Here is a 117,876-nt window from a genome sequence, read left to right as displayed (position 1 = left end):
TGGGGCAGTTATATATGTATGACTGGGTGTCCTCCATGTCTGGGGCAGCTACATGTGTATGACTGGGTGTCCTCCATGTCTGGGGCAGCTACATGTGTATGACTGGGTGTCCTCCATGTCTGGGGCAGCTACATGTGTATGACTGGGTGTCTATGTGTGTGACTGGGTGTCCTCCATGTCTGGGGCAGCTACATGTCTATGACTGGGTGTCCTCCATGTCTGGGGCAGCTACATGTGTATGACTGGGTGTCTATTCGTGTGACTGGGTGTCCTCCATGTCTGGGGCAGCTACATGTGTGTGACTGGGTGTCCTCCATGTCTGGGGCAGCTACATGTGAATGACTGGGTGTCCTCCATGTCTGGGGCAGTTATATGTGTATGACTGGTTGTCCTCCATGTCTGGGGCAGCTACATGTGTATGACTGGGTGTCCTCCATGTCTGGGGCAGCTACATGTGTATGACTGGGTGTCCTCCATGTCTGGGGCAGCTACATGTGTATGACTGGGCGTCCTCCATGTCTGGGGCAGCTACATGTGTATGACTGGGTGTCCTCCATGTCTGGGGCAGGTACATGTGTATGACTGGGCGTCCTCCATGTCTGGGGCAGCTGTGTTTACTAGCAGGGCACTGCCCATCTCCCGTGCAGCTTCCTCCTCCTCCTCTCTCCCATTTCCTTTTCCCATCCCCTGGGGGTGAAGCTTGGGATATGGCCCCTCCTGTTGGATGGGCAGGGCTTCTATCAGTTTCCTGCAGCCGATGCACTCAGCCCAGGGTGAGCTGCAGAGCTGGAGACAGCAGACACCACAGACCCTGATCTGTACCCTTCACCCTAGCAGTGCCGGCGGGTGTGTGGGTGGGTGCCCGCCGTACAGCAGCGTGTACCCGGCTTCCTCTGGACTGGTGCAGCACAGGACAGCACCCTGGCTCAGAAGGTGATCCCCTCCTCTCCTCTGAGGATGTCTCGGAAGGTGCAGAGGGGCGAGGTGTGTGCAGACTGCAGTGCCCCAGGTAAGTCCCCCCATGCCAGGCTCCTGGCCTCACCCCCTGCTGCCCCTGTGCCCTGCTCCTGCACTTGGGCCTCACATTAGGGGCATGTCATAGGCCTCCAGTACAGTCTTGTACATGTAAGAACAAATCAGGGATCTGCCTGGTGATAAACTTGTGCAGAGGTATCCTGCCACCACTGGTGCCACCCTAGGAGGGTAATGCTGGGTATAAATGTCACCATTCCTGCCCAAATCTACCCTTAATAACCCAGTGGAGCAAGAACTGCAACATCCAAATACTTAACTTGTCAGCTAGACCTGCCAGGTGGCAAACTTCTGGGTAACCTGATGTGCCTTCACCCATGGTGGCACAGAAGAGGGACCATAGCCTAATAATAAGCATAAATCTTTACATAGTGCCATCATATTCTGCAGCGCTTTACAAATAATACTAATAATATGATATACTATACACAGAAATAAATGGACCACTTGCAAATGCTTTATGAGAATTCATTGTCTTGTGCATGGGACCTGCAGATGTAGCAGAGCTGAGTTGGCATTTTGTGCTTTTATTAGAAAGGTAGAACATTTGTTAAGTTGAAAACCGGAGCAACCTACTGGGTTTTTTTTTTGCAAATTATTATTGTTTTAAGGAAATTTCCTGCAAAAACAGTGTAGCGACACTGCAGCGTGTTACAGCTGCTAAACTGCATCTTCTAAAAGTGCTATCTCTCTCTCTCTCTGTGGGATTGCACTCTGTTTTTCCCTGTTATCAGCCATTTCAAGAGTCAGTGTAATGTTCTTTAAAGGGATGAGTTACAGGAAGTCCAGGAGAATGTCAGCCCTCAGTATCACTGCGTTATCTGACTTTACCTCCACCACTGAAGACCTACAGAACCTGTCAGTATGTAGTACTGAATGCAATATAATATATAACTGGATCATAATCTTGTAGTTTTATAAACTGCAGGTTTTTCGAGTTGGTGTAAGGTAATGCAGTAAGTTTACCTGCAGTGTTAATCTGTTCATGTGATAAGTGCAGTGCAAACTCCACTCTACTGTATCAGACATGCTCGGCACTGCTACATCTGCATTGGCTGTAGATTTCCAGGCCAATGTTTTATCCCATCCTTACCCCTTGGACACACATTGTATCCTGCAGCATCACATTGTATCAGTTCTTGTTGATCTCTTATTGTTGTTATGTTATGTATAATATTTTGCTGTAGTTTTGACATGTTTGTATCTTTATTAAGACCTGTACTGAAATGTGCAGCAACAGTCCAGTACTTGCTGCTTTAGACTTTATTTAGTCGTTATTCACAAACAGTGGATGTTTTTTGGGGGGCTATGGTGACATTTCCAATAGAGAACCCCCCTAGTGTGTGTTCCCTCTTCGGAGCTGGTTGCTCTTTGTGCAGCTATCTGTGAAGAGTGAAGTCACTGCTGGCACATTGTTCGCTTGATGTGTCTGTCAGATGCTGGGTATAATGTGCATACATATGGCGTCATGTCTATCTGCCTCCAGGGAATGAATGGATTTATCTCATATCCCTAGTGTAAGCCACATCATGTCTGTATGGCTGCAGCGTTCTGTTTAGCTCTTTGTTCTCTATCTGCTTGATTTTAGTCGCTGCTGGTAATGTTGTTGGAGTAGATTGTAAGCTCTTTGAACTTGGGTCATGTGACATCCATTGTCTGCCATGTTACTGCTTACTCTTGTAATTACAAGAGTTTGTCCTCATTTGTTTTAGGGGCAAAAGGCAGAAAGGGCACTGAGTAGATGACTGGCATACAGGGGGCACATGCGGGTCTGAAATCTGTAGTCTTTCCACATTAGATAGGCTAGCAAGTTCCCTTTGCTGTTAAAACTTTTTTCATGTAGAATAAATGCAAAGTGAGTAACATTCATATTACATACTTTTCAAAACTGGAAAGCAACCCCTTTTAGTATATATCTACTGTGGATGACTCCACTTTGAAATTGCATTCACAGAAATATAGAGGAAGAATTTTCCAAAAGCCGTCCCTAAACGAGCCTGAAGTGGCAGAATTGGGCGCCTGGATTATATTTGGATCCACCTGGTCCACCATAGACCTTTGCACATTGGCAATATCTAACTCCTGATTCTCCCAAATCTTACTCTTAGGTGCCACATGTCGCATACGCATTATATAGTTGGTCAATAACCAGTAGAATTTGACCTACTATACCCTCTGCACCAAAATTTAGAATATGGACAGAATACATTTTTATGCAGACTTATCAGTCATCTTAACTTTAGTGGTAGATTTCCTTTAACTAAAATGAAACTGCACATACTCACCGATACTCTTCTTCACCTGGACCTCAAGGCCACCATACACATTAGATAAAAATTGACCCCACATATGATTTAGGCGGCTTCTGACGCCTCTCGACTCGCATTAGATGACCGTTTTTTGGGGGGGTTTTTTGCCAGAGATTGCGGCTTTCTCTAATAAATACACCTATACATTAGACCAATCCTCTAGTCCTCTGTCTCTCTGTTGTGCTTGAATTCTGTTTCAAAACGTAATTAAAAAGCGTGTGAACGTGGCTTATGCGATGCAGGTGGTGAATGTTGGGTCCTTTTTATTGAGGATGTGATAGAGCATGCCCCGTGGTAGGTGGTGGAACAGGTAATTTATTATCTGCCTCTTGTGTTACAGAGGTTGTTCAAAATCACCAAAAAATAAAGTAGCCGGTATAATGACTGGTTCAGTGGGATTCGCCGTTATCCATATGTCATCATCATATGATTTACCTATCTTTTTGTTTAAACTGAGAACCGATGAGATGCGACCTTGGCTTTGTGTGTTCTGGATTAGGAAATTAACTCCTGGTTCTGTTCCTCATGCAATGTTTTAATGGCACAATTTTATGCAGTAGTACTGGAGAATTCTGGGTATAACTATAAAACTCGTTCCCCCGTGTTGTGCGTTGCAGGTTGTTACATAAGATACATTGGCGCACACAATGTAGCAATTATTTGTGCTCCTCCATATGTTACAATGCTCTCACTCGGGTCAGGGCTCACTCTGTTTCTTTGTAGCATGGAAATTGTTTTTGGAAAAGTGGGAACAGCTAGATATTGTCACTGTGCTGCATTATAATTTGGCAGGGTACATAATACCAGGAAAGCTGGCACATGGGACTGGTTACTGTCTGTGCCTTTTAGTCTAACCCCGTTCGTTAGTGATGGCCTTGCACTGCAGAGGGGGTTATGCCACTCTCCAATAATTTAGTAATTCCATTATATGCTTACACCTACTTGGCTAAAATCGGTTAACCCTTGTTAAAACTTTGTTTATGGTCTTATCGTTTGGTGTCCTTAAAAGATTTTGTAAATTCTTTTGTTGCTATTTCTGATGGTGAGAGAAATACTGTTACACTTCAGAGCTGCACTCGTAAGTCTGCTTGTTATTGTAGTGACTGCTTACATGCATTTCTTTATACTGTACTCATTCTTGGTTACATCCTATGTTATACTTCGGAGCTGCAGTCAGTATTGTGGAGCTTTGAAATTCTTACTTCAAAAGCTTCTAGAATAGGGTCCATTCTATATTCCCTTTTCTATAGGGAATAGGCAACATTTTAGGATCAACACAACAAAATTGTGAACTTTTGCATGCCTACTCTGCCAATACTGAAGTTTTAGAAATGGTTTAGGAAGTGAACTTGGTTAGCCTGCTAAGCCACAATTTAAAATCATCTTGTATTACACTCCCTAACTGTACTCATAATACAGGGGAATACACTGTATACATCTTTTATTGCGCTCCAAAGCTGCACTCATTAATCTATTTGTAGAATAACTGTGTATGTACATGGCATTAGTTGTCATGTACTGACCCTGAGGTACATCCTGTATTATACTGTACTTCAGAGCTGCATTCACTATTCTGCCTGTGTATTAACTATGTACGTGTATAACATTACTTATCCTGCATGCTGTATTGTACTCCAGAGCTGCACTCACTATTCAGCTAGTATATTAATTATGTATGTACATTACTTATCCTGCACGGATCTTGCGATACATCCTTTATGACACTACACAGCTGCATTCACTATTCTGCTTGTGGAATTACAATGTACGTACATGACATTACTTATCCTGTACTGATCCTTATTTCTCCCCAGTTTTGCACTCAAAACCTAAACTCACCATTCTACTTGGAGAATCACTGTATATGTACATTACATTTCTTAGGCCGAGTTCACATCAATGGGCGTTTCTATTCCAATTATAGGAGTAAAACAATGGAAACCTTTTTTCACTGTTACAATTTAATAACCTTATATTTGTATCAGTCTTCCATTGACATAAATATATAGAGAAGCACATTTCATCATATATTGGAAGAAATGCATACTACAGTGGTGTTAAGTCATCCTTATTCTTTAACTCCTCCTCAATTACATTTTCTATATACTGCAGAGCTACACTCACTTTTCTGATATGATCTGAAGCAAAATCCCTTTAACAGCAAGTCCCCCAACCTCCAACTCTGAACCAAGCAGGTTCCACATGTCTGTTGTTAGTGTTTCCCTTGGGAATTACAGCATTTTATCTTTTAACAAGTTTTTATAAATTAGTTCCTACATCTATCAAGGTCACTTTTCCTGTGAGACAATGTTGAACAAAGCTGTGTCGTGTCTGTTTGAGAACCTTGAGCATTTTTAATATCATTAACAGTCAAGCACATAACATTTATACTTTATTCTATTGTACTTGTTGCTTCTGCTACCCATTCATATAAGAAGTTTATTAATTGCCTTTTTTTGGTATGACATTTTGTGATGGGGTAGAACCCCCAATCCTTCTCTAATCTTGAGTAAAGGGTTAAACTACCAGTCCCCTCAGGTAGCGTATGAAAATTCCTTTCTAGAATTCCCTCTTTTTTTCTGTGAAATCTTGCCTGTCTAACTATGTAAAAAAGTCATGTGTTAAATGAGCAGAGAGGAGTCAATTTTAGAGTCTGTAGAAGATTGTCAGCGTCTTTGGTTCTATAATATAATTTAGGTTATATATAACCTAGAAACATGCTTTTCGTGTCATATTAAAGACAGAAATCTCAACTTGCATTGGAGCTACAGAAGCAGAGATACAGGCCGTTAAAGGGATGGTTGAAAATGCAAGCTGCAGATTAAGATTCAGTTACCAACTATGTCTTTATCTGTTTGTATTTCTTCTTCTATAGATCACAGAATCATAAAGATGAGATTCATTGTAAAGGTTACCTTTTATATCACACCAAAATGTTTCTGCTATAGATCCTAAGATCTCCCTCCAGCCTCAAAAACTCGAAGCTAGAAGTGTAAATCCGTGTAATAGCCTGCCTCAGGAGCTGGTTACAGCAGGAACAGGAGAGGGCTTCAGAAAGGGAGCTAGATGCTTTTTTTTTTTTTACATCAATGTGACATTGATTGTTCTATTATAATGATATAGAATTGTGTCCCCTAACATACCCTCCTCATCCCATCCATTCCTTTTCCTTCCTTGATCTTGATGGTCTTTTTTTCACACGTACTTACTATAAAACATGTGTTTGTTAATGCTATGTTACCGCATACGTTTTGTAAGTGCAATGGTGACAGCAATGTAATTGGGCAAATCTCCTCTTCTCAACTGTTGTGATGTGTTTGAAAACACACGTTAACGCCATGTGTGAACGAACCCTTAGTCCGTTTTTGGCAGTTTACCATGCATTTGGCTGCTTACAACCTGTTTATCTATTAAGATACAGGGGGTCCCCTACTTAAGAACACTCGACTTACATACGACCCCTAGTTACAAACAGACCTCTGGATATTAGTAATTTATTGTACTTTAGTCCTAGGATACAATAAACAGCTGTAACAGTTATCACAGGTGTCTGTAATGAAGCTTTAGTGTTAATCCTGATTCTTATGACAACCCAACATTTTTAAAATCCAATTGTCACAGAGACCAAAAAAGTTCTGGCTGGGATTACAATGATAAAATATACAGTTCCGACTTACATACAAATTCAACTTAAGAACAATCCTCCAGACCCTATTTTGTATGTAACCCGGGGACTGCCTGTAAAAACGGACTAAAAATGGACCAAAAACGTGTGGCATCACACTTAGGGCATCAACTGTTTTTTAGTGTGTCACCACCCTTATGGGGTAGGAAGCACAATCAGCAGGTAAACTGGTATGTGATGTATTTACTGGTTGTAGAATAACCAAAAGTGTAATTTTGTGTACATTGGCAAGCTAGAAATTCTCTTTTATTATCATTTTTGGACTTGCACATCTCTACAAAGTGGAGGCTGTTTATTCTCATCTTGCCTGGTGCTATTAGTAGAAAGTTGGTCACCCATGCAGTCCCATACTGTTCCAAAAACAGTTGCCCGCTGTGATGTCTATGATTCTCTGAGTAGGACATACTGTAAATCTAAAATATCCTATTAAAGGGTTTGATCACACGTGGCTTGTTTAGTTCCCAAAGCAAATAATTGGAGTTTAAAAAATCTAATTTATACACGCCAAAATGATAACTCTTTTCATGATGTGTAATTCATTTGTAGGAAGCTGCATTCTGCTAGTCAATTGTGATCCTGAGGTAAATTTTACTTGTGAGGCCTCATGCACATGAACATAGTTGTTTCAGTGGCTAGCGCGTGTCGCCATGTATGTCTATAGGCTCATACACATGGCTGTGATTTCTACAAATACGTGTATGAGCCTGACTGCCCAAGCCGCAAAACTCGGAGCAGGTCCTATTCCTAAAGTTGTCGGTGCCTGAGTGGTCCTCACATGCCACAGGCACATTTGCTGTAAAAGAAAGGACCATGGGTCCGTTGTTTGTGGCCTTTGATATGCACACTCAGGCTTGAGGCCTAAGAGGGGCAACCTGAGGTATATACATGTGGCTAGAGTGTAGGATTCAGCGCCAGTGATGACTAACTTGTCTCTTGATCGCAGTATTGCCGGATGTCGTACCCCAGTTCTGTTATGGCTTACTAGGGGTGATACTACACAAGGCGTTTTGAACCCGTTTTCGGTCCGTTTTTAAGCAGTCAGTTAAAAAAATGCATGCGTTTTTTAATAACGAATCCTTTTTTGACCGGTTTTAATTAAGAAAATTGGTAAAACCTGTCAAAAACGCATGTGTTTTTAACGGACTGCCTAAAAACGGACCAAATATGGGTTCAAAACGGCATGTGTGGCATCACCCTTAGGCTTGAGGCCTAAGAGGGGCAACCTGAGGTATATACATGTGGCTTTAATAGTTATGGACTTCATCGTCCATATTTCCAGCTTCCAGTAGAGTGTAAGATTCAGCGCCAGTGATGACTGACTTGTCTCTTGATCGCAGTATTGGCAGATGTTGTACCTCAGTTCTGTTATTGATTACTTACACTAAGCTTGGGTCACTATAGGTAAAGGATGTCACTGTACGGTCATAACATAGGTTGCAGAGACAATGGGGCAGATTTATCAAGCTGTCTGAAAGTCAGAATATTTCCAGTTGCCCATGGCAACCAATCACAGCTCAGCTTTAATTTTACCATTGCTCATGAATATTTTAAAGGGGAGCTGTGATTGGTTGCCATGGGCAACTGGAAATATTCTGACTTTCAGACAGCTTGATAAATCTGCCCCAATGTGAGAAATTACCCTTTTTTACAATGACCCTGATTTTGTTTTGATCCTAATGGGATATAAATTATTGACACATAGAATAATTATAGTAGAATACTATTTCTGGATTACAACTTTGAAGACACAAGGTCATCGTAAGAAAACCACAAGCGCTCAGCACTTTCCAGGAAACGAAAATGATCAAAGACGCGTTTGTCATACAAAGTCGTGTAGAAATGTGTAATGGTTTAGGACCTGCATATTCCTTCCCTATGAGGTGGGTCTGTTCCCGGTACAGTACCCTGGTAGGGGGGCTGCTTTTCTGGTGTCTTCTATTATGTCTATGAATCTGTGCAGATGTATAGTGAATGTATGAGCTCTATCTATGCAGGAGCTACAGCTTCCCACTCACCGCCGCATCCTGTCCTATAACTGCAGTGCGGACTCAGCAGCCTCAAGGGGGATGGGGAGATTTTTTTTTTCCTTTTCTTTTTATAGTTTCCTATTTTTATATCTGTTCCTATTTTCTTCTGAGGCTCAGCTCTAGGTGAATGTATAGATACTATAGTCCATGTCTCTGTATTAGTAGTCATGACATTTATTATTGATCGGAAGTCACGTGGCCTCCTCTGGTGATGCACCGCAAAACACACAGGGGAAGAATTATTAAGTCTATGTTGCTGTAATGTGTATAGAATTTGTAAAAGATTATTGGTAAAATTTAACCCATCTTTGAAGAGGTTTTTCAAGATTTTAACATTGAGGAAATATTCTTAATATTGCAGGCTGACATAGAAACGGACCCATAGGTTGGTCCAATCCCATGGACTGCACACATTGCACAGGATGGGGTTCCTTTCATCATTTTGAAATATCATCTGAGGACTCCCAGATGGCTGTCAGAACTGCAATGCCCTTGCTCTAACTACGCCAGAAAAGTTTTTCACAACACAGGTGCCCTGTCAGGTTTAATAAGTGGGATTTCTTGACTTATAAATGGGGTTGGGACCATCAGTTGTGTTGTGCAGAAGTCAGGTGGATACACAGCTGATAGTCCTACTGAATAGACTGTTAGAATTTGTATTAATTAAGCAGACAAGTAAAAAAAAAAAAAAAAAAAGTCGCCATCATTACTTTACTTTAAAGGTTTCCCAAAGTGCAGTTGCAAAAACCATCAAGCGCTGCTCGCATGAGAGCCGCCCCAGGAAAGGAAGAATATTCTGCGGAGAATAAATTCATCCGAGTCAACAGCCTCAGAAATCACAGGTTAACAGCAGCTCAGATTGCAGACCAGGTTACTGCCACACAGAGGTCTAGCAGCAGACACATCTCTGCAACAGCTGGTAAGAGGAGACTTCATGGTAAAATAGCTGCTAGGAAATCATTGCTAAGGACAGGCAACAAGCACAAGAGACTTGTTTGGGATAAAGAACACAAGGAATTGACATTAGACCAGTGGAAATCTGTGCTTTGGTCTGAGGAGTCCAAATTTGAGATCTTTGGTTCCAACCACCGTGACTTTGTGTGATACTCTACATGCCTGTTTCCCACCGTGAAGCATGGAGAAGGAGGTGTGATGCTGTGGGGGCGTTTTGCTGGTGACACTGTTGGGGATTTATTCAAAATTGAAGGTATACTAAACCAGCATGGTTACCAGAGCATCTTGCAGCAGCTGCGTTTAGTTGGACCACCATTTATTTTTCAATGACCCCGAACACACCTCCAGCTGACCTGTCTTCCAGTCACCAGACCTGAACCCAATCGAGATGGTTTGGGGTGAGCTAGACTGCAGAGGGAAGGCACATGGGCCAACAAGTGCTAAGCATCTTTGGGAACTCCTTCAAGACCATTTCAGGTGACTACCTCTTGAAGCTCATCAAGAGAAATCCCAAGAGTGTGCAAAGCAGTAATCAAAACAAAAGGTGACTACTTTGAAGAACCTAGAATATAAGACATATTTTCAGTTGTTTCACACATTTTTGGGGTTTTCCCACAAAAGAAAGTTCTCACATCCAAATCCCCTAGTGATGTTAACACAATAAAGATCATTTTAACACCTTACTTTACAATGTTACTCAGTGTTATTGCTGTTTTAGCTCCTATCACTCCCTAGGCTGCTCAGTGTAATATTCCAGGGGGTGGATGGGGACTCTCTAAGCAGACACACTATGATCCATCTAGTTCTGTGGGGTGAAAATGTGGTTACATTATCAGGGTAAAGGTGTATATACACTTTCATTTGCCTTCTGACATTGTACTAGCACACTGACGCATAGAAAGAGTGATGAGACAGATCAGAGATCAGGGGTGTACCAAGCCTGTTTGCTGCCTGTGGCGAGCCATAGAGAGACCCCCCCCCCCCCCCCCCCATATATGTAATATATCAGGGAATGTCAGGACGAGATTCATCATATTGGTTTGCTGTAAAAGTAAAGCACTGCAAAATGCAGCATGCCCCAATATAGTATAAGATAGATAAAGCGTATCATACCGCCATGTAGTATAAAATGCGTACAGTGTACCACCATGTAGTATAAAATGCGTACAGTGTACCACCATGTAGTATAAAATGCGTACAGTGTACCACCATGTAGTATAAAATGCGTACAGTGTACCACCATGTTGTATAAAGTGCATACAGCATACCGCCATGTTGTATAAAGTGCATACAGCGTGACGCAATGTAGCATAAACTGCATAGAGAATACCGCCATGTAGTATAAAATGCATACAGCGTGACGCCATGTAGCATAAACTGCATACAGAGTACCGCCATGTAGCATAAAATGCATACAGCGTGACGCCATGTAGCATAAACTGCATAGAGAATACCGCCATGTAGTATAAAATGCATACATTGTGATGCCATGTAGCATAAAATGCATACAGAGTACCGCCATGTAGCATAAAATGCATACAGAGTACCGCCATGTAGCATAAAATGCATACAGAGTACCGCCATGTAGCATAAAATGCATACCGCGTGACGCCATGTAGCATAAAATGCATACCGCGTGACGCCATGTAGCATAAAATGCATACCGCGTGACGCCATGTAGCATAAAATGCATACCGCGTGACGCCATGTAGCATAAAATGCATACCGCGTGACGCCATGTAGCATAAAATGCATACCGCGTGACGCCATGTAGCATAAAATGCATACCGCGTGACGCCATGTAGCATAAAATGCATACCGCGTGACGCCATGTAGCATAAAATGCATACCGCGTGACGCCATGTAGCATAAAATGCATACCGCGTGACGCCATGTAGCATACAGCGTACCTCCATGCAGAATAAAATGCATACAACGTACCGCCATGTAGTATAAAATAGAAGTTCTGATAAATATCACAAATACTGCATATACATACAGCAAATATATACACACACACACACACACATATATTTTATACAAAGATAAAATACCTTTACCTTTCTTTTATGGTCTTGGTAAGTTCTTGTCCTGCGGCGGCGGCAGGGGCGTTTGGGAGGGGCGGGGGGAGTCAGAACCAGGCGGCGAGTGCCAAGTGGCCATGGGGCCTGCCCCGACTTCAGCCTATGGCAGAGACAGGGAACAATAATGCTCTGCCATTAGATGATCGGCGCTAACCCTGCTGCAGCTGCCAAGGCAGTGTGAGATGTCACTGCACCGTCTGCCGGCTGGGTACTGCCATCTTGGTACACCTCTGAAGGTGACCGGTAGGGAAAAAGATGAGGTCGATGCACATCGGGGTGAAGTACAATTTTATTATTTTACCTTGGACTGTATGTAGGTTTTATAGGGGGATTGTATATAGTCATTATGGAGGGAGGTATATATAGTTTTAATAGGGGGACTGTATATAGTTAGTTATTATAGGAGGTGTATATAGTTATAGGGGGATTATATAGGTAATGTTTGGGGAGCTGTGTATATAGTGATTGCTGTGGGAGGTGTACATTTTTATTGTTATTTATTATCTTAATAGGATTGCAGTTGTACCACTATTAAAGAGAACCTACCACCACAAATCTACCTATAAAGGTAGAGCTATGAGGAGCTGCGCGCCGAAGATTGTGAGTAGAAGGAGAAAAGAGGCTACTGGGACGTGGAGTAGCCACCCCGTGTAACCTCAGATGCAGCTACTCCACGCCCCAGTAGCCGCATAAGAAAATGTACATATAACTCTAATAAAAGTTTCCAAAAAAGTGCGGGGACGTGAGAATTAGCCCTTAAAAGGGCTATCCTCACGTCCTATTGATCCACCTACCACACGGCCATCTGAATAAGCACTTAAACTTATTGTTTATTTGTCTACAATCCCCCAAAGGTCGAGGGTCTTCAACCTTGATGTTAAACTCCATTTGAAACAGCTCCTACGAGGAGACACTCGCTACATTTGGCAAGTTGTGTAGTGTATGAGTAAGGGATGATCAATGCAAATTAGAGGCGATACCACAAGCAATAATGAAGTCTTTTAATGTTTAACTTGATGACATGAATGAGACCGACCTTATAATAGACTGTTATACTGAGGTGAATGGGATGATGCTGTCCAAGCTATAATAAGTAGAACCAGCTTGTTGGATTTATCTGTATAGATTGTCTTGCAGTATTTCAGCTGCCTAATACAGTAGAAGTTAATGTGATTTTGTAAAAGTAATGTAGACAATCGGGGATATTTATCAGGGCCTCTGCGCCACATCAGCCACCAGAGGGGCGTAAAGGGGGGGCACGGCCAGGTGAGCAGTGGGTGCGGCTGGTGAAGAGTTGGCCGTCGCGGGGCGTTACTGTCTCCTCACCTGTGCACTCGCTTCAGCTTTATGATAAATGACGCCCAATATTTTTTCACCACAGAAATTGTCATGCGGTGGGGTTACAAAAATAATTATAAAAATTATATGTGAATTATAAGGAAGGTTAGACAAAAAACACTGTGACTATTGGCTACTGTGGGGCATGCACTGTGACTATTGGCTCAAAAAGGCCACTGTGACTATCGGTGACATTGACACTATTGGATAGTTAGTAAAAACAACATATCACATATAGATGCAGCTCTTGTGCTAAGTGTGCGGACAGCCTAATAGTATGTACCAACTTTCAACCACAGGAGTACTTTACCAATCTATTTTGGGGATGGATAATTAATGAACGTACTTGTATGATGTTTGTGAGCAGGTATTGCGTATCATATTGCTGTGCTTTTTTCCCCCCTTTTCTTTTTACTAGTTAGTACGGTACTTTATTCTCATCTGAGAGGCCATTGTTGTAGTATTTTTACTTCATGATGTCATTATTTAGCTCTCTTGGTGTAGGCCCCAGTCTTGTTTGATTATTAACACACCTAGTGATTGTTTAACCACAGGTTACGTACAGATAATACATTGTTTTACTTTTTTTTAATACAAGGTTCTCACCAAAAATCTAATTCGGTATATTTTCACAATTTATACCTTAAAGGGATCAGTTACCTCTCATGACCTTTTTTGATTTTCATCAAAGACTTTTATTCCCCTTGAAATAACAATTCTAAATCAAATGCATTTTTATTTTATTGCAAAATTATAATCATTTACTAAAACCAATGTGCCAGGAATGGTGATGGGTCATCTTTCTAGGGGTTATCCCAACTTTAGAAGTTTACCCCCTACCACAAGATGGTAGGGGTCATCCCAAGTTTAGAAGGTATCCCCTTCCACCAGATGGCAGATGACAAGGTGATCGGTGATGGTCCAACTGCTGGGATCCCACTGATCACAAGAATATGACCCCTATGATTCGGAGAACACGGATGCCATTCTCACTGATGGATGGAGCGACAGAACGAGCATGCGGCCTGGTGCTCTATCCTATTCTATCTAGCTAAAGGCTGCTCCCAGCTATCTCCTGTACTCAAATAGCGCAATGCTCATCCCACTGATCCATCAGTTAGTGATACAGCTCTATAAATGGGGGGGGGGGGTCCATTCTCAGGATGGAGGGATAAACTGGACCCCCACCAAAGTCTTATATATCAAATTACTATTTTTAAAATAAAAGGCTTTGTCTTTGGTTCCTCCAAGAAGGTCAGTGATCTTGGTATTGGTGTACCAAGGGTTATAATTTTGCTCTGATTGTCAAAAACGCCTTTATTATCTCTGTCCATTATTTCTAAGAAATTCCCATTTAAATCCATATGCTAATGAGGCACTGCTGTTCCTGCCTAAATCATGTCCCTTTTCCAGTTTCACCCCATACTACTCACAGAACAAACCTGGTATCTGCTGTAGAGGGTCATGGTCCAGGCAGGGATCGCAGTGCTCCAGATTCAAAGGACACGACCGTAGTGCGCCTAGTACCTCATTACCATACAGATTAAAACGCTATTTTTTAGTAATTTTTTTTTTAATGGGAGTGCATTTCTCTACAACATGCCTCCAGCAAATTTTAACCATTGGGGAAGTGGTATACTCCCTTTAGTATATATAGGTCATCACCAGAAAAGGTAAAACTGGCAGGACAGAAAAACCTTTGGGCACCTTTCGAGGAGTAACGTTTTTGAATGTTACACTGCTTGGGCATAGCATGATTCTACCCATCATGGCAACTGGGTTTTAATTGCTGTGACTTTTTCTCTTCCTACCAATATTTTCCAGTTTTAGGTTTATGTATTTGTTTCTTTATGCATTCATAAACATGAATTTCTTCGTCCTAGGTCCTTCATTTTCATCTACCCCAGAAATAGCTGGTAATCTTGGCAGTCCAGCTCTGAGGATTTGTACGTTAGGGAATGAAACACTTAATTTAATGCTCAATAAGAGGAATTAATTCTGGCCACAAAGGAAATACTTTGTCCTTTGGATTTGTGACCTGAAGGCGACGCAGCTGTGTGAAGAGTTGGCTGCCTATGAAGCGCTCGCTCTATCGTATTAGCGACACATTAAGGCTTAAGGCATTAACAGACTGCGTGGCACAGCTTGGTATGGAAATATGCACAAATGTGGTGTTTTTATTAACCTTTCCTTACTGGAGGACTTGGTGGAGCATATTTATTTACAGCTTTCACCCTTGCTCCCCCCTTACCTAGGGGGTTGACACATTGACAGAGAACATACATGGAAGTTGTACATATAAAGTACAAACTTCTGTTTTCATCATTTGCTGCATATGGGTAACTATATATAGTTGCTGGTCTCCCACCTTTAGCATTCTGAGAGTCTATACCTTATCCTTTATGTTCTCTTAGAGCAGTGATGGCGAACCTTTTAGAGATCGAGTGCCCAAACTACAACCAAAATACACTTATTTACTGTGAAGTGCCAATGTGGAATTTTAAGCAGTAACTTATTGCCACGTGTTCTTCCACATCTTTCAATTGTATCGGCCGCCTAAGGCCACTAATACAGTTGAAAGAAAGAGGGTCTCTCTGTAGAGGCAGAATGGTTGGTCCAGCAGGTTGACCTCCAAAGATAATGCAGTTCTGTCAACACCACCTCATTTTTCCTGCAGTTCCAAACAGCCAAGAGTTTGTATGTTCTCTCCTCTGGGTCCTCCAATTTCCTCCCACCCTCCAAAATATACTGGTAGGATGATAAGATTGTGAGCCCCATGGGGACAGGGACTGCTTTGGCAAGTTCTGTTCAGCACTGCGTAATCTGTGTGCGCTATAGAAATAAAGAATTATTATTATAATGAAGTGTCGCTTTAAAATAGCGCTCAGAGCAGCATCTCATAAGTTGCCTGGGACTGCAGGACGATTTGGTCCTGTTTGGTGAGCTCTGTCCTGTGGTGATGGCCTGAGTGCCCACAGAAAGGGCTCTGAGTGCCACCTCTGGCACCCGTGCCACAGGTTTGCCACCACTGTCTTAGATGTACTTTAAAAACATGCCCATAAATACCTAAAACTAGTGGTAAGAACAGATCTACTAGAGCCAGATTTAGGGAGCTGTATACCTTGCTTACCATCCAGACATAAAAAATTTTTGATGACAACTCCTAAGGGGATGATCTTCCATCCAGCGTGCCAGTTGTCACATATATAATATGAGTATAAAAGTATGGTATGAAAATTTCTGCATAAATGGAGTTTTGCCTGGATTCTGATGCAGATTTTTCAGAAGATTTCTTTTTTAGTTCAGAGCAAGGGAATCCACTGAAATAGAAAAGCAAATAAGTTCGGACAATAAATGGAGTGTGACACGTAATTTCTCATAGTAACATGTTCCCAACATGAACAAGTTTATTATGAGATTCATCTGAACAAGCAATAACAGATATGATAAATGGCATTTTGTGTTGTCTAAGAAGTCAGTTTCAATAAATAAGTGGCCCCAGACTCGCAGATGTTGTCGTGGGCATCTGCCTCCTGGGCGGCTGAAGGAGACGGCACATGGAGAAAATGCGCCCTAATTAAAAGTGAGGAGACAGAACAAAAGTCATGCTGTGCGCTAAAAATAGAAGGCCCCCAACGCACCGCAATGTGCTCACGCTGCTAATGTCATGTTTGCAAAGTGAGTTCAGTCTGGAAGGAGAATCCATTTTTGTCTTGATACACACTTTATAACCACTATTTAAATCCACACATTTCATAAAAACGTACTAAATATATGTAAAATAATTATACACTTTACATCCTTAACGTTACATTGACCTTGGGTCATTTCGGCTAATGAAAGGCTTTCCATGGTAGGTTTAAAGCCAAACACCTGGACCATCTGCCAAAGCATTTCACTCATTAAAGTGCTAGAGTACCAGTTTATTACAGTGGGGATACTTCAATCCATAGTGCTGTTGTAGATGGGCTATCCTTTACTGCCTGTGCCCCGCGGACCGTCCCCACATGAGGGAATTTATGTTCCATGACTTTTGTCATCGTTAACAATCTGCCCCATAAAAGATTGAAATACTGGCACTACAGCTCTAGACCCAATAGCTAATTTTCTCCATTGGGTGGCACAGTCAAACCTGTGTCTCCCACCATGTGACTGTAGTGGAGGACCTCGACGCTTTTTTTGTGCTCTACTCCAGTAGTTTTTTGCAGTGTGATTTTCTCAATTCCTCTTCTAATATGGAAAAGAAGAGTCGCAGTGCACAGTGCCAGGTCCGTGTACTGCAGTGTTCTCTTATCTGGGTGCAACCTTTTAGATATGTTCTTACTTGGATTCCTTGTTCATTACTAAAATACCAAAACTGTAGTAAAGTCATTAATGTAGAAGAGCAGTAGGAGGAGACTGTGGTATGTAAGGAGAAAGACAAAGGTGCACTATTAGAGTAATAATCGAAATCTGAAAAAAATTCTGCAGTATGAAGGGAAGTCCCTTACACGTGAGGGTTTTTTTTTTTTTGTTATCAATATTGATGATCTAATTTTTGGTCCTGCTGCAAAAAGCTGATGAAAATGTTTCCCATGGTTTTAAGCAGCTATCCCGGTTTTCAAGGTTAAAGGGTTTTTTAAGGAATCCAAGGTTGGAACATAAAGAAAGCAAATTTACCCTGCTCACTTCAGCTTCCGGTTTTCTGCACAGTGTCCTCCCAAATGTTCCGGTGCATTTAGAGGACCTCCTACAGCCAATGAGTTGCCTCATCAGACCTGGGGATAATAGAATTGATGTCACACGGTATAAAGACCTCTAATGGCAAATCTGGTCCTGTTACCTCAGGTAACTTAAGGCTATGTGCAGTGCCGAAAACCGGAGGTACGGGAGTGACGTTGGAGTAAGTATGCTCTCGTTTTTTTTACCCAGCAGATTCCTGGAAATCTCCTTTACAAGGAAGATTTGGCCTTTTTTTTTTTTAAGCATATTTTATCTCAAACTCTTTTTCCATATAAATTTTTAATGATATATTTTCAATATGTTGTCTCCTTGCTGTTTATTTTGAATAATTAGTACTACATTTTGCGATTCTCACTCTGGACAGTAGGTTTTCTAATTGACTGACGCTTTCACACACTATGTGGGATTTCTTTGCAGCAGTCCCCTCATTTACACTAATATAGAGGTTAAATAGAAAGCTGTTGTAAAACTTATGACTAAACACTATATCTGGAACTCAGCCAAGATGGAAGCCTCCAAAATCAAGGCCAAAAAAAAAAAAGAATTAAAAATCTGCAACCATAAAATAAAAACAGATTAGTCTTATTTAATGAGACGAAACAGAAATTGGTGAAATATTCCCTGTAAAGAAAAAATCATCAATGATGGATAAACCAGGGACCCTTATTCACAGATCCAGACACTGTGACTGTGGTACCATTCTTATGTTTCTTATCCATGGACTTCATCCTTATAAAATCAAATTATTCTAATGATCCTAAAGGACTCTGGGGGATGTTTCCAGAGCCCGTCCATTTTGTAGCTTCACATGCTGTTACACTGTCGGTTCCTCCCCTATGCTCTTTCGATTTATAATACGATATATGCTGAGGCTTTCCAACATCCAAATATCTGAATTTGTGTCTGTAAACTTTTAGATGAGCCCCCTCCTCCACCATTCCAGAAAGTAGAGACTACAGCTTAAATTTCTCAAAAACCGTGCAAACTTGAATAGGTGCAGTTTGCCTTTGTAGTGTGCAGGGTGCACCAGATTCATGAATTGTGGCGCCCGTTCTTCATGAAGCTTGTGCTCCATGGGCTGCCCCGACAGAGTGCAGCAACTTTTTTTTGGGTGCATCATTAACAAAGGCCGCAGTTCTGTTGGACACTGCATGATAAATGTGTTGCATGGTCCAACTGTGCTCCGGAACACCCATTTCAGTGTAGAATAGTGCAGCCCACGAAACAAATGTACCGTATTATATAAATATATTATATTAAATATAAATATATGTGCAAGCAGTTTGCACTAAGAAGAATGTGCAAAGTCAGACAGAAAACTGGTGCTGGGGCTTTAATAAATGTGGGCCAATACATCCTTTGGCGTCTGGAGGACAATAGATTGGATTGTTTGCTTCTTCTGGCTCCTGAATGCTGATCTACTGGAAAATAATATGCATAAAAAACACAATAGAAAACGTAAGTTATCTACTGCAGGAGCGCTGATAGCAGGGAGGTAGCTTATCATAGCGAACAGCTGGATACGTTTCTGGATTTTTGTGAGAGAAAGTTTATACCGCCACGCAGGGCTGCCGCCTGTCAAAGCGCAATGGAATCCATTGTTTTGTGTGGCTGTATAACGTAGCAGCTAAAACTGTCACGGTGATGTTATCTCATTTCCTTACATGTAGGGGGTATGTTGTCCTTCCATATGCAAGTATTTAGCTCCCCTTATGGACAATACAATCTATTTGTTGCTTTAATCCCAGTGACGTTTTTCATAGAGATAATAATGAATTATATCGCACCAGGAGGTTTATACCATATTTATGTGCTAGAAATTGTGCTGTGATGTGTGATTTGGCTCTGCACCAAGTAAAGATGTTGGGGGCCTCTTTGTGGCATAGAATAAAACTGGTTACTAGTAATGGTAATAATGCTGGCGGGTATAAACTGTATTGACCTATCTATTGTCTAGTATTTTGGGAGAGCAAAACCAAAGAATAGGTGATCTGTATGCAATGGAGGGGGTGGGGTCCAAAACCTGAAAGTCACACCTGCTATTTGAAAATGATCTCTTGCTTCCTGTCCTTTTGTCACATTAAACTGAATGGCCTGAGCTGCACTACCCAGCACGGCCACTACAAAATGTACATTGCTGCAGTGTTTGTACATCTTCAAACAGCTGATTTATGTGAGTGCAAGGTTTCCCAGGTGAATCTACTGAGTTGTTGCTTTAATATTTTAATCCCAGAATCCACTCTTGTGCCTCAGTTTTGTTACTTATTTGCAGATTTCTTGAACACCAAGAAAGTGAATATACATAGAATGCCCAGTATACACACAGAACTATATGTTTATCTTATGCCAGGAGATGTATAATAGAAAAATCATCATTAATAAGCTGCACAGGCACGTATAATCCTGCTTTAAAGATCACCCACTTAGGAAAAATCTGCTGCTATAGTTCCCACTGTGCCTAGTCATAGAGAGAACTTTACAAGTTTAGAGCAGCTGCACAGTTCTCCTTATACTTCCATTGATCCCTCTATATAATATATGCATTGAGAAAATGGTAAGCTGTGACAAATGGTAAGCTGTGACATTTCAAAGATTACTTTGTGGATTTTTTGGTGCAAAAAATATACAATATCCGCCACCGGTCCTAGCCTTTTCTTGTGGGCCTGGAGGCAGCCGGGGCCATGAATACCGGAGGGGCTGGCTAGTGCGGCCTAGGGCGCCCTGATGTCACGGTGCTTGGTATGGGGACCGGAGTGGCAGGTCTCTAGCAGGTGGTGTGTGCAAGAAATGATATAGAGGGAGAGGCTGATGTACTGGTTCTCCCTGGGTCAACCCCTGAGTGTCTGTAAGATAGGTCCCTGGGTAATGACTGGGGAATCCGTGGTGGTAAGCAGCCGTATCCAGGGATCAGACGGAGGCAACATTGTGCAAACCAACTTACAGTTCTTTATTGAACAGCAGGCAACGGCCCAAAAACTATTAACATTGGATTCTGGTTGCTGGAGTGGTCATGGAGAGGGGTCCGCAGGAATGGTGCACCAGCCTGATAGTAGATGCAGGCTGGGATAGTTGAAGTGGAGCTGTTTCCAAGTTGTGGAAGCTGCAGCTCTGGGGTACTATAAATTCCTGGGATTAGTATCTGTGGCAGCACTGAAGGTGTGCTGCACACACTGGGGCAAATTTACTTACCCGGTCCATTCGCGTTCCAGCGGCGGCTTCTCCGCTCTGGATTCGGGTCCGGCCGGGATTTAATAAGGTAGTTCTTCCGCCGTCCACCAGGTGGCGCTGCTGCGCTGAAAGTAAACTCATCGCGCCGGAATGCACCGAGCTGGACCAGGTGAAGGTAAGCGGTCCTTATGCGACACATTTTCGGTTTTTAAATGCGGCGGTTTTTCCGAATACGTCGGGTTTTCGTTCGGCCACGCCCCCCGATTTCCGTCGCGCGCATGCCAGCGCCGATGCGCCACAATCCGATCGCGTGCGCCAAAATCCCGGGGCAATTTAAGTACAAGCGGCGCAAAACGGAAATATTCGGGTAACACGTCGGGAAAACGTGAATCGGGCCCTTAATAAATGACCCCCACTGTCTCTCTCTCTCACTAAACAGACCATGTGCTCCCACTGCACAGGGGTTTTATACTCCTTCTGGTCAGGTGGTAGCACCTCTCCAATCACACTCCAGCTAACAATACAGCCACATCATTGGATAATTACTTACACCAATTTAACTGTTTACCTGAGGAGGGCGCTATTTTGCAACTACCAGCCTGCTTATGCATTGGCAGGGGTGTTGCAAATACATGGAATTGTGCTGGGTGCACATGGTTTTATTGTACATACAGTTTTTCATTACACCTGCTGTCACATAGTCTCATACAATATACAATGCTGACAAAAACTGCTGTGTATAGAACATTTCCATCAGAAATAATGACTATTTGTCAGCTAGAAATTACTATTGTCAGACAACATTATTCTGCCTAACACCGCAGACTGGCAGGCAATTGTAGTAATTGCCAGTGTACCCACCCATCCACCAGAGGGTTAAGATTGTGATAAAGGAGTGGAGATGCCTTCCGGTACCTCCTTGTGTGTACACATAGGTTTTGGCATTGTGCTGTCTGCACAGAACCAGGGCAGATACTGGCACCATACCTGCACTTTGTGTATATATACTGTAAACCCTTTTTCACACAGAATTACAAGCAGCCTTTTATCACCCTGAAATATTCAGGCTGTTATAATGGAGGTAGGAGGAGGCCCAGCTGTGTGTGGGAGAGGGGAGAACAGTGTGTAACCAAGCTATGAAATTTCCATTAACTCTCCCTGTGTGAGATTGTGTAGTCTGTGGTAACCCTTCACTGATCGCCCCATGCCCTGCATGTATCAACACTTTTTCGACAATTTAGTAAGCACAGTTGGTGAACAGATGTGGCCCTCAATGGCTGGTGATTTTTCTTACTGACCACGTATTCAGGTTCTATGTGGCTGGATGTAAGGAAGTAATATTTTTTTTTTTTGTGTCCATGATTAATATCTTAGAGCAATAAAACTAATAATTTTGTATTCATATTCCATAAAATAATAATTGAACCACAGTTTACTTGTTGCACAGTAATAACTCATATTGTTGTTAAAAATGACCGGACATGTTCAGTGATACCTCACAAAGGGGACTACTTTTAAAGGAAAGATACTGTAATTGATGGACAAATAAAAGATCTTCCTTGTAAGTTTTTCAAACATGTCCAACTTTTTTTTCAGACAGACTGCATGTCCTCGATTGCCTATTACTATTGTTTCTTATTATCGGGAGACTACCACCTGCACTGGTAGCATGAGTGTGATTCCCAGCATGCTTTTATTATTTCTGTCCATTATGCAGTTTCAAAGATTTTCCTAGTTTAATCCATTTGCTAATAAGGCAGTTAATGCACTCGGGTTGTGCCGTGAGCATCTGCAGCACTGAACGCTTCCACGTAAATCACTTCCCTCTTATTCAAGTGTCGTCCCAAAGCTTCTCATGAGACAAATGCCTTGCTTATCTTAGGAAGAGGATAGTGGGTTAGGCAGGAATTGCAGAGCTCTGGGTGCTGAGGACGTACCTTGGGTGCACCAAGCACTATTGTATAGTGAATAGAAGCAACGGCAGTGACGTAATAGACCAGGCAGTCACGTGATTGCTGGATGTGAAGGGGTTAAGTAGAGCTGTGGGGTCTAAGAAAACCCAGTACAGCTCTAAAGAGAAAAAAGTTTTTGCGGTTCAGCTCACCTCATAAATAGGATTGATGGTGCGTGGATGCTGGGCGCCAGTACTACGGAGGGGAAAAAAAGCAACGTTTGTCCAGCCCCCAGCGATATTGCGTTTTAAAAAAATCGTCTTTCTAGTTCCATAAATATACTGTTAGTTACCACACTGGAAGTCTGTCGTGCAGCATCACGTGACTGTATCCCTCCTGCTCCAGTACAGCTCTGCCTAAAACATTTGCCCCCACAGGGGGTCGGATCTTTTATAAATGGCCCAGTTACAGTGGGAAACTTGTTGAAAAACGTTGTTAGGGGAGGATTTAAGGTTTCCTCTTTATAGTGCGTCAATAGTTGTTTCAAATCAGTTTTAAATGCATATTGTGCACGGTCGCAAGACAATGACTAGGACAACTGCTGATGCAAGTCTCCCTAATGCTGTCGCCCTGGGCGAAAATCAGCACTGCGCAGGTTTATTTGGTTTCACAAGTCTAAATAGAAAAATAGGAAAAAAGTAGAAAAAGGAGGAGCATATAAATCATAACAAATCAGGATTCCCAGGTCATGTGGTCTCTTGATTGGAGAACTTCCCTGCTGTCACACATTGAAGTCACGTCCACATTCCTTAGCCTCAAAACTTTGAGGTGCGTTCTAAGATCTCAGCGCAATCTTGAGTTCATTGTTTTTACCATTGTTACAGTATATTTTTAGGAAAATAAGCAAGTAGAAAGGACAGGATTTGATCTATCAGCTAGGTTTACATTATTATTTACTATATTGTAAAATTGGATTATTTTTCATTACATAAACTATTTCAATTATTTTCTGAAAGTGGACAAACCCCTTAAATCTATTAGTTTTGAATAGAAAGGGACGGTACTTGTTATACCTACCAATATCAATTTTATGACAATTTTACCCTATATTTCTATGTATCAATGGCCAGTTGGTCATACTGAGGTTTGTTTCATCGCAATGATTGTAGCGTGTAACAGGCATCTAACACACCACCCAATTATATGGAAGGGTTGGCACTTTTGCAAAAATACTATCCGCAACACCAAGCAGGATTCAAAAATATCTGCAGCTGAAAATGGCTAAATCGGGCGATGGCTGCGACCACCTAAAAATACCTCTACACTGGCCTTTAATAAGTCTACAAATAGTGCTTATTGACACGACTTGTAGCCAATAAAATGTCTGCCGCTCACCTGTCCTAGTGTCATTCTTACAATTCCAGATGCCACAGTAAGGAATGTGTGAGATACATAGCCACAGGCAATGAGGTAATACATTCCTGACATAGTTACGTAAAACAAATTACAATACCTTTTATCTGCTGTACGATGATATAATAAGTGCTGTGTTGAAATCTGGATTGTTGTTTGAGAGAGGAAGAAAACATTTACATGAGAAATAAACTAAATTCAAATTCGTGGCTGCCAAAACGGGGAGGATTGATCGAACCTGGTGCGAAAACTGTACTATTTTTCTAAAGGACTGTTTTAAAAAGATATATGTTCAAATACGAGGCACAAAGCCACTTACTTCTGATACTGTGATCCTGATCAGTTTTGTGTTTTATTTTTTTTTGCTTTTTTAAATGTATCCACTTCAAAGGATTGATATCAATTTTATAATCTCATATAAGCCAAGAGGGCGGGATTAACGGTTTTATTTTACGGCGCACAGGCAAATATAAGGGTACCGTTCCTTGGCTAGTAGAAGTTTAAGTGGGCCTGTCAAAGATTGATCCAATAAACCACCCGGTATGTTGTAAATCGGATTACCAACTTCCAGGTGATATTTCATTCATGGCTGTGTGGTGTATCTCTTGTATCAAGAAAATTAAACTTTGAAGTGAGATGTAAATTGGTGGTATAATAAAAGGGACCTGCATTAGTGTGGGATATTGTGTCGTGAACCAGGCCTCGTTCCTAGGAATACATTGAGAAGAATTTACCAAAATGGATGTGAAGTACAAGCTGTGCCATAGTCAATAGTGTTTATCTCTCTGAGGTGTGTGCCAAACAATATATGCTGGTAAATGCTTGTAAAATGGCTGCTCCCGATGTTCAGGTGATGCAAAATCACGTAGGAGTTGTAGAGGTGAAGAACCATAGTCCTTCACATTCAGTCGCCTAGTTTGTCCATTCTGCATACACGGCCACATTCCCACTGGAAAGATTCTATATATTGACTTGGAATTAATACAGGTTTAGATTTTTGTTGGCCTCTGCACTATTTCAATTGGAAAAACAGCCTTATGCGACTCCCTGACGCTTGGGTTTCAGTCAATCATGCGCCGTGTAAAATGCCGCAATCAACAGCAATTCAGATATTTTTTAATAGGCGTTCAGATAGAGAACTAAAATAGTCCACGCCACCATCGTACGTAATTGATTATGGAGCACACATTGCTTTCTTTAGCTTGCAATTAGAGGCCGCTTCCTGACGGAAGGGTTTTAACATTGATTTCACAGCTTGTGGCGGCGTACCGCCGAGATTATTAAAATGCATGGTGCTGGATATTAGAGGTGCGCTAAACAATCTCAAGTCTCAAAATAAAATGAAAGTGGGACAACTTCTAATAGTCTTATATAGGCACTGTCCAGGGCCAGTTTTAAAGTATCAAACCTTTAGGCCTCATGCACACGACCGCATGCAAACACCCCCCACAGATGGCAACAGGCGCTCCATGCCCTATTTTTCCCTGTGTTATGGCCCGTACACCGTGTAACTCTATGGAGAGGGCTGGGATCGCCCCTCCTCCTCTCCATGGCGCCGAAGGTATGCCCGCCTGGCGGGAATATGTTCGTGTGCTTACAGCCTAAGATTTTATGCCCGTGTCAGAGCCTATATGGAGCAGTGAGTAACATGTCTATTTTATTGTCTAGTTTCATCAATGTGGCATCTATTTTTTTTTTCTTTCTGTGGAAAAAAATGGATGAACTTTGCAGTTAACTTCATGGCTCTGAAGAGTATGTCCTAGCAACTATCTGTTTTTCACCAATGGCACTTGGTCCCATTATTTTCACTAACCCATTGAATTCAGGCCTTTGAAAGGGGATCGGAATAGGACATGGTCTACTCTTAAACGTAACAGGCTAATGGTCTATCAAAAATAACTTTATCTATTATAAAGTATTGTATCTACTAAAGCTGTGTGCCATTGGTTTTTCACTGTCGAGTGTGTGGGCCATTGTACGGTGCATGCATGCAGAAGCTAAAGTGTACATTCCTGCTTTCATTAAAAGCACATGGGTGCTAAGAGTACATAAGTTGTTTTGTGGCCCTAAACAATATCTACAAATTGGGCAATCTAAACCACCGGTCCATAAAGACATGCGCCTGGTTTAGTATTCCGAAAAAGCCCAGAGAAATGGTTAGGAATATTTTAAATGGATCTCTTGGAATTTGGGGGTTTAGCGACCTACATAAAAAGGAAGGTCTCCAATCAATTAAATAAAGATGAAAGCAGGCTTAGTATTTTTACAAGAAACACAGTGGGACAGGAACGACACAGCGTGTCTCCAGAACCTGTGGATTTAGATGTGAGAGGGGGGGCGGCAATCTTGTTTAGCAATGGAATTTTCCAACAAATGGCTTTACTGGGTCCAGTAAAACTGACTCCATCTGACACTGCCTTCTCTGTGTCCCTATACCATGATGGCCTTATCTTCACTCACTCTTCCTGCTACCGCTATAAACACGGTGGAGAGTTGGCCTCTTCAGTATCTTTTCTCTAATATCCCCACAAATGTAATGGGAACCTTTTTTTATCATCCCCATTTACACATCTAATTCAGTTACCACAAAACTCATTTCACTCATTTGTTTCCCATTGGCCACTTTCAAAGAGGGCCACAGGCTAGACCCGATTTTTCACCTCCCTCTGTTCACTACAGTAATCAACCAGCTATTCCTATATTTGACCAAAACCTACCCACGTTCTCTTTGCTTTATGGCTGTACCCCTAGTTGATTCCATTTAAACCATGAGCTACCAGTTCTATATGTTCATGAATATGCATCGTATGGGATACAGTATATGTAGAATGGGCATAGTTCATTCCAGTTGAGGCTTATTCATTCATCCCTTAATTTAATTCTTTGGTGCATTCCAGGATTGCACAGATTAGACTTGGGAAGCACTAGTGAAGGGATTTTATTAAGACCAGTATCTGCTAAGGTGTGTCAAAGTGTGGACCATGGGGTTAATGGTTTGTAAAAACATCCATCAGACTATCAAAAATGGCTGTGAAGAAACCCTTACTAGTCTTTCTGTGTTATGTAGTTGCAAAAAAACTTTAAAGGGGCCTGCAGACACTGGCGTAAAGGCTTCTGTTTGGGGTTGATTAGAATGAGCTGGGGTTTAAAGAGGTTTCAGATATCCTGAAAAGTAAATGATGGTAGATAACCAGTCACTGTTACTGTTCTTATTGGTCTTCATGTCTAATGTCATGTCTAATGTGTAATATCTATAAAGGTTGGAGTTGCTGGGTTGGTCTCAATCTTTGTTTTCCTCCAACGATGTGGCGTGGAGAGAGTAGTGGACTCTATAAGTGATCACTCTGGTATTGAGATTATCTGTCCTCTTCTATAAAGCCTCCATTATCTCAGTAGTGGGAGGCTTAAGTTCTTGCTCTTGCTGGGACTTGATTAAGTAGGTGGGAAGGGCAGGTCACCCCCGGGTTACCAAGAAATGACTCAATTATATGTGAATGTGTCACTCTGTATAGCAGTCATGCATTTATATGAGCAACAGCTGAAGAGAACTTCATGCGTTTTCTTGACCTGAAGCAAGTTTTGTGTACCTGTAGTGAATGCATGACTTGTCATGCTGGAGAGGCTTACACAGCTAGATTTTCCGAAGACCGAATTCATGGAGGTCATTCTCCGTAATGTATGTCTCATTTCACCACCAACTTAGATAGCAGAAGACTAGGGAATGAAGAAAACACATGTTCATCTAAATGGTGCTTCATTCATGATGTTCTTCTTGGAAGTGTTCCAGTAACAACTAGTGATCCTCAGTCTTCTCCATATTCTATTCCTTGTTTATACTGGGCAACACCATCTGCTATATACGTGTGCCATTTATTATAGTTTAATCATTTTTTTAAAATTTCTTTTAATGGTTTTCGCAAGTGACTTCCATCACAATATGCTTTCTGCCACTTTCACATGACAGTATTTTGATCAATATCTTGCGTCAGTGTTCCATCGGAAATGGATCAAAAACAATGAATATTCGCAAATCTTTTTACTATTCTTTTTTTTTTATCTATATCATATTATCCAATTCACAATGTGACCAACAAATACTGATGTAAAAAACTGACAAGAATACAGGCATGTGCAACTGGCCACCAACAGATTTGGACCGGGGACCAAATATGATGAGACCATCTTGATAAAGTAATAGGATAGTTCTTAAAAATTATTAGTCTTTGTCTAAGCTGGATTCTGTGTTATAGAGGTGCACGTTATATGGAGATATTTTTTTAAAAAAACAAGGAAAGCGCTGATATAGTGTAGTATATCTTGTTGGAAATGAGATATAGGTACATGCTCACCTTCTTGGGTTGTGCAAAAGCCACAACCAATTATACTTCGCTTATCTTTCATGCTGTGTCCACGAGGCAACCTTAGGTGACCCAATTTCGGATCCCAGAGGGTATCACTTCATATCCTAGCACTATGTGTGGGATATGAGACATGTTTCGATGCCCGGACCGGGCTCGTCATCAGTCAGTGGCGTTTAGTATATCTGACAGCCCATTTAAAGACTGCACCAAAAGAGTCTTGAATGGACTGTCAGATACACTAAACGCCATAGACTGATGACAAGCCCGGTCTGGGCATCGAGATGTGTCTCATATCCCATGCAGAGTGTTTAGTATGGTTTCTAGCAAGTTTTTAGCCTTTTTTTTTTTTTTTTTTTTTTTTTTTTGTATACTGTGTATGTGTATATAATTTTTAATAATAAAGTAGAATTTTGTTCCACGTTCGAGCACCAAATGATAATTTTACGAGCAACATAGAGCGCAAAAAAAGTTTTCTTGAATGTATAGTGGTATCAAACATAAAATACATGATTTTGTACTCCTTTTATGTGTGTTTTTGGGTCTATGCATTGTTTGACTACTAGACACTTTAACCTCCACCCAGGACTCCTCTTAATTTTGAAAACCAAAAGGGAAATGACCTAGGGCAGTGATGGCGAACCATTTGGAGATAGAGTGCCCAAACTTCAACCAAAACCCACTTATATGTTGCAAAGTGCCAAAATGACAGTTTAAGCTGTAACTTATTGACACCTGCTACATCACAGGTTTCAATCGTATTGCCGTCCGGTGTTCACCAATATAATAGAAATATGATGGAGAAATTTGGATTGTAGCTTCCTCGCAGAGTGCCCTGAAAAGGAAGAATCCAGGTTCCCAGACCAGGAGCTCCAAAAATAATCTCTCTGTCCACACTTTCTTGTTTCTCCTGTAGCCCTGGCAGCAAGGGATGTTGCATTAAAATGGCGCTGAGCATGGCATGTACTGAGCTGTATTGGACCGCAGGAGGAAGCCCTGAGTCCTGTCTGGCAAAGTCTGTGTTGGGGTGAAGGCCTGGGTGCCCACTGAAAGGGCTCCGAGTGCCACCTCTGGCACCTGTGCCTTAGGTTCGCCACCACTGACCTAGGGTATCTGAATGCCCAGCTAGCAATGGTTTTCAAGGGCCAGTCTTTTAGGCTGTGTCCAGAACGTGGCCATCTTATTGGATAGAGGGTCATATTTGTGATATCTCTTATGATTAAAAAAAGGTGTTTACGCAGTGAATCTCTAATGTGGGTTCATAACACTTGAGTCCAGCACTTTTTGGTTCTGTGTTCAGCACCAAGGAAAGTGTCTAATACCTGAGGAATACCTATGTTCCTGACATCCCCTAAAAGATAGGCCCCCCCAACTAGAGATGAACGAGAACTAAAATGCTCGAGTGCTCGTTACTTGGGTCGAACTTTTCCCGATGCTCGAGTGCTCACATGGAATAATAAACCCCAATATGTGTGAAGAATACATTGCAGATATTTCCATACATTTGCAATGTGTTCTTCACACATATTGTTCTTCACATACTATTGTGAAGAACACTGTTCGGCACGTGTGTCTTTAGATAAGTTAGCAGATGTTTGGAACATCTGCAATGTGTTCTTCACTGTGTTCACTGTTTTAATTGTATTCTTCACTGTTCTTCACTGTATTTTCTTAATTAAATGCTCGATCTCGAGCAGGGGAAATACTCGTCCGAGCAACGAGCCGTTCCGAGTACGCTAATACTCAAACGAGCATCAAGCTCGGACAAGTATACTCGCTCATCTCTAGTAGTAACATGTTTTTTTCCATTATGTTACTAAACTAAAGGGTGTCCTAGGATGTATACATCACCCTGTACTTGGTAAATGGGAATCATAAAGACCAGAAAGATTTGGCACATATTAGCAGTATGTTATAACATTACAGTATGGGAATATCCCTTTAAGGCCTAATAGTAATCAGTACTTGGTAGATGACGCATTCCTTTTAGGTGCCATTAATGTCATGTTGATATTCTAGTTCTCATTACGGACTATTGATATCCATGGAAATGGCTGTAAATCTTCCATTTATTTTGCTCCACATCCCGTCACAGGTCACTTTCACTTCATGATCACATCTTCTATTTTATGAGGGGAGGTGACGCTGAAATAATCTGGCGGCTTGCCTGGATTTCTGCCGCGCTGATGTGTTAAGTTCAGGAACAAACAAAGCGATGGCCCCTTTTATTAATACGGTCCCATTCGTCACCATTGGTTTGCTGTGAGATATTATCTTTTATATTCTTTCTCCTGTCACAATCGGTCTGGCGCCCAGAAGTTCAGTGTCATTAAATTATTCATGTTATATTTGTTGGAGTCTGAACCTTTTGTTTCCCACTGAGAATTTCTCTTTGATGTGAATTATATTACGTTATGTAAGGTTGTATCTAGTGTTCACATTTTATGGAGATGTCTCGGTGTCATTATTGGTGCATGCCTAGAATATGCCCCCAAGACTAGTACCTATTCATATACAGGCAGTCCTCTATTTAAGAACACCCGATTTACAGACGACCCCTAGTTACAAACGGACCTCGAGTAATAGGTAATTTTACTGTACTTTAGCCCTCGGCTACAATGATCAGCTATAACAGTTATCAGAGGTGTCTGTAAATAAGATTTATTTTTGATCCTGGTTCTTATGACAATCCAGCATTTTTAAAATCCAATTGTCACAGAGACCAAAAAATTTTTTGGCTGGGGGTTACAATTCTAAAATATACAGTTTCCACTTGAATACAAATTCAACATAAGAACAAACCTACAGAACCCATCTTGTACGTAACTGCCTGAATCTTTATATTATGGATGATGCTTGTATTATGGACCTGTCAGTGTTTGATCTGTTTTTCAGTTGTATACATTATTGAAAATTTGTGTGCTGTACACATGTTGTGTATATATAATACAAACCTTGTAGCACGGGGGTCCTGGGTTCAAATCCAATCCAGTTCAACATCTGCCAAGAGTTTGTATGTTCTCTCCGTGTTTGCGTGGGTTTCCTCCAGGTCCTCCAGTTTCCTCCCACACTCCAAAAACATACTAGTAGGTTGATTTAGATTGTGAGCCCCATGGGGAGAGGGACTGATTTGGCAAACTCTGTGTAGCGCTGTGTAATATGTTAGCACTATTTAAATAAAGACATTATTATTCCTATTATTAACTGTCTAAGTGCATCATTGGTGGAGCCAAGTCTGCTGAAGCACTTCCAGAGAAAGGATGCAGCAACATATATAGACAAGCCCTGTCCTTAGCTTGGATTACAGTTACCTTTGTTGAATGTCAGGGGGGTCAACAATGTTCCTTTCGAAGACTTGTGGAGAGATGTTGCTGTCTTTGCATTAATCTTGTGCAGTATGATGGGGCTTATTTACCAAGTGTCCCCCGGCTGCATTTCTATTGGGTTTTCGGGAATCGCGCCCCTGGGACAGGGATTTAGATGGGGATTGTGTTGCACGTAATCGGATTTTTGCGCAACGGCTCCAGCTTTCATGCGTCAGAAATCGGGGCGGGCCGTCGGAGGTGAACTCCGGCGGACCTGAGCGGGGAGCGTCACATGATATCGGGCGCACGATGTAGGTGAATCACGCCGCAGTGCATTTTCCTCGGACAGTCAGGGTCGGGGAACACGCAGGACCGGATAAGTAAATGTGCCCCGATATCTTACTTTTTTATATTTGAACAAGGGTTTTCTATATATCCATTAGCTTTCCTACACAGTTGGCAAACACAATGTACCATTAAACCACTGGACTGGTGCTTGTTGGAAATGGTCCTATATACACCTTTGTAGATATTGCATTAAAAATCACACATTTGCAGCTAGAATAGTCCTTTGCCACATTAACCATGTATAGAGTGTATTTATAAATTATTTAATGTTGGCTTCTTTTTCTTTAAAAAATTAGGAAATTTCTAAGTGACCCCAAACTTTTGAGCATGTGAATGCCTGTTTCCATTTTCTGATTTCAGATGCTATGTATACTGTGTGTTGTAATGTTTTACTTATGTTGTGATTTTTCTTTGCTTTGCTCTACAGATCCTGGCTGGGCCTCCATAAATCGGGGAGTGCTGATCTGTGATGAATGCTGTAGTGTGCACCGCAGTCTTGGAAGACACATCTCAATTGTCAAGCACCTTCGCCATAGTTCCTGGCCTTCATCACTCTTACAGGTCAGGCTCCAAGTGTCTCCTTAACAAGACTCAAATTATTACAACACAATGATGGCGGATGTTACTAAGGCTTGGTTCACATGTTGTCGCCAGGGTGCACTGGTAGTGCTACTGAAACCTCACCAACATGCATCAGCTAGGAAACTGTGCCTACTATTAGAAGCAAGCTTATCACGAACCACTATACAGTTCTAGGCTGAAATAGTGTTTGTCCCAAGTTTTCAAATTATGACCTATCTACAGGATAGGGGATGACAATGTGAGGGTCCAACTACGAAGTCCTCCACCAGTCATGAGAACAGGACCCCCAGCAATTGCGTTGCGCTCTACTTTTTTTTTAGTATGCTCCATTCTCCATATTGTTGGTGGTCCCTGTCTTGTTATCGGTAGGGGTTCTAGCAGTCAGACTTTCACTGATCACATTTCCATCCCCTATTTTGTGGAAAGGGGATAACTTGAAAACTAAGGAAAACTTGTTAAAATCAACTTTCAAAACAAAGGGTAATTAAAGTAATTTTCTATACAAATCAAAGGGTTGTTCCCATGAAAGAAAATTCCAATATTTCGATCCGCTAGTGATGTCAACACAATAAATAACTTTTTTAACCCTTTACTTTACAATTTACTTTTTTTTTTTTTTTGCTGTTTTAGCTCCTATCACTCCATAGGCTGCTCAGTGTGGGCGGAGACTCTCTGAGCAGACACTTCATGATCCCTATAGTTCTGTGAGCTGACAACGTAGTTAGATTATCAGGGTACAGCTTTACGTATAAACACTTTTATATAGCTTCTGAACATTGTCCTAGTATCTGACACTTAGAAAGAGAGAGAAGACAGATCAGAGATGATGAGACCCATGAGATGCCTATTGCACACAATGACAGTCAGCTGTCCTACATCTCAGCTATTCCACAACACACTAGATCTGCTGTGCTTCCCCAGATAAAGAACTTATATAATAATTCCTTTATTTATATAGCACACACAGATTACGCAGCACTGCACAGAGCTTACCAAATCAGTCCCTGTCCCCAATGGGTCTCACAGTCTAATCAACCAACTAGTATGTTTTGGAGTGTGGAAGGAAACAGAGGACCTAGAGGAAACCCACGCAAACACTGATAGAACATACAAACTCTTTGCAGATGTTGATCCTGGGACTTGAATCTTATATGTCTGTAGCAGTTCTCCTCATGCTGCTACCGGCAGGAAGTCAGTGTCTGTGTCTATCAGTGTGAGCTGGACTGCAAAAGGGTGGGGCTAGAGTGCAAGGAGCAGAGTGAGAATCTAGTGATGGGAATTACGGCTCTTCTTAGAGAGCTGGCTCATTAGGCTCCGCTCACTAAGAAGAGCCGGCTCTTCTGGCTTCTAAACAGCTCCCTATTAAATATATAATAGGGAGCAGCAGGCCAGTCAATCACCCCACACCACTCCACTTTTAACCCTATTGTATGAAGTGAAAGGGGGCGTGGTGAGCTGGTTAGGGGCAGGGTTAAGTGAACCATCGGCTCACTGATGGAGCCACTGAGCCGGTGAGTTTGCGAATGACACATCACTAAGAGAAACTCAGCTCCAGGACATCACACGGAAATCCTGAGCATAATTAAGAAACTTGTCTTCATGGTGAAACTCCTTTAAGTAACTGCCTAATAAAATTTTGTAGGTTCATACTGTACTCCAAAGCCACATAGAAGACCATTGTTAGTACAGGTCTGTAACATGTGCAGTATGCATCCTTAGAAGCTTCATAATAAGGAATTACTATCTGTGTGCATGGTTATGATTAAGACCCCACCACCATAAGCCAGAGTGGAGATTGCTGCAGTCTGCGCTCTATTTAGATTATAAAATTAACATGTTATATTTCAGACCTAAAAGCAATACTTTTTATTATGGGGGTTTTTATAAGTGACTGTAAAATACAGTACCAGTTTTAAAAGAACGTATAAATGGCAACAAAAGCATAAATAACATTAAGACATAAGTGTCATACAAAGCGCTCACTACCCGGCAGTGTTAGGGGACATATTTCCCTATTCAGAGAGCCTACAGGGCATGTTCTGACCATTCCTCAGACAATACACAATTTCCTATTGTAACTAAAAACATTACTCATTCTGTCCATTGGAACAAAGTCCCAGCTTTCCAAGTGCGCACAGACCATGGCTCCCGTTATACAGCTAGACAGTGGGAACTCTGTTCTCCTGATAGACCCAGAAGTCATTGAGCTTCACTAGCTGCAGGAATAATTGTAATACAGGCTGTGGTCTACATGTGTTTTGTTGCTTTATGCGTCCTTTATGACTTTGTGTTGGTACTTCTGGTATAAGCAGAGATTTTATATGCTAAAGAGAAAGGAGCCGGCTTTGGTGAATATATTATTAAAAAAAAAAAAAAGAGCTATGAATAATAGGGTGCACATGTTTCTTTCATTGGATCTACAGGCAGCCCCTGGGTTAAAAGCAGGTTAATTTCTATAGGTTAAAGGGGTATTCTCCTCTGGGCATTCACATTCAGTTTGATAAATCTTCCATATTAAACATTTCTTCAATTGGATCTTATTAAAAAAAATGTTCCTGTGTGAAGATAATTTTCTCATAAATGTAGTGATATGGTCCCTTAGAAACGAGATGGCTTCCTCGGATACGGCCATGTCTGCTGGAGTGATTGCACAAATAAACAAAAAGTTTTTGTATATGAAATATCTGAGAATTACTACATGTCCCACAGCCGTCCTGTAGTGATGATCGCTGAAGCCAGGTGGTCAGGCAGGGCTCAATAGCGCATGTCTGGCCACTGCTGCCTAAATGTGACGTGGTCGTAACTGAGGAAGGGACAATATGGCTATGTTTATGGGAAATGATCTTCACACAGAAATTTTTTTTTAATAACATCCAATTGAAGAAATGTTTATATATGGAAGATTAGTGAAACTGAATGTGAATGCCGAGACGAGAATACCCCTTTAAGTTTGTAAGTCAGAACAGGTGAAAGTGTAACTGCAGCCAATTTATTTTGGTTCCTGTGAAAATTTGGGTTAAACGTGGGAACAAGGATTAACAATGAAGCTTAATTACAGGCACCTTACAGCTGATCATAGCAGCCTGGGACTAAAGTAAAGCATCCAGAGGTCACATTGGGCAGAGAGGTCTGTTTGTACCTAGGGGTTGTCTGTTCTTAAGCCATGGATTGCCTCTACTATGCTGAACTAACTTTCCTAAGTTATTTTCTTGCTAAGTGTGGCTTTGGACTTGTCCAAGTCTGAAATGACAACATGCACTGATAAGTGGATGTGATGGGCTACATTCACACACTTGTATGGGGGACGTATATACGACCGACGTATATACGGCCGATATACGCCCCCCATACACTTCTATGGGCTCACGGCCCTGTACGGGAGCGGTACGGTGCGGCACCGTACCACTCCTTAGCCCGGGAAAAGATAGGACATGTGCTGTATCTTCCACTGGAGATTGGCGGGGGTGAGCAGCGCTCATCCCCTGCTCCTCTCCGCAGCGCCGATGTATGCCCGCCGTACTACAGTACGACGGGCATACATCGTGTGAATGTAGCCATATTCTGTGGTGTTCACCAGTGCTGACTAGTGTCAATAACCTTCTCCGCCGGGCACTGCTATAGTCCTAATATGCTTCCAACCAATGGTGTGAATATTGCCATCCCATTATTGAGCACCATTTTCTTTATATAGAACTGCATTCTGCATAATGAGGGTCAGATCTTTATCCATTTCTGACAGAACAATCATCTGGCTACAGCTGAGATTCAGAGGGGGACATTTATCATACGCCTGTGCATCGTGCATGCTGGCATATGATGAATTCCCCCGGGGGCTGGCTGATTGGGTATAGAATTGGAAATATAGGTTGCAGGCGATAGGGATTGTGCAGGTGCAGCCGATATTGCAATTATTTCAGTAAACTGGCGTACAAGACCTGATAAACGTCCCCACCTCCACGATTTAGGAAACTAAAAAAACCCACATGGACCAGTGGTTTAGTGTCCCAAATCGCCCTAAATAATCTCCATCTGGCGAACAAGGATAAACACACTCATATTTTTCCTGGTCTGCAGGTCTTGGCGCCTGCACAACCTGTGAAGCTGGGGTAATGGACCCCGGCATTACTGTGTTTGTGCGCTAGGGCCGCTACATGCACCGTGAATCAAACGTTTACTAACCCGGTTTTCCATGAAGCAACATACATGGGCAGGGCGTATCAGAGAATTTTGGGAAGTATAAGTGTTGTTTTTTTATATGGCGCCCATGTATCGGGGTGTTATCGGGTGATTAGGGACCACAGGTCTGACGGGTTCTGTGTGTGTGTGTGTGTGTGTTTTGTTTTTTTTAAATTTGAAGGGGGTTTTCCCACTATAAAGACATTTTTACCATCTACAGAGATCACTACAAAAGGGTTCTTTAAGTATCCTCAAAGAGTGCATTATAGTTTCCTCCCACCCGCCAAAACAAACTGGTTGGTTGATTAGATTGTGAGCCCCATTGGGGACAAGGACCAATGTGGCAAACTCTTTGCAGTGCTGCGTAATCTGTGTGCGCTATATAAATAAAAAAAATATTATTATAGGAATAGAGCACTGGTTTGCATCCTTGACCAGTGCTTCTTTCACTTCTATAAGACTTCATGGGTCGCTATCTCACAGTCCCATAGAAATTAATGAAGCATAGGTCTAGTATGAGTACCAGCAGTGTGGGACACCTTAAGGTACTTGTGATGCCCTGTCATAAAAACAAAATATGGCATAGAGCCATAGTGGAGAGTGATAGTATTCATTCATTCATTCATTCATTGATGTAAATGCAAAAAAATACCTGTTACCTTAGCATTACACTGTAAATAATTAAAGCTGTAATGTTATTGGCTGCCCTAATATTTGTAGATGCCAAGAGGCAAAGGCGGATCACCAGATGTTATTACAGCCTCTTCTGGGACACATATATTTATATGTGTGTGTTACTAATGTATAGATATGCAGTCCAAGAACAACTTAATGTATAATGTATGTAATTTAATGTAACGGTTGTGCTGTGTATTGAACACAAATATGTCAGAAAGACATAACCATAACCACATGCTTAGAGCCTTTAAGAGGAAATCTACCATCACAATCCATCATGATAAACCACTTCCTTATAAATTCAGGCAACAAGAATGTGGAAATCCTATATTTGTTATTCATGGCCTCCTTCCTTCTGAAATCAACTTTTACAATTATGCTAATGAGCAAAAATGGCTCCTGGGGTGTTAAATAAGTCCTCTGTGCTCTGGCTACACAACCCGTTGTCACACTGTGCAGCATCTGCACATCTCATTCTCACCCTCCCCCTGCACTTCCTATAAGTGAGCACATATTGGGGAAGTGCTCCTGCACAGTGCAACAGCCTGTGAATCTACAGCACAGTAGGGTTCTGATATCATGCCATAACCTTTCTAGCTCATTAGCATTTGAGTAAGTGTCCCTGGTTTATCATGCTTGATTAAGATGGTAGATTTTCTTTCAGATTATTAGTGTATGTAATATAAAAAAAGGTTTGATGTTCCTTTTCTTCCAAAGGATTTTTTTTTTTTTTAAAGAGGCTCATGCATACAAACTGCACTAAAGATAATTCCTATTACCATATTTTTCGGACTATAAGGCGCACCGGATTATAAAGCACACCCTCAATAAATGCCTGCTAAAACGTCTAGGTTCATATATGAGGCGCACCAGATTATAAGTCGCACCTGATGATAAGGATGATTGACCAGCAGGTGGCAGACCTGTGCCCAGTTCAAGGCAGCTGTTGTCTGTCAGTACAATTCATATATAGGTCGCACTGGACTATAAGGCGCTCCTTTTGATTTCTGAGAAAATCAAAGGATTTTTTGTGCACTTTATAGTCCAAAAAATACGGTAACTCGGTTTTTTACCTACCTACTAACCCTTGTATTCCTCCATTTTTTTTTTCCCTTCGTAGATGGTGCACACTTTGGCCAGCAATGGAGCAAATTCCATTTGGGAACACTCACTATTAGACCCTGCTCAGGTTCAGAGTGGTCGACGCAAAGCCAACCCACAAGACAAGCTTCAGTGAGTATATTATAGTGACGTAGTATAATATATTATTACACAAAAATGTCACCGCCACCTGGCATGCCAATGAGACTTGGCCTAATCGGCATGCACCAACTCTTTGCATAGACTCTTGGGGAATCGTTAAGATCTACATCTAGTGGACACTTACATATGGAAAAAAAAGACTACCCAAAGATTTGTCTTCCCTATGGTAGACATTGTTGGGACCAATTTTTTTTTTTTTTCTAATGGGTTTCCTTTATGTATTGAAGGCTTTGGAAATATAGATGAAGCAATTGTGATTGACCACCTGTATTCACTCATTCCAGCCCAACAAAGTCTGAGTTCATTCGTGCCAAGTATCAGATGCTTGCGTTTGTGCACAAGTTACCGTGTCGTGATGACGATGGAGTGACTGCCAAAGACCTTAGCAAGGTACAGCCGTATGTTGTCAGTGTTACTTATCTACAGTAAGAGAGTGCTATTCAGAATGTAATGTCTTGACAACCCTGAACTATCTCTTCACATCTCTCTACTTTATTAGATGGGTTATACAATGTATTTCTCTAATTATTGTTATCCCCATGTAGCCAGTATATTATAATTGCCATGTAATTATCTTCTGATAAGTATCGTCTTGCTCTTCACTTCCATTATACTCCTAGCCAACATATCCTTTGAATCCTCATGTTAATTTTGATAATGTTCTTCCCTGTTAAGTTCACTGCACCATCCTGATTTAATGGCCTGTAATTGCAAAACATATACAGTATCCTATAAAAATGGCCTTAAAGTGACATTCTCAGGTAATTTCTGCTGCCTTTTCGAGATGGGAAGAGCTCTGGGATGTATAGTTACTCTTTACTTTGCTGCCTGGTCCCACCCGACAAGTCAACGTTGCGATCAATGGGTGGGACCAGGCAGCTAAGTACAGAGTGAGTAGGGTGCGCATACATAATGCGATAGTGGAGCCAGAAGGAGCTCCGGTGACTTAACAGGAGCCCCTGTGGCTCATTAACATATTTTTATAAAGACGTTTTCTACCCTAATCCCGAGGCCCCTGGGGTTAATAAAGAGGTTTCCATCCTCTGTAATAAATGGCAAGCAGGTAAGTTTGGACTTACCTGATGGTTTACTAATGGTAGATATCCTTCAACGTTTTTGAGTAACAATTTGTTAGTCTAAAGAGAATAAAAAAATCCCATTACTTTACCACCTTTTAAGCTAAAAATGTTGTTTAAAAGTAACAATTACATTACAAAAATAGAATAAGAATCCAGTTTTTTGCTTAAAAAAAATTGCAGCAGAAATCAAGCCCAAAAGAATAAAAAAAGTTGGTGCCATTAAAAGATCACGTGCAAAAAGCAATAAGTTGTGTCAGGTCTTGAACAGGTTAAAGAGCATTTCCAGGTTTGTGATAATGATGATCTCTCATAGTATAGGTTATCCGTACCATATTATTGGTGCGGGCTCCCACTCTGGACCCCACACAACAGCTACACTGGATTTTGGTGACATTTATGCAGAATTACATGGAGAACAGGGCTGAATTTCTGGCTACATCCTTTTTTATTGAAACTGGTTCTGATAAGCATTGGACCCCCACCAATGCGGTATTGTCAAGCTGTTATGTAGAGATCATCAATACTACTAACCTTCAAACCCCTCTCATTTTATATAAGTTATCATTTTTTATTATCCATTTTATATTTTACTTTTATTACAAGAAATAGTCCCACTTAAAGCCATACACGCCAAACACGTTACAGTGTAATATAATATATGCATTTTTTAAAGAAGGTTAAATGTTTTGTGATGATGTAAGTCAGGCTAGAAGGATTCCCTGTGGTGGAGGATTGTGCAACTGGGCTGCCCCTGATGTTATCTAATCTCTTGTGTGTGTTTTTGCTGATTCTAGCAACTCCATTCCAGTGTGAGGACTGGGAACCTGGAAACATGCTTACGTCTGCTGTCTCTCGGTGCTCAAGCGAATTTCTTCCACCCGGTAATCGCTCCTCTCAACATTGCTGATATCATGTTACTATGTAATCTGACTGCTATTTCCTGATTTTTCTCTTCTGTAGTCTCCATGTGTTTGTCTTATAGTAATATTACTTATCTTTCATTGGATTATACATACAAGGGCTCACTGGTCCTGTATCTCATGAGTCACTTGTATAACCTTTCACTGAAAGCTTTGCTGTTGGCTGAAATTTGAGAACTATAGATATTCCCCCAGGTTTTGGGTCTCTATGATGTATTTTTGCAACGGTGGCGATTACTTTTACTGTGTTGCAGAACCACTCCAAAAACGTGGCAAATTACAATTGTGGAAACCCAGTTTGAAATTGTTGTCTGTAGGCCTCCCTTTTAAAATGTATTCCTAGCAGGATTTGCCACTTCCTGTGACATCCTGTGTCCTGCTGGCTTCTGGCAGATGAAGGGGCTGGAGACAGTAATGACTGCACAGCCCTTACATCCTCCAGAAGGCAGCAGGACACAGGACATCACAGGAAGTATCAAGTCTTGCTGCCCGATGGAAACTTTATCATGCTAAGGCTTAATTCACACGGCCGTTGGGGGTCGTATATACAGCCGACGTGTATATGTCCCCCATAGGCCGGCAATGGGTGCATGGCGGCGTACCATTCCGTACCCAGGGAAAAGATAGGACATGTCTCCCTGGAAAACAGCACCATGCGTCTCTCTATGGACAGGGGCGGGGTTGATCAGCAATCACCCCCTCCTCCTCTCCCAGGCACTGTTACGGTACAGCGGGCACAAGTTCATATGAATTTAGCCTAAGTACAATATGGGTGACTCCATTAGGGTCCTATGCTTGCCCTGTGGTAAGTGTCATATATGTGGCCAACTCTAAATTGTATAGAAATTTGCACCAAAGGTGACCGTTTCTTATACCTCTGGACACCATCATACACTTTATGTGATCATTGCTCAATTCCTAATTTTGGAGTCGTAGGCCGCCATATATTTTAGATGGTCAGCTAGCCCTGACAATATTTTATAGTTTGCGTAATACACATAGTATAAAATGATGCCATTGCTATGCACCTTTTTTTAATCATGAGGTCAAAGGCTCAGACATGTTGAAACCTCATATACTTCTTTTGCTGATATTTGGGTTAAAGTCACTGGAAAAAAACCCAGATATAATGGATACCTTGCCAGTCTTCTAGAAATCACTGGTCAATATTTTCCCTCATGTACATAGGCGCCTTAGACACCCTCATGTTTGGTAACATTTCAATGAAGCATAGAAAGCAGGTAAGGTAGTAGAAATTGGCAAAACGTGTTGGCCACGAGCGAGTCACTAGAAACTTGTTCCATTCACTTGCGAGACTTCCCAGACGTAGTTTGTAGGCCCAAACTGTATTCAAGGGTAATTGACTTGACAGGACAATGATCATTTGTACAATAATTCACCCCCATAATCTTAAGGGTCTTTTAGCTGATCTTCTTTATATGTTTTCAATACTTTTTATTTTTGTAGGAGAAAGGGAGCACTCCACTACATGTAGCAGCCAAAGCCGGGCAGATCCTTCAGGCTGAGCTTTTGGTAGTTTATGGAGCAGACCCAGGAGCACCAGACGTGAATGGAAGAACACCTATCGACTATGGCAGGTAGGGTATCAAAGCACAAGAGCATCAATCTACAATTCATCTATACGTCTTTTTGGACATTGCACACCAGACGGTGTTTACCAGGCACATTATTATAGCATTACATTGACAATGGCCTATCCAGGTATATTCGGTAATGCTGCAGGAATGTAGAAGTGATTTGTCATAGCGTTTAATCCCGACTACAAAGATATGATTTTAGCGTTGATGTTTTTGAGAAGAACTTTTGTTTTTGTCTTTTAGGCAGGCCGGTCACCATGATCTGGCAGACAGACTGGTAGAGTGTCAGTATGAGTTGACAGACAGGCTAGCCTTCTACCTATGTGGCCGAAAACCAGGTGGGTGGCTTGAAAAACCTGTTACTTGTATCTTGTATTAAATAAAAATTCTGGAGCATCTTTTCGTAGAAACTTACATTATCTGTAATTCCTCCTAGAAGTTTAGAAATAATTTGATAACTTTATGCTATCCTTAAAGGAAATCTGCCATTTTATTTAATGCATTATGAAGCAAACATACCTTGAGTCTGCTGTAGCTACACTGATGCAGGATCATATCTTGCTGAGTGGTTTTGCTAACAAAACTATTATTCAATTCTGATAATGATGCTCTGTCGCTTCTGTGCCTCGGCTCTGTGCTTTTCCTTTCACATTAGTTATGCACTGCGGGAGAGAATGATGTACTCACAGTTCTCCGTGCCAGGCAGAATAATCAATTGCTGTACCCTCTCCCAGCTGCTGTGTATGAGTGATCCAGCTCAGGTTGATTAGTCCTGTCTTGGCTGTTCAGAAAGCTTGTGTGTAACGTGGATCCGGCTTACCCAAGGTCCTGAATTTTATAATTGATTTTTCAGCAAAACCACTCAGCTCAGGGATTAACCAAGATATGTTTCTGCATCAGAGAAGCCACAGCATTCTCAACGGATGTTTGGTTCATAATGCATGAAATCAAATGGTAAATTTTCTTTAAACCCTTAGCTGGTAAACCCCAGTTTTTACCTTATTTGTAAAAAAAATTTGTGAAAAAAGACTTAGGAACAATAAGACAAAAAAGAAGAAAATCGTGGAATACAATCATTGACTATATTAAGTATCAGGAGCAATGTCCTCATTAGTCGAGAGATTAACGACTTTGACGGGTGCAGAATTGAGCAGCCATCAATGACTCTTGTATCATGGGAGCAATAAACAGATCAATCTCATGAACAATATCCTATTAACTTGTAGTATTGGGTTTGTGTTGTCCTTTATGCTTCATTATATTTATGTTGACAAATATGTAGGAATTGGAGCTAAGGTCTGAGATGGAGGTGAACTCGCCTCATTATCCCATGCAGACCGTATAATTGGTATATCTAGATATCCAGATTTTTTAATTAAATCATCCGTGGGGAAAAATACAGACAAACTTCAGGCCTTATTTTGCGCATAATTCTGTTTGTTATGGTGGATTTGTGTTTTTGGTTTATTCTCGTGCAGTGAACCTCATACATCATCTGAAAACAACACCGCCGCAGAGACTCATTGTCTGTTTATAGAGACATAGTAATACATTGTGGGGAAACGTGGTATTTAGCGGCATAATTGGAGATAACATTTTATGCTTGGGAATAAACAGCTCTCGGATGCAGAATTGAACATATGTGCCTTCACAAACACATCCGTTGTAAATGGCAAAAAGAAAAAGTTCCATTCTGCAGTTCAGCTTCCTTACAGCTGACGGGAGAGAAAACAGAAGCAAAGTGCTGGGAGGGGTGCCCCGGGGCTCTCGCCCTGCGAGCGGGAGGGGTGCCCGGGGCTCTTTTCAGGTTTATTCGACAACCATCACAGGCCTCTGTCGTATGTATTTGTATATATGTGATGTGATTTTCCACTCCCCTTTGAATAAGCATGCACAGGTACCAGCAGTTGACTAGACTCTTACAGTCTAGATCTCTATAGGTGCAGTCACTCCTATAGGGTGGGTATGAGCAGCTGTAATTTGCAGTAATTTGTACACCTAGTAGTATCACGTCCTTACCTCATGCACGTTCATGATTAATGTTAATGATCTGTTTAATGTCTTGTAACTGAAATGTTTCCAATCCCACAGGATGTTCTTGACATGCTGAAAGCTCTTACTATTGTGTCTCTAATTTGTCTGTTTCAGATCATAAGAACGGACATTATATCATTCCTCAGATGGCGGACAGGTAATTGAATTTACATTCTTCTGCTCTTTATTTAACGCCAAAACTGTAATTGCAGAAATGTGTTTGTGGAGTGTAATTACTCTGCGCTGTTCCATGGTGTCCTGTGTTTCCACTGCCAACAGGTCATCCGAAAATCATGTCCTCATTAAAATATAATTCATGTAAGGTATGAACCTGCCCAGTATAACAAGTCCAAGTTCAGAGCCATTAACCCTTAGCAAAGGGGAAATTGTTCTCTATTAATTTAATTTAAGATAGAGCTATTCAGTTACTTAACCTGGCAAAAAAAGAGGCTTCTCTGAACCAATAAGCGAGTTTTTACAGACACTATAATACTTCTGTCAGGTCCTCTGACAACCCTTATTAATGGTTTAATCTAATATTGTGTCAGAGTAGATGAGGTACACAAAAGACAAACCCCATCTATAAATACTACAGTGTTGGTTCAGAGGAAGGCAAAATAAAACTGTAAGGCTTGGCAATGGTATAATCACTTCTCCTCTAGGTGTAGAAAATACCTCGATCTATAGTAATGGTAGGTATTGCCTCACCTCTAGGTGTAAAGAACACTCCTGTCTATAGCGTTGGTAGAAACCCCCTCTCCCCTAGGTGTAGAGGATGCCCCCTGTCTATGGTGATGGAAGAACCTCCTCTCCTCTAGGTGTAAATGTCTATTGTGATGGTAGAATCGCCTCTCCTCTATTATAAAGAACACTCCTGTCTATAGCGATGGTAGAACCGCCTCTCCTCTATGTGTAGAGGATGCCCCCTGTCTATGGCGATGGTAGAACCACCTCTCCTCTAGATGTAGAGGATGTCCCCTGTCTATGGTGATGGTAGAACCTTCTCTCCTCTAGGTGTAGAGGATGCCCCCTGTCTATGGTGATGGTAGAACCACCTCTCCTCTAGATGTAGAGGATGTCCCCTGTCTATGGTGATGGTAGAACCTTCTCTCCTCTAGGTGTAGAGGATGCCCCCTGTCTATGGTGATGGTAGAACCGCCTCTCCTCTAGGTGTAGAGGATGCCCCCTGTCTATGGTGATGGTAGAACCACCTCTCCTCTAGGTGTAGAGGATGCCCCTGTCTATGGTGATGGTAGAACCTCCTCTCCTCTAGGTGTAGAGGATGTCCCCTGTCTATGGTGATGGTAGGACCTTCTCTCCTCTAGGTGTAAATGTCTGTTGTGATGGTAGAATCGCCTCTCCTCTATGTGTAGAGGATGCCCCCTGTCTATGGCGATGGTAGAACCACCTCTCCTCTAGATGTAGAGGATGTCCCCTGTCTATGGTGATGGTAGAACCTTCTCTCCTCTAGGTGTAGAGGATGCCCCCTTTCAATGGTGACGGTAGAACTGCCTCTCCTCTAGGTGTAGAGGATGTCCCTGTCTATGGTGATGGTAGAACCTCCTCTTCTCTAGGTGTAGTGGATGTCCCTGTCTATGGTGATGGTAGAACCACCTCTCCTCTAGGTGTAGAGGATGCCCCCTGTCTATGGTGATGGTAGAACCACCTCTCCTCTAGGTGTAGAGGATGTCCCTGTCTATGGTGATGGTAGAACCTCCTCTTCTCTAGGTGTAGTGGATGTCCCTGTCTATGGTGATGGTAGAACCACCTCTCCTCTAGGTGTAGAGGATGCCCCCTGTCTATGGTGATGGTAGAACCTCCTCTCCTCTAGGTGTAGAGGATGTCCCTGTCTATGGTGATGGTAGAACCTCCTCTCCTCTAGGTGTAGAGGATGTCCCCTGTCTATGGTGATGGTAGAACCTCCTCTCCTCTAGGTGTAGAGGATGCCCCCTGTCTATGGTGATGGTAGAACCACCTCTCCTCTAGGTGTAGAGGATGCCCCCTGTCTATGGTGATGGTAGAACCACCTCTCCTCTAGGTGTAGAGGATGCCCCCTGTCTATGGTGATGGTAGAACCTCCTCTCCTCTAGGTGTAGAGGATGTCCCTGTCTATGGTGATGGTAGAACCTCCTCTCCTCTAGGTGTAGAGGATGTCCCCTGTCTATGGTGATGGTAGAACATCCTCTCCTCTAGGTGTAGAGGATGCCCCCTGTCTATGGTGATGGTAGAACCTCCTCTCCTCTAGGTGTAGGGGTGGTGATGGTAGAACCTTCTCTCCTCTAGGTGTAGAGAATGTCCCTGTCTATGGTGATGGTAGAACCTCCTCTCCTCTAGGTGTAGAGGATGTCCACTGTCTATGGTGATGGTAGTACTGCCTCTCCTCTAGGTGTAGAGGATGCCCCCTGTCTATGGTGATGGTAGAACCTCCTCTCCTCTAGGTGTAGAGGATGTCCCCTGTCTATGGTGATGTCTGAACCCCCTCTCCTCTAGGTGTAGAGGATGCCCCCTGTCTATGGTGATGGTAGAACCACCTCTCCTCTAGGTGTAGAGGAAGTCCCTGGCTATGGTGATGGTAGAACCTCCTCTTCTCTAGGTGTAGTGGATGTCCCTGTCTATGGTGATGGTAGAACCACCTCTCCTCTAGGTGTAGAGGATGCCCCCTGTCTATGGTGATGGTAGAACCTCCTCTCCTCTAGGTGTAGAGGATGTCCCCTGTCTATGGTGATGGTAGAACCTCCTCTCCTCTAGGTGTAGAGGATGTCCCCTGTCTATGGTGATGGTAGAACCTCCTCTCCTCTAGGTGTAGAGGATGTCCACTGTCTATGGTGATGGTAGAACCTCCTCTCCTCTAGGTGTAGAGGATGCCCCCTGTCTATGGTGATGGTAGAACCGCCTCTCCTCTAGGTGTAGAGGATGTCCACTGTCTATGGTGATGGTAGAACCTCCTCTCCTCTAGGTGTAGAGGATGCCCTATGTAGGCAATGGTATAAGCACCTCTGCCCTTGGCAGTTTTTGGCTGTGGCTAAAAGCTGAAATCTCAGTGTATAACTTTCAATTGGTAAAATACAACACAAAAAAGATGTGCAGAATATCTTTTCGAAGAAGATAACCGGTGACCATAAAATGTTGGGATTGAGAATCTGTTGCACAAAATCTAGGGGGGGGGGGGGGCGGAGAAGCAAAGTTTCACTTTATATCAATTTGAGAATATTATTGTTAATGACCTACAGAATATAATATGCCATTAGGTGCTAAATGTTATACAAAAATTGTTTGTTCCCTGTGACTTCAAATTAAACATGGATAATCCAGGGACACTTACTCATTGATCCAGGCACTGTGACTGTGGTAATGGTATCCCAGGCAATTTTCTTTTAATTTTCTGTTTCCATTGCTTTTGTACTTGTATGGATGTAATACAAGTACAAAACTTACTCTCTGATACAACAAACATAAGATACATGTGTGCACACAGTAGTAGTGAACCCCTTCTTTTAGTAAAACCACTATAATGAGGCTTCAAAGGGAACTTGTCAGCATGAAAATGCAGTACTATCTACTAGTGTCTCCTGTATAGAGCATTAGAGGAGAACAACATTCATTTTATAGTTTGCAGGGGAAAGAATCGGGTCAGAAGCTTCTCTATATAATATATTTTTCACAGTCCTGCTGCTACTGAAAACACACACAATGGCATGTTTACATGTATCACTAGGGTCAATGCCTAACACTGTCTGCCCACACAGGCTAATAAATTACCATAACAGGTTTTCATGTCTTAAAGCAACAGGAGATCTTATCCCTCTTTTTCCCTTCTACAGTCAGTATATGGTCCAAACTGCTGACAGATTCCCTAAAGAGAGGGTGTTCTGAATGCAATGAAAATCTAACTTTCAATTAGAAGATATTGTAAGAATTATTGACTATTACAAAGCATTTTCTTCTGACTGTCCTTATTGCCAGTCCATGGCTATACTGTGAGGGATGACTGTGCTGTGTGTGCGTTCTGATCAGGAAATTATGGTCATATCTGCATCCTGTTTTCACTTGACTGATGCCGTCATTGTCCTCCCCATGTGGCATAACTGCTGGATTGTACACCAAAATGTTATACAAAAGCATCTTCCAGCATATGAACATAAAACATTTGTATTCAAAGATATTTTCTGTATGGGGAATGTTCCTTTTATAGGCAGTGTACCACCTCCACCTAGCAGGATAATATGCTGGTTACATAGAAATGCACTGCTATTCCCACCCTGTCTTTATTATTTATATCCATTCTGCCGGTTCCAAGTTACTCCCAGTTTAATGTGTATGCTAATGAGGCAGCTTCTGCACCCAGAGAACTGCTGACTAAAAACTTTTTTCAGGTCATCGTTGTCAGATTGTTGTGGGACCTACCAACTAAGAGCCAGATGTCTGTAGTGATCCTGCCAGGTCATTGAGCTCAATATTGGATGACAATATAGGAGGTTTGGGCGTAGTCTGGGGCCCAAGTCTTCTAGGGGACCCATGACCATCCAAACCACCCACCAAATTTTTTATGAAGAAGTGCCTTCACCCATGAAATCCTCATACTTCTGTTCCTGCTCTCACTGCACATGTACACAAGAGCCATTTCAGGACCTTTTTAAGGTCCTCCAAAGGTCCTGAAACCGCAGATTGAAAGCAGGCAGAAGTGACACATCCTCCATTCCACAAGAAGCTTGGTCCAGCGCTGACTCTAGCACAAAGCTAATAACCCCTTATGGAGAGGTTTGCAGGTGTCTTCTTTTACTGACCTATATTTTTAAGACTCATGATGTAGTTATTAGTTTGGTAAGAGAAATGCTGTGACTTGCCCTCACTGGCTAATAAATTACCAAAACAGGTTTTCATGTCTTAAAGCAATGTCAGATCTTATCCCTCATTTTCTTCTCTACAGTCAGTAAAGGTGTATGTCATGTACAAATCTGATGCAACCTGCAGTCTTCCCAAAATCTGAAAAAAATTCATTATCCCTATACTTGAGCTCCCCCATGTGGCCAAAGTACAGTATCACCAATGATGAGGAGTAATACAGGATGTATTTGTAAGTGATCTCCTTGACCAGTGACGGCGAACCTTTTAGACCATGAGTGCCCAAACTTCAACCAAAGGCCACTTATTTAAGGCAAAGTGTCAGCACGGCAATTTAGGCAGTAATTTATTGCTATGGACAGCAACGCAGTAGAAAGGAGGAGAGCAAATTTGGACTATTGCAGCATCTCTCCAGAGTCCCTGTGTACAGGAAGAATCATCTGGCCAGCATTCTTTGAGCCTGTCTGGTGAACTGTATTCTGGGGTGATGACGCCGATTGCCGCCTTTGGCACCCGTGCCATTGGTTCGCCACCACTGTCCTAGACCATGCATTGTAACCTAGTGTGCTTTGGTGGATAGAGGGGGAAACCTTCCTCAACAGCAGGCTCATCCATATCTGTCAGGATTCATCGGAATTCATTAAAAATACATTTGACATTATAGGAACAATTAATTTATTGTTTACAGTTTTGGGTTAAAACAAATATTTAAAAGTAAAATCTAATGTAGGGTTCATTTATATTTATGTCAGGGCCCCTGTATACCTTCATATATAATATAAGTGAGGGCACCTTCTTCCATTTGCTGTCCTGTCCCATCTGTGTATTCCAGTGATCTGTATCTATCTTTATGTCTTAACAATAACTTGCTGTCTAACCTCTCGCCTCTCTCCTGTTCCTCTTTGTGCTGCGTTGGATGTAGAACTCGTCCCAGGGGTGTGCCGCAGAGGTACTGTGCTACGTGGTTACGTGTCGCTATTCTACTGCTATCAAACATCACGTTGAATTAAACCATCATATCCACCATTATCCATGGCTGCCACTTACATTGATTTATTTCTACTCAAGAAAATAATTGATAAATGTATTTTCAAGTGAATTTGTCCAATATCTTTAGTGTAAAAAGTAGATATTATATATTCTACACTCCAGCCCTACTTGTAGGAACTTTTAGTGCTGCCATATGGATGTACATATTGTGCCATATTGCTGAAATATTCTCTCCTTTACAGTCCTGTATTTCTATAATTAATCCTTTAGTCATTGACCACCTCCCCCCATCCCCCACGATCCTCTTAAGGCTTCTTGATCAAGATGTGTCTGCACGCCCTAAATAATATTTTTCAAATACAATGTTGTCTTAAATCCATGAATTTTCAGGATATCCATCTTACCCAATTCAGAATCATCCACATGTGGTGTTCACATTACGTTTTGAAGAGCAATTCAACAACTGCGGGGAGAAGATTTGCTCAATTTCATTGCTGTTAACATTTGCGTTTGTATAACACAATGTTAACGCAATGTGGTAACATCATGTTACCATTGCAGTTGTTAACAGCAGTGTAATTTGGCAAATCTCCTCTGCTCACCTGTTGTATTGCTTTTCAAAATGCAATGTAAACGCTATGTGTGAACGCAGTCATGCACTGCAAAGGCTGCAGAGAATTCGAACATGAAATGCCTTGATGTTGTCTATGCTACGTGACAGTCGGTGTGATACTGTGAGAGGCTAAATGTACTAATAGTCTAATAATATAATACATGTCAGATAACTCTTAATGTCCAGAGCCAAACGGCAAGAGGTGTGGAAGTGCTTCAGGAGTTTAGTCATTCCCTGGGTGTACAAACTTGAACTTCATGTGGCTACTGTCCCCGAGTTTCTTTTTTACATGGATTTGTGTTCATTGATATGGATTTCTGCTATTTTTCTGAAGGGGTGTTCCATCACATTGATTTAGCCTTTATTGTCTTATTGAAAATTATAAAGAGAAACTATGCAGTGTTTTTTTTTGGCCATCCGCATTCTTCCGCTTCTTGGCTGCTACTTTTCTCTCTCTCGCAGCATACACTCTCAGGAATACTGCAGCTTCTACCCTTTTCCCTATCTATTTTTTTTACTGCACTGGTACTACTTTAGGCAGGGAAAGGAGATGACGTCATCTGAATCTGAGCTTAATGTCACTTTCATATTATATCAAACTGTATTATATTTCACTGGCAACTACTATACATATTTATTCCATTCCGTAGGACTCCATGACATCGCTAATGGTGGCTTCAGGCATTACATTATCTCTACGGCTGTGGGATGGAAAATTGTTATTGCGTTAAATATACTAAGAGGGTTCGGCCTCTATTGATATCGGACGCACGACTGTTCGTGCTATAAACTACACCATGAAAAGGCATAGGCTACAGCTAGTGCGCCAATTCGGCCCAACGCACTCTGGTGGTGTAAGGGGGAACATAGTCTCAATTCCTTTGCCGGTGTGCCAGGAATTGCAGATATATCAAGGCCTGTATGCTATTACAAGCCTTTATTAATTCTCCCTATATATTTTGCAATGTTTTGGTGCACAAATTTAGACATTTTTTTTAATAAAAGTAACTTTTACCATTACTTACTGTTTTAACATCTGCTAATATCCATACGGGTTGATGGAAGAAGAGGTTTGCTGCTTATACACATCTTTGTGGTTTTATGTAACATACTATATTTTCATTTCTGTGACAGCTTGGACCTGTCAGAACTGGCAAAAGCTGCAAAAAAGAAGCTTCAGGCGGTAAGTTCTGAGATGGCTGTACACTGGGTATCCGCAACCTCCACCTGGTTCATTCATCGTTCAGACTACTTGTGACTTTCTCCTCTTTCGCCGGATGGCTTGTCACTTTCTCGCCCATGTTGTGAGTGGCACTTTTGCCGCCGCCGCCGCCTTTAATCACATACGTCTCCCTCTTCCATTGTAATTACAGAGCTGCCAATATGTGTACGCTCCGGTGATCTTCTGTGTCATTATCTCACAATTTTTCATCCTCTCTCCTTTCTTGTGATGGACACCTACCCACTCTCTGTTACTTCCTCCTGATTAACCAGGATCTCTGTTTATTCACAGCTCAGTAACCGGCTCTTTGAAGAACTGGCCATGGATGTCTACGATGAGGTAGATCGAAGAGAGAATGATGCTGGTAAGATACGATAAGTATACAATAGGTTTTCATATTTACTTGCAAACTTACTGTACTCCATGCAGTATTGCATAATTTTCTGTTACAAACGAGGTGCTTTTTTTTTTTTTTTTTGAGGAATAGTAGGGAATCTAGCAGCAGTTTTGACCTTGCAGAACTGCAGACAAAGTTAGGTATTGGCCCTGGTGATCTTCGTAACCATCCCTCCTAGCCGTCCTAGATCTTACGGGACAGTCACAGATTTCGGGCTTTATTCAACCTTGACTTTTAGTGGGAGGTATATCCCAGGACTTCAACTGTATCTGCATCCTGCAAATGCAGAATGAGTTGAATACAATGGTGAAGCAGCCTGCCGACTGTAGAGTTGTACGGAGCAGATGAGTGAAGAGGTAAGTAACTGTAGTGAAGGTGAATAAATAAAGGGATTGAAGGGGCATTATACTATGTAGGCGCCACTAAGGGTTGCGTTAGGATGGTTTTTGTGTGTCAGAAAGCTTTGGGGTGTGGTTCAGGGCATAAAAAATGTCCACTACAAATGTCCCTCAAAAAAGTTGGGGATGTGCATTGTGTCTGTTCTAAGTAGTAAAAGAACTGTGAAAAAAATTTAATTATTTGGTTCACTGAGCTGCATTTTAGGTTTTTGGTTGACTACTACAACAGTAACTCAAAGCAAAGGGGAAAACAGTAAGGTGCAGCTCAATGTATCGAGCGAAGAGCACTGCAATGTAAGGATACGCTTTAGTGAACCAAGTCCTGCTACAATCCTGGAAATAAATGCATTTTTCACAGTCCTGCTTCTTCTAAGAACACACACAAAGGTATGGTTCCACAGATCTCTAGGGCCAAGAACCTAACACTATCTGCAGGTTTGTATGGTCAAGACTCCTGACACCTGCCCTTTTAAGAAAGTGTATAACCTAATATAATTAAGTGTTCTCTGATCCTGCTGTGGCAGGAGTTTGCTTGTTGAAGTTGCAAATCCACTGTTAAAGCAAACTGTTCAGTAGTTGACTATTGGAAATTAGACCCCTTGGAAAACCACCCCGTTCTACAGGGGCGTTGCTAGGGTGGTAAAAGATCCGGGGCACGGGCCCCAATGCATGTGTATTGCACTTTCAGTAATGCCCCCTCCTGTACATAACCCCCTCACATGTGTGAACACGCTCCAAGAAATGTCCCCCACACAGCCCCCCATAAGTAATGTCCTCACACAGCCCCCAGTAAGTAATGTGCCTCACACACAGCCCCACAGTAAGTAATGTGCCTCACACAGCCCCCCCAGTAAGTAATGTGCCTCACACACAGCCCCCCAGTAAGTAATGTGCCTCACACAGCCCCCCACTAAGTAATGTGCCTCACACACAGCCCCACAGTAAGTAATGTGCCTCACACAGCCCCCCAGTAAGTAATGTGCCTCACACACAGCCCCCCAGTAAGTAATGTGCCTCACACAGCCCCCCACTAAGTAATGTGCCTCACACACAGCCCCCCAGTAAGTAATGCGCCTCACACACAGCCCTCCAGTAAGTAATGTGCCTCACACAGTCCCCCAGTAAGTAATGTGCCTCACACAGTCCCCCAGTAAGTAATGTGCCTCACACAGCCCCCCAGTAAGTAATGTGCCCACACACAGCCCCCCCAATAAGTAATGCGCCTCACACACAGCCCCCCAGTAAGTAATGTGCCTCACACAGTCCCCCAGTAAGTAATGTGCCCACACAGCCCCCCAATAAGTAATGTGCCCACACACAGCCCCCCCAATAAGTAATGTGCCTCACACATAGCCCCCCACTAAGTAATGTGCCTCACACAGCCCCCCAATAAGTAATGTGCCCACACACAGCCCCCCCAATAAGTAATGCGCCTCACACACAGCCCCCCAGTAAGTAATGTGCCTCACACAGTCCCCCAGTAAGTAATGTGCCTCACACACAGTCCCCCAGTAAGTAATGTGCCTCACACACAGCCCCCCAGTAAGTAATGTGCCTCACACAGTCCCCCAGTAAATAATGTGCCTCACACAGTCCCCCAGTAAGTACTGTGCCTCACACACAGCCCCCCCAGTAAATAATGTGCCTCACACACAGCCCCCCAGTAAGTAATGTGCCTCACACAGCCCCCCAGTAAGTAATGTGCCTCACACAGCCCCCCCAGTAAATAATGTGCCTCACACAGCCCCCCACTAAATAATGTGCCTCACACAGTCCCCCAGTAAATAATGTGCCTCACACAGCCCCCCAGTAAATAATGTGCCTCACACAGCCCCCCAGTAAGTAATCTGCCTCACACACAGCCCCCCAGTAAGTAATCTGCCTCACACACAGCCCCCCAGTAAATAATGTGCCTCACACACAGCCCCCCAGTAAGTAATGTGCCTCACACACAGCCCCCCAGTAAATAATGTGCCTCACACACAGCCCCCCAGTAAGTAATGTGCCTCACACAGCCCCCCAGTAAGTAATGTGCCTCACACACAGCCCCCCAGTAAGTAATGTGCCTCACACAGCCCCCCCAGGAAATAATGTGCCCCACACAGCCCCCCAGGAAATAATGTGCCTCACACAGCCCCCCAGGAAATAATGTGCCTCACACAGCCCCCCAGGAAATAATGTGCCTCACACAGCCCCCCAGGAAATAATGTGCCTCACACAGCCCCCCAGGAAATAATGTGCCTCACACAGCCCCCCAGGAAATAATGTGCCTCACACAGCCCCCCCAGTAAATAATGTGCCTCACACAGTCCCCCCAGGAAATAATGTGCCTCACACACAGCCCCCCAGTAAATAATGTGCCTCACACAGCCCCCCAGTAAATAATGTGCCTCACACAGTCCCCCCAGTAATGTGCCTCACACAGTCCCCCAGTAAATAATGTGCCTCACAATGTTCTCCTCCTTCCCTAGTCCCTGTCATGTTTCTCACCTCACAGATGCAGCTCTCTCTCTCTTTCTGTGCGCTGCTTTCCCCTGCAGGTCATGTGATCATGACATCATCACAGGTCCTTGAGCCTCTGGAACTCCCGGAGGCTAGGTCCTTGCAGGGGAAAGCAGCGCCTGCACTCGTTCTCATCACGATCTGAGGAAACAGATCGTGATGAGAACGAGAGGGAAGGAATCTCCCGGGCAGCGGGGCAGATGATCTGCTGACCCGAGGAGATTCGGGGCACTGGCCAAAAGATCTGGGGCACGAGCCCCGGATCTTTTGACCTAGCGACGCCCCTGCCGTTCTATGAGTCCTCTTCGTGAAATAAGTGACACTTATGTGACTACTGTACAATTCACTTCCATGGGATTGATGTAGCACTGTACTGTAATGGGGACTCCTGGTATCCTGATCTCTTGGGGCCTCAGAGATCAAAAATCAGAGGATGCAATATAAAGGGAGTTAGTGGGAAAACTGCTTCAAGACTCGTTAGGAGAGATGAATAAAAGTCATTGAGTATTTTTATATCCCATTAGAAATTGCCCTCCCTCTTTTTAAATACTACAAAATCCATCATATGCCTGAATTGTGCTGAGACTTCCTGCTGATATAGAGGCGGAAGAAGTGGCTTTATGCAGTTTGCACACACTCCCAGGCAACAACTTATTTGTTCTTGACTTCTGATTTGAAGACAGCTTGAAGACTCCATGTTATACATGTCTTTGCTTCTACTATTAAGTTATCTTTCACATGTTATTTTAGTATAATACTATAGGTGTGATTTTAGATGTTTTAGGCGTCAAGGATCCCTATGGCATTGATGTATTTATAGTCTATCCTTGACAAGTTTACCCAGAGTATAAAACGCTTTGGCGTAATTGCAGATTTCTTGGTTACAATGAGAAATGGCTAGAAATAACATGACATTTGTGGCTTTGTTTTTGTTATGTGCTAGCGTGACAGGGGTGGTGCTGTGTCTGACCTGCAGATTTAAAGGAAATCTACCATCAAAAATGGGTCTTGACCTAAAGCTCGCTCTCCACAAGTAAGGTTGTTCCAACCTGTGGGCTTGCAGGAGTTTACTGAACCTTGAATTGGTGAACGGAATAAAAAAATGCTGAGTTCATGTTAGTGATTCAAGGTTTGGTTCAGGAAATCCCACAAGAGAACATTATCAGTCTAGTTAATTTTGACGCACAGGGGGAGATTCATCATCAAGTTTCTGAGGTAAAACTGGTCTAGCTGCCCATGGAAAACAATCAAAGGTCAGCTTTAATTTTATAAACAGCTGTGGGAAAATGAAAGCTGAGCTCTGATTGGTTGCCATGGGAAACTAGAACCGTTCTGCTCTAAGAGACTTACGATAAATCTCCCTCACAGAATTTTTTGCCTCATGACCCTTTGTCATACCAATCTGAAATGTGTAAAAAAAAAAAAATTAAAAAAATTAAAAACTACTAAGGCCCTTTGCACAAAACTATGTGTTTTCCAGGCCATAACCCGGTGAGCACTCCTAAACCTCTCATCTCTCTATAGTAAGCCAAATGGCCACACCGTAAGATGGCATATATAGGACAGATCCCATATTTTACAAAGCAGGTGCTGGGAAACACTGTGGGGGAGACTTATCAAAAGTGTCTGAGAGCAAAACTGTTCTAGTTGCTCTTGGCAGCCAGTCAGAGCTCAGCTTTCATTTTACCACAGCTGTTTATAAAATTTAGGTTGATCTCTGATCAGTTCTGCTCTCAGACAGTTTTGATAAATGAGGCCCACATGTGTGCTCACATCACTGTGACCGGCTGCCGTAGACCTCTATAGGGGCTGTGATCTGGCCCCAAATTGTGTGGCTGTACTATAGCCTTTAATACAGTCATGAGGCCTAAAGGTGACAGCATGAGGCCTAAAGGGGTTGACAAATTTTGTCCTAAGCAGAGGTTTTTAGGCATGAACGATGCCAGAATTCTGGCATAAGCAGATTGATAAATCCCCCCCACTGTATTCGGTTCAGCTCTACATGGTTTGGGCCAGTAAGTCCAGCCAGCACTCAGTCTGCACATAAAAGCTGTTAACTTGTATGGCATCTTTTAGGGTACTTAGGGAACTCTTAAGTTCCCTACTGGGAGTGTAACTGTATAGTCCATTTCTGGAGATGGGTCATTGAACCAGGATTTCGTTTTGACTGCAAGATTTAAATGAGTTTCTGGAGTTTAAAAATAAGCTTGCTTTCTTCGAAAAACCAGTGTCACACCTGACCATTCTTTATGTCGGTATTGGAACTCAAGAGTTGCATAGGGATGAATTGAGCTCAGTTGCAATACCGTCACAAACCATGCTCAGATGTGGCGCTGTGTTTGGAAGCAATCGGCCACGTTTTTCAAATAATGGACAAACCCTTTAAAGAAAATTTTGCTCTCCTCAACATTGATGTATAATAAATTGAAACCCAATGAATATATTAGACTTATAATCTAGTTAATCGTCTATAATATTGTCTCATCATCGATAATATTAACTTACATTCTGTATTTTATGGGTTGTTTTGGAGTGTTAACCATAATAGATTAAAAGTTATGTTTTTCGTCCTTTTCAGTCCAAAAACTGCACTTTAGTTGTCGATTTAGAGGGGTGGATCTCTATGTTTCACCATCTGCTTCGTTATGAAAGGGTTGGCCACTTTTTGAGTACATTTTTCCCCTGCAGTAATAGCTGTTTGCTGTTGATTCCATGTACTGTCCTAACTTTTTTTTTTTACGTACAGTTCCCATTTTTTGCACAGATCTTCTACTGTGCATTACTTGGAGCTTTATGAACAACTTTGTCAACAAAACTTTTTTTATTTTTCGCCTCTCTCCGCTTCCCCTGCACAACACATCCTCTTTGCTCCAGACAGAGACGTCACATGTGGGGATTGCCAAGAGTATGTGGGAAGGGGAATGATCTAGTCTTAAGCCAAGTCTGTTGCTCTAGGCATGTAGTGGGTTAACCCAAGTTAGTCATCTTTAAAATACCTCGCTGCCAGAAAGTACATTTTCTACCAGCGTGGAAACCGCAGGAGAAGTACGATGGAAAAAAAAAAGCTTTACCAAAAGGCTGATATAGTGTTTTTTTTATAAAGCAGTTCCTGACCCATCCCACATTCCATAAAGCTGCCAATTTCTCGGCAGTGTAAGCAGAGGCTATAGCAGAAGTTTTCATGTTAAGCAAGTAGACAGAGCCTTTTCTGTTGCTTTTCCTTACTCGGCCCCCAGTGCGGAAGAAACTGGACCACTCATCAGGCTGCAGAACCTCTCCTCCCCAATCTGAGACCACCGCTAGCTCCGCTCATTATCGCTCTTTTATGTCTTGGGAATATCTTTTCTGGATTTGTGACATGTGAAGACAAACTTTCCTTATTTTTCGTGGTCTCTGCATTGCTGTAAAGTGTTTGCTATTCGGTTGGATACAATCGTATGTTCTTTGTAAGTAGGAGAGGCTTATTGTAATTCTTATTGGAGTTTTGGATAAAATTGTTTATCGCTTATAATATTTGGAAACTTTATAACCACTTCATTATAGGTTTTATATTGTTCAGTTTGTTGCCCATGTAACAGGTTATAACTATGATGCAGAGTAATCGGAAACTGTAGAACTTGGTGAAAGTATATAAGTTTTAGGTTTATTCTTTGATGTGATTTCTCTGATTATTCATAAATAGCATTGGGCGGTAGCATGCAGAATACTGAACTGATTATTCGCCTAAGCAAATATCCTTCTTCTCCAGATGTTGTGCAATATGGTGCAGCAGATTGAACTTTTCCTCCCGCTGTCTGCAGTACCTAGGAAGGACTTGTTTATCATACAAACAACAAAAAGCCATCATAAATCTCAGTTTAATGGCTCTTGTGAAGGGCTTTAGTGTGTAAATGTTACAAACAGTGTAGTATTTAGTGTTGCAAGAATTTCTGTTTTTGTGTTTCTTTTTTTTTTCATTTTACTCTTATAGTGTTTTATTCCGTATTAATATATGCTATAGTATAGGCATCACTGTGCATTCATTTACATGGATATTATCATGTTATGTGAACAAGTACAGGTCACTATGCATTACTGGAATGATATTTGGCACTATAGACACCAGCTATATGGCTTCGAGTCATGGTGGTTATGGATCACGTTGAATTTTTTTTTTTAACTATTTTTATTGAGAAAGAGGATGCATGTACATAAAGTACTACATGTATATAATAAGCTCATGAGCATGCATTACAATCAATCAGTCATTTGACAACTTTGCTTCGTTTGCACATTCCATCTCTTTCCCCTCTCCATTTTCAAGTTTTCCTCCATCTTTCATGCAGATCAAGGCACACCTAAGGGTGCACAAGGATCACATTGATTTATAATAGGCCTGTCAGGTATCCGCTGTCAGAATGCAAAGTGGGATGTGTGTAAGAAATAAAAAGCCAATAATAATGTACATTGTGATATCATGGATGATGTGTATGGGGACACAGTGATGTCGTACAGAGATAATGCACACAGTGATGTCGCAGTACGGGGATCATACACACATAAATAAACAGAAATAAACCTGCTGCTCCAGTATAGAAAGATTCAGTTGTAAGAGCCATAGTATAACTTACTAGGGTTGTGTTCAGTTATACACATTTCCTTGTTCATCATCATCAGCACTAATGGCAATGTAGATTTTTGGGGAAACTGCTGTCCACATTTTCTGGTCTCTATAGCTGACTTGCCCAGTTATGCTCATGTTGCCCAAGGTAATATTACACGGAAACCATTGTGTTTTCATAATGCCTGACGAGGAGTAATGCATAAACTTAACTCCATGTTGGCTCCATAAATCCTATGGTGTATGGATAGTGTTTTTAATGGAAGGCCCCTTTAACAAGGCCACACATGAGCTTTATTTTTTGACGATTGAAGTGCTATATAGCAGTGACCTGGAACAGTACTGGTGTCTTTAGCTTCAGACCCTTAAATCCTGTGTGGGTAGAAGCGGTACCACATACCTGTCTTATTATAGTTCTGTGACACGACATCAGAGAACAACGCAGGAAATGTTTCCTTATCCTCTATATTTGTCTTAGAGGAAGGGTGGAAATTGTACATGAAGTGAAGCCGTGATTGTAATGACTAGTAGCCAGGAAATCTCACAATGACCAGTGATCACCGCCTCACCTTGCTATAAGTACTTTAAAGGGGATTTCTGAGATTAGTAAGAAAAATGTTCTACCCCTTAGCAGGACAACAAAGGATTGGGGATGCAAAGGATTGGGGATGCAAAGGATTGGGGATGCAAAGGATTGGGGATGCAAAGGATTGGGGATGCAAAGGATTGGGGATTGTGAATCCAACACGTCTGATTCTTCTCTTGCCAACATCTGTACACATAATAAAGTTCGTCAGTCTTTTCAACGCTTTCATGATTGATATATTGTGAACATCTCATAAAAAACTGTCAGTTGGGTTTAGAGTTTCTTCTTCTTATTGCTTTCGGCTCCGCCACAGTTTTTAACAATATCTGAAGACTCAAAGACCATTGAAAGATGGAGGGGAAATACAGGTTGATTCGAGCCTCTCTCTAGAGTCTCCATACGTCTGATGAAGGGCCCCTTGCATCCTGGGTCCCAAACTGTGTTATCGAGTGACAGAAAGGGCTCTTAATGCCACCTCTGCCCCACTTGCCATAGCTTTTACACCACTGTCCTATACATCTACGGAGATGCAGTATAAAAGTGAACCTACACAGTCCTGGTTGCAATGATGGAGGGGCAACTCTGTGATCTTTGTCCCAAATTGCTGTGTACTATGTGGTTTCAGTATGAAATCTTAACGTTAAGAATTTTTACGTCTATGGGATGGACTTGCACTTGCCGCATTCACACGGGCTGAATTCATTAACTCTAAGTGGATACGGGCACTGAAGCACCAGAGGTTCCAGCCTCTTGGTAAATATGGGACCAAACTCCACCAGTCCGGATCTGTAGACCAGGTCTGAACTGGCTGAGTTTTTTGGAATAATGTCCGCCTCTTTAGTAAATCTGGTGGGCCATAAGTCTATGCCCCTTTCTTGCCTGCTCCCTGCCCCAACACACCAGAAAACTTGTGGTGATGGGGAGAGTCATGTGCCATCTCTGCCAGAGAAGGGGCTTTACAAACACACCCGAAAATACATATCATAACTTTTACTTCTGCTGGACATCATAGAGGGGGATTCCTGAACGTTTCCTCAAAATAATATAGAGATCACATTACAATAGTGATGACAGCCCTGTAGACATGCGCTGTCCATGGGGAGTCCTCGTACACGCCGCAGCTTGTGTGCACACACCCAGTAATCCTTCCCGGCCTACGCGGTGTAGGTTTCCTGGGATGTCGGGGCATAGCGGACTGAGAATATATGAATATGCTTTTGTTTTCTCTCCTCCTAACAGCAGCTGGGAAAACAAAAGGGAGGTTATTGGGTGCCGTGTAATTGCAGAACGGGTGCCCAAAGAAACAAACTAGTGCTGACTAGGCATGGGCCCCGAACGCTGCAAGCACAGGTGTGAAGTCTTTCCTTTCTTTTAATATAAGACCTGTTTGTTGCTTTTGGATAAGTGTCATTGGTTTCCTCTTGATCTCGCCCACCTAGAGTGCAGTCCTTGTGCCAACCATTAATCATTGCTCCCTACTTAATATGTATTGTATTTATTGAACATCCCACCAGCCCTGATTCTGCCATTACTCTTTATATGCAAAAATAACATAGTCTAAAACTCACATAGTTTTACCATCTGATGGTATAAATTTATATGCAGCACCTGGAACGTAGTTTAAAGGAAATCTACCATTAAAATCCTTCATGATAAACCAAGGGCACTTACTCTGAGATTCGGGCACTGTGACTATGGTAATCTTATCTGTTATCCATGGCCTCCTTCCTTCTAAAAGTCAACTTTAAAATTATGCTAATGAGTCACTGGCTCACCCTCCCCCCTGCTCCCTTAGCACTTCCACCTTCCCTCTGCCTGATGTAATCTCACTGCAGCACAGGAACTTTCAGAACACAATGGGAGAGTGCTGTTTGCACCCTGTAAAAGCCTGTGAAGCTACATCATAGAAGGGCCTTGGTAACAACCACATAGCCCAGGTTCATTAGCACAATTTTAAAAGTTGATTTTTAGATGAAAGGAGGCCATGAATAACTAATAGCAAATATAAGTAGATTACCACAGTCACGGAGCCTGGATCTATGAGTAAGTGTACCTGGTTTATCCATGCTGGATTTTGATGGTAAATTTTTCACCAGGGACCTTACTTTCACTAAAAGCAGGTTCCAGAAGCCTGCATTGCAAATATGTCTTTCTGCCTTCTCTAAGCATTTGCATTACAATATAATTGTGTGTTTTAACTTTCCTGACATCAGTGAGGGAGGGAGGAACTGTGCAATTCCTTATTTTTTAAGTCCTGTGCAAGAACCGTAAATAGTAAAAATAATTTTTTTTTATCTATTCCGTAAATATTTTGCACTAAATCAATTTACACCAATTTTCCACCTATAAAAATACATGTAAAATACATGAGATTCCCTTCTTTCATCCAAAATTCAGAATAATGAAAGCTACCCGTTCTGCCATAAGGGTGCAGATACTGTGCTCGCATCTATACCAACAACACCTTTAAAGCAACACCAAACTTTATGGAAACACTTTAGAAACATCACAGAACTTTAGAATAAGTCACTGTGCCAAGCAATCCTGACTCCAACGCTTCAAAAATATTCCCTCAATTACCTGAAACCTCACTTAACCTCTTAACGCTCCTTGATGTTTATATATAATAATAATAATTCCTTTACATGACGTACACAGATTTTGGCCCCACAAATCGGTCCCTGTCCCCACCAGTATGTTTTGGTTTGTGGGAATAAACCGGAGCACCCGGCTACTTCACTCCCCAGTAGCCTCTTTAGCAAATTTGCATATTAGGGGCATAAACAATTATAAAAGGTTTAGCCAACTAAAGGTTTAGCCCTAAAAAGGCCTATACTGCTATAGATTAGAGGAACCTGCCACCGGATGTACCTTAATAGGTAGATCCATTGTGGTAGGTTTCCTTTAATTGCCTCTTGGTGGCAGTCAAAAGATGGCGGCACCATGACAGCCTTGGGTCTTTTGGGTCTCGTTTCTGCATATCTGTTACAATGAGCAATATGCACATTGTAGTAGATGTGTAAAATCCACATATACTGTAGTTTCGATCTGACAAACTAGGCTTAAAGTACCCTAGAGGGTCTGAAAAATAGTAATTAATAAATCCTAAAAAGTTCAGAAATTTCAAGTCTATAAGACTCTTCCTTTAGGGCGCACATCAGATTTAGGCCTCAAAAAAAGGAAAAATATATTTTACTCCAATTAAAATAACCCTGTTGGTCGCACACAAACTGCTCTGCTTCATCTAACATTTACACACACAGCACTGCATCACCCAAACAGTTACACACATAGCTCTGCGTCATCCATACTGTAACACACATCACTCTGCATCATCCATACAGTTACACACACCACTCTGCATCATCCATACAGTTACACACACAGCTCTGCGTCATCCATACTGTAACACACAGCTCTGCGTCATCCATACTGTAACACACATCACTCTGCATCATCCATACAGTTACACACACCACTCTGCATCATCCATACAGTTACACACACCACTCTGCATCATCCATACAGTTACACACACAGCTCAGCTATACACACAGAACCCCCCTCCCTCCCCCTCTTCCCCTTCTTCTTTAAACCATTTTACAACATATAAAAAAATGTTGCGTCCTGTAACAAAAAGGTCGTACAGTCCTCAAAATGATAGCAATGAAAGCAGTGGCTCATGTCACAAAAAATGACACCACACGCATCTCCGTACACCGAAGTCTGTACAGTACGGAAATAGTTATTTACAGCAGAAGATGGCGGAGCAAAAACTTGTCTTCATACACAAAGTGTATTATGTATTGAAACGCCGAAAAACATGTATAAATTTATTATCCCTGTGTTCGCTTCAAATAACACATCTACTGATGCAAATGCAGTTTTCGGAATTTTTTTTTCCTGTTTCCCAGTAGAAAGCTTGGAATAATACCGGTAAATACCATGAGAAGTAAAATTTGTTACTCACAAAAATAAGCCCTCATACAGCTCTGTACACAGAAAGAAATAAAAAAAGTTAGATTTTTGAAGGGGGGGGGGGGGGAGCTAAAAATGAACGACAAAAGGCTGCGTCCTTCTCCTTAGTCTAGTATCGGAATATTCTTCCACAGCCAAATATTGTTATAATGACGCCATATAGAGAAGTGCTTTTAGACTTTAGATTGTTCTTTATATTTAGTGCCTGGCCTGTTAGTTACCAGATAATATTTTTATGGTAGTAGAGTGTAAGCTTCTAGGTTTGTCTTAACAATGCAGTTAAGTGTCACAGAGTATAACATGGTGACGTAACTTACATTTATAAGGAATGCAGATAATGTGCCATGTAGTGTTCTCATCCAGGAGGGTGTACTGTGCTGATCCCCTTACACACATGAATCATCTTATCAGAATTTGTGGCCATTGTCTCATTATTCCCGATTCTGTGCTTCTTTCCAACAGTTTGGCTGACCACTCAGAATCACAGCACGCTGGTGACGGAACGCAGTGCTGTTCCATTCCTACCGGTTAACCCTGAATATTCTGCTACAAGGAATCAGGTACATCTTGGTGTCTTTCTTCTCATCTCTACCTCCTCTTCTGATCACTGCAACAATGACATTGTTATTATTGTCTCTATAGGGGCGCCAGAAACTGGCACGTTTCAATGCCAGAGAATTTGCAACTCTAATCATTGATATTTTAAGTGAAGCCAAGAGAAGACAGCAAGGCAAAAGTTCTGTTATTCTAACCGGTAATTACTGCCATCGAATAAGAAAAACATAATCTAGTTTTTGCTTATCTTCTCAAATTACTACTCAAATTCTCAAAAGTAAAAAATAAAAGTAGGAGAACTTGTCAATCTTCTGCTGCTCCCAACCCAACCCGACCCGACCCAGCTGGGCTCTGGTCTTCTGATGATTTCAATTTCCCTCACAGAAATTAACATTTGGCGATCGCTGTTGTAAAGGTTGGTGATCACTATGGCCGGTTATTGGCTGAGCAGTCACTTCCTGTGTGACATGAGGTACCAGGAAGTAAAACTTTTTGAGGAGAAATTGGTAAGGATACACATGGAGGGCAAAAAGGTGTAAAAGAAAACCCTACTAGCCTCACATATCACTGCTTCAATCCTGACAATGCTGATTGCTCACCTCTATGCGTGTCCTGGTCCAATGCTAAGTTTATTATCACGCTGTCTGGTTTCTTGTTCTACTTTTTGAGACTTTTTTTGTTTGTTTTTTTTGTTTCAGTCCTTATAAGGGCAGGTCACTTGCTCTGTTACTTGCCTCTCCTCACCCACAGAGAAGCAGCAGTTGCCCTCTCTTCTCCTCTGTGTGGCTGCTGTATGTGGCTCTGAAGGCAACAGACGCAATGTGATGACATCATGGCATCTGTAGTCTTCAGCCTTGCACAGAATGGATGACACAGAGGACAAGAGAATATTACTGCTGCCTCTTCGGGGGGAGGGGGGATTGGGTGTGTGAGTATATATTTGTGTGTGGGGGGGGGGGGGGTTCTAATGGAAGGGGCATACATAGGGGGGGGGCTACAGAAAAGACTGTGACTACTGTGGGGCATGCTGAAGAGATATTTGCCTAATTAAATGGCGTTAATACTTGCATTTTGTAAACACAAATGTTAACAGCCAATTATTCAACCCTTTCACGACCTATGACGAAAATGCAGAACCGAGGCTGTCTCGTTTTAACCCTTTCATTACAATGTGCCATCATCACACTGTAATGAATGAGGAGGAAAATCCCCATATACTGCCATACTGTAGTATAGCAGTATATGGTAGGATCAATCGGACAACCTAGGGTTAAAGTAGCTTAGGGGGGTCTTAAAAATAGTAAAAGTAAAAATTAAATAAAAGTTTAAAAAAAAAAATTATAATTAGAAAAACCTAAAAATTCTAATCTCTCCCTTTCCCTAGAACTGATATAAAAATAAATAGACAGTGAAAAACACATTGGGTATCGCCGCATCTGAAAATACCTGATCTATCAAAATATAATAACGGTTTTTGCACTGCGTTTAACCACCTAACGAAAAATAGCGGCCAAAGTCGGAAATGGCACTTTTTTGCCATTTTGAAAAATATTTAAAAAATCTTTAAAAAGTGATCAAAATGTCGTACAGTCCTAAAAATGGTAGCATTTAAACTTTTTTTTTTTTAGTTTTTTCACCATTTTCACTGCATTTTGAATTTTTTTTTCCCGCTTCCCAGTACACGTCATGGAATAATAAATACCATCACCATGAAGTGCAATTTGTTACACAGAAAACAAGGCCAAACACAGCTCTGTACGTGTAAAAATAAAAAAGTTATAGATTTTTGTGCAGAGTGAAAAATGGGAATGAAAAAAACAAAAAAGGGCCAGGTCCTTAAAAGGTTAAGCAGGTCTCTCTTCAGCTGATCAATTGTTTTTTGAAACGCAGATTACATCCCTCAGCAGTCGCCTACAACATTTTCTATTCTCAACCCTAAGGTTTGAGTCCCTGGAAGTAATATTCTCCTAAAGGAAATTTGGTATTCTGGTTATCTGACCAGATTAGGCCCATAGTGCCTGAGGTAAAACTGTTTTAGTTGCCCATGGAAACCAATCAGAGCACAGCTTTCATTTTATAAACAGCTGAGGGAAAGTGAAAACTGAACTCTGATTGGTTGCCATTGGCAACTAGAACAGTTTTGCTCTCGGATACTTCTGATAAATCTCCCCCACTGTGTTTATATGTTGTAATTACATTGTATACTGCCAATATAGGGGAATTATGTTTATTACTGTATATTATTATTATTAGTTTGTATTTTCTAGGCTCAAATGTACAGAACGTTTTGTTACAGTTGTTGTACATGATAATTTCCCCCATCTTTCTGCAGACAACCTTGACTACACACTTAGGAACAATGCCAATGACTGCGATGACCAACACGACTATGACAGTGTAGCTTCCGATGAAGATACAGACCAAGAACTACTCAGAAATTCCCGGAACAATCGAGCCAGGGTGAGAGGATCGGAAGACGTCCCACATGCTCGGACACCAGATGAGCACAATAGATCTGTGGTGCGATACACTGCATGAGCTTCTGTGTATCCCTGACAAGGGCTGTGTCTTCTGAGCATGCATCATTCTGTTCATTGCTTGCCTTTGTCATATATCCTGTGTGGAATAATCCTAGCAAACCCGGCACATGTTATCGACTACCCAGACATGTAGGAAAGACACAAACTGCATTGCTACATTTTTGTGCTTTGGCCCTCAGCCACTGCCGGAAAGCTGAATGCATCATCAAAGGTTAAGGAATAGTATTGTCTTAAAGCTCAGCCTTGTCTAAAAGTTGGACAGACATGTCTTAAATTGTGTAAGCTGAAAGAAAAGTGAATGTAGTTTAAGGTTGTGTAGTCTAGCTGTGCATCTCATATTTGTTGGTTTGTTTATGCCGGAAGTGTAGAAAATGCTTTTTTTTTCAGAATTTAGATAACTGTTGGCATATCATCCTTGTGCAGGTCATAAGTGTCTAAAAATTTTCTAGAATCCTTGATAAATGCAACGATAGTTGAAAGAGATTTCTTTTAGGAACATATTGATTGGTATTATCCACTGTGTTTGTGATGCTGTTGTGTAGGTGTGTAAGAGCAGTTAAAACTGGGTTTGCATATTTTGGACAAGTTTTGCGTTTACTCTAGAGTATATATCAGTAGCTTTCCTAAACATGTCCATAGCCTTATACTGGCAGGTGTTGCCTCCATCAGCTCAGTATCCAACTCATCCAGCAGGAAACAGAGAGCAAAACAAGCTTAGCAGAGGATGGATGCAACTGTATTGCATCCATCCCCATCCTCCACTGAGTATGTGCTTGGTGTTTGCCTTGTGATCTAACGGTACAAATATGGACAGTTATGTCACTGATGAGACACCCAGAATATTGGCAGCAGCAAATCTCTGGCTTCTGCCGATGTTCGATCTTCCGCTTTCAGGGGCAGCGGCCGAAGTGAAGGATGTATCCGACTGCATGAGCATACAGTGGGATACGATGCAGCGTCCCTTGTACAGATAAATCGGGTAACGTCCAATGTGTTCCTACAATGGAGAAAAGAAAATGAGATGTGAATGTAGCCTAATTTGGAGCACAAGTGGCGTTTAATACAAAATATAAAGTTAGACTGTCTTCATTTTCATTTCTTGTCATTTTGTGGTTACACTTGTCTATTTTCATCACGTTGAAGAAAAGTGCATGATTTTACAGTTCTGATGTTTGCGTCATGAGACAATAAGTAATTACTATGTTCTACAATTTTACACTGCACAGAGCATGGACTCCTCCGACCTGTCAGATGGTCCCATTACTTTGCAGGAGTATCTGGAAGTGAAAAAAGCTCTTGCCACATCTGACGCCAAAGTTCAACAGTTGATGAAAGTCAATAACAACCTGAGTGAGGAATTGCGGCGACTTCAGAGAGAGGTGAGATGATGATTGAACTGACTACTGGTAGCTGTAGCTTGGATGTTATCATGTACACTGGAATTGCCTAAGGCTTATAAGGCGTCTCCTGGTTCCTAGATGGCCACATAAGAAGTCCACGAGGATAGTACCACTTTTGTCCACAGTGAATGTGACCAACACATCTCATGGACAAGATTGCTTGAATTTCTTGAAGGATCTCTTTCTGTTAGATGGGCTCCCCAAAGACTATCCATTCCACTGAGATACTGAGTAGTCATTTTAGAAGACGAGACGTGTAAGAGAGGGTTTGGGGCCTTTGAAATCAGCGGGCATCCTTTTAATGCATGGATTCTGTTTGCAAAAGGGTGCAAGAATCTAGCTCAGGCTTTACCTTCACAAAGTAGTCCCCAATCAGCAGACACGCACCACGTGCGGCCGGACCCACTTGAAGAAACTTGAAGAACACTGATAAATTTCCAGCACAATGGTCGTCTTCTAAAAGTCCAACTTGTATTTTCACAACTTAAGATCCCATATAGACATAATGTTGCCGCGCTTTGGACTACACATCCTTAATCACAACATCTGTTATATGTAATACGAAACATATCAACATTATGTCTGTAAGTAATTGTAACCTGCAAAAATTCAGGTTGGACTTTCTTAGAAGACAGCCATTGTGCTGGAATCTTGCCTGACTTTCTTGAATTCTGTTTGCAAACCCTAGTATGAGGGATCTGGAAAGTGGTGGTGCAAGGTTCATTTTTTTGGCCCAATTTTTAGAATTTCTCTTTATATCAGTCATGGTTTTCCATCTTCCTGTAGATTCATAAACTGCAGTCTGAGAACTCCCAGATCCGTCACCAGACTGGCCCCTCTCCACCTCCACCGGCAAACCCAGAGAGGACCCAGAGAGCATTTTCTATGTATGTACCAGGATCAGCCCTTAAACCATTTACACAGTCCACAGATGAGCTTAGCAGTCGACTGCAGCCCTTCCACTCTGGTGTAAGTACCTGTAGATATGTCTTGGTTGCCTGCAGTTGCTCCAGTATGATGCATTGCTAACTTTATGTAAAGGCTATATTCACACGAATGTATGGGGGATGTATATACGGCGTATCATTCCGTAGCCGGCACCGCAGACTTATATCGGTATGGAGAGGGGCGGGAGTGAGCAGTGCTCATCCCCCCCCCCTACTCTCCCCTCCCCTCTCCATAGCGATATATGGCCGCGGCGCCATATTACGGGAGAAAGATAGGACATGTCCTATCTTTCTCCCAGCTACGGAAAACGGTGCCGCACCGTGTGAATGTAGCCTAAGAGTTATATTTTCTCTCTGACTTTATACTCTATTTGATGTGGAATCTACATATTGACTGCACTGACATGAATTACCCAGAAACACTAACAAATTGTGGAAATTAAGTTTCATACAAGTGTGTGAGTACGCCTTACCTTCATGTAAGCCAGGAAAACCTCTTGTTCTCAGACTTGAAAAGTGTTATTGAAAAGTGATTTTTCATGTAACTAAAAGGGAATCTTATTGCCCCCCTCTCCCCAGAAGTAACTACAGAGTTACATATTTCACTTTAAAAGTGACATGGCATTGGACTGTGAAGATTTTTTAATCTTCATCCAAATTAGCTTGCGCACCCATTTTGTTTTCTCCAGGATTGTCTGACTGGTCTGGGGTCATTGCTCCAGGTCTGGGGTCATTGCTCCAGTTCTGAGGCAAGTACAGGAGGCTATATAGGACACTAGCCTCAAGTACAGGAGTCAAACATGCTTAAGCAAGGTCTGTAGGTTGAAAAACATGGCTGCTCTTCCAAAAACAGCTCCACACCTGAACAAAGGTGGTACGTGGTATTGCAACTTGGCCTATTTATTTCTATATAGCTGAACTGCAATACCTGCACAAACCATGGTCATTTGATGGTCATGGTGATTTTGAAAAAAAGCAGCGTTAACCTCTGTAAGACAGCACTCTAACATGTCACTAGTATCCTAAAAAGCTCATTAGTATAAATATAGAGAATATTTAGCAAGATTGTATTTAAAGGAAACCTACCATGAGGAAGTAGACATGATGGTAAATTCCTTTGCCTGCTTCTGCCCTAATTTGTAATTTAATAATCCTGCAACCTAAACTAATTTGTTAAAAACTTTTATGTTCCTAATATGTAAATTAACTGCAGAGGCTACAGGAGCATGGAGTAGCCTCAGCTCCCAGTGTCCGGCCAGGATAGTACACGCCCCAGTAGCCTCTGTAGTTAATTTACATATTACAAAAATGAAGTTTTCAACAAGTTAGGTTAGGTTCCAAGATTATTAAATTACAGATTAGGGCAGCGGCAGGCCGGAGGAATCTACAATCCGATCTACTTCGCAGTAAATCTATAGTGATTTTACCAAATTATTATAGGTTTTTCCCCTTTGAAAAGAAACTACTACTTCTTTCCAAAGTTATGGGATTTTCTCTTCTGAAAGTGTTTGACAAAAATTTTTCTCCCCTTGAAGTGGGTGGAAACTAATGTCTGTCAGTCTACGCCCTCAAGCTGAGGCCAGTTAGCTTGCCCACAGATCCCATGATTCCTTGTGTTCTCATTCAAAATAATTTAGCATTAAATCCGTTTCCCACAAGTAAATCCACTCAACACTGCACAGGGGACATACAGGATGTATATAGTGACCAGCGTGGCAACTTCCATCACATGGAGGAGCAGAGAACATGTAATAAGTGGTAGAAATCATTAGTATATGGAGTGTATAGCCTGTGCTGTGTGAGCACTAAGGGTTAATAACTTATCCGTACAGAGCTGGTACTGCCAATAACAAGGTAGGGGAAGAAAGCAGCACAAGGACAGGAGACGGACAGATAAAGTTCTTTATAATCACATACTGGGATGGAGGGACTGATGGGGAACAGGGAGATCTTGTACCACACTATTCTGTGCAAGAGTCATCTGCATTCACTGTTCTGCTACATTCAATGTCCATGGACTCCTCCCCTTTGAACAGGGAGCAGCAGCTCCTCCCCTCCCATGAAACTTTCTGAGAAACATAGTGTAATCAAGCTGTGGTCTCATAGGGCTTATCAGCACATGGAGAGGAGGCAGCCATTGCAGCGCTGTGGTAATATCAGGGGGATAGCAAATAAACTACTGCATATAGGTAACAAAGATAATAGACAAAGTTATTCTACATCCCAAGAGCTATTGATTTGTTAACAAAAAAACAAAAAGAAACCTTTACAGTTACTCTTTAAACAGGAAATGTATACAGATCCCTTTTTAAAGGGGTATTCTTACAAAAAATATCTAGGACATCAATGCAGACATCTGATCCTATGGATATGCCATGAATCTCTTTTCAAGGTTTTCGGTCACATGATCAGGACTGGCCAATGTTGAACGCCATTGCTTCCTGTTCCTGTGACCGCTAAGGATCACGTGACCACCTGCACTTCTGGCCCAGCTGTCAGTGCAAATGGTGAGACGGGAGCAATGTACAGGAGCAAGTACTGCAATGCATTATGAAAAAGACTGTATGAAACTTAGGCACAGGATGTCTCCTACAGCCCCCTGTGTCTGTCCTGTGCACATAATGCTGCTTGTATATTGGTGATGGTTTTTATGTTGTATGTTAATGCTCTAGGACCAGATGTTATTGTGGCATGTAGTTCTAGATTGTTCTGGTTTGTGTGCATGCTGCCTGACTATCCCCTTCCTGTTCTAGATCCGGAAAGGCATCTCTGCCTCTTCTGTGCCCTTCCCCCCTCTGTCTTCCCCACTGTTCTCTGGACCCCCGGAAAATACCCGGAATATGGTGATGTACCCCCCTCCTTTGTATTGACTTGATTACTAATTTTGGGATAAAACCCTAATAAATGTTAACAAACTAATTCTTCAGCAGTGTTACAATAACTGTATTAGAATTCAGAGAATTTCAACAAAATCCACCAACAAAATCCAGTGTGCTAAACCAGGGACACTTACTCATAGATCCAGGCATCAGAAGTGTGGTAATCTTCTAATATTTATTTGTGGCTTCCTTTCTAACATAAACTTTATGAAAACTTTTTAGAATTATGCTAGTGAGCCAGAAGGGATCGGAGTTCCTAATCAGAGCCCCTTCGTGCTGCAACTTTACACCCTATTACACTGACTCACCCTCCCCCCTGTTCCCTCGGCATGTCCCAATCCCTCTGACTGCTGTAATCTCACACTATATAGTGTAACAGCCTGTGAAGTCGCGGCATGTTCTGGTAACTCCGTTGGCTTATTACCATAATTTTAAAAGTTTATTTTGGAAAGGAGGTGGTCATGGATATGAAATATAAGAAGATTACCACAGTCACGGTGCCTGGATCTATGAGTAATGTCCCTGGTTTATCATGATGGATGTTGATGGCAGATTTTAATGGCGTTCCTGATAATTGGGCTGCCAGCAATTAGTAAGTGGTGGGGTATCCTATTGATATACCCCCAGTTATTTTCATGGGAATTCTTACCCAGGGTGTGACCTGTCCCTAGTCTACTGTGTTTGTCGATCTATGTAATAGTTGTCTTTATATTGCCTTGTTAATATTGTCCTTGTGTGATCCCGTTGCTCCAGTTCCACCCTATATTATACATGCTAGCCATTCTTTTTCAGAAGACCATTGCCCTAGACGTCCACTTTTATGCAATTTTGTGTAATTCATATTTGACAACGATTTTGAGATATCAGCCTGTATAACTTGTAAGAGGGCAACCTAACTAATAATGACCTCTGACGAAAGAGTATTCCGTAATGTTGGATTTACATTCCCCTAGGATACATTTTTGGGGCCATTTCCCCCTCCCTCATTTAGATAGATAGCCATGCAGAACATGTTTATGGAGTAGTCAGGAGAGAGAATTGTTGGCAGAATTGGCATCTACATCTTTCCCATGTGTGTACTTTGCTTTAGTGGGAAGGAGAATAATAAGAGCTATGTTACCTTGTGATAGAATACATTGTATTATGACCCAGAACAAAGGGGTTGTCCGGTCTCCGGTCTCTTTTTGATACTAATGACCTTACTGCTGGAGCCCCTTCCAATTCTGATGACCAATCCTAAGGTTTTTAGTTCAAAATAAGAGGGGAGCGACCACCCCTTTTAATTGTTAGTGAGACAGAATGTTTTTTCTTCTCTCTCTCTAGTCTGTTAAGGCAGATCGACATGGCAGCGGGACGGACAGTGACTATGATAATACGCAGGGTACAGAAACAAGCGCTGGGTAAGTCCGCAGGAAGACTCTATTTACTGGTACATAGTCATATAAAGACTCAAGTCCAACCTATAGTCCTACAGTGTCGCCCCTGGCGAACAGGATAATCCTATGAGGTGGATGCTAATGGGAAAAAGATGTTGTATATCTCCAAATATAGCAATCAGAATAATTTCCTAGATCGGTGTCCTGTCTCCAATAACCCAGTGATTGGTATAAAGGCAAAACTATGTCCTTATCGTGAGCATCAAAGCCTCACTTTATTTGCCTTGGCAGCAGCTTCCTGGCACAATTGTTTTTATAACCTATGTACTATTCAGTCTGTGTAGCCATGACTAAGAACAGGTTTACCGTTTGAAACGCGTTGGCGTTTAAACACTTCTGATTTTTAACAAATTATGCCGTAAATAAAGTTGGAATATCTTGGATGAAGCTGGACACGGAAGTCTTTTTTCCCACTTTTCACTAGCTTCCTGGCACTGAGTTTTCTGCCCATCATTGTAAATCATTTTAAGCATCAGTTTTATCCAATGTTTTACTATTTAATACTGGATTGTACATTTTGTTTTCTCAGCATATGAGCATAAACTCACATTTATCCACATTAAACTTCTTTGGCCCTTTATTTTTCCACACAAGCCTCCAGCTTCCACAAATCCCTTTGTGATATTGTACCATCAACCATGTGGAATTCTTTACAGAGCTTGGTATTATCTGCAGATAGTGTAATTGTTTTCTGTAATCCCTCTTCTATAGTATTAATAAAGACTTTTACTAAAAAAAAGCCCAATATTGTCCCCATTATGACACTATTTTAACTGACCCATTCTGAGCCTGAATTCATCTGATTGTTGTGGGGACGTATATTCTGCCGCAAGTGTAGTTTAAGATTGTATTGATACACAGAATATCTGCCATTGCCATATGCTGCTGGATTAAAGGGGTTGCCCACTAGTAAGAAAGTTAACCCCACTAAATATTAGAGCCTAATAGGGTCACCCATATTGTAGTTAACATTCTCCTTGTGTATGGAGGAGCCTCAGGTTTCTATGATATCCCATGTCCTGTGGATCAGACAGCTGTGCACACTTACAACAACTGACGAGTCCATAGTGTTCATCGAAGAGGCATCCATACAGCACCTAAGTGCACGGCCCCTGATGTCACAGGAAGTCCTGAGTCCTGCTACCGGCAAATCCCGTGACCCACTGTTCCTATGGACAGGAGAGAATGTTTACCAGGCATATTGATGACCCTATTAGGGTATTGTACTTGCCCTAGTAAATTTCCTTATAAGTGGTCGACCCCTTTAATTTCATATACAGATTGATCAATATCCATTGTCATTGCTCACAAATGTGTGACAAATGTCACACATACACACTAGGCCCTATATCTGTCTGAAAAAGTTGGATCGTATATCAGTATTGGTGTGTGTACAATACATTTGCTTTTATATACTCTCATTTAATATCGCTAGTATGTGTCTACACAGACACAGAGGCTGCTTAGTAGAGTTTTTGCTGTCATTTGCTTGTGGTGTAATGTAGATTTTATTTTCTATAGGATGGAAGGAAGAAGGTACCTAGAATTATCCCAGGATGAAGATTTTCATGCCGATGCAGAAGATGTAGAGGTGGAATTGGATGGGACATTACCCAGCACAGAAGATGTGATCCTCAGGACGGAACAAGTGACCAAGAACATTCAGGAGCTACTGAGAGCGGCACAAGAGTTCAAGCATGACAGGTCAGTGTGGTCTGCTGTCCACCCGCCCATCAGTGGCTGTTATATACCCATCGCCCATCTGCTCTTCTGTCCTTTTAATGTCTTAAAAGGAACCTGCACCAGAAGGCTTTTCCCACAGACACAGTAATGAATTCTATGGTTTTTGACAAGAACTTTATTAAACTTTACCTGGCTCCCTGCCAGCTTTCACATGCGTGTCCCAAGGGTGTGTAGGCAAACAAGCAGAGTCCCTGCCCCCTTCTGTGGTAAACGCTTCTCTGTTTGTGTTATTCTTCAAATCAAACCTCCACCTCCCTCCTCCTCCCCTGACCACCTCTACCCTTATCTCGCTGACCGTCAGCAAGCAAATCTCACGCTTGAGCAGTCGGCTGCTACTGAGCGGAGACGGACTGCTGCACCTCCAGAAGGGGGAGGAGGAGGCTTGACTTCGAGAATGACAAAAACAGAGAGAGCATTTTGCTTACACACCTTTGGGGAAACACCTGAAAAGCTGGCAGGGTGGGATTGGAGGGGGGGGTTGTGTAATTATATTTGTGCTTAAATATTGATTTAAAGAAAGCAATTAACATTAATGCATAGTGCGAATATTGCAATGCTTCTGTTGATGTAATGTACACTTGTAGCACTGTATAACATCACTGCCTTTGGCAGTTTATGTACAGCTCCCCTTTCTTTTTGTAATTTTTGGGGTTGAAAGCTGGGGGCGGGGGGGGGGCGGCTTTAAATAAAAACATTTGATTTAAGAAAAGCTGTCAGGAAGCCAGGTAAAGTTTTAATAAAGTTTATTTCAAAAACCATAGAAATCAGTTTGTCTGTACAAACCTGTCCCATGCTAAAAAAGACCCTCTGGTGACAGGTTCCCTTTTAAAGCAAACCTGTCACCAGGAATATGATTTTAAGCTGGTGTATAGCCTGTGCTATGCTTATTTGAAAAATGCCTTTGTCAGCATTCTGAATCATATCAGTACTTTATTTAAGTTTAATTCACATTACCTGGCTCCCAGCCAGCCGCATGTTGTGGGTCCTGGGAGAGAGGCAGCTGCAGCCTGTGCCTCCTCATGCATTCTTCCTCTACTCCACACAATCCCCTTCCTCCTCCTGTCTGCTCAATGCACCTGACACAGACACACATAGCCTGCCCCTCCCATGGGACTCACCACATGCTGCTGTCAGGGAGCCAGGTATTGTGAATTAAACTTATATAAACTACTGAAATTATTCAAAATTCCTGGTGACAGGTTCACTTTTTAATTAAAAAAAAAATATTGTGAAAAATAAAGAAAACATTTGGCAAGAATATTTTGTCTAGGCTGAGCTCACAGAATTTTCCACTGGGCCTCTAGTGACCGGAGCAGCTCATCCCTTTATTATTACTCAGTACTAGGGATGGAGGGGGATGACTTGGTCATTATCGCTGATCCCAGTGGCCTAATTGCTGCAGCAAGTCTCATTATGGAGGCAGCCCGATCCCCAGGCCTATCTTCTAAAGGAGAATATTCTATGTATTCACTAGTATTAGTGAATGGTAAATATACCGTATTTTTCGGACTATAAGGCGCACCGGATTATAAGGCGCACCATCCATAAATGCCTGCTGATTATAAGGATGAATGACCAGCAGGTGGCAGACCTGTGCACAGCTCAAGGCAGCTGTTGTCTGTAAGTACAGTTCATATATAAGGCACACTGGACTATAAGGCGCACCTTTGATGATTTTCACAGAAATCAAAGGATTTTTTGTGCGCCTTATGGTCCGAAAAATACGGTAATAGTAGTATTAGTAGTAGTAGTAATAGTAGTATATCAGGAATATATAGTCATTAGTAAATGTCCTAAAAATAAACATGGACTCAGCATTGAGCCATCTCTGTAATCTGGAGTGCCAACATAATAACACATTAAAAAATTTGGTATAAAAATGGTTTGGTTGCTTGGTTCTGCTCATAAGCGGTTTAATACTTCCTCTGTCCTTACACTACTCTCCTCTTTTTTTTACAGTTTTGTACCCTGCTCTGAGAAAATCCACTCCGCAGTAACCGAGATGGCATCACTCTTTCCCAAGGTAATGTGCATTTCTGCACCGTAGCCTTGATAATCCAGAATTATGGAAGTTATAGGTGTATCCAAGTACCAGTCTGCATAGTTAGACATTGTCCAATCAGTGCCAGTATCAAAGACCAACCCCAACCATTAACACCCACTTACGTTCTACTTATTAATTATATCATTTTAAATTATTGTAAGGGGTTTAGTTATTTAGTTTTCCAACTATGTATATCCGTCGAACCGAGAAAGGGGAACTGGTGGGGTGAGATGGAAAGGGACTTGGGGGAGCAGGTGGGACAGAAAAGGGCTGAATTGGCATGGGAAGGGGTGAGGGGAATAGGATGGGACTGGGCTGATGGTATGGCATGACATGGGGCGGAGGGGGAAGAGATGGGATGGCATGGGAAGGGGCCGAGGGGATGAAATGGTAAGGAAATTTGTATTTGATTGGCAATTGTTTACCTTTTATCATTGGCAGAAACCAGCACTAGAGACTGTACGCTCCTCCTTGAAGCTCCTCAATGCCAGCGCTTATCGACTGCAAAGCGAGTGTCGCAAAACTGTTCCACCAGAGCCAGGAGCTACTGTAGACTACCAACTCCTCACACAACAAGTCATTCAATGCGCCTACGACATTGCCAAAGCAGCTAAACAGCTGGTCACCATCACCACCCGGGAAAAGAAACAGTGACCTCGGTGATCCTCTAAGAACAATGTCCATACTAAAGGCAAACAAAGCTACAAATACCATTAGACACCGGGGAAACTCCTCTCGGCCTTGGATGAGGCTTCTTTGCTCATGGCCACTTGTGAGACTATTGCCCCTGGAGGCCAAATATTTAATATGCAGCCCCCTATAAAGAGAAATGCCATACAGATGCCCTGCTGTACATTCATTGTGACTTCTACAATAACTGTACATAGGTATATATTCACATGTGTGCAGGGGGAAAAAAGTAAACATTTGTGGTTGTAGGACCTGTTCTGTGGTTAGGGGTCCATACTCCTCATGGTGTATGTTGGGGTGTAAGTTCTGCCTGTCATTTCTGACTTTGGCCAAGTGTTTTCCATAGCTGATTTACATGCAGAATCCCATGGAGGTAACCACATGAAGCACAATGAGGGGTGACCCTGAAATACTCTACCCCTGAAACCTCGAACCCATCGGGTTCAATTCTTGCTGCTCCTTGTGGGATCAGCAGATGAGATAAATTCTACATAATGTTCCAGAATAATTCTCATTTCTGCCCGGTTATAATTATTCATTGGTTTTATCCATAATATAATTCTTAAATGGAATCCATGCAGCATGTTCTGCGTGACCTATAAATCGGAGGAGGAGGATTTCCTTTGATCCTTTATACATATGTCTGCATGCTCTTCTTGTTGCATTAGACCCTTTAAGATCTGATCCCCGTTGTGGGTTGTGTGGAACAGTCTTTGGAAAGATCCAAGCACAGAGCAGAAACTTCTACACTAAAGGACGTTTATAGAGTATCTAATCGCCCTATGGGTCCTTACAACAAGAACTTTGTGGCTGTCGGCCTGGGTCCAGGAGCTATGAGCTTCCCGGGTATCTGCCACTTACATTGGCACATATTACTCTGTGATGCAATCCCATAAATGTGTTGAAATATTAGAAGCAATCTTCATGATGGGACTGCGCCCTAATCTGCCCTCCTAATCTCCTGGGAGTAAGCGACTGAAGAACACAACAAGGGCTCTTGCCTGCAAAGATCCAATAAATAAGCTGGAAATAAGGGGGCACAGACACTTTACAGTGGTAGCACTATGTATATGTACCAAGGTATCTGCCCCCTGCTACTAGAAGCTGTGCGCCAGGTTAGAGGAACCCCGGACCCACCTGTCCAAATGTTCTACTTTGCTGTGAATGGGTCACTTAGTGAGGCCAGACAAAACTTACACTGGAATTTGTATATGTATATATATACACATGCATATATATAATATATTATAAAAATCTCTTTTTTTTTGTTGTTGTATAGGGCGGATTCAAGTAGAAGACTGTTCATGTATTTTATAGAAAACCACTTCAAGCTCCTTTTGTAAGCACACTTAGACAACCTATCGTTTTTGTTTTTCAAACCGTTTCCCAAATTGGGGAAAAATCTGGGCTTGGGAAAATGGAAAAAAAAAAAATTTGAACGCTACCCCAGATTATTGGTTGTTGCTGGTATTGTAACCTCACCCTGTTGAAGGGTCTTTCCAGGCGGACTTTACGTTAATAGGCCACAAATGCATCAGCAGCTGAATGTTCATTTGCCATACTCGCACAGAACCATAAGGAGGGCGCCAGCAAACGTAGCACACAGAATAATACAGTGGCAGCTTATGGGATTTATTCAAATACCATACATTGACCAGCTGAGGAGTGGACTTATACAAGGCAGTCCTGCCCCATTCTTGTGCATGCACTATAGCCTGCAAACTTGATACTGTGCAATTCTATGCCAATTGTATGTTCAGATGTATCCGTCAGTGCTATTTGGGTGGGATTACCGCATAACTGTGGAAAAAAAAAACAAACCCTGCTTTCTGCTCCAGATTTACCATTGACATCATATAATTTATTTGCTGCAGGTCCAGGTGTGGAGTTAAAGGGTTATTCCAGGAATAAGTATAATTTATATCCAAATGATGCATTAAAATATAATGTAATATGTAATTAGTTATTTAAAATTTTGCTTCCATAAGCAGAAAAATGTTGTGGCCATACACTATAAAGGAGAATTAAAATTCTACTGGCCCTTTAATCAGTCCTGTGATTTTGTCCCTGTGGACAGAAGATGACTTTAATGGGTTTGAACAACAATATTGGACACAACCTGAAAATCTGAGGGGGTAAAGAAATCAGCTTTTATTTTCCAATCCCAAATAATATTACAATCCCATTTTACTCAAGTGCTGGGAGAATAAATTCTATAGGTTGGCTAAAACTGCTCCAAAAAAGTAGCACAACGCCACTTTCCGTAGCCAGGTAGAGGGTGACTACTGTGTGCCTGGGATCATGTAGCTCCATGTTTGTGTGTGCAGTAAGTGTCACTAGCATCTCGTCTTCCCCGTCTTCTTTGCACTGACATTTTGTATGGCCCCCGTGGTTGTTCCGGAGGGAGTCGCACCCTCCCGCAGGGAGACATTACTTGAGTAGCGGAGCTCATAGGGGCAGAAGTAAGGAAGGCAAACCTGCGCCCATATATAACCTCCACCCAGCAATAGAGCGATGATCCAAACACCTCGCAGATTCCGCTTTTCTTTTATCCTTCTATCCCGGACTGAAAGGACCTTCCTGCCTTTAAGTTCCACATGTGACTTTTGTTTTGTTGCTACAAATTGCCATAAGTGTAAGAGCTCGGTGGTGGGTGTTTATGTAAAAAATAAATGCATAATGTACATTTGTATCAAATTAAACAACTAACACTCCTAAAACCACTGTCACTTTCTCATCTAAAGTCTGAGAGATGGTTCTGATATATATTCATGTCAGTTACACGGTACATTGCTTTTAATTGTAACCAACTTCTTGGATATTGGGGATTCTGAAGAGTAACCAATCACAAGGGACCACAAGTGATCAGTTGTAAGTTTTGGAGAACGCCCGGCAGCAGGAGAACCCTGCAGCGCCACCTCAGGTGAAACCAAACAATGCATAGTCATAATCTTTGTCATCTATAGAGGGATATGTATTGCGATTTTTTACTTCCTCCCTATCTTTTTTTGGGAGTATTTGCTTTTTTTTTTTTTTTTTTTTTTACCTCCGTCAGGGTGTTAAAGGAACTTGTCAGTATAAATTGATCTAATAATCCAGAATGTTTCCAAGCAGCTGAACACCTTCCAGTTTTTTTTTTTTCATGACCCAGTATGGTGGCATCATCAAGAAAACCAACTTGGAAGTAAGAAGTAAACTGGTTGTATAAAGTCAAGGAGGCGGCAGTTCAATGCATGATGTCAATCACAGAGGAGGAGGTGTTCAGAGCCCCCCCACCTTGACTTCAGTGTTCAACTCTCCGCCTCCTTGACATTATACAACCAATTTACATCTCATTTCAAAGGTGATTTTCAGGTTGATGCCACCGGACTGGATCATGAAAGAAACAAAAACTAGGTGGTGTTGGGCTTTTTCATAATATGCTGGTAGTGATTTATTAGGCCAGTTGCTGATGACAGGTTCCCTTTAAGGTTTCTTGCTATTGCTGTGTTCCTAATCTATCTTTGCAGTACGGTGGGACATGTATCATTTGTTTTCTTTTGTGACTTTTTAAATGTTGGCTGAAGTTATGATACTTTAGCTTTGCCGTTGTGATATGGTTTTTTTTTTTTTTTTTTTCCTTTCTCTGTTTTGAAGGGGGGGGGGGTGTTAAATATTTTGTGACTTTTAAAGTGCATTTATAGAACCAAGCAGAGTGTCACTTGTACCATGTTTTGCCCATTAAAAAGTTACATTTCCTCTCAAAAGAAGAAAAAAAATTGTCGTGGAAAGATACATTTAGTAATCTAGCTAACTTCTAAAGGCCCTAGCATAGTCGTAGAAATGCACCCAAAACATCTCAAAATGAAAAAGCCTACAAAAAGAAGAGGGGGGGAAAAACAGGTCAAAATAAAGCTACATGGCCCTGATGTTTTCTTCACCCCCTATTATTGAGCAATTCAGATACTTTTTAGGCGCAAATCAAAGTACAGACCTCTTCATGTTTTAAAATGCACCTAAAAAGTCAAATTAAAAAAACTGACACCCACTGAAAGAAGAAATCTGAAAACCTTTGAAGAACAGATCTTGTATTCCAGGTCCCCCATGGCGCAGCCCTGGTTTGTATTCTGTGCCACGTAGAGAGCACGTCCTGGTCTGTATTCCCATTTTTTTTTTATCATCTGTGGTTTGGCTTAAGGGTTGTTGGTCAAAAATAGCTGTAAAATAATATGCAGCTTGTGGAGGGAGGGAGAGGTTCTAGCGTTTGCTTTCTGAACAGATATACATTTTTACAGAAATTTTCCTGCCCTTAAGAACCTGATTTTGTGCCTGGCTCAAGGGGCTGGTGCACACATTTTGATGCTTTTCTCCCATTTATTGCGCACTCACATCGGGATAAGTTTTGTTTGTATGGTTTCTTTTACTAAAAGTTACCTGCTCTGTAAATAGGTTGTGCAAAGTTCTCATGTTAGCTCTTATTCACAGGATATAGGCTTACAAGCTAATCTGCGAGGGTCTGATTGCTGGGACCCCCAGTAGCTCTGAGAATGAAGAGCGCATGTCTGGCGACTCCATTCAGTACTATGGAAATGTTGTAACCTCTCCTGCACTCTCATTTACCTTCTATGTGAGTGTAGAAGATACCCGAGCGCTGTGTACAGTAATGTCCAACACTGCGATAGTATTGAACGGAGCAGCAGGACACACTCTCCATCTATTAGCAAGAACAAGACCTCTGTTCTCAAGATTGTTGGGGATCCCAGCAGTTGGACCATCATTAGTCAACTTGTGATCTCTATAGGGGATAACAAACAGAGTTTGTAAAATCCCTTTAAAAAGGAAATAGATTGTTAAAATTCTGTATTATTAACCAGGGACACTTACTCAGATCCAGGCAATGTGATTGTGGTGAACTTTTTGTATTGGTTATCCATGGCCTCCCTTCTCCTAAAAGACAATTTTTAAATTATGCTAATGAGCTGGAAGGGCTCTGGGTGTACTACCATAGCCTCTCCCTGCTGCTGCTTCACAAGCTTTTATACTGTGCAGGAGCACTTCCCTCTGCCTGATCTCTCACAGTTGGAGGGAGGAAACAACTCTCGCACAATGTAACAGCCTGCGAAGCTGGGCTTCGCACCCCAGAGCCCTTCTGTCTAATTAACACCATTTTAAAAGTTGATTTTAGGAGAAGTTTGGATAACAAATATCACGATGCCTGGATATAGATGTAAGTGCCCCTGGTTTATCATGGATTTTGATGGTAGATTTTCTTTAAGTGATCCAGATGAAACATATAGCTCTCCAGAAAAACTGTGGTGGTCTGCACACAACACTAGCTGGATATAGCCCACCCTGCCGAGTCATATACATTTATGACTATACATCTATACTACAAAACTCCTGCAATTGTAGAAAAGACCAAAAAAGGTAAAAATGACAGAAGGAAAACAAGGAGTCAGAATTATTTTAATGTAATCTTTAAAATAAAACAATTTATATACAAACAAGACCACAAAATACACTTTGATCACTTCAGAAGTACAAAAATAAATATATATCTCATTTAGAAATCGTCGCCAAACGCGACACCAAGTTTTTCTATTCAGAAAGCCGCAGCGGCCTGTAGATAATTCTCTGTTACAGAGAGAGGATGGTAACGTTTCAGAGACCACCAAAACCTAAAATATTAAAGTGGAAGGGGGGGGGGGGGGAAGATACAATTTATTTTTATTTTTTTTCCCCCTTCATGAAATTGGCATCTACACATTTCCTGGGTACATTAAGGGTCTTTGGCACAAGGTTACATATGGAAAAACATCCAAAATATGGCACAGCCCATATATACACTGTGCAACCCAATGTGACCTCAAAGCTGGGACTAGATCCAAAAGAGAAGAGCGATTACAAGATCTAAATTGATTTGTATAGTAGCCCTACTCACCGCTGGGTTATTAGCATCTTTCTTGTACTTGTATTTTGGATTTCGGAAGCCTTTATAAGACCTATAAGCCTGGTCCATAAAATGGCTACTGAAAGGCCAAACAAAGACGACAGAGCGGATTTTTGTGTGGGGGCCTCTTCATGGCATCAGTAAACTCGGCTTATTGAAGTTCTTTTACACTACCTACAAAAAGCTATGGATATTTAGCTGGAGGAACCAAAAAAAATACCCCACTAACCCATTAAGGGAAACTTCCTGGATGGATATGTTCAAGTGGTCAATATTTCTCACTTTACACAACTTACTGACATGGCCTCCTTCCTTCTAAATATTAACTTTTTAAATTATGCCACAAGGGCTCTGGGGGGCATAACTAGAGCTCTGTGTAACAGCCTGTGAAGCCTACCTACAAAAAGCCCCTCCCCAACTCCATCAGCACTTCCACTGCTGCCATGACAAATTAGGGAGAGGGAAGCACAATGAAGGGGGGGGGGGGGGGGCTCCAGGACAGTGTAACAGCTTGTGAAACTACAGCACACAGGGGCTCTGGTTTGGCCTCCAGGGGCTTTCTGACTTATTGGAAGAGTTGATTTTAGAAGAAAGGAGGCCATGGATAGCAAATATATGAATATTACCACAGTCACAGTACCTGGATCTATGAGTAAGTGTCTGTTTATCAGCCTTCATTATGATGGTATATTTCCTATAAACAGTCCTCCTTATTGTGCTGTTCACATTTTGACATTATGCAGCCAAGACGACATCTACCTATTGATGAACAGAAATTCGCCATTGCTTCAAGCAGGATGTTCACAGATGGAAGTGGCCACTTGGTTTAGCATCAGCAGGTTATAATAGAGATTGAAAGAGTCATTGAAAGCCACAGAAGAGGACATCCTTTGGCCACATCCCACACTGATGACTGCTTCAATTTAAACCATGCCCTGCAGGCACATTTACAGAAGGTGAAGGCACCAAAACGTCACATCAAATTATTTAAAAACATTCACATCTGCATACAAGACAACCGGAAATGTCACCTGACCACACCACGTGGCACAGGGGTTACTGTCCTACAGAGGCCACGGAACCTCAAAATACAGTGGCCTTACTGCAGATCTGAATCCTGTTGATAAAATATGGGATTATTTTGGTGCTTTCCATAAATTTCACCAGAACGCCAAAAATCACAGACATTTTGTGAGTAGTCCATAAGGTCAGAAATAACAGTCTATCTGCCCTCCCTAAGAAAAGCAATGCAGGGTTTGGTAGAGAAAGTTTACCTAATTGGGCCAGACAGTCCATGGACAAGAAAGGAGAAACAAAGCAGACTTGGACCTACCTCCAAATACTTTGAAACTTGACTGTAAAAAAAATGTCTTTCAGTAAAACACAGGAACTGGTGACATCACTAAGACACGATGTCTAATTTTTAAAAAATCCATAATTTACCACAACGGGTTCGACCCACTAGTTCACCAAATCATTAGCATTTTGTTCCACTTCTGGATCCAACATGATTGTGTCAATCAATAATCTGAATGGACGGCACAGTTCTAGTCGGAGCTCTCGCTCAGACTTTCATACAAGACCACAGGATTTTTCTTTCGTCCAATCCACTTCTTGCGTATGCTGTGACCTTGAACCAACCTCCTCTTGATGACCGCTAATAGAAGGAAAAACAGAAAATCAGAACAAGGGCAGTGTGCAGTCAGAGGCCCAGCTATGTGAAGGTGTTACACAGACTCTACACCAGAAATATAGCTAAAAGGGAATAGAAATCCGAAAGACATTACACCACCCGCATATAGATCGCAGACACTCAATAGCAGCCCCTCCTCCTTTCAATGTACCTTCATAAAATATACTGAAACATAAGCACTTACACGCCACAGATTCCTTCTCCTCCGAGTGGCTTTCCGAGTTCCAATAGAGGCTCTGACTTTTACGGAATTTCTTATAAATCTGTGTGTACAGGACTGAAAACGTGAGCAACGCAAAGAGGAAGATGAGAGACGCCGCTGCCCACTTTGCTTCCTCAGTTCGGGGAGTGGAAACAAACATTCCCGTGTTCTTCCGCTGACCGGCGCCCAACCTCCTCTGGGCCTGTGCTGGTGGCTGCGCCGTGGCATCTTCCCGACACTTGCAGTCTTGTTTCTGCTCTTTGCCGTCGGATAGAGGCTTCTCCGAGGGCAATACCTGTGTGGCAGCAGACTTGCTTATTGCTGGAGGAGTGGGTGGAGGAAGGTGCACAGTACTTACAGGTCGCCTACTTGGCTTTGCTTCTGAAGAGTCCACGTGTGCGTGCCCTGCAGAAATCGGTAGCTTCTCTTTCTCATCAGTTTGGTGGACGACCTCCTGGGAGACATTCACATTTAGTCCAGACAGGCCTGACGTGACATTTCCAGCAGTCGGTACAGTAATGTTGGGTGGCAGCTCTTGGCCATTTCCCTCCAATTCTCTGCTGTGGATCTCTGCCTTTATCCCTTCAGCTTCCCGAGGCAAATACACAGTAGGACCTGGCGTTACAGGATCCGGTACAAAACCGATTTTGGCAGACACTGATATACTTGAAATTATGGTACGATTGGTGCTGTATTTCCCAGTTGGTGGTCCAGCCGGTGTAGTAGAGGTAGTACTGTGTGATACATTAGAAATGTCTGGCTTTGGAGCAACCGAGGTCACTGGTAACACGAATCTCCTCCACCTCTTCTTCACACCTCGCTTCCTTAAGCGATAAACTTTATTCGGTGCCTTAAAACATATCAGATAGAATTCTTAGTATGCAGTACCAATTACAACCACTATACACATACAGTGCTGCACTATACAAGAGAGGAGTCTAGGAGTCAGCCCAAACCCTTCCATCTGATATCTGTGATCCTTCCAATAAAAAGCTCATCCGTATGTAAAGGGTTCCTGGATCCGACCACAGCAAGTGACAAACATTTATAGCAACAAATAATTCCAATAAAAGACTTGCTTCACTTGAAATATTATACACACACACGCACACGCGCACACGCACACGCTGCTGGAGAGCTGTAATAAGAAGGTTTTACCCCACTACAACAATAGCCCCCTCAGGTAAAGTTTTTTCCAAGTTCTCCTTTTTAAGTGAAATATCACCTGTTCACTTAAATTCAGAAGCCCCCCCCCCAATCTTCTCTCCTGTAGCACCTAAGTGTTAAAGATACGATCTTTCAGATCACATCAGGCTTATGGCTTTGTGTGCTACAGAACCAGAGATACAGGCAGCTAGAGAGATGGGGGGTGGCGGGGGGAATTATCACTGCTTCTACGCCAAGCAGAGAAATAATCACAAACTCCTGCAAAAAGCAAGAATTTGCGATTATGTGACTACCTGCAGGATACATCAAGAGGCCTTGAGAGATTTATTTAAAAAAAAAAATAATGATAATAATTCTTTATTTATATAGTGCGCACATATTACGTAGCGCTGCACAAAGCTTAGCAAATTACTCCCTGTCCCCATGGGGCTCACAATCCAATCATCCTACCAGTATGTTTTGGAGTGTGGGAGGAAACCGGAGGATCTGGAGGAAACCCAAGCAAACACTATAGGTAAGCGAGTGAGATTTCACATAAAGGGAATTCTAGGAAGGACATGTCATGCCCTTACTGACAGGGCTAGCAGTTTAGTGTGGAAAAAGCAGGTGACAAGTTCCCTTTAAGGTGGTTGTCTCAGGATAGACAATGTGGACGCATCCGCCTGGGCCACAAATGAACCATTTTGGTTTAAAAGATTAAATAAAAACCTGAATACAGACAGTAATAATTGGACGTGTCCACTTCTTACCTTGTACTTCCTTCGACCACCAGACGCCATCACGGACGGTCGGATGAGTAGATGCTGGTATGAACCTTCTCCCATTCTATCAGGCCGCTCCGTATACACATTGTCCTGCAACCACGCAACCACTTCCGTCCTATTCACATGAGACATCTCCAAGGTGGAGCACCAAGCGACTAGAGCCAGCGGCTGAGGGAAGAGGGAACGAAACGCAACAGCAAAGTCAGCAAAATGAGATTATATAAGGAATAATCATCTGTCATCTTCTGATCGGTCATACATACACGGCTACATCTGGAATACATCCATTATCCATCTTTCAAGTTGAGAAGACTCCTGTTTCTAGGTGCTGAAGTGACACCACCACTGAAACCACTAAACTTGACTCATCTCATGTGAAAATGATGTAAGAAGAGTCATATTTGCCCGACTTTGGTGGAGATTTCTTTTTTTTTTAGTAGGTAAATGGTTGAGATTTCACATAAAAGAGGGAATTCTAGAAAGGACATTTCATAACCTACCGGAGGGGATTGGTAGTCGAGTGGGGTAAAACCCGGTGACAGGTTCCCTAGAACAGACGAGACCCATAGAGAAAATGTCTCTACCCCCCGGCTACTATGGGCAGCATATAAACTTTCAGGAACAATACATTTCCCCGGAGTGGATGGAATTTTCAGGTGGAGCTCTGCCTAGATAAGGGTAGGTAGTCACACTGTACACAGCCATATCTATCCCGGCAGCGCCCTTATCACTCCAAGTCTACCTGCACATAATATCAGGCTACAGACAACGGGCATGTAGTCCTTTGTATGGGGCCTGTGTGTATGGACCCATAGAAATGCATGGGGCCTTCTACTGTGGATTCAGAAGTGCGTCTCCAATACGGTCGCCTGGGGGGAAATTTTAAATAAAAATAAGAAGTCACTATTGAAAATGATTTTTGGGAACGCCCAGCATCTCCATTTTTTGCATCCTTCAATAACTTAAAGAACATCTACCATCAAAGTCAAGCCTGATAAACCAGGGACACTACTCACAGATCCATACACTGACTGACAATGACTACTGTTCATGAGCCTGAAGGGCTCTTGGGAGGCATTACCAGAGCCCTTCAGTGTTGTAGCTTCACAGGCTGTTACACTGTGCAGGGTCTGTTCTCCCCCCTTCCCTTCGCCCTGCTTCCTCAGCACTTCCCCCTCCCTCTGCCTGCTGTAATTTCACACCGTGGTGACAGAGGACTCTTGCACAGTGTAACAGCCTGTGAAGCTACAGCACTGGGGCTCTGGTAACGCTTTGGTTGAGTTGTTATGTAAACTGTAGAGGCGACATCACCACTTGATGAGTGAGGATTTGTTTTTATAGTTTTTATTACCTCTATATGTTCCTAAAATTTTAAATTGGGAAGACCCCTTTAAATGGTATTGTATGCACGATGATATTTCACCAGCGCCAAACCTTTGCATCTTTTAAACAGGAGCTGCTCCACCGATTTTGGCACAATTAGAATTTTTTCCTAATGCCCCCACTACTCCTGCGCCATCTGCATCAGTAGTTTCCACAGCTATTAGGATAATCTGGCTCTTTTCTGTCAGGTAAGTGGTCCTCGGCTAGAGTAGAACATCTGAAAGCTGTCTGCTGCAGGAGAGTGAAATGTACTCCTGCACAGTATAATAGCCTGTGAAACTGCAGCACGGAGGGGCTCTAGTAACAACTCCCAAAGCCCGCACAGCTCATAAGCATCATTATAAAAGATTATATAAGAAGGAAGGAGGCCATGAATATCAACTATAAGACAATTACCACAGACACGGTGCCTGGATCCATGAGTAAGTGCCCCTGGTTTATCATGATGGATTTTGATTTCCTTTAAAGGTTATGTATGAATTGTAGAATAAAGATACTTACCCGTTCTCTGGAGAGGGTCTGCAGGGGTGTTATTATGTGCTTTGCTATGTAACGTCTGGCCAATAAGGACAAAGCCCCTTTCAGTTTTGGGTGTACACATGGATGGTACAGGAAGGCTACACCGCCACGCTGGAATACACACAACAGAGGCGCACATTACATTAACTGGTGGCAGAATACACTTAAAAAAATGAATTGAAAAAATATATATATTCTAAGTTCCCTCATGGAAATTTTAGAATTCAATACCCTTTCAGTTGAAATATAATAAAACATTAAGGCTACGGAGTACAACCTCTAGGCAGAGTGACCTTTAGTAATCTTATAATCACCAGATAGGACACATTGGGGCAGATTTATCAAGCAGTCTGAAAGTCAGAATATTTCCAGTTGCCCATGGCAACCAATCACAGCTCAGCTTTATTTTAACCACAGCTCATGAATATTTTAAAGGGGAGCTGTGATTGGTTGCCATGGGCAATTGGAAATATTCTGACTTTCAGACTGCTTGATAAATCTGCCCCATCGTTTTCTTATCAGTGTAATCTATGACGGATTATAATCTACACAGAGCCAAAGGCATATAATAGGGGCATTGTCTGCAGAGAGCACTTTAGAAATACAAGGTAATGAATCCAAAATATCATAACCAATACAATGCTTCCAAAATTCCACGTACTAAAAATGATAGGTTTCTAAATGGCTTTATGTATATATTCTGGATCCATTTTTTAATGCATCCATCTATTACTCATAACCTGAAAGTGTGTACATGTAGAACAACAATTTCTAACATTTTTTAGCAATTTATAAGGCATCATCTACAGTCCTCAGTTCTTCATAAACCTAGACGCTATGGAGTCTCCTGTACACTGCAAAAGAGATTCCATGATCACGGAGATGAGACGTGCCGTGGACTGATCACTCTGCCGTGGACTGTACTCGTGCATGATATTGATATATGATGGAGTTCTGGTTTCTCCAATATGTTGCAGAGCTGACACTGTACTTTTGACTCTGCTACATATCGGAGAGACACAAGAACGTTGTGCATGTTATTAATATATGATGCATGGAGTTCAGTCCCCAGCAGATCGATCAGTCCGTGGCACGGCACGTCTCACCTCCGTGATCGTGGACTAATGTGAAACCAGCCTAACTGAAACAGTAGCAGCATACAGGACATTATAGAGTAGTGACCACAACGGATGTAAATCTAGTAGCTGTGTGAACAACACTAAGGAGCAGCTGGACACCCCCCCCCCCCCCTGTATCTCACCCCCTCCATAGGCTTCTACGGTGAGCTGTAATCTGATGCCTCATTTAGCTGCATTCTGTTTTTTTGTCTCAAACGAGAAATTGCAAAGTTTTCTTTAGTTGGATGTACTATTCCAAATTTGACAAATAGTTGGTGACTATTTAAAGCATTATGAGAAATGCTTCCACATATGGGACTGAAGACGACCAAAATGTTATCCACTTTACTCAAAAAAGTTATGGTGACAACAGGATGACAACTTCCTGGTTTCGTACAGAAAATTATATATGTATAATAATTGCAGATCTGTTTTACTACGAATGTAAATTCTTTCTATTAAAAAAAATCTTGGTTGTACTGTAATATTATACTTTATAATGACCTACCTGGAGATTGTGAACCCATTGCTGTGGTGGGCAATAGATGTATTCTCCATACTTGGCCCAGGTAGATCTGTGTGCTCCACTGCGTGAAATAGAACATAAATCTATAAGGACCCCAGGTTTCCCATTTACTTGTTTAGTATAGTCTGCTCCAGTCTTACCTGCACGGCCCCCTTCCCCTCGCTAAGGCCTCATGTACATGACTGTAGATGTGCCAACCTGCCTACGTGGCACAAATTGCGTTTAGCTCTCTGCCCTCATAGAGGTCTACAATGCACGAATATGGTCTCATGCGGCCAAGCTGCCCATCATATAGAAGGCCATTCCTGTCCACACTGTGACGTGGCCGCCTGGCTCCTATGGAGATGGAAGGGTGCGTAGCCTTTCGTCTAGACCTAGCCAAAACAAACCTCAAACTTTTTTGGTCTGCATCCCGTTTCTGCACACGGCTATGTGCATGAGGCCTAACAGAGGGATCCACATGTTCCCTTATCCAGGGAAGCCATTCTCAGGACCAAAAACTAGAAGTTAAACTCAGTGTACAACTAAAACACCTCAGAGAAGGTCACGATAACCACGACCCAAGATCTGAACGTAGAACCTGTCCGTCAGAAAACAATGAGATTGAAAAATATCACTAGAAATAAAACTGGTGACCAGCGTGTCCACAACCATTTCCTTTACTTTATGTTACAGCTCCATGTTTTCCTGATTTTAAGTTAAAAAAAGAGTTTATCTTGGCCCAACATTTTTTTTTTAAGGAACCGTTTAAAAGTTTAGTACAGAACCAGCATGAGACCACGTATATGGTGACCATATGTTAATCGTAGCTAGCATACGCCCACCATATACTTTCATTGTGCACAGCATGGTGCACACGTGTCACCGTACTGTGCTGTCGCTCTCGCTTTTTGTACATAAGGCCCGGCAGCACGCCTTATTATGGAGAGGTGCGAACAGGTCTCACCCCTCCAGGCATGCCTTTGCTATGCCCGGGCGTTTGGTACCTGTCACCAGTGAAATGAGCCCTAACGCTTCTTGCACACAATAGAGACTGAACAGCACATAGCAAAGATATTTTTTTAACTATTATCTACATTACTTGATTTTAGAAATATGCACTGGTAAACTTTACCTGGCTCCCTATCAGCTCGTGCTCCTAAGCCCCGGTGGTTGAACTTTTGAAATGTTCCTGGGTGCCTGCTTGTCCTAGATGGGCTCGTCCCCTCACTCATTATTATTCAGCCTAAACCCCCTCCCACATCCTCTCTATTCACCCTCCGGCTCATTACATAAGCTCACCGCACAAGCAAAACGCACACTTGCGCGGCGAGCCTTGTATTTCTGACGACAGCTTGATGCTTATTGCGTATGCATCCCTTTGCATACTTCTGCACAACCTAGTATGACCATGCTGCAAACAGACTACATACCTGGTAAGACAACGTAGCAAAGAGACGTATGCGCAGTGAGCCGCCTCGTCAGGATTACAGGGCTCGCCACCCAAGTGCGAGCTTTGCTTGTGCAATGAGCTTACGTCATGAGTGAGAGTGAATAGAGGGAGGATGTTGGTGGGGGTCTGAGCGTATAAAGGATTCAAACCAGCAGGTACCCGTTACCTACTCTCGGGACTTGGGAGCGCGAACTAGCAGGGAGCCAGGTACATTTTACCAGTGCATATTTCCAAAACTAAGTAATGTAAAGAATAGTTGGAAACATGTTTGCTATGTACTGTTCAGTCTCCACTGGTATCTGTCACCAGTGTAAAAGAGCCCTCTGATGACAGGTTCCCTTCAACATTTTCTGCCATTACTTTTGTTTTTTATTTTTATATAGTTTTTGAATCTTGGGGGTGCTTTAGTTTTACGGGCAACACCTTTCCATCACAGAGGACGACTTTACTATAGACATGTAGGGTGTACTACGTGCAGATCTGTCACATGGTGTATGCGCAGTGTAATACAGTAACATCTACTGTAAGGGATTTCTGATCTGCATGAGTAGCATGTCACTTATTACGGCAGTTCATGGTCTGGGAATCAAAAGTTCTCCCTCAGACAGCGGTAAAATCCCAGAATTATACGGATCACAAACCTGGCGATTTCAGCTTCATGTATTCTGATACTTGTGGAACGGCTGCGGGAGGATCGTGCCTTATCTACTACTAGAAAGCCACACTGACCACTTACCTGTTTGGTATTGCAGCTTTGTAGACTATGGCAGTGTCCATGCACACAGGAGAGGTGATCTACAAGAGAAGATGGATATATAATAGAATATAATCTGTATAGCACACACCGGATTTTATCACAGGCTCTCGGTAAGACACGGATTACATGTTACGCAATGTGGACACATTGTACCGACACATTTGGGCCACACAGAACATTGGTTTATACTAAACAATAATCATAAGATAAGAGTTAATCACATTCACAGCTCTATAGTCATCAGCCAGGGCGATTTATTGGAAAGGAGTCAACTAACACGTATCTTCAGGCCTTCGCTCCTATCAGACTGTACATTACATGAATATCACCAAAACTTACAAACTGATAGATAGATACAAAAAAACAAACCAGTGTCACTTTACTAACGCGATATCATAAATGTAGGCAGAAAAAAAAACAAAAAAAACACAAGACTCTGAATAATTATGGTTCGCAGCCATTTGCACAAATAAAAATGACAAAAAAAAAATTGTAAAAAACACTTTTTTCCATTTCTTACCTCCTCTTCATACACTGAAGCAACACTGGGGAGAACCTGTGCAACAGAAAAAAAGGAAAATGCAGTAAGAACATACAGTACGGCACCATGATAGTGCTACCGCTATTACCACAGGTCCAACACGGCTGCATCTTCATTCAAGAACCAGCTGGTATTTCCATAAGACAACAGCATGTTTTCCAAAAGTCACCATAAAGACATAGGGGGATATTTATGATAGCCCCGCCGCAGCCCGATACATCAAGAGGCTTCTGCTTCAACAGATCAGCGTTTATGCTACGCCAGGCAGGGCCTGGCATAGAAAAAACCGCAGCCGGCGACTTTTCACGTATGAAAAGTCGCCGGCAGCAGCAAGTCCGCAGGCGCGGGGACAGTAACGCCCCGCGCCGGCCCACTCCCGTCCGGTTGCGCCCTCTGCTCGGCCGTCCGCCCCACTGGCGTGAAGGTGGCGGATTGGGAAAAATAATCGCAAAAGCTAGCATTTGCGATTATTTCAGGGCCTCTGCGCCACTGGCGGTGCGCAGAGGTCCTGATAAATATCCCCCAAAGTCTTAAAGGGGTTGGCCACTTTATGTTGCATTCATTATATAGCGTGTGAACGCATGGGGCGGGTGGGGGTTGGGGTAGGATATTAGGTAATTTACCAATTCACATGTATGAGTAGTTCTGCCCTGCTATCCTGAATTGTAAATGAAAGCCCCTGGTGCAGAAAGGTCTGTTGCCTCATCAGCTATAACTCCTGTCCATAAAATGATGGAAGATCATGTGATACTAACGGTTCATGACCAATCACCCTTCCAGGACCTTTTATCAGCATTAATGAATACTATCATAAGGTCCTGGAAGGTAGATTGCTCATAGACCATTAGAGATCACTTGATCCTCCACCATTTGATCCATTAGCTTCTACGTGTTTGTGATCAGTACATTGGGTTGCGAGTTTCCCATGTGAATGGATACAATACCACGAGGTTACTCTCTTACCTGACCCCTTAGAGGAATATAATCCTCCCTGCACGTGTACGCAGCTTCATCCGGCAGGTCCAGCTGGATATTAGACTGGAAGAGAAAAGCGGATTTATGAGAAAAATAGTAAAAGCCGCACATCGGATCCTGCTGGGTGCTTTACCGTGTGAGCCGGAACATCTGTCAATCACTAAAGTTTCCATGACTAAGAAACTTCCATGTGGCGCACAGAGCGGCCTCAGACCAGTTCTGTCCTATACGTCTGTGGAAATGTATATATGTGCTGAACAAACATAGACCAGAACCAAAACCTCTAGTCAGCAGCTGGGAAGTGCTCTGGATGGGGCACCGGCGACGCTGGCCATATACATCACCCGATAGTGATCCGTGTTATCTGTGCTGTCAGCTGTGATAGAGACAATGGCGCCACGTATCATCTCTTCTGCTTTGCAACATTTTAAAGTTAGCGGTGATACATTAGCTACGCTATTTATTTATGTATCTTTTCTAAATTTGCTGTTGTGATACAGGTCCGTTTTTTCCGTCTTTGTCTCCGATTTGCAGAAGTCACCATAAAAATGCAATTAACGGTCTTGGAAAGATACATTTAGGAAGACTGAAACAGACACAGCAACCGGCTAACTTCTTAAGCCCTTGGAATAGCTGCAAAATTGTTTTGCCACATAATTAGGGTCAACCATCCTTTTTGTGTTGGATACAACATGGAAGGTCAACAGGTGGGATTTTTGAGGACACAGTCCCTATACAGTCTGCAGCACATTAGACCCAGTTCACACTTGCGTTCAGACCCCCATTATCTTCCATCACTAGAACAACAATAGCGGACTAATGGATTCTCTTAGTGTTCGTTCGTTTGAGACCGAAAAAAATAAGTAATTCAGTCCAAGTTTCTGCCGCATTAAATGAAGCATTAACAGAAGTGGTGAAAATACATTACAGAGTACAAACAATAGGAGTGAGGGGCCTGATCACAAGAGCTTACAGTCTATGAGGATGAGGGGGTGACCCAAGAGCTTACAGTCTATGAGGATGGAGGGGGTGACCCAAGAGCTTACAGTCTATGAGGATGGAGGGGGTGACCCAAGAGCTTACAGTCTATGAGGATGAAGGAGGTGACCCAAGAGCTTACAGTCTATGAGGATGAAGGGGAGGACACAAGAGCTTACAGTCTATGAGGATGAAGGGGGGACACAAGAGCTTACAGTCTGTGAGGATGAGGGGGACACAAGAGCTTACAGTCTATGAGGATGAAGGGGGTGACACAAGAGCTTACAGTCTATGAGGATGAAGGGGGTGACACAAGAGCTTACAGTCTATGAGGATGAAGGGGGTGACACAAGAGCTTACAGTCTGTGAGGATAAGGGGGTGACACAAGAGCTTACAGTCTATGAGGATGAGGAGGTGACACAAGAGCTTACAGTCTGTGAGGATGAGGGGGTGACACAAGAGCTTACAGTCTGTGAGGATGAGGGGGTGACACAAGAGCTTACAGTCTATGGGGATGAGGGGGTGACACAAGAGCTTACAGTCTATGAGGATGAGGGGGTGACACAAGAGCTTACAATCTATGAGGATGAGCGGGTGACACAAGAGCTTACAGTCTGTGAGGATGAGGGGGTGACACAAGAGCTTACAGTCTATGAGGATGAAGGGGTGACACAAGAGCTTACAGTCTATGAGGATGAGGGGGTGACACAAGAGCTTACAGTCTATGAGGATGAGGGGGTGACACAAGAGCTTACAGTCTATGAGGATGAGGGGGACACAAGAGCTTACAGTCTATGAGGATGAGGGGGACACAAGAGCTTACAGTCTATGAGGATGAGGGGGACACAAGAGCTTACAGTCTATGAGGATGAACGAGGTGACCCAAGAGCTTACAGTCTATGAGGATGGAGGGGGTGACCCAAGAGCTTACAGTCTATGAGGATGAGGGGGACACAAGAGCTTACAGTCTATGAGGATAGAGTATGGGTGACACAAGAGCTTACAGTCTATGAGGATAGAGTATGGGTGACACAAGAGCTTACAGTCTATGAGGATGAAGGAGGTGACACAAGAGCTTACAGTCTATGAGGATAGAGTATGGGTGACACAAGAGCTTACAGTCTATGAGGATGAGGGGTGACACAAGAGCTTACAATCTATGAGGATGAAGGGGTGACACAAGAGCTTACAGTCTATGAGGATAGAGTATGGGTGACACAAGAGCTTACAGTCTATGAGGATGAGGGGGTGACACAAGAGCTTACAGTCTATGAGGATGAAGGAGGTGGCACAAGAGCTTACAGTCTATGAGGATGAAGGAGGTGGCACAAGAGCTTACAGTCTATGAGGATGAAGGTAGTGACACAAGAGCTTACAGTCTATGAGGATGAAGGAGGTGACACAAGAGCTTACAGTCTATGAGAATGAAGGGGTGACACAAGAGCTTACAGTCTATGAGGATGAAGGGGGTGGATCATCAGGATATAATATGGGTAAGAGATGGGCACCAATCTATAGGGAGCTGCTATATAATGAGGTAGCACAGGAGACAAAATTTTCCTTTTTCTAAGAGACTTATATAGCATATTAAATGCACAAAAGATGAAAGTCAGAGGCAGATTTCGGATATGATGAGACATTGCAGCCAATCACAAGTTTCCCTGGGACACAAAGTTTTTAGTGTCACACTTATGTTTGGGCCCTGGCTGCATGTTAGGGGTCTGGGGCCTGGAGCTGTGCGATCGTTCAGTGATCCCCGTCCAATGTGAATAACATAATTCACAGTTTGATCAACTTATTGTTGGTGAAGTTGCAGGCAGCGCCATGTCTGTGCCCATGTAGCGGAATGGTGAGTCCTGCGGAGGGAGGGGCACGCGTTACTCACCGGGTCCCCGTCACATGGAGCGCGGGCTGCTGGAAGAGCCCGGGCGAGGAGCAGAGCGGACACCGCACAGAGCCGCCACATCCCGCACACAGCCCGCACTACATCCTGGAGGCCGCGCACAACGTCAGCGCTCGTTACTTTCTTCCAGCTCTGGCGCGTCTGAGCCAATCAGCGAGCAGAGAACGCATAGAATCCCATGCTACTGGTCAGTTCCTAGCTCCGCCCATGAATAAACATCCCGCCCCCGGCCAGTTATACTCCGTGCGCCCGGAGACATGTTACCTGTGGCGTTAAACTAGCACAGGGAGATGTATAGAGAGTCACCCACATACACACAGCCCGTCACCCACATACACACAGCCCGTCACCCACATACACACAGCCCGTCACCCACATACACACAGCCCGTCACCCACATACACACAGCCCGTCATCCACATACACACAGCCCGTCACCCAGGTGTCTGCGCGTGCTATTAGAAAAAAGATCAATCCCCCTTTGTCTTATGTTTTGCGCTGATTAGATAACATGAGACATTTATTATGATTACACATACAGCACTGCCAAATTTATATAATTTATAGAATTCTTTATTGTGCAAAAGTACACAGTGATAATCCAGTGACATCACTATGTGTATTATCCCTGTACTGTGACATCACAGTGTGTATTATCCCTGTACTGTGACATCACAGTGTGTATTATCTCTGTACTATGACATCACTGTGTGTATTATCTCTGTACTGTGACATCACAGTGTGTATTATCCCTGTACAGTGACATCACTGTGTGTATTATCCCTGCACTGTGACATCACTGTGTGTATTATCCCTGCACTGTGACATCACTGTGTGTATTATCCCTGCACTGTGACATCACTATGTGTATTATCCCTGTACTGTGACATCACAGTGTGTATTATCCCTGTACTGTAACATCACTGTGTGTATTATCCCTGTACTGTGACATCACTGTGTGTATTATTCCTGTACTGTGACATCACTGTGTGTATTATCCCTGTACTGTGACATCACTGTGTGTATTATCCCTGTACTGTGACATCACTGTGTGTAATATCCCTGTACTGTGACATCACTGTGTGTATTATCCCTGTACTGTGACATCACTGTGTGTATTATCCCTGTATTGTGACATCACTGTGTGTATTATCCCTGTAGTGTGACATCACTGTGATTATCATCCCAGTACTGTGACATCACTGTGTGTATTATCCTTGTCCTGTGACATCACTGTGTGTATTATCCCTGTACTGTGACATCACTGGGTGTATTATCTCTGTACTGTGACATCACTGTGTCCATTATCTCTGTACTGTGACATCACTGTGTGTATTATCCCTGTGCTGTGACATCACTGTGTGTATTATCCCTGTACCGTGACATCACTGTGTGTATTATCCCTGTACTGTGACATCACTGTGTGTATTATCCCTGTACCGTGACATCACTGTGTGTATTATCCCTGTACTGTGACATCACTGTGTGTATTATCCCTGTACTGTGACATCACTGTGTGTATTATCTCTGTACTGTGACATCACTGTGTCCATTATCCCTGTACTGTGACATCACTGTGTGTATTATCCCTGTGCTGTGACATCACTGTGTGTATTATCCCTGTACCGTGGCATCCCTGTGTGTATTATTTCTGCACTGTGACATCATTGTGTGTATTATCCCTGTGCTGTGACATCACTGTGTGTATTATCCCTGTACTGTGACATCACTGTGTATATTATCTCTGTACTGTGACATCACTGTGTGTATTATCTCTGAACTGTGGCATCACTGTGTATATTATCTCTGCACTGTGACATCACTGTGTGTATTATCTCTGCACTGTGGCATCACTGTGTGTATTATCTCTGCACTGTGACATCATTGTGTGTATTATCCCTGTACTGTGACATCACTGTGTGTATTATCCCTGTACTGTGACATCACTGTGTGTATTATCTCTGTACTGTGACATCACTGTGTGTATTATCTCTGTACTGTGACATCACTGTGTGTATTATCCCTGTACTGTGACATCACAGTGTGTATTATCCCTGTACAGTGACATCACTGTGTGTATTATCCCTGCACTGTGACATCACTGTGTGTATTATCCCTGCACTGTGACATCACTGTGTGTATTATCCCTGCACTGTGACATCACTATGTGTATTATCCCTGTGCTGTGACATCACAGTGTGTATTATCCCTGTACTGTAACATCACTGTGTGTATTATCCCTGTACTGTGACATCACTGTGTGTATTATCCCTGTATTGTGACATCACTGTGTGTATTATCCCTGTAGTGTGACATCACTGTGATTATCATCCCAGTACTGTGACATCACTGTGTGTATTATCCTTGTCCTGTGACATCACTGTGTGTATTATCCCTGTACTGTGACATCACTGGGTGTATTATCTCTGTACTGTGACATCACTGTGTCCATTATCTCTGTACTGTGACATCACTGTGTGTATTATCCCTGTGCTGTGACATCACTGTGTGTATTATCCCTGTACCGTGACATCACTGTGTGTATTATCCCTGTACTGTGACATCACTGTGTGTATTATCCCTGTACTGTGACATCACTGTGTGTATTATCCCTGTACTGTGACTTCACTGTGTGTATTATCTCTGTACTGTGACATCACTGTGTCCATTAGCCCTGTACTGTGACATCACTGTGTGTATTATCCCTGTGCTGTGACATCACTGTGTGTATTATCCCTGTACCGTGGCATCCCTGTGTGTATTATTTCTGCACTGTGACATCATTGTGTGTATTATCCCTGTGCTGTGACATCACTGTGTGTATTATCCCTGTACTGTGACATCACTGTGTGTATTATCTCTGTACTGTGACATCACTGTGTGTATTATCTCTGCACTGTGGCATCACTGTGTATATTATCTCTGCACTGTGACATCACTGTGTGTATTATCTCTGCACTGTGGCATCACTGTGTGTATTATCTCTGCACTGTGACATCATTGTGTGTATTATCCCTGTACTGTGACATCACTGTGTGTATTATCTCTGCACTGTGACATCACTGCGTGTATTATCTCTGCACTGTGACATCACTGTGTGTATTATCTCTGTACTGTGATATCACTGTGTGTATTATCCCTGTGCTGTGACATCACTGTGTGTATTATCCCTGTACTGTGACATCACTGTGTGTATTATCTCTGTACTGTGACATCACTGTGTGTATTATCTCTGTACTGTGACATCACTGTGTGTATTATCCCTGTACTGTGATATCACTGTGTGTATTATCCCTGTGCTGTGACATCACTGTGTGTATTATCCCTGTGCTGTGACATCACTGTGTGTATTATCCCTGTGCTGTGACATCACTGTGTGTATTATCTCTGTACTGTGACATCACTGTGTGTATTATCCCTGTACTGTGACATCACTGTGTGTATTATCCCAGTACGGTGACAACACTGTGTGTATTATCTCTGTACTGTGACATCACTGTGTGTATTATCCCTGTACTGTGACATCACTGTGTATATTATCTCTGTACCGAGAAATCACCGTGTGTATTATGCCTGTACTGTGACATCACTGTGTGTATTATCCCTGCACTGTGACATCACTGTGTGTATTATCCCTGCACTGTGACATCACTGTGTGTATTATCTCTGTACTGTGACATCACTGTGTGTATTATCCCTGTACTGTGATATCACTGTGTGTATTATCCCTGTGCTGTGACATCACTGTGTGTATTATCCCTATACTGTGACATCACTGTGTGTATTATCTCTGTACTGTGACATCACTGTGTGTATTATCCCTGTACTGTGACATCACTGTGTGTATTATCCCAGTACGGTGACAACACTGTGTGTATTATCTCTGTACTGTGACATCACTGTGTGTATTATCCCTGTACTGTGACATCACTGTGTATATTATCTCTGTACCGAGAAATCACCGTGTGTATTATGCCTGTACTGTGACATCACTGTGTGCATGAAACAGATTAATGTTGAACATTGTTTCTGTGACTGTTAGTTCTGTGACATGTGCAACACCCTCGCCGATGCAATGGCGAGGGAGTGTTTGCGAATACGTCCCACCTGCATGTAATCACAACACACTACATGGTCCTTATAGGACATAGGGGAAATTGCAGTGGTTAATCCTGCCTGGCAAGGCAGAAGTTAATCTGTATATGATGCAAGATGCTGTTATCCAATGATCTGTGTTACATCCTGTCCTTTGTAAGCTGAGATGTGATTGGAGGAGCAGCCACCACCTGACCAAGGGGAAGTAATAAAACCCCTGGCCAGGAATGTTCTGGAGAGGATTCCAGTATGTCATTCTAGAGAGAAGTCTCTCAGGACTTTCAGAGAGATTCTAGTGTAGGAGAATCCTAGAGATCAGTGAGTGAGTGGGTAATCTCTGTCTAGCCCATACCAGAGCAGGAAGAGCTTAGCCCCTGCCTCTGAAGAGTGGAGTATAAGACTAGAGTTAGTATAGTGAGGAAAGGGGTATCATCTTACCTTTAAAGGTGATACCTGAAGCCCTACAGGACAAGCTGAAGCTTCCTACCAGGACACAGCTGCCTCCCAGCCTGCCCTCTACATCCAGGCTGGTGAACTACCCTGTTTCCCCTAAAATAAGACATCCCCCGAAAGTAAGACCTGGTACAATTTTGCTTTGGCTTAGAAATATAAGGCCTTCCCCTGAAAATAAGACCTAGCGGCAGTCATTGCAGCAGCTTACCTCACACCATACTATAATATTGGGAAATATTTTAAATGCTGCAGAAGGTTGTGACATGGGGAAGACTTCATGGGATAAATCACTGAGTCCTGTGCTACAAATGTGATACCAGCAGCGACCAGGATAAGAAGGGTCATTTATGGAAAGTGCTTTTACTAAACACAAGAGATTGGGGCCAATGATTCTAATAGAAATGGAGTCACAAGAAATTCTGTAAACTCTCAGAGTTTGGAGTCATAAGGAGGTTAGAGAAGTTGGTTTTTTTTCAACGATAAATGTAAATTATTGTTCATGGAAAAATAAGACATCCCCTGAAAATAAGACCTAGCGCCTCTTGAGGAGCAAAAATTAATATAAGACACTGTCTTATTTTCGGGGAAACAGGGTATCTCCTGAGGCTCCCTCCAAAAGCATCTCAGCAGTCCATCTACCTGTTAAAGGCACGTTGCTGCGGTTCCTGCCGGTTCAAATAAAGAACTGTAAGTTGTTTTCTTCAACTTCTGTCTCCGTCTGGTCCCTGCTAATACGGCTGCCTTCATCACCGGCACCCTGTCCATCACCCAGAGACTCACACTCGGGACATTAAGGGGTTGCCCCAGGGAGATTCGCTATAGCAGCCTCTCCCTCATCATTTCTTGCCAACACCACCCTGCTGGAGACCTGCCAGGCTGTAGGACAGCCCTCCGGTTCCCCCGTACCAAGCACCGGGACAATAGCGTGCTTAGGCCGCAACCGCCAGCCACTCCGGTACCGCGGGCCCCGGCTGTCTCCAGGCCTCACCTCAAGGGCTAGGCCCCGGTGGGGGATGTTGCAAGTGGCGTCACGAACAGGATTGATACTTCTGTGCCTTATTACGGCATTAAAGACTTTCCTTTATTGAAAAGACTGTGCTGCCTAACCCTGCTGCCATCGGGGTTTAGGCCCAAGTGATTGTGTGTTTCTGGATTGAACTGTGTTAATGCTGCCACGTGCTGTCGAGCGCCGCTCAAGCACTCAAGAGGTTAATCCCTGCAAGAACTGTACCAGCTCTGCTACATCCGGCGCTGCTGCGCCTGAAGATTTTACCTCAGAAACTGTGGCGCAGGAAGTAATTCCAGCCCGCCAAAACCCTCACTGGCGGGAAACCCAGACGACACACCAAGCTCCACCCACGTGCGAAGGGCGCGAACCCCGCCCCCTGTGGCGCAGGAAAAATTAGAGCCCGCCACAGCTCTTGGCGGGAAGGACTTGGACTCCTCCCTCTGGCGCAAAGCGGACTTCCTGCCCCGCCTCAACGAAACGCCAGTCCTCCGCCATTCCCTCCTGTGGAGCGTCCGGAGTTCTTTGAAGTGTTGGAGACCATGGTGGTGGTCTCTGCGCAGCCGGTCCGGAGGCCCTTTGCTGGGCACCGGCTGCATCGAGGACTGACCCGAGCGTTCGTCACCCGGAGGTATGTCCAGACGGTGACGGAGTATCAAGTACCACCCGGGCGGTTCCTCGTGCCTATCCCGGTTACCATACCGGTACCGCAGGCCCACGTGGAGGCGCCACGTGGGGAGGCCCCGACTCCTGTTGAGCCAGCGTCTGGGCCTACTGCTGCCGTGCCACCTGCTCCGAGGCCTACTGTCCCTGCTGTTCGGCCTGCTAGCCCTGCTGTGACGGTTTCTGATCCTCCGGCTGCTCCCGCTCCTGTTCCGGCACCTGCCCGACCATCACGGAGATCCGAGCCTGCACCGGAGCCACGAGCCCCAGCACCGGTACCTCCGCAGCCTCGAGGCCGAGGTGAGGCCGCCCGCCAGCGACTCCGGGACGCTGTCTCGGAGCAGCGACGCCGCGAGAAGGAGGCCCAACGCTACATGGCCGGCCGGTCTGCAGCTGGAGCCTGGGTGGAAAAGAACCGCACCACCGGTATGGTCCGGTTCTTCGACAAACAACGTGGCTATGGCTTCGCCACTCAAGACTACACCGGACGGGAGGTATTTATACCCCGCCGGTCTGTCAAGAGGCCTGATCTACCAGAGAGCCAGCATAACCTGAAGCCAGGCGAGTGCATTGAGTTCTCCCTGCAGAAGGGGCCCCGAGGACCCTGGGCAGCTGGTGTGATCCGGATCCCGGACTCCGATGAGGACCGCTACCCACCGTATGACGACCTGTATGAGGACGACGAGTGACCGGAATCCCCGAATACCTCTTCTTCCTCGGCTGCGAGTCCCCGGGCGGTGACCCACGTGAATGCCCCATCCACGGTAATCGTGAGTACGGGTCCCATTGCCATCCATGGGCCGGGCATGATCCAGGGCGCCACCCCCACCGTCTCCCCTGCCGGGAGCATTGCCAGGTCCCGCGGCCCTTCTGTGGGAGAAGACATCCCGGCTAGCGAGCCTTGTCCGGAGGTTCCGTCTAGGCCCACATCTCCCCTTGCCGGTTGCCAATGGGGTGATGACCCGGCCCCAGAAGAACCGGAGCTGGAAGGAGCTGCGGCGCTGCCGCAGGTCCCTGTTTATTTCTTTCTGGACCCCTCCGTGGTCCCTGGCTCAGTTGAGCCCCCGGCTGGAACAGCCGACACCCCGGGCGACAGCGCTCCTCCCCCTGAAGGTCCGGAGGATGTTGCTGCACCTGCAGTACCCGCTACTGCCACCGGGTGTCCCCAGCCGGCACCTACTCCCGCTGAGGATGCACAGGGTTCCCTACTGACTTTGGATCCTGTCCCTGCTGAACCCAGCGAAGATGCATCTGACTAACCCCTGAAGGGCTGTAGCCCTCTCCAGGTACTATGTCCATTGTAAATATTTATTTCTGTCCTAACCCTATAGAGCCAGAAACTGTCCTGAGACTCTTACCCTTATTTATCTCAGTCAAGAGATTTTCTACTGTCATGTGCTATGATAGCACCCTTCCTCTGCCACAGCAGAGAATTTATTCAAAGGACTCTGCCCCTCTACACATAGAGGAGACCCTTTGTATCTTAGTGCACTTTTCCCCACCTCAAGGGCTGTACCCAGAAGATGGACTTTGCCATTAAAGACCTTCTGTGAGACTTTTGCCAACTCCAAGGAAAAGTTGCCATGTAATTTATTATCATTTTGCACTTAATGCCTTCCTTTTTAGGTAAAGAGACATTTACTATCGTGCGACCCGGAGTAGCCTATCTACCTCTGTAACGTTTGTAACGTTTTAAGATGTGTACCCATTGGGCTCCTAAGCCAATGTGAATTTACCAAATGTTTGCACACTGTCATATATGCCAGTAGTCTGCATTAACCCTTTCATAGGCTTTACAGGTTGTAGTGTGGCTGTGTCGGACCGTCTTTTTGTAAAACACTGACCGCTACCTGATCCCTCAAACCGAGGTTTGCACATGGGGGTAGTCCGTAAACTGCGGGTCTTTAGGGGACCGGGGGTGTTACAGAGTTAGCACCTGGATGCCACTCATACATGGGTAAGGATGCCAGTCAGGAGGTACTCGTGTCGCATATGCTAACGCAATGCAGATATACACACTATATAATTGCCGCCAGGGAAGAAGCGTTGATATAACAAATATACAGGCCTTGGTGCAAGGAGTGGATTACAGGACATGACACCACACCTTTCCTACTGTACAGTTTGGTTTAATGGCGTCAGCGACCAACTGTCATACAGCTACATGTTTTTGTCTTTAGTCCGACACCAACCCAGGTGCCTATCTCCAGGACCATGGGCGGTTTGTCCCTACACCTCACATGGCCTGCACTTCCCAGAAGTTCCCTTATCCACCTCTGCCCCCTCAAGCCATCTGTAGTCGAGCCGAGGGCGGCTCTTTCAATTGCCCCCGGGGTATGCAACACCCTCGCCGATGCAATGGCGAGGGAGTGTTTGCGAATACGTCCCACCTGCATGTAATCACAACACACTACATGGTCCTTATAGGACATAGGGGAAATTGCAGTGGTTAATCCTGCCTGGCAAGGCAGAAGTTAATCTGTATATGATGCAAGATGCTATTATCCAATGATCTGTGTTACATCCTGTCCTTTGTAAGCTGAGATGTGATTGGAGGAGCAGCCACCACCTGACCAAGGGGAAGTAATAAAACCCCTGGCCAGGAATGTTCTGGAGAGGATTCCAGTATGTCATTCTAGAGAGAAGTCTCTCAGGACTTTCAGAGAGATTCTAGTGTAGGAGGATCCTAGAGATCAGTGAGTGAGTAATCTCTGTCTAGCCCATACCAGAGCAGGAAGAGCCTAGCCCCTGCCTCTGAAGAGTGGAGTATAAGACTAGAGTTAGTATAGTGAGGAAAGGGGTATCATCTTACCTTTAAAGGTGATACCTGAAGCCCTACAGGACAAGCTGAAGCTTCCTACCAGGACACAGCTACCTCCCAGCCTGCCCTCTACATCCAGGCTGGTGAACTATCTCCTGAGGCTCCCTCCAACTCACATCTCAGCACTCCATCTACCTGTTAAAGGCACGTTGCTGCGGTTCCTGCCAGTTCAAATAAAGAACTGTAAGTTGTTTTCTTCAACTTCTGTCTCCGTCTGGTCCCTGCTAATACGGCTGCCTTCATCACCGGCACCCTGTCCATCACCCAGAGACTCACACTCGGGACATTAAGGGGTTGCCCCAGGGAGATTCGCTATAGCAGCCTCTCCCTCATCATTTCTTGCCAACACCACCCTGCTGGAGACCTTCCAGGCTGTAGGACAGCCCTCCGGTTCCCCCGTACCAAGCACCGTGACAATAGCGTGCTTAGGCCGCAACCGCGGGCCCCGGCTGTCTCCAGGCCTCACCTCAAGGGCTAGGCCCCGGTGGGGGATGTTGCACATGACGGGGGCACATTTTCTTACCCGCAGTGGCGTAACTAGAAGCTGATGGGCCCCAGTGCAAAGTCTGTGCCAGGCCCCCGACTATAATGTATGGTTTATAGTAATAGTCTTCTCACATGGGAAACTGACACCTTATGGACCCCCAAGCCTCCAGGGCCCGGTTGCATTCGCACTCTCTGCAGCCCCTCAAGTTACGCCCCTGCTTACCCGGTCTGTGGCTTTCACCGAAAGTGAATTGTCCCTTGATAATGCTCTGTGCCGCGAGGGGGGGGGGGGGGGGCACCAGACCTAATGGATTCCCCCCATTGTGTCTGGTCCTGAACTGGTTTACTGCAGCAGATTTATCACAGTCTAATGGTGAAGTGTGATTTAAAGGGCACCTACCACCACAAATCTACCTATAAAGGTAGATCGGGTGGTAGGTGGATCAATAGGACGTGAGGATAGCCCTTTTAAGGGCTAATCCTCACGTCCCCGCAATGATTTGAAATGATTTATTGCCCCAATATTAAAATTTTCTTATGCGGCTACTGGGGCGTGGAGTAGCCGCCTCGTGTAACCTCAGATGCGGCTACTCCACGCCCCAGTCCGGCACATCTGCTGTCTGCGCATGCGCAGAACAGCAGGCCCGCGCCTGTGCAGCTCCGACTCCGTAGCAGTGACCGTGCAGGCGCGGGCCTGCTGTTCTGCGCATGCGCAGACAGCAGATGTGCCGGACGAGGGCGCGCAGCTCCTCGTAGCTGCACGCCGAAGATTTTTGGTAGGAGGAGAAATGAGGCTACCGGGGCGTGGAGTAGCCGCCTCGTGTAACCTCAGATGCGGCTACTCCACGCCCCATTAGCCGCATAAGAAAATTTTAATATTGGGGCAATAAAAGTTTTCAAATCATTGCGGGGACGTGAGGATTAGCCCTTAAAAGGGCTATCCTCACGTCCTATTGATCCACCTACCACCCGATCTACCTTTATAGGTAGTTTCGTGGTGGTAGGTTCCCTTTAAGATTGTGGCTGTCACTGTGGAAATTCCATCACTTTACAGGGAGGACTCTGCCCACTCAACACCCCATAGATGCCTCAGTCGCTATTGACCTCAGCATCTAAGGTGTTAACTGCTCCAGATCAGAGGTTTTCAGAGAAGATGTCGGGCTGTAAGTGGGCCTCTTATTACTGGTGAACTCGGAGACCCGGGATCATTTGTACAGATGTTATGCTGCGCTCTGCATGTAATATCACACAGAGCGCATCTACGCAGTGTAGAGGAGAAATCTCATAGAGCTGTGGGATGTATGTAGTGGGCTATGTCTATGGGATGTTCTGTACAGTCAATATCTGGGTCCTGGCATCCATAATGGAGTAGATCAGCCATTGCTCATTTTCTAGTACAGTACGTGCTCTGATGATGGGGGAGGTGATGGCGTGCACAGAGGACCGGCTTCCCCCTCCACTTGAGGTCAGACACAGTTTATACATGAAGACCAGAGTCTATTCTTCTCCTACAGAAGCAAGTCATTCATTTCCTTTCTTCGCTTTGTTCATGGTTTATACGGCTGAAAAAGACACTTGTCCATCAAGTACAAGCGAGGAAGAGAAGGGATCGGATGAGGAAGGGATTTAGGGGAACAATTCTATATAACATAACTGTCAATGTTATTTAGGTGTAAAAAGGCATCTAGACCAGTGATGGGCAACCTTTTGAGCTTGGTGTGTCAAAATTCGCCAAAAAGCCGAGCATAACTCGGGTGGTGTGTCACCTTGACAAAAAAACATAATTTCGTGATATTTATAGTTTAAATAACAAATATGTATAATTATTTAACTTCTAGGGTACTTTAACCCTATGTTCTCTGATTGATCCCACCATGTACTGCCATACTACACTATGGCAGTATACGGGGATTTTCCACATCATCTATTTATTACAATGTGCAAAGCGCACTTGTAATAGATCGGTTACAATCAGACACGTGTGGAAATGCTTAGTAACCTGCAAACTTTCAGTCATGAAAGTTCATAGGTTATAGCGAGGGCGCAGGCACTGCTGTCCACATCGCCTTCATGAGGAGCAAAATAATTGCAATGTCTGACGATTTGCAAGGCGTTGCGATTATTTCAGGGCTTGTACAAAACTGACACACAAACCCAGATGACTGTCTTTCATCATACAGTACACTGACATTACTCACTGTATGATGAGAGTTGTTGTCCTCCCTTATCCCTGCTGTGGAGATGGTCAGTGTAGAGGTGGCAGAGGTACAGTGAGGTACACTGACCTTACTCACACAGGGGGAGGGGGTCGGCCCGGGGGAGGAGGAGGAAGTGCTGTGAGCTCTCAGCTCATTGAATTGCAGCCGCGCTGCTCCCGACAATGTATTTCTGCATCTATAGCAGTGTGTCTCGGGACCAGGAGACAGGACTTCGTCTCTTGGTCCGGGACAATGAAAGAAACAGCACAATCTCTCAGCTTCCTGGCTACTGCACTGGCGGCTGCGTGTCACTGAAGATGGCTTAGTGTGTTAGCACTGACACGCGTGTCATAGGTTCGCCATCACTGATCTAGACCCTTCTTGAAGCTCTTTCCTGTCTCTGCTGTGACCAGCGCCTGAGGCAGGCTATTGTTCAATCAATCAAAGAAACTGAATCAAATAAAAACTGAATGTAAATACAGGCAGTCCCCGGGTTACGTACCGATTAGGTTGTGGAGGTTTGTTCTTAAGTTGAATTTGTATGTAAGTCGGAACTGTATACTTTATAATTGTAACCCCAGAGAAATTTTTTTGGGTCTTTGTGACAATTGGATTTTAAAAATGCTGGGTTGTCATCAGAACCAGGATTAACAATAAAGCTTCATTACAGACACCGGTGATAAGATTACCACAGTGCCGGTTACCTGGATCAGTGAGTAAGTTTCCCCGGTTTATCATGATGGATTCTGATGCTAGATTTCCTTTAAAGTGAGTCTACCAGCTCTCAGATAATTCAAGTGAAGACAGCATTGAGTTGGTTTTTATCTTTAGGCAGCAGATCTTTTGGAGCACCCATTCTGCTCCTTATGCAGGGACTGATACCCTCCATAGAAAGGAGAAGAAAAGTATTAAAAAAAAGGTATAATTGGCAGCACGGGAACAAGATGTCTGGCGCTCTTGGCTGCTAATTATGCATGCCTCTGCACCTTACTCTGCCATACTGTGATCCCAGCATGTCAAGATGAGTGGAGGAGAGCGCCAGGATCCACATTTTTCAAATTGTTGATTTTCTTTAACTGGTGACTGGTGCTAGGACTTCTCCCAGTGCCTTCACATACTGATACAGTCTAATAAGGGTGGATTCACACGACCGGTGCCCGCCGTACCGTAGCACGGCGGGCACACGGCAGCGCGTGGGGAGAGGAGGAGGGGGAGAGCGCTGCTCACCCCCGCCCCTCTCCATAGGGATATATGGCACACGGCGCCGTATGCCCTGAAAAAATAGGACATGTCCTATTTTTTCACGGGGCACGGAGCAGTACCGCTCCCGTAGGGCGCTGCGCGCCCATTGCCGTCTATGGGGGACGTATATCGGCCGTATATACGTCCCCCTTGCGGTATTGTGAATGCAGCCTAAGTAGTGTGGAAATCATCTTGTTCACAGTTCCTGTAAATTACTTGTTTCCAAAAAGTTCTCTTAAAGGGATTGTCCCAACAGAGACAACGTCTTTAAGGCTGGCTGCATGTGACCGTATGCAGCCCGTGGAAACCAGCCATATGTAGGCCCTATCCCAGGGACCGCACACCTTGTAGAGAAGGGGAGTCCTTGCATTAGCAGGTTGGCAGATTTCTCCATGTCAGCCATGTTGGCTTGGAAGAAGTTGTTCCCAGTGTCCACTAGAGGGCACTCAAGAATCAGTAAACATGAAACATTCTTGTGCATTAACCAAACCCAAAGGTGAATTGTCCGAAGGCCAACGAAAACCTCATCAATATCCAAAAGATAAAGAAGGAGATGTATGAGGCTGGGGTTTAGCTGAAGTCTGAGATTTTGTAATTTGTGCCACATTTATCAAATGTTTGATCATTTTGGCATGTGGTTCAGGCTAACACTTCTGTCCAGAGACGTTAATGCCAGCCCCGATTTAATGTTATTGTAAAATTGTAATGGATGTATTGGTTTTATTATAAGCTACAAGTTTCCTTGTACCCTGTCAGCCAGTGGTTAAATAGATGAAAGATGAGAGTCCTCAGTTGTTGATACAAAAGGATGATGACAAGCTTTCAAGGCTAAGGTTTTTTTAATAAGGCATTGTATAAGACATCATGTGAATAGTACAGAAATTTCTACACAAATGGTCCATGAGACAAGTAGTAAGAGACAGAACAATTAAAGTGATATTCCCATCTGGGCATTTACATTCAATTTCATTCATTTGCCATATGTAAACATTTCTTCAATTGGATGTTATTATAAAAATGTTCCTGTGTAAAGATAATTTCTCATAAATGTAGCCATGATGTCCCTTAGAAACGAAATGGCTTCCTCGGATACGACCACCCCACACTCTACCTGTGGCAAGACATCTGCTACAGAGCCCTGCCTGACCACCTGGATTCAGCAATCATTATCATAGGACGGCTGTGGGACATGCAGTAACTAACTCCCGCAGAGGTGTTTGTATCCAAGGACGCGGTCTTGCTTCTAAGGGACCATTAGAAATGTATGATTACATTTATGAAAAATTATCTTTACACAGGTACATTTTTTTAATAACATCTAATTGAAGAAATCTTTATATATGGCAGATTAACGAAACTGAATGTGAGTGCCCAGACGAGAATACCCCTTTAATGTAAGGAGAAAAGAGTAAACACTTTTAGCAGTAAATATATAAATATAGGGGTGTCGGGCGTGTTGTACTAGCAGGGCATTATGGCGTCTGGTGGGTATTGATGTATTGGTTTGATGTTTGTGAGATCTATACTTTTAATGATTGGCTGATATAGTGTTATGCTGTTCTTGGTCTCATTGGGGCAGATTTACTTACCAGGTCCGTTCGCGATCCAGCGGCGCGTTCTCTGCGCTGGATTTGGGTCCGGCCGGGATTCATCAAGGTAGTTCCTCCACCGTCCACCAGGTGGCGCTGCTGAAAAGCATCTGAACGCGCCGGAGTTCACCGGGCCGGACCAAGTGAAGGTAAGCGCGTCCCAAGCGACAGATTTCTTTTTTTAAATGCGGCGGTTTTTCCGAATCCGTCTGGTTTTCGCTCGGCCACGCCCCCCGATTTCCGTCGCGTGCATGCCAGCACCGATGCGCCACAATCCGATCGCGTGCGTCAAAATTCCGGGGCAATTCAGGGAAAATCGGCACAAATCGGAAATATTCGGGTAACACGTCGGGAAAACGCGAAGCGCCCCCTTAGTAAATGACCCCCATTGTGTCTTTGAGGCAGTTGATGAGTTTGACCATCGCCTATAATTTATCATTTATATTATATTCATTACAAGAGGCCCTCCTAGTGTTTTCCACACTGTCTGAATAGTTTTGTCTTGTTTTTATATGTTCGTTTTTAATGGGGCTTTTTTAACCATGTGCTTTGCTCAATTATAATATGAATTTTGCAATAAAGATATGATTTTGTCGATTCAATTTATATGTGTGCTCTTTCATGGAGGTTTGGTAGGGATATAGTGCGAATTTTTTTGGTTTCCAAGATGTTTTCTAAGATGGAGTGAGATCTCTTGATGTAAAGATGGTCCATGACAGTAATGACCCCATAAGATCTGAGGAACAGATTCCTTAAAACCTTAAGAGGCAATGCCATAAATCCATGCGACACATTCATCCCTGTTTTAAATATGTCAAATGTGATCATGACCCTCCTTTCTCTTTGAGATTTGAAATGGTCTTTTAACACAAGTGTAATGGCCAGGGACGTAACAAACCTTTATACTTCCAGTGATCTATTGTTACATAGGTGGGATACAGCCAACTATACCCTATAGCAGTGATGGCTAACCTATGGCACTGGTGCCAGAGGTGGCACTCAGAGCCCTTTCTGTGGGCACTCAGGCCATCACCAGAGAGGACTCCAGGTATCTTCCTGCAGTCCCAGACAGCCCAGGACTTGCTGTGCACAGAGCTATCTTAAAGTGACAGGACTACCTGGCACTATTTTCTACTTTATTGGTGTCCTCAGGTTCCGGAATCAATGAAAACTGTGACAGAGAAGGAAGTATCTTTGTTGTAGTTTGGGCACTCGGTCTCTAAAAGGTTTGCCATCACTGCCCTATAGTCAGTGGTGGCGAACCTATGGCACTGGTGCCAGAAGTAGCACTTGGAGCCCAAGTAGTCACCCCAGCACTGAGTTCTTTAGACAGGACCTCCTCCTACAGTCCCAGGCAGCCCAGGATGTGTGGTTTTCAGCGCTATTTTAAAGCGACTCATCCTTGGATACCTGTGACTGCAGGAGGAGTCCGGAGGTGTGGATAGAGCTGGATCCCCAGCTTTAGAGCCCCTGCTTTAGGCTCGTCATTCTACCTGTTAAAATAACTCTAGACTGAAGCTACAATGATAATCCAAATTTCTCTTTCTTTGTACTTTGCACTTTGAGAAAAATAAGTGGGCTTTGGCTGTAGTTTGGGCACCCGATGTGTAATAGGTTCACCATCACTGGTCTAAGTCGTCATATGTATTTATTTCTTGGTAGTGTCACCATCTACTGTCCATTTCTGGTAATGCTATTGTATGTTCTTATCTGCCTGGAAGGGAGGATTTACGTGTTGACTAATAATAACTAATGTTTCATGATTGTCAATCTTTTTTCTGTCCGAGGTTCCTTATTGGTGGATACCTGAAACTTTGCCTAGTGTAGAAGTTAACTTATACTCCCTCTGGCTGGAAGTTCCAGTGAGCTCTCTTAGAGTTCTGCTGCTGCAGTTTTCTACCTGAGGATAATAATAATATATTAATATTATTTATATAGTGCACACAGATTACGCACAGAGCTTGCCAAATCAGTCTCTGTCCTCAATGGGGCTTACCATCTAATCAACCTACCAGTATGTTTTGGAGTGTGGGAGGAAACCGGAGGACCCAGAGGAAACCCACCCAAACATGGAGAGAACACACAGATGTTGACCCTGGGACTTGAACTCAGGTCCCCAGGGCTGCAAGGCTGTAATGGTAAGGACTGAGCCACTGTGCTGCCCCTCTCCCTCCATCAGGCTTGCAGCTATATACCTAATCAGAACCTTCACCAATTGCTGCCAAAGGAGCTTCTACTTTCTCCAGCCCCAAGTTTCTGAATCTAGGCTGTGAGCTTCCTTTACCAGAGTGCATACTAGCAGCTACCTCAGTCATTGACAGATAGGACCTCTACCTCAGCCATTTACATTTACTGTGTTGAAGTCTTTAAATAAAGAGACTGTAAGTTTGATGTCCTACATCATGTCTCCACATGTGATCCCTGGCTGCCGCTAACATCACGGGTCTCCCTGCTACCATCTACCTGAGGATCTCTTCATAACACATACACTTGGAGTGCTCCAGGGAGACACCTCCATCCCCTCGCAGGCCCTGCCCGACTTAGATGAGAACTGTTCCACCTGGACCAAGCGCAGAAACAAGTTTAGCATTCAGTTACCAGGAGAATCCAGCTACCCCTACACCAAGAGGTCAAGCCCTTTTGGGAAGACGTTGCTTTCAAATCTTTGTTTTTGTGGTCAGGGCTGCACACGTGTTTCGGCATAAGTATTTGTCTGTCCTCTTTTCTTTCATGGTGTGATGATGAGAGATCATCCTTGTTCTCAGTTGCTGAAAACCAAAGGAAAAAGAGCTGCAAGACCTGTGGTATAGGATCTGTGGTTCCACTTTTTAATAGACATGACTGATTGCACTAGTTTCTGTGGAATCAAGGAGCAGACTATACCTTACTCTCTTATAGAAGCAATGGAGACCTGACAGCCAGGAGTCATGCTGCCGTGTGAACACAGCCTGAGGCCACTGCTGCACGGTGGTCACACAGTGCAATGAAATGGTTTGTTTCCTGTGGCAACCAGAGCACTGTTACATTAATCATTCAGAAATTATAGAACTTGGTTAATTCACATTATTAACATTTATAGCATAGCCAAATCGGGGAGATTTATCAGAAGTGTCAGAGCACAAGAATGTTCTAATTGCGCATGGCAACCAATCAGAGCAATCACAGCACTTTATAAAATGAAAGCTGAGCTCTAATTGGTTTCCATGAGTAACTGGAACAGTTTTGCTCTTAGCCACTTCTAATAAATCTCCCTCACTGTTTCCAACAGGAATCTGCTAACAACAATCCATGTTCAGGATCCTCAGGGGTGGGGCTTACACCTAACAGGGAGTTATTGTATACACTATGGATTGATCTAAATCTATTTTATTGTATTTATTATATATTCCAGTTTCTTCCATAAAATATATATTAAAAGTTAAACATTTCTGTGCACACTTGCGTAAAATTAGTGACTATAATGTGAGGGCGTGTTGCTGGGATAAATTTTATTCATCTATTACAGACGTAGTTTTGCTTTTAAGTTGAATTTGTATGTAACTCGGAATTTTATATTTTATAATTGTAACTCCCAGCCAGAATTTATTTGGTCTCTATGACAACTGGATTTTAAAAATGTTGGGTTTTCATAAGAACCAGGATTAACAGTAAAGCTTCACTGCAGGCGCCGTTTATAACTCCTACAGCTGTTTATTGTAGCCTAGGGCCAAAGTACAGTAAAATACCAACATCCAGGGGTCTGTTTGGAACTTGGGGTCACCTTTAAGTCGGGTGCTCTTAAGTAGGGGACCACCTGTATATATACATTATGGGTTGCACATACAATAGAGTGAAAGCCAGTATTTAAAGGGAACCTGTCACCACATTTTTCACAAATACAGCTAGTGACAGAATGCGCTGTGGATTTCTACTCCTCCCCATGCCTCCATGGAGACATTATGTGAATTCATGTGATAAGATACATACATGGGGTAGATTTTTCTAATGTTAATGGGTAAAGGGCCTTAGATGACATCTGGTCACATGACATGCAGTGCTGAATGGTGAGGAGGTATAGGGAGGAGCCACTGGACTCAGAGGAGCAGGACACGCCCCCGCCGACTCTATG

The 117,876-nt window shown here is 43.0% G+C and overlaps 2 protein-coding genes across 6 annotated transcripts; one reads left to right on the top strand and one right to left on the bottom strand.

Moving 5' to 3' along the window:
- The first annotated feature begins 704 nt into the window (after positions 1–704).
- Positions 705–80,745, top strand: GIT1 (GIT ArfGAP 1). Of its 5 annotated transcripts, none has more exons than XM_072138331.1 (21): positions 706–1,009; positions 33,063–33,196; positions 39,192–39,304; positions 39,619–39,724; positions 41,208–41,294; positions 42,801–42,931; positions 43,175–43,269; positions 45,080–45,122; positions 50,730–50,756; positions 52,545–52,593; positions 52,924–52,996; positions 65,556–65,653; positions 65,736–65,847; positions 67,981–68,108; positions 69,415–69,567; positions 70,375–70,557; positions 73,289–73,378; positions 74,738–74,814; positions 76,372–76,554; positions 78,553–78,616; positions 79,079–80,745. In XM_072138331.1, the coding sequence occupies exons 1-21, from the start codon at positions 958–960 to the stop codon at positions 79,289–79,291; spliced, it is 2,211 nt and encodes a 736-aa protein (XP_071994432.1). In that variant the 5' UTR covers positions 706–957; the 3' UTR covers positions 79,292–80,745. The 5 variants fall into 5 exon arrangements, with proteins under 5 accessions (XP_071994434.1, XP_071994432.1, XP_071994430.1 ...); XM_072138329.1 differs by having other exon boundaries at positions 67,981–68,168; XM_072138333.1 differs by lacking the exon at positions 73,289–73,378 and having other exon boundaries at positions 705–1,009; positions 67,981–68,168.
- Positions 80,746–84,763: 4,018 nt separating this feature from the next.
- On the bottom strand, positions 84,764–99,374 carry TP53I13 (tumor protein p53 inducible protein 13). Its single transcript, XM_072138328.1, has 9 exons — positions 99,198–99,374; positions 96,322–96,396; positions 95,338–95,373; positions 94,797–94,855; positions 92,611–92,689; positions 90,967–91,095; positions 89,068–89,250; positions 87,134–88,001; positions 84,764–86,913 (listed from the first exon to the last, which is right to left on the bottom strand). The coding sequence occupies exons 1-9, from the start codon at positions 99,276–99,278 to the stop codon at positions 86,804–86,806; spliced, it is 1,620 nt and encodes a 539-aa protein (XP_071994429.1). The 5' UTR covers positions 99,279–99,374; the 3' UTR covers positions 84,764–86,803.
- Positions 99,375–117,876: the final 18,502 nt, after the last annotated feature.

This window comes from Engystomops pustulosus, chromosome 2 (genome assembly GCF_040894005.1).
Source record: "Engystomops pustulosus chromosome 2, aEngPut4.maternal, whole genome shotgun sequence".
NCBI classification, from domain to species: domain Eukaryota; kingdom Metazoa; phylum Chordata; class Amphibia; order Anura; family Leptodactylidae; genus Engystomops; species Engystomops pustulosus.
This window is presented reverse-complemented; position numbering and strand designations above follow the sequence as displayed.

What these genes read in the sequence shown, in the direction of transcription:
- GIT1 (XM_072138329.1), top strand. Translation starts at nt 958, where the DNA reads ATGTCTCGGAAGGTGCAGAGGGGCGAGGTGTGTGCAGACTGCAGTGCC. An exon ending in CTGCCAAAGACCTTAGCAAG is followed by an intron (nt 39,725 to 41,207) that starts GTACAGCCGTAT and finishes TGCTGATTCTAG; the next exon opens with CAACTCCATTCCAGTGTGAG. An exon ending in CGGAAAATACCCGGAATATG is followed by an intron (nt 73,379 to 74,737) that starts GTGATGTACCCC and finishes CTCTCTCTCTAG; the next exon opens with TCTGTTAAGGCAGATCGACA.
- TP53I13 (XM_072138328.1), bottom strand. Translation starts at nt 99,278, where the DNA reads ATGTGGCGGCTCTGTGCGGTGTCCGCTCTGCTCCTCGCCCGGGCTCTT. An exon ending in GTGGTCGAAGGAAGTACAAG is followed by an intron (nt 88,002 to 89,067) that starts GTAAGAAGTGGA and finishes ATATGTTTTAAG; the next exon opens with GCACCGAATAAAGTTTATCG. An exon ending in GGAGAAGGAATCTGTGGCGT is followed by an intron (nt 86,914 to 87,133) that starts GTAAGTGCTTAT and finishes TCCTTCTATTAG; the next exon opens with CGGTCATCAAGAGGAGGTTG.